The following is a 121,896-nucleotide window of genomic DNA, read 5'->3' as shown; positions in this document are numbered from 1 at the left end:
AACTACCCCAACCACAAACTGGTGGTAATTGTCATTGTAGCATACACAAGAATGCTATCTGTCTGAGGAGAGAGCATCTAATGTTTTCTGACCGTGACTATTCACTACTGTCCTTGATGCCACCATCTGATGGGAATCACATGTTCCTGTGATGAACCATCCTTACATATAGTAAACTCATCTGAGGGATGTCATTATTGTGATTGACTTGGATCACCTATTGTGGAATAGCAGAAAGCCCCTGTGAGAGACAAAGGACATGAATGTGTACTGTGGAGGTAAAAATATTTCAAGTTATTATGGGCATGGTCATATATCAGTAACAAATGATATCAAGTGAACATGGCTGACTGTGTGTGGCTGTCTCTTATTTCATTCTGTCACCAAGGATACCCCACAATTCCCATCTCCAATGGCCAGAAACATTGAGGCTCTGCTGATCTCCAGTGCCTAATTCTCTGCAAATGAAGGCCATGCCTAGTTCTTTGCCTTCCCTAAGTATTCACCGCTTCCTCATCCTGTAAGGAGGGAATGAAGAGAACTAGAAATGAGAGTAGTGAGATGTACTTCCCAAATTCTATTAATCCTCTAGGTGTGAGTGACTCATTGAGAGGGGCTCAATATTACCTAAAAAATGAATGTGTACATTGTAAAGGGTCAGATGGGGATTTGAGAAAATCCACATATAGAGAGCTGTGCCTGAAACTGCATGTTTAACTGGTTGTCAGGAATGCTGTACTTAAGAAGGCAAAGTAAGATCGACATCAGGATAGAGGGTGTCCCATTGCTCTCACTTTTCCTGTCTTTCTGACATAATTGAACCACTGTCTGCATTAAATTTAGGCAAATGGCAGCTGTCCTGCAGTTATCCTCCTGGGAAACCTCCAAACACATCTTCTTTGTCTTAGCTGCTGGCTGCCTCAATCCTTCACTGGGGAAGAATGCCTCTGTCTGCACCCTTACTGTCCCCTAAAGCACATCTAGGGAGGTGTTGCTGAAGCATAGTGTAGCCTTTCCCCATCTTTGACTCAATAATAAGTGATCTTCTTAGAAAACTACAAACTCGTTCACATTACTCCTTTAAATACAAAGTTAAAAATCACACAACACCAGGTTAAAGTCCAACAGGTTTAATTGGAAGCACACTAGCTTTCGGAGCATCGCTCCTTCATCAGGTGGTAGTGGAGGGCTCAATCCTAACACACAGAATTTATAGCAAAAATTTACAGTGTGATGTAACTGAAATTATACATTGAAAAATTGATTGTCTGATAAGTCTTTCATCTGTTAGAATACAGTGATAGTTTCACTTCTTTCATGTGTAAATCACAAAACCTTTTTTTAAAAAGTTGCATTCTCAGTTAGCTCTTAACAATGGTACGAGCTAGACAATATGTTGAAGGTGTTAGCCCCCTGTGTTCTCTGTCTATGCCATGATGTTTAGATTGATTCTAATCTAAAAAGTGAGATAACGGGGTTTTACATGAATTCATGCAGTTTTTGAGCTCAGAGTTTTACATGAAGTCATGCAGTTTTTGACCAAAGTACAAATTCACCCCACAAAATTTGTGTGTGCATGTGGGTCTTTGTCTGTCTGTGTGTGTGTGTCTGTCTGGGTTGGGGGTTGTGAGTGTGAGAAAGTGTATGTGTGTGTGTAGTGAGCATAGAGTGTCTTAAGTCTGTGAGGGGGTGCATGTGTGAGTGTGCGAGTGTGTGTGTCTGTAAGGGTGTGTGTGGGTGTCTGTGTGCACGTCTGTGTATATGTGTGTCCGTGTGTATGTGCGTATAGGAGTACCTATGTGTGTGTGTGAGAGTGTCTGTGTGTAGGAGTGTCTATGTGTGTGTGTATAGTGCAATGGTGGTCACCTGTAATGTGACATGGACCTAAGGTCCCAGTTGAGGCCCTCCCTATGGGTAATGAACTTAGCTATCAGCCTCTGCTCGGCCACTTTACGCTGCTGCCTGTCCCGAAGTCCGCCTTGGAGGATGGTCACCTGAAGGTCCGAGGTCGAATGTCCTGGACCACTGAAGTGTTCCCCAACTGGGAGGGAACCCTCCTGTCTGTTGATTGTTGTGCAGTGCCCATTTATCCGTTGTCATAGCCTTTGCTCGGTTTCCCCAATGTACCATGACTCCGGGCATCCCTGCCTGCAACGTATAAGATAGGCAACGTTGGCTGAGTCACATGAGTACCTGCCATGTACACGGTGGGAGGTGTCCCCACGCGTAATGGTGGTATCTATGTCCACAATCTGACACGTCTTGCAGCGCCTACCATGACAGGGTTGTATGGTGTTATCCTGAGAGTAGGGCAGCTTGCTACGAACAATGATCTGTTTGAGGTTTGGCGGTTGTTTAAAGGCAAGTAGTGGAGGTGTGGGTAAGGTCTTGGTGAGGTGCTCATCCTCATTGATAATGTGTTGCAGGTCACGAAGAACATGGTGTAATTTTTCAGCTCCTGGGAAATACTGAACAACGAAGGGTACCCTATCGGTTGCAGCACATGTCTGTCTCCTGAGGAGGTCATTACGGTTCCTTGCTGTGGCACGTCAGAACTGGCGGTTGATGAGTTGAGTATCATACCCAGTTCTTGTGAGGGCATCCTGAGTACTTCCAGGTATCCGTCACGTTCCTCCTCATCTGAGCAGATCCGATGTATGCGTCGGGTTTGTCCATAGGGGATGGCTGTTTTAATATGTTTTGGAAGCTGGAGAAGTGTAGCATTGTGAGTTGTCTGTGGGTTTGCGGTAGAGTGTGGTGCTGAGGTGTCCATCCTTGATGGAGATGCATGTGTCCAAGAATGAGACAGATAGTCGAGAGCAGTCCATGGTGAGTTTGATGGTGGGATGAAACTTGTTGATGTCACTGTGTAGTTTTATCAGTGACTCCTCGCCATGGGTCCAGAGGAAGGAAATGTCGTCAATGTACCTGGTGTACAATATTGGTTGGAGATTCTGCGTAAAGAAGAAGTCTTGTTCGAACCTGTGCATAAAAATGTTGGCATATTGGGGTGCAAATTTAGTTCCTGTGGCTGTTCTGTGTGTCTGGATGAAGAACTGGTTGTCAAAGGTGAAGACGTTGTGATCAAGGATAAAGTGGATGAGTTGTAGGATGGTGTTTGGAGATTGGCAATTGTTGGTGTTAAGTACTGAGGCTGTTGCCGCGATGCCATCATTGTGGGGGATGCTGGTGTAGAGTGAGGAAATGTCCATTGTGACGAGGAATGTTCCCGGTTTGACTGGTCCTTGGGTGCTGAGGTTCTGTAAGAAATCCGTAGTGTCGCGACAGAAGCTGGGGATCCCCTGTACAACTGGCTTCAAGATGCCTTCCACATAGCTGGAGAGATTCTCACATAGGGTCCCATTGCCTGATACGATGGGACGTCCTGGTGTATTGGCTTTGTGTACCTTTGGAAGGCAGTAGAAGTCGCCTACACGAGAAGTACGTGGGATGAAGGCACGTAGGGAACTCTGAAGGACTGGATCCAAAGTTCTGGTCAGTGTGTTTAATTCACGGGTGTGTACTTTGGTCGGATCAGCCGGTAGTTGCCTGTTGTGTTCCTGGTTGTTCCTGTCGGTACACTTCCTTGCAGTAATCTGTTCTATACTGAATGATGATGGCTCCTCCTTTATCTGCTGGTTTGATGACAATTTTGTGATTGGTTTTGAGAGCCTGGATGGCATTGCGCTGTGAACGGGTGATGTTTGATCTACCTTGTGGGTATGGCTGATGAATCTGGCATTTATATATTTCCTGATGGTTTGAGCATACATGTCAAGCCCAGGGCAGCAGTGCTCCAGTGGGGTCCAAGTTGACTCCTTCTTTAGTCGCTTCTCTATGGATCCCTGTGATAACTGTTCCAGTTCATCAGTGGGCTCATTGGGATCACTGCTGGCACCTTGAAAGAATTCCTGGAGTCTCATTCGTCTGATGAACTCCTCCATATCTGCTGCCAGAACCAACGGGTCCATTTTGGCGTTGGGGCAGAAGTTGAGACCCTACTCCTTTAAATACATGTTGTAAAATTATGCATGTGTGCTTGCAGACATTGATTGGATGGAAAATCTAGATTTAAAATGATAATGGTGGGACTAGTTTAAAATGCCAGTGACAGACTCATTGCATTTACATCTGGGTTACCCAACCCACTCCCCCCAAGCTCCTCCACATCCCAACCCCCCCCCCCCCCACCTCCCCAAACCCCCGCCACCACCGCTCTCCTCACTGTCACTCCCAGAACAACTGGGCAATTTTATCACCTGACTATGTCAAATTGACCAAATATGTATTTCAATCTCCTTCGCAATCCCTAGTTTTTAGAACAAAGCTCTATCAAATCTAACACAAAACTGTAATGTAACACATGATAATTGACTGTATTCAGTGTTTGGAATTGATGATTTGGTGACTTTTGCTTTAAATTACTATCATAGAATATTTCATAACTCACCTAAATTGCTCAAATTCTTAACAATTGATTTGACTTCACGTTAATAGTAGACTGTAATATTCTTACCAAACATCTACTGTTCTAACATTTCTCTTCCCTCTCTCTCTGTTTGTCCTTTTTCCTTGATTCCTGCTTCTTTCCCTCCCCACCTTCATCCTCCCTTTCTTTCATTTCCTCTCCCTTCTTCTACTTGCCTCCTCTCCCATCATCCCTTGCTCGGTAGATCCATTTTGGGCGGCACGGTGGCACAGTGGTTAGCACTGCTGCCTCACAGCGCCAGAGACCCGGGTTCAATTCCCGCCTCAGGCGACTGACTGTGTGGAGTTTGCACGTTCTCCCCGTGTCTGCGTGGGTTTCCTCCGGGTGCTCCGGTTTCCTCCCACAGTCCAAAGATGTGCAGGTCAGGTGAATTGGCCATGCTAAATTGCCCGTAGTGTTAGGTAAGGGGTAAATGTAGGGTGGGTTGCACTTCGGCGGGTCGGTGTGGACTTGTTGGGCAGAAGGGCCTGTTTCCACACTGTAATGTAATGTAATCTAATCTAATCATTCCTCACCCCATATTTTTTCACACTGATTCACACTGCCACTCATTGATTTTTTTGTGGTTTCTCTTTGTCCCTCTACCCATCCTATCACCCTCTCTCCTCTTCTCCCCGCGTGTGTGTAAATATTTTGAAGACTTTCTACTGATTATCATACTGAGTCACACTGATGTTTGATGATAAGACTGAAGTTAAATAACAGATTGCATTTCCTTTCACCATTTCTCTTTCAAAACATGCCCAAGTTAATCATTAATGTTCTCAGAAAAGTGAACAATGCATGTATTTAGAAATTATATTTTTCTTTCATCTCATGATTGCTTTGAGAATTATTTAGCTTTCAAGTGTAGTATTGTGCAGGTTAATTGGATAATTTATAGAAACATTCCATTTGATCAAATTCCTATTTTTATATTTGTTCAGATGTAATAAATGAGGACTGCGATTATGGAAATGCCTGAGAAGTAGACAGGGCACTAACATGAAAAAATAACGGATCGGTTTGTGTTACCATATTATGGTGGAAAATGCAGCTGAACACGTGGAAAGCAGGTAAATAAATTATTTGTGATTTTTTTTGAATTACAGGAATGAAGGAGCTCAGTTGTGAGAATCTAGGAAATGACAGATTTTTCTCCCTAGGGTATAAATCTTAAGGAGAAGTTTCCAAAGACGTATTCAAAGCTATGGGAGTGTGATTGAAAACATATGGGAAAATCATTTCCACAGGCCAGGGAGTCAGAAGCCTGATATTGCAGACTAAATGTAATTGGCAAAAAACCAGAGGGAGGTTAAGGGAATTTTTTATTAGAACTGTGCATTTTTATAGTCCGGAATGCATCACCTGAAAGGGTAATGGTAGCAAACCCAAAAGTGACTTTGAAAAGAAACTTTGATAAGTACTTGATGAAGGGTGACAACTAGCTTGTTAAATCCTATCTTTTGTTTTTAACAGTAGAGGCCAGTTACAGAACACATTCTCAAGAGGCTGTCATTGTACTTTTGACATAGAATGAAATGTTTATTAAATAAAAAAGAAACCCAGAAATTATATTGCACTAGACAAAATGAAAGGTTAGAAAGATATCATAACACATCAGAAAAAGATTCAACTACCTCTTTTATCTCAACAATGTCCTTACTGAGTGGCAAGTTGTTGCAGGAAATAGCACGTGGTAAGATGGGGCGGAAATTGAGCATGAGAGATTCCAAACATATGAGGTAGGTAATTAATGTGATGAGTGTGGTAAGATAAGGAAGAAAACATACTCTGTCTCACAATATAAAGCCCACCAAAAATTCAATGCAACATAACTTAGCTAAAAAATGTAAAATTTAGCCCTGATATTCTCATAATTCATACTTTTCTTCATTCTCACACATTATTCTCTTTCTGTATCTGAATGAAAATATAAATTTGCCTGCCAAAATATCCCTTTTTGGTTCTTCTGTTTATTTTTAAACCAATAAATCTCATTGCTTGAGGAACTGTACTGTTGGTCTGAGTGGTCTATCTTTGCTGTGCTATTAACATCTCACACTTCCAGTGAAATGAAAGTGGATAGGCACAAGAAAAATGTCTTGTGGATCATGAAATGCTCTACTCCAGAAAATTGGTGCCAATGTTACATCCAAAGGATGACAAAAACTGCACCACAAGATTCAAAATGGTCTGATAAATAGACAAATTAACATAAATCCACAATTAAGAACAATACATAACATTAAGTTATATATACGTTTGGTATAGTTGTGTTTTAAGAAGGAGAATATATAATTAGTCATTTTTGGACTTTTGTTTGTGAGCTTGGGGGCTTGATGAGAAGAGGTTTGAAGGTTTGATGAGGTTTTCAACTCCTGAGGTGACTAGTTCAGTGCATTAAAAAAGGAGTGAAAAGAATGGCAGCTGCCTAGCAACAGGAACCCAGTGACACAGAGAAAGTCAGTATTATCCAAAAACATTGTGGATGAATTTTGCTGTTGTTATACAGCCACCTTAGTGCCATGTGTGTACAATCCATGGCACCCTGCATCCAGGGGATGCCAGTTGTATTCCCGAGTCTGACCACCTAGTCTGAAGCACTGACCCTACCATTGGGAACAAAATGAACCAGTATGACCTTACCCAGACGGCATTGGACGCTGTCCTGGTATATTTTTTTTTAGATTAGATTACTTTACAGTGTGGAAACAGGCCCTTCGGCCCAACAAGTCCACACCAACCTGCCGAAGCGCAACCCACCCATACCCCTACATTTATCCCTTACCTAACACTGCAGACAATTTAGCATGGCCAATTCACCTAACCTGCACATCTTTGGACTGTGGGAGGAAACCGGAGCACCCGGAGGAAACCCACACAGACACGGGGAGAATGTGCAAACTCCACACAGTCAGTCGCCTGAGGCAGGAATTGAACCCGGGTCTCTGGCGCTGTGAGGCAGCAGTGCTAACCACTGTGCCACCGTGCCACCATTTGTGGGTGCATGACTGAGACATCCTGTACAGTTCACCCATTGGTCCTTGAAAGGAGTGAATAGCATAAAATCCAATCCTTTAAAGCCACTGGGAAAGAATGGCTTCCCACTCCTGCTGCTCTCAGGTCCAGCTCCACTATGCAGCACAGTTCCAACACAGTGTCCTGGGACAACAGGAGCTTCCATTGGCATTGCACCTTCTTGGCCAGGAAATGCAGTCAGGACCGGAAACCTCTGGACCTCCTGGGCACCCCATGCATTCTGAAAGGGCCATGGCTGCAACATCTCCTTGAACTGAGTGCTCTTCATTCACCATCCCAGCCTGCTGCTGCTCAGAGACTGTTGACTTAGTCTGCTGCCAAATAGGAAAAAGATCCAAAAACTGTTAATAAGATCCTACATCTAAGTTGAAAAGGACTTCCATACCTCTAATATTTTCAACTTCGTTCAGAAATTTGGACCATGCACAATTTCTCATCACCTCCATATACAAATCAGGATGGCTATCACTGTCACATGAGAATGTGAGAAAAATAAATTTGTAGCTGCTCTGAAATGGTGCTGGGCACAAACTCAAGATGTATGACTGGTCACTGTCAAAACAACTCCCAATCCCATGTAGAAAATTCTGAAAATGTCTTATCTTCAGGCAGAGACTCAGAACAGAACAGATGTTCTACCTGCCATTTTATGGGCATTGACAATGTTTTGGACTATCATTTTCTCCAAAGTATTCTTCATGTCAGCAGAGATGACCGTTGTGAAAGTGAACTTTTGGCTTTTCGGATCTACCTCAGAGCACCGCAGTGATGTCAATCATTCAAACACCACAACAACTTATTTCTAAAGATTCAAATCATTGTGACAATCACAGGGGTTTCTATGTAAATATCCATAGCTCAGGCATCTTGAGTCTTCACCGACCTTCTGTTTACTTTCACTCTTGGAGCCATCACCCAAGATTCATCAATTCGGCACAGTGAACATACATCAGTCAATAGACTAACATAATCAAACAGAGATCAAATACAATTTTGAGCATTATAGAAACTATTTCCATTCTCCAAACATGAAGAAAAAAAACTTGTAGATATATATCACCATTCACTGGTGATACTTCAAACAATCTTCAATTTGTATTTAGATTGGATTAACCAAGTTAGGGTTGATGTTGTGGGGAATTAATTCCTGGAGTGTATGTTTCTAGAACAGTATATGATGAGCCAACTAAGAATTGGTCTATTGTGGATTTGGTGTTGTGTAATGAGATCAGACTAATCAATAATCTTGCTTTAAAGGAGTCTTTGAGAAATAATGACCATAATGTGACTGAATTTTCCATGAAATTTGAATGGGGTATATTTCTTTCTGAAGCTAGGATCTTCAATCTGAGCAAAGGAAGCTGTGAGGAACAGATGTGCAGAATTTCTTTTTACACTGTGACAGGTTGGAAAGTGTAGATGTACAAAGGGATCTGTCAATAAGTCACAGAAGGCTAACTTGCAGATGCAACTAACTATCAAGAAGGCTCATGGAATTCTTGTGTTTAATGCAAGAGGATTTAAGTAGGGGAAAGTGAGGTTTTGCTTCAATTGTTCTGAAGCCTGGTCAGATCATACCTGAAGTACTTTGTGAAATGTTGGTCTCCTTATCTCAGGAAAGATATTATTATTGCCTTTAAGATAGACGTCTTTCTGGGATAGCAGGTCTGCCCAATGAAAAGAGATTGGGCAAACTGGGCCTGCATTCTCTAGAATTTCAATGAATGAGAGGTGACGTCAATAAAATTGACAAAATACTTAAAAGGATAGGCAGGGTCTGTACAAGCAAGATGTTTCCCCTGCACTGGGAGTCTAAAACCAAATGACCGTAGCACACTTTTAAAATATTTAAAATATTTCTGAGATGACGAGAAGTGTTTTTACAAAGGTTGTAAACATTTGCAACCATCAACAGAGGGCCGGGATGCTTATCCTTTGTGGAAGTTTGAGATAAATAAGGATTGCCTTCAATGCTCAGACCTTTGAGTGTAGAAGTTGAGACATTATGGTGAAGTTGTACAGGACATTGGTGAGGCTTCTTTTTGAGTACTTTGTTCAGTTCTGGTCTCCCTGCTAGAGCAAGGATACTATTAAGGTGCAAAGGGTTCAGACGAGATTTACCAGGATGTTACCAGGAATGGAGGATTTGGGTTATAAGGAGAAGCTGGATAGGCTAGGATTTTTCTCACTGGAGCATAGGACATTGAGAGGTGACCTTGTAGAGGTTTATAAAATAGTGAGGGATATGGATTAGGTGAATGATAGGTGTCTTTTTCAGAGGTGGGAAATTTCAAGACTAAGGGGTATATTTTTAAGATGAGAGAAGAAAGATTTAAAAAAGGCACGAGGGGCAATTTATTTTACGGAGAGTGGTTTGTGTATGAAATGACCTTCCAGAGAAAGTGGTCAATGCGGGTACAGTCACAATGTTCAAAAGACATTTAGAAAGTATGTGAGTAGGAAATATTTGGAGGGATATGGGCCAGGCACAGACAGGTGGGACTAGTTTAATTTGGGATTATCGTCAGAATGGACTGGTTGGACCAAATGATTTGTTTCTGTACTGTATGACTCTGTGACTGATAAACTTTCTGATTACCAGTGGTATAAAAGGGGATCAGATGGATAAATGTTCCTGATCAATTATGATTATATTGCTTGGCAGAACAGACTCAATGGATTAAATGGTCTCCCCTTATTCCTATGAAAGTATGAGGGCCATATCGGCTATGGTGAATTGGTAAAATACATTAAAGTATTCAACAGTAAATGTGCAACTGTATTTAAAGAAATCCTATAAAGTCTACAACAGATATACATTTCCCTAAGATACAGCCACCTGGCAATGGGGGTATGAAAGAAGTTAAAGATTGCTGTGGATCAGTAGAAAAGGCTTATAGAAATGGCAGAAATAGTGGTAAGTCTCAAGATTAATTTAGGCCCGAGTCAAGAAGCTCCAAGAGATTGATAAGTAAAGGGAAAAGACAATATGTGTGCAAACTAGCAAGGATCATAGAAGGAAACTCTAACAGCTTCTATTGATATGTGAAAGTAAAAGGTTAGCAAGGATAACCTTTGGGAAGGTAGTCATGAGGAAGTTGTGTGGGACTGGCAGATTTGTTGTGGAGAACAGGAAAATTGCACCTGTCTTCACAGAAAAAGATACAGAAAATCTTCCAGAAGTACAGAGAAACCAAGCAGCTTGAGTAATTAAAGAACTAAAAGAAATGAACATTGTTTTAGAAGTAGTCATTGAAAAGAATAGCTGGATTGCGAGATAGTAAATATTCTGGACCAGATGTGCTTCATCCTACATTGTTTGGATTGTTCAGTGAATAGCAGGAGAGATAATGGATCAATTGGTGATTATCTCTCTGAATTATACAGATTCTGGAAACATCCCTGCCTACTGGGAGTTAGTAAATGTAACTGCCATTTAAGAAGGGAGAAAGAGGGAGATTGCAGAGCTGTGAACCTATTAGCTTCAAGTCTGCAGTCGGAATTTAGAAAATAATAGAAAAGTGGGATAATCAACATGGATTTATGTATGGGAGAGCATAATTGACAAACTTGTTGGAGTTTGTACCTGAGTTTTTTTGTACCTAGGTACCTTTGTACCTAAGATGGAGCTGTGTGTGATGACATTATACACTTTTCAGTGTACTCCTGTACTTCGGTACTTGAGTATACATGATAATAAAATCTAAACATAAATATAAAACTTGTAAGCCTCTTCAGAAACATGAGACATATTCAACATTAAAAAAGTGTTGAAAACCTTTCCATTAATGAATTTTAATGGACCTCTTTTCCTGTGAGCATAAATCAATTTGAATAAACTAAGAGATTCATTTGGGGAATCTTTGGTTGCACAAAGTAAGAAATCTTATGCTTTTTTTTCTCAATCCTGTGGTTATTCATAACAATAAGGCTTAATAATCAGTTGAGAGTCTTTAATTGAGAATCTACTGGCCACGAAACTATTTGTCGACTGTCAGAAAAACCCATCTAATGCCCTTCAGAGAAGGAGATCTGCCATCCTCACCTGGTTTGGCCCACATGTGACTCCAGACCTACAGCAATTTTGTTGACTCTCACCTGCTCTCTGAGATGGGCTAGCAAGCCATTCAGTTTAAGGTCAGCTAGGGACAGGCAATAAATACTGACCATCCAAATCCCACAAGTGAATTAAACTTAAAGTTAAAAAAAAGTTAATTTCACACTCCAACTTAACATATTCTTTCCACTTTTTAAGTCTTTCATGTTAGCGGTTGGTCAGCTTTTGTAATGGTCTTATTGCCTCATTTATGACAGTGATCGGTGCTCCCATATAGCTCAGATTTCTCCAGTTTCCTAATTTCCCCTCCCTCAACCTTGTCTCAGTCAAATCCCTCGAACTCAGCACCGCCTTCCTAACCTACAATCTTCTTCCTGACCTCTCTGCCCCCCACCCCACTCCGGCCTATCACCCTCACCTTGACCTCCCTCCACCTATCGCATTTCCAACGCCCCTCCCCCAAGTCCCTCCTCCCTACCTTTTATCTTAGCCTGCTGGACACACTTTCCTCATTCCTGAAGAAGGGCTTATGCCCGAAACGTCGATTCTCCTGCTCCTTGGATGCTGCCTGACCTGCTGCGCTTTTCCAGCAACACATTTTCAGCTCCCATATAGCTACCTATTTAGATACTTAGTTTGTCAGCAATATGCAACCTCTTTGTTTTTCTGATCAAAATACATATCTCATCCTTATCTGTGTAGCAATTAATTTGCAAGTCCTATACATTTGGTAGTAGTCCATGTGATTTATATGAAGAAACTTTGCACAATTCTTTCAAGCCATTGGAATTCTGCCAGCTGCAGTCCTGTTCAGCAGGAAAAATGATGACCATTTTGCAAGTGTAGTGGCTAAAACTTGATGAGGGAACTGTCTCTGGGAGAGATATAACAGAGGACTTGTTTCCATGAAAACTTCATCTTGTGGTCATTTTGAGTATGAGAAGATGTTACACACAGAGCTTTGTGCAGCAGATAGCACACTTCTGTCTCAGGAGAAAGTGAAGACTGCAGATGCTGGAGATCAGAGTCAAAAGGTGTGCTGGAAAAACACAACCAGTCAGGCAGCATCCGAGGAGCAGGACAATCGATGTTTAGAGCATAAGTTCTTCATCAGGAATGGCTGATGAAGAGCTTATGCTCGAAACATCGACTCTCCTGCTCCTTGGATCCTGCCTGACCGGCTGTGCTTTTCCAGTTCCCCACTTTTTGACCCAAGTTTCTGTCTCTGCCTGTCTTGTGAAATAGGGGCAGTTAAGTGAGATTGCCTCTGACATCTCCAGACACAGCTCCTAGGGCAGTTCTGTGTTGTGTTCTTAACATTTCAAGTACATCTTCCTCACAAATTTGTCTTTCCCAACTTAACTGTCCAGACTTTCACAGAGTGCACAACTTTAGGGGCTTGGTTAGCTCAGTTGGTTAGCTGGACAGTTGGTTTGCAAAGCACAGTGACTCCAGTAGCATCGGTTCAATTCCCACACCAGCTGAAGTTGTTGTGAAAGCCTCTCCTTTTCAACATCTCCCTTTGCCTGAGACATGGAGACCCTCAGATTTAAGAACTACCAGTCATTTCTCTCTCTGACGAGAGAACAGCCCTATGGCAACTTTACCTTTACATATCTTTGCCACCTTCTAAGATGTAATGTCAAAGTTAGTGATTGCTAATAATATCAAAGAAAGTCTTTACCAGAGAAAAGAAATCAAAAGTGCAAAATGGAGGACTGCCAAGGGAACTGATACTGTAAATATTATTAGCATTCTTACTCCAAAACTCCCCAGTTAAGAGGCCTTGTTAAACGGCTGAACTTCAAATACATTCACTCATGATTTTATCATTGAGGTTTACACAGTGGATGAAGATTAATTGAACTTGTGTAAATCCTGAAACTGTAATTCATTCCTTGGTGTCAAAATGCCTGTTGACAAACCCAGTACAATAGGAAATGTCCATCTGAGTTATTGTATTTGTGGGATTGTGATTGTGAAGCCAAAATCAATGGCCGTACGTCTGTGCTTTACCAGGTAGTGTGCCTGCCTGAAGCATCTGTGTGGTGGGTTTGCAAAAACATTTGTAATTTTTCCTTGAAGTAGGAGCTTAGAACTGTAAAAGTCAGTTCATATACAGAGTCAAGTTACTGTGCTTAATGAACTGCATTATTTCATGAACTAAATCATTGTTAAATAAGTATAATACTTTAAAAACAATATTTTTATGTCCACTCCTGAATTTCATCCAGTTCAGTATATTTTCTCCTCAGTCTCGAGTTTACCACAATGAACCTCTCAGCCTGCAATGTGACGGACTATGATCTGGTGCTAATGTTTAACTAATGGAGTGTTCTGACTCAAAATGGAGACTCAGATGAACCAGTGACTATAGCACCCTTTTATTACAATTTCATGCAATTGAGTATTGATTCAGTCTTATCTCAGCACTATAGACCTTCAGTTTGCATTTAACTTAAGTTGTAAAAATGGATAATTGAGGTTGAAATAAAGTAATTTCCCTGGCATTGTTATATCTTGCTAAATCAAGTCCCTGGCCTCCCATAGGCATTAGCTGCAGCTCTAGTCTAAGTTGAGGCATTCATTTTGTATTTCATCTGTTTCTTAAAGCAATTGAGATATACATTTTTTTTACTTGATAACACACCAGTCTCAGTATTCTACATTTGAAAATGAGATTGACTTAAATTAATAAATGTTCGAATGCTTTATTTTCTGCCTTCACGTCTGATTTTTTTTGGCAGGAATATGGCTGTCTACATCCTGCCTGGATGTGACACTCTCTAAATCCTAAGGCCTGACACTCAACCACATGGGTATTTAATATATCCTCATTGTGGATTATGCAATATGTACATTGTCTGTCACCACCAGTGTGATATCTCCAGCAAAAACATTCTCCTTCTAATTTCGGTATTCCAGATAAGTCATTCCTTCCACAATTTCTGATTTGCTCCATAGTCACTATCAACAGCTCCTCCCTCCGCTTGGACTTCTGGCCTCGAGGTGATTCCAGATCAGTGTCCCAGTCTTGAGGTGATCCCACCTAGCCTTGGAAGCCTTGAGGTGAACCCTGGTGTGGTCTGGAGTCAAGGACCAGTGCAGACTAGAGACTAGGTACCAGCATGGACTGGGTTGGAAGGACTGTTCTTCTGAAATTTGTCTTTCTTTATTTTTCTAACTTATTCCTAAAGTGTGCAATTCTGGACTTCATATTCTTTATTTTTAATTTTTGTTCCCCTAAGAATTTGTACTCACAGCTCTGTACCCAGGTACCTTTGTGCCTAAGATGATGCCATACTTTGCGACTTGTAAACTTTTCAACGAACTCATTTCAGTGCATGCGACAATAAAGCTAATTCTAATTTTAATTCTCTCCTAAAGTACCTTTTCACACAAGTGCAGGAGATGTGACACCTACCTCTTTTATCTCCTCCCTTTCTACCGTCAAAGACTGAAAGCATATAGTGAAATGGTGTTATGTGGTAGTTCTTACACTCCACAACCACCTGTTGAGGGAGCAGTGCTCCGAAAGCTAGTGCTTCCAAATAAGCCTATTGGACTAACACCTGGTGTTGTGTGATTTTTAACTTTGTACACCCCAGTCCAACACTGGCATCTCCAAATCATGACTCAGAATATACTTCCTCTTGCACTGGGGAAACTAAATGCAGATGGGGTGACCATGTTGCAGAGTGCCTCTGTTCAGTTCACAAATATAAAGGCCATCTTCCAGAAGCATGTCGTTTTAATATTCCACCTTGATCCCATCTTTTCAGTCTTTATCCTGCTCCCATTTTGCAATGAAACTCAACAGAAGCTCTAGGGTCAGCATCACATCTTTCATCTAAGAAGTTGTACTTTACTAGACTTAACACTAAGTTAATCAATTTTTCAGTATAATATCTGCCCCAATTTTTTGTCATCTATCTTTGCTGGTTTGCTTTTTTCCTCTCATTCTTTTCTTATTCCCTTTATATTACATCCCAACATCAGTTCTTCTGCCATTTATTTCTACTCTGGACACTTGTCTTATTCCCTTTGACTGTGCAACATGAAAATATTTGATATCTCTCAGTCATTTAATCTCTCTTCCCCCTAACCTATCACAGTTGTTTTGTTTTCTCCACACCATCTTCTCTTTCATTGCCTCACATCCAATTACATTTCTAATTTCTCCCATTTCTGACAAATGATTACAGGTCTGAAACATGACCAGTTTTTCTTTCTGCAGGTGATATCTGCCTAGCTGAGTATGCCTTGTATTTTGCATTTTAGTTCCATGCTTTGCTTCGTTAGTTTGTGTCTAAGCTTCTGGTTCTGATAATTCTAAAAGCATAATAATAATGGTATATCATAGAATCACTACAGTGGTGGAAACAGGCCCTTCGGCTCAAGAAGTCCACATGAACCCTCCAAAGATCAACCCACCCAACCCATTGCCCCATCCTATATTTACCCCTGACTTTCCATGTTCCTGTTTGCACTCCATCTTGATTCCCTTGTCTATCTAACTCAGCTTTGAGTAAATTTGAATACTAAGCCTCGCTACCTTCTTGCGAAGACAATTCCACATTCAAACCAACCTCTGAGGGAAAAAGGAATTCTCTACTTTTCTATCTTGAATGGAGACATTATGTTCTTAAATTATGTTCATTTGTTTTAGTCTATCCCACAAGAGGGAATATCCCTCACGAATTTTAGAGTGGCTCAGTGGTTAACACTGCTGCCTCATAGCGCCAGGGATCCGGGTTTGATTCCAACCGTGGGTGACTGTGTGGAGTTTGCATATTCTCCCCTTGTCTGCATGGGTTTTCTCCGGGTGCTCCAGTTTCCTCCCATGCTGTTCAAGGATATGTAGGCTAGGTACATTAGTCAGGGGTAAATTTAGAGTAATGGGGTAGGGTGTGGGTTTAGCTGGGATGGTCTTTGCAGGATCAGTGTGGACTTGTTAGGCCAAAGGGCCTGTATCCACACTGTATGGATTCTATGTATCCACCCTATCCAATTCTCTCAAAATCTTCTATATTTCTTCTAAACTCCAGTGGATGTAGACTAACCTGGTCAACCTTTCTTCGCTAAATAACTCTTTTATCCAAGTGGTATTGCCAGCCAGCTGGGTGCCCCTCAGTAGACTGGAGACAGGACTTCCATCCCTCACTAAGGTCCACCTTAGAGGCTAGGTGACAAAGCAGCTTGCCCAATGACTTTGTAATTCCAGAAAGGCCGGTGGCAGGAGTGACCAGTACTTGGACAGCAATCACTCCCCAGATTCTTAACCTGGATTTTGAGATCAAGTTATACATGGGGATCTCATAACAAGGAGCAGACGTAGACTGGCGGGCAGATTGGGGCGGGGGGGGGGGGGGGGGGGGGTGCAGATGAGTAGCAAGGGGTGTGGTGAGCTGGAGGGGTTGGGTATCTTAATGTGGAGCCTGGAGGTTTGGAAGGAATGGGGGGAGGGAGAAAATGGAGAAGTGAGGGTGAAGCAAAGGGGCAGACATTGAAGCACTTATTGTGGAAAAGGAAGTACTTGAGGGAAGTGGCCACCTCTTGCCCAATACCTAAGCAGGTGACCTACTGGGCTTTCCTCCACAACCAGAATTCTCACCACTAGCCTCAGACTTGAGGCAGAGTGAGAAACGACAATAAAGTGTGTGATACTGACAGGACTTGTGGAAAATTGTGGATAGGTCATGGTCAGCCATAAGGACCATTTGGGAAATTTTGTACCTCTTCTGCCAGTCAGCCTGCAGTCAGCCTATGGGGACCCCAAAACACAGTCCAAGGATGGAAAGGGAAGGACACTTTGGAAATGGACAGAGTTATTGGTGCATGTATCCTATTGTACAATGTCAGGGAGTCAAGCAACTTTGACGCTTCTTTTGAGATTCAAACCTGTAATATTATCCTTGGAGCAGTGGAAATTTACACGGGTTCTGGGACATGCCGAAATGCTCTATGATACTTTAAGGAAGAAACCATGGAATGGGAGAGAACTAGAAGCCAAAAACATCTTTCAGAATTTGTGAACTTAGCAAGTATGTTAATCAGCAACTGTGATAAGCACGTCCTTCCTATATCTGACCTCAGGTAATTAAAGATCTTGTGGGACAGTGGAGGCCATCTGGAACCTGGTAGGAGGTCTCTCACTCACTCACTCTCTCTCTCTTTCTCTCTCTCTCTCTCTTTCTCTCTCCCTCTCTCTCCATTCCCAGGCCTCTTAAATCTCTACAGACACCATTGCCTCTCGATGGACAGGTTAAGATACTACTGTCATAATGGGATCACTTTTCTGATTTAGATTCTTCCAGATGTTTGCAAGAATCATAAAGTTAAGTACATCTGGTGTACAACAGTATCGTGGTTAAGCTACTAAACTGGTCATCCACAGGCCAAAGAGTGTACAGCCAGAGTTTTATCGGTCCTCTAGAGATGGGTAAGACAAAGGGTAGTCATTGAGGACATGTCCCATATCTTGGGGAGGCAGGAAGCAACTTTGTAGTGCATCCAGACAATGAATGGCAATGAAGATGCCTTCTAAAATGGCCAGTTGGACATGTCAAATGTGCCACCTATGTATCACAACCACTCCCACATCCCTGGGGTTGTAGGTCCTGTGTTATTGACATTGGCATTTTGTTGTTGGAAGGGATTAGAACAGAATACTTCAATAAAATAACTTGTGGAGCAATATTTAATAACACACAGTTGCTAACCTTTAGCAGTGATAACTTACGAGGAAACAAAACTGTTTATGACACAAAACTTCCTGATGAAGGGTTTATGCCTGAAACGTTGATTCTCCTGCTCTTCGGATGCTGCCTGACCTGCTGTGCTTTTCCAGCATCACACTCTTGACGAAGAACACAAAACTGTTTATCAAACAATACATGGGACTATTTATTCAGGAGCTAACCGTTCTGCAAAATGAAGTAATAAGATCATGCTCATAGACAAATAAAGCATTGTTAATTAATTGAATCTCTGAGCCTTGGAAAATCCAGGTGCCTTGGATAAAGAAGAGTGATTGATATGCATAAGTCAGCCACGAACCATTATGCAAGGAGAATTTGTAGCCTATAGTGCATTAAAACCAGATGGTATGTACATGCCTTCACACAAAACAATATTTCCATTAGATAAAGGTACGTACATAGTGATGGGTTAATTGCATATATATTCTATGCATGTTCTAAACCTAATCAATAGTAACAATTCGATTTGGATAACTGTACACCTCTTAATTGGTATATGTTAATTTCTTGTGACCGAATCCAAGAGTATAAATGTCTCTGTAATTCTTTGTTCTCGGTCTCCAGCGTTCATATTTAGATATCTGGAGTCTCTTGCTATAGGTAAATAATAAAGGCCATTTTAACATTCTATAGATCTCTGTCTGGCCACTCTTTGTATATAGTAGAGCTAATATCAAAGCCTGGAAAATTCTCGCAACACTGCTTATCCCTTGCCCATTGACATATCCTCCTCCTGACTTTCCAGCCCCTCTGATTGGACTGGCACTTTGTGGAGTGAGCCACTATTCATAATTGTGTGCACAACCATTTAATTAGCCTTTATCCAGGGAATTCTTTTCCAGGGTTCTGAGGTCAGCCAGACCAGTGTCACCTTCTGTTTTTGGCTCTGGTAATGTGCCTTCTGTGACAGAAGATCCAGCCATGTGGGTTTGAATTTCACCATGACTTGGGGAGATTTTCAATACACATTTTTCTTTAAGGAACTGAATGTTAAAAACTGTTAACAGATTGCAATGTAAAAAACAAACTGGGTGTGGTGTTCAATGTTCTTTGATGAAGACATTGATGATCTTACCCTGTTTGCCCACACAACACTCTATTCTCACCAGCAGTTTCAAGGAGATGCCCTGACGTCACATTCGGGCAATTTAAGAATGGACAATGAACATGAGTTATAATGACAATGTATACAGATCATGGAAATATTCTTGTTTAAAAACTTACCACATTGTTTTTGTATTGTTTTGGGGATTATGCAATTAATGGTATGGTGCTGCAGAGAGACCAAGGGGTTCAGGTCTTTGAAACTTGTATGAAGTTGATGATAAACAAGTGTTTGATTATGTGGAAAAATTCAGAAATGTTTAAATTGTAAAAATCTCTAAGATGTTAAAAATACAACAAGTGCAATAAAATAATCTGTCTTTGTTAATGATTAATTTCTGGTTATGATCATTAAGTAACATTGAAAATAAAGGGATAAGGTATCTTATTCATTTCATGACTCACGTTTATTGTCTGCTTATCTTTGTTTTTGTCACGCATGGAATTATCATTGTTGTCTCAACAGCTTGTTTTGTAGATATTATGATGTACAGAACGAAGTGGTCAAAGTTATTAGAGTGATTTTTAAGTTGTGTCTGAAACAAACCCAAAGCATAATTTCACCCTAGAAATTGTTAAAGTAAAAAAAAAGTAATTAGAGGATTGTGGATATTTGGAATTCCCAACTTCAGAGAGTTGTGGAGGTTCAGATCATTGAGCATATTTAAAGAAACAGCAGATAGATTTTTGAAATATTAGCAAGTTGATGGCTGGCACTAGAGAGGAGTTGAGGTCTGGGGGCAGATCATCCACGATCGTGTTAAATGGTGGCAGCACGCCCTAATCACGCTCCTATTTCCTGCGTTCTTACGTTTCTTTGCTGTAAACTTGCATTATTCCATGACAGAGAGGGAAAATGCTGGAAATACTTAGCTGGTTCTGGCAACACCTAAGGGGAGAGTGAAACAGAATTACTTTTTCAGGTCTGTGACCTTTCATCCGAAATGGGTCAAGTAATTGGTTTTCAGCAAGAGCTGGATGGAACAAAGACAAGTTGATCAATGGACTGAGGAGTGGTAGAGGGAGTCTAATTTGGATAAATGTGAGATATTGCTTTCTATTAAAAGAAACAAGGACTGGGATTATGCAATTAATGGTATGGTGCTGCAGAGAGACCAAGGCGTTCAGGTCTTTGAAACTTGTGTCGCAGGTAGACAGGGTGGTTAAGAACACACTTGACATGCTTGCCTTCGTTGTTCAAACCTTTGAGTATATGAATTGGAACATCACTTTGAGGTTGTACAGGATGGTGTTGAGGCTTCTTCTGGAGTACTTTGTACAGTTCTGGGTGCCCTGCTTTAAGAAGGAGATTATTGAGCTGAAAAGGGTTCAGAAGAGATTTACCACAATGTTGCCGGGAATGGGGGTGGGGTTTAAATTATAAGGAGAGAATAGATGGGCTGGGATTTTTTTACTGGAGTGTAGGAGGTTGAGGAGTGACCTTGTAGAGCTTTACAAAATCATGAAGGGTGTAATAGCAAGGGTGTTCTCTCCAGGGTGGGGGAGCATATTTTTAAGGTGAGAGGAGAAAGTTTTAAAAAGGACACAAGTGTGTCTCATGTGTGGAATGAAGTGCTAGAGGAAGTGGTGGATGTGGGTACAAATACAACGTTTAAAGGACATTTTGATAAGTACATGAATAGGAAAGCTCTGGAGTGATATGGGACAAACATGCAAAAGTGGGAGTAGGTTAGCTTGGGAACCTGGTCGACGTGGATTAATTGGACCAAAGGATCTGTTACCGTGTTGTATGACTTTACGACTCTAAGTTGCAGATCCGTGGTAGGTTGAAAGACAGGAAAGATTGAGTGAAAGAGGAATTCATTCTTCAGCAACACAGAGAGTGGTGATGCTGCAAGAAAAGAAGACGATGCAGAAGCTCTATTGTGGGAGGCTGCTTCATCAGAACAGATGTAATGGAAGAATGGAATTGAGTCCTTACTGGGCATAGAGTTAGTGGGTATGCAGCTGAGGTGGCCAGAGGGGTCATTGAGCTTTTAATGAATATTTGTTATCAGCCTATTTATAGAGATAGTGACAGAGAAGTGAAGAAAGGGGAGGGAGGAGTTTGAGATGTACCATTCAAATTGAAACGAAGGTCAAAACAGAAGCAAGGCCGAAGAGGTTTTCCCAGTCAGACTGAGGGAAAAATACTGCATGGATACAGTCATCAATGTGCTGGGGAAAGAGTTAAAGCAGCAGGCCTGAGCAGAACTAGAACAAAACACTTTTGGCACATACCACAAAAAAGGAAGGTGTTCTTGAATAACATGCGGGTGCTGCTAACAAGGCCAGCATTTTTTGCCCATCACTAATTTCCCTTGAACTGAGTGGCTTTCTAGGCCATGTCAAACAGAGTTACTTTTTCAGGCCTGTGACCTTTCATTCGAAATGGGTCAAGTTAAAAATGTAATTGGTTTTCAGCAAGAGCTGGATGGAACAAGGACAAGTTGATCAATGAACTGAGGAGTGGCAGAAGGAGTTTAATTTGGATAAATGTGGGATATTGCACTCTGTTTAAACAAACAAGGACTGCAAGTATGCAATTAATGGCATGGTGCTGGGTAGTGTTGTAGAACAGGGAAACCTAGGGGTTCAGGTCTGTTAAAAGTTAACCACATTGCTGTATGTCTGGAGTCACATGTAGGCCAAACTAGGGAAGGATTGCAGATTTTCTGAGAAGGCATTAGAGACTAGCCAAATTTTAGCACAATCAATGGTAATTTTATCGCACCGTTATTGAGACTGATTTTATACTCCAGTTTGATTCATTTCATTCAAATTCCAGCAGCTTCCATTGTGGGATTGAAACCTGGTTTAGTTTTCACTTTAGGAAGAAGCAGAGAGCCTTAAAACCATTGTGGTGGCAAATGAAGGTGTAGAGGGATTAGGTTTCCATTCTAAAATGACGCTGATTATGGCCAGGAAAGTGGAAACTTATAAGTGATAGAGGATATCAGAAGAGTCACAGATGTACAGCGATGAGAAATTCCATCAAATGGCAAGTTGCTGACAATTTCACTTCAGAATCCACCATTTGGACTCTTCTTTCAATCTTTGTTTTGGGACATTTTTTAAAAGAAAAATCCACCAGTTTACTAACAGTAACTTAGCTTAAGCTTCTTCTCTGTTAGTGTGCTAGATCTTTGGGCATTCAGGCTATAAACAACAGGAACCCTGTCAATTCCATTGAGTTTCACTTTATTTCAGTATTCTGAATGATGTCCCAATGCAGATGAATTGCCTCACATTTTAGTTATATTTCCATGCAGGTTCTCCTCAGGCCATCTGAAATTGGCACAGGGTCCTGATTCCCAGTGATGTTAACAGGAAGCTCTGTTACCATTGCTGACTACCTCTGTAGAGAACAAGGGCAGCCTGGCCAGAGATTGTGTAGAGGTTGCTAGTCATGGGTCCATGAGTGGACGTGAATCCAGTGTAGAAAATAGGGTCAACAATGTCTTCTACTCTACAACGGCAAGTGACATGATGCAATCTTGACAAAGTGGACTAATACGGGCATAATGGGATGCAAGCAGGAAGAGTTTTTTTTCTTCTTACATGGATTGTTGGTATCACTGGCAAGGCCAACATTTGTGCCCACTTCAAACTGTCCTTGAATTGAGTGGCTGATTATTCCATTTCAATGGGCAGTTAAGAGTCAATCACATTACTATGGATCACATGTAGGTCAGTCTGAATAAGGCTTGCAAATTTCTTTCTGTAAAGCACACTAGTGAGCCAGTTTGGCTTTTAGAACAATTGAAGATATTTGTCAATGTTACTGAGATTACCATTATATTTCAGATGTTTTAATTAAATTTTAGTTCTGCCAGATGTCATTGTGGGATATGACACTATCGCCCTGAGTTTGGTTTGAGCCTTCTGTACCTGATGGAACATGTGGACCAAGTATGGGAGCCAGTTTATGATTTGAAAGTTGTACCACTTACAGGAAGATGTTGTTCCACACATCCAAAAGACACACAATCCTCCTTTCTGTCTACAGGTCAAAAAAAGTGCATGGAAGCGGGGTGTGAAGTGTCTTGGAAATGAGAATCCTGACACCTGTGGAAGAGGAGACTGCAGAACTGATGAAACATGCTCAGAGTTTAAATGGTCTACTCTTATTTCCATGTTCCCTATTCAAGTATTCAGTGAGCAGTGCAACTGCAAACTGTGAAACACCTTGAGACACTGTTAATTTAGAAGTGTGATTAAATGTAAGTTGTTGTTAAATGCTGAACTGACCTTTGCATGTAAATGAATTTTGGGTGATTAGAAGTGAGTCTGCAGTTTCTCTTGCTGGAGAGGCAAACACTTATGATGATAGGTATACCTCGTTCAGTTGCTGTCTCCATTCTTTTTTCTCACTGTCACACGATTTTTAGAACCCTTTTAAAGCTAGGTTTGGCAGCACCCAATCATTACTCCTGGATTTATCTCCTCCTATTTTTTACTCAGTTTAATATTGGCACTCTCTTACATAAAGGTCATTGGCCCCTGACATTGGTTTTTCATCCAACCAAATAAAGTTACAGTATAATATTACAAGTTTAAATTGCTTATGTTGGGTGTGACTAACATGAAAAAAAAAACGGCATTTATTTCGGTAGTGTGATAATGAGTAATTTATAGTTATGGGAGTGTCACATAGTACATATCGAAGTTCAGACAGGAGAAGCTGCCATTTCTTTGAATAAGTCTGAAGTATAACCAGCTGCCTGTGGGACAAAGCAGGTTAGTATTCTGTGGAGTTATGTTATTTGTAACCTTATAGCTACTCATATCTTGGGCTTGATTTTGCTGGAGTCAGCCTCTGGAGGTACAGATTGTTAGACATTTCCCTGTTTGAGAATTTCTCTATACGCTGACTGGATGGAAGTGTGAGCTGTTAAAAGGGCAACAAGACTGGCACAGCATCTGGAACCTTAGTCAGTGGTGGTACCACAATCATATCTCCTTAATCCAATAGAAATGTAGGAAAATAAGTATGGTTAGAGAAAGGTTGTTATGAAAGAAAGAGATAAATGAAAGGGAAAAGTTTTTTTATTAAAAATACAGTATTTGTAAAATCAACAATTGACTTCATGCATGAATGAGATTGAACATTTTAAATTGTCCCTTTCTAGGCCAGAGAAATGAATTAGTATGGATTAAAAATATCATGTTATCAAAAATGTACTTATTATTCCAATCTATTTACTGAGAAGATAATATGCAAATCCAACGAATTCTTATGGCTAATCAGGAAGATCATGAGAAACAAACACCTAAGTAGCATAGATCAATCAGCGATTTCTGGAGATTCACAACTCACAGTGTATCTCTTATTGCCCTGAACATTCTGCTCCATTTGTGGGTTAATAATGCAAGGTGCCATTAATATGCCTTTTGCTTTTCTGGATAATATGCATCCTATAATTTAACTCAATGAAACTTATAAGCATTGTGAGTTGGATCCTACAGGGCAGCACAGTGATTCAGTGGTTAGCATTGCTGCCCCCACAGTGCCAGGGATCTGGGTTTGATTCATGTCTCGGGCAACTGTCTGTGTGGAGTTTGCATGTACTCCCTTTGTCTGCATGGGTTTCCTCCCATTAGCCATGCTAAATTGTCCATAGTGCTCAGGGATGTGTAGGTGCATTAGTGAGGGGAAACTGTTAGGTAGTAGGATAGGGGAATGGATTTGGGTGGGATACTCTTCAAAGGGCCAGTGTTGGGCCAAATGGCTGGTTTCCACCCTCTAGGGATTCTTTGAATCTTCTATTCTATACATACTGAAAAAGGAAAAAAGAGTTTTCTGGTTCAGTGGCAGTATCTCTACCTGTGAGCGCGGAGGCCTGGTTTCAAACCTCACCTGTCCTGGATGCGAGTCATAACATGTCCAAACAGGTTGATTAAAGTAAATATAGTACTGAAGAGTAAGTGGTATCAGGAATAAGATGTTTTCCCCTGATTAAAGCTTGTGTCTGAAACAGCTTGTTTAATTTTACTTTTGAGTTTTACTAAAGTTTAATATGTTAAAGAATCTGAAATACTCACCGCAGAGAAGTGCATTCAGTTGTATTGTTATTTCAGATAACAATGGAACCAGAGGGTGCAAGTTTGAGAAATGGTGACTTTAACAAAGTGAAACACAAGGAAAATGCTTTGGAAGATCCTAAGAAGAATCAGATAAAAAAGTAAGTGGTGGCGTCTTCTCAATGAAATTATGCAATAAAGTTCCATGTTCCGATTTGATGTCGCCTATAATAGACTGTCACCATCATATATACAGGTCAATGAACTCACTTCATAAGAGTTGACTGATGACACCACTGTCATTCAGGTATCTTCTATTAGATAGGCTGATCCTATAATCACATGATCCCAACAAGGAAATATGCTGATGGGCAGAAACAGGACGACAACACCGGAGCCTTGATTCTTTAATGCATCCTCTCTTCAACATGGCTTCTCGCTGTGAGCAACGTATTGAGGATATATTTTCCATTTTAATTATCGAAGATTCAAATTTTATTTCAATGGTATGCCTCATATTCCAGGAAAGAACTTTAGCTTAACATGTAGAAAAGAAGAATGTTCTTTTTCTGCAGGAGCTCTAATTTTCAGATATTGATCTGTGTTTCTACTATTACTGTAGAATATGAATTTGGAAAACATGAATTAATTTCAAATGAGTTATTATTTAAACTATTTTGCATGATTACATATCATACTTGTAACCCCAAACTTATCAGTCATTATGTTCTCCTATTTTCTTCAAAATATTCTAGATTTATTGTCAGCAACAGTATTGCAGTATATCCATGATAAACGGCCATATGAAAATCAGCATATCTTCCCTGTTCTCCGTTCCTTCTGATTTCCTGTGCAGTCAGTTCTCTTATAATGCAATGATTGCGTTCTTGTGCAACCCCAGGTTTAAAAAAAACCTGGTCCAGAAACAGCACCTAAAGTGTCGGCGATATTATTGCGTTACAGCCAGCACATGTTTTAAAAATTCGCATTTTAGAAACAGCGTCCCCAATTCATCAATCGTGTTATAGCAAATACGTGTTGACAACATGCACAATATAGCAGAATGACCTGTACTTGTAATACCAGTTATTGCTTGCCACAAGCAGCGTATCTCACAAAATCAGAATTCTAGTCCACACTACACTGGTGGCAGAAACCTTTGTAGCAGAAATGGGTTCTGTGTAAGAAAGATACTAAGGGAAAATAAAGGTGAACTAGGTCAACATTAAGAAATTCTTAATGGTCAAAAGATATAAGCTGGACGTGATTTTCAGGATGAGGGAGAGAAGAAAGCAGTGACACGTTTAGAAGGAGTGCAGATTAAGGATGAAAAGGAGAGAAGTTAGATCAGCTTTGGGGGGTGGAGTAGTTGTCCTTGTTTAGGGGTTATATGAGAAATATTTAGGAAGGAATAGTCAGGAGTACAGTTCATGAATGTTGACATTGGAATGGGGATAAGATTACAAATGTTAATGCAGGGAAAGAGAAAGTAAAACGGCCAACATGAACTGAGGTAAAAGGAAAGAAGGATAGTGACAACAATAATTGGAAAGAATAGTGCCAACGCTAACTGAGGGAGGAATCGCATCTTAGAATGAACAGGAAGAAATAGATAGGAATACCGACAGTTTGAAAGAAGCATATTAATTTGAATAGGAAAATAATTGGCAGTTTTAAGATGGAACAAAAGATGAGATGGATGCCAGCATGAAGTGAAAGGAGGACAGAATGGGTTACAATTCTACTTTGATTCTCTCTTTCAGTTACATTCATGAAAGAGAAATAATATGGACATTCTGCCTGAATATCTTAACTGACTGGCTGAGGAGGGTAAATATTTAGGTGGATTTTCAGAGGTAGTTGGTCTGTTGAAAACCCAAATCTTCTTGAGGGTGAAATTGATCTCGCGCTGCATACGAAGTCACAGTGTGTAGGCAGCCAGCATTACTTAATGGGCTGCAAATGTGTTATCAGCTGTTGTGCATCAGCGCAAACTACCAAATACACAGTCATTTTGTTTTTTTCACTTTTCTTGTGGATTAAGAGTCAGTCAGTTGTGGAGTGTTAAATGTTTAAAATCAACAAATAACAAATTAAATATGATTCCCATCCCAGAGCATTACCTTTGTATTGACCTTCTTCCATCTTCTCAAGCTTTGAGTGTTGTCATCTCCTGAGAAATTTAAAACATAGCTTCCATGTTGAAGTTGGAACAGTATTTATTTTAAAGTTCTGTGCTGTTATTTTCTAGGAGAAGTAAAGATGAAAAGAAAGTTGAAAATGTGCCAGCAGTTAACTCTCTTCAGATGGTATGTATACCTTGATAGAAAGAATGTTTCACTTCATTGAAATTTCAAATTGAGACCTGCCTACAAGGTATAGTATAAAACTCTTTCAGACCTAATGAAATATTAACAATTACTGTATGGACATGTCTTTTGGATCTGTGTACTTCAGAGATACTTCACATGCTCACTGTTCACATGCAATATTTAATCAGCTCTACAAGCACAATATGACTTCTACAAAGTTAACTTCCTGCTGTTAATGGACTGAGCATTTGAAAAGGAATTCTATGAAATTTACTTTTTTTTACTAGCAAAAGGTGTGCCTTCACTCAAAGGAGGAATAAGAAATATAGGGACGTAACAGGTAATACCTGGACAGACAGGTTGAAGCAAATGAGTTGTTACCATGTAGTAAAGGCTACGTAATACAATTTTAAAATGTTGTTCATTAAAAATTATCACAGTACTGTTTAACTATTTTTGGTTAATACCAGATGGTGCATTAGTATTTACTTCATTATATTAACCTTGAAGTTCAAAAAGTCCCCACTTCCACTTTGTCTTGGAGAGGTAGTGCACTTCACAAAAGCCTTTATATCAGATTCATCCATAAAGTTGGATCAGGAAACCTGAAAATGATAAGGAAGCATGGCCAGTTCCAGAAAATAAGTGAGTTAACAGTTGCCTTTTTTGGAGGTGAAGAGGAACAAGATATTTACCTCATCCCGGTACACATAAACCTCATCCTAACTTTATTTATAATAACCTTACTAGTAAATCCTTTTATTGCTTTCGCTATTGTTGTTTATCTAGCTTTCTGTCCAAGAATTGAGTTGGTGAAGGGTTAACAAAGCTACATTTGGGATAAAATTACCCTAGCTCTATGTAAATCACAAAATTCCTCTAATTTTAACATTGCAACCTTTGAAAATCTCATAGATCATGCAAGTGATAGATTAGAGCACTTACTGAATTCTAACAACTGAGGATATGTCAATGAATTGAGAGATTTAGGGGCCCACATTGTTACGATTCACTAGGATAGTGCATTAGAAATCAAGCCCTGCTATTTCTGGAGTCATCATAAAAGTTAAAGCTTTTAAAAGAAATACACAAAATCCCCAAACAACCTGATTTTCAGATCCAGGTTGATAGAACACATGGCCCAACTTTCTACTCTCAACAAAAGATCGCTATTTATTATAGACTATCCGATTCTAGCCACAAGTAAACAATTTGACGAAATTAAGTGAATGCTACAAATTAAAACACTAAGTTCCTTATGAACTCCCCCTAAAACACATAAGCAGACAAATATAAACAGGGTAAACAAAACCTGGCTGAAGAGAAATCTGGGAAGACAGTTCCATAGCCTTTGTTTACAAAATCTACTGGATTGGTTCTTACTGATTTGTAGGTTTCTCCTCAGCCAATGTTTCTTAACCTGGTTATCACTGGTTTGCAAGTGCATGGCAGGATGGCTATTTGACTTATAAAAGATCTCTGATTTTATCCAATTCAAAGTCACAACTGGTAGTGTCTGCTGAAGGAAAGATAAGCTGTTTTTCTTCAGATTTAAACTGGCTTACAGGAAAGAACAAAGAAAGAGAGAGTTTTTTGCTGTTTCAAATTTGTTGGTTTTTCTTCTGGTCCAACTAGCATCCTACTGTCTTGGTCACAGCCCAACCTGCTCAACTAACTGATCTTTGTTATTGAAAATTGGTCGCTTGTCCACAAAATGATCAGCTTCACTTGTAAATGACCCTCCAACTCCAGTACATCTGCTCACTACTAAAACCCACAGCTATACAGACAGTGTTCATAACAGGAATTAAATTCCTTTCTTTCACAACATGTAGCTTCGTAAAACACTGGTTTAAAAAATAAAGCAGTCCTTTCTCATTTCAGTCACAGTTTTTAAAAGCACAAATACAAAAAAAAGGATGTGGTCTTTACGTGCCTCCACCCTTAAGGATATGAAATGTTATTTCAGCAATGTGCTCCTTTACGAAACAGGGAACATACAAAGAACACAACACAAGACATAGTGGATAGGTAGAAAAAAATAATTAAAAGGTTAATGGTATATTGGCATTAATTGTATTTTAAGAGGTTTGGAATGGAAAATGGTGAAAATTATGTTACACCTACAAAGGTGCCACAGGAAGGATTGGCCTTGGAGAGGAACAGCTTGGATTGATCAAAATGGTAGAGGCTGAAAAGATTAGGCATGAAGCTTGGATACATACACTAAACCTGTATCCTTTGAATATCAAAGATTAAGTGGTGGTCTAAATTATGTGTTTAAGATGATCAAAAGTTATAGAAAAAGAGAATCTATTTAATCCGATGGAGGAGTCTGGAACAAGTGAGCAGTAGCTTAACATTAAAGCCAGGCCCCTTAGGGATAAATGTAAAAAAGTATTTTTTTTTACAAAAGGTAGTAATAACTTGGATTTCTCTCCCCCAGGAAGTTACTGAGTCTAGAGCATTAGAACATCTTCAAAACTGAGATTGAAAGGTGTGAAGGAATATATAATTAAGATGGGACTCCTCTTCTTAGCTTTCTCATTGTGATCACAATTCTAATATTAACAAAAGAATTGGATGATTTCTTTACCTTTTTTTAAAAAAACTAGCCTGAGAAATAAGCAAAAAAAAAGCAAAATAAATGTCTGTTCGCGCTTATTGCATGTAAGCAATATAGCACAATTAAAATCTTGTTGCACAATGTTTGCCAATTATTTGACATTTGCAATTCACTTAATACAGTAACTCGGAAAATCCATTTTGACTATCATTTTGATACAACACAAAGTTTGGGGAATGATGTTTATATATTTTCGTAAAATTCAGATAAAAGAGATGAAAGACTTATCTATTTTGCACATCTCTTAGTTTCGTTTTGCAGATGGTCTGGATATTTTACTGATGGTAGTTGGAATTATAGCTGCAGTGGCTCATGGAATGTGTCTACCATTATTATCAGTTGTTTTTGGAGATATGACAAATGGATTTATATGCCAAGCTGCCAATTCAACCTGTAAGTAGCTTTAATGTTTTTGGAAAGATTTTCATACCAGTACATTTAATAAATTAATATTTTGTTGCTGTAAAGAGGAGACATAATTGATGGGTACTAAGCACTCTACTTGAAAAAAACAAGATGAAAGCTTACAAAATTATTGAAGTCAGCAGGTAGTTTACTAACTTATTAATTAAATCACTTCCCATGTAAATTGTTGATGGTAATGGTAGCTTCAAATATCTGGACTATAATTAAAATTTAGGAAGTTAGGAATGGGAATGAAAGTTAGCAAAGATTCTTTGCAACCACTGAGTAATAGTTCCATGAGCAAGTTATTATTAAGAAAGAAGTGGACAAAATAATTACATATAGTAGACAATCAGATGCATGATATACTGGAAGAGGCATGATATACTGGCTAGGTAGTAGCTTACCACCAAAGGACAAGCTTAATGATTTTTTCTTGTTCTGAACAATGCTTATATTTTAATCGAGAGGTTTTAGCGTTTTATTCTCAAAACTGGTCACTTTCAACTATCACATACACGAGAGGATCTTTGAGAGAAATTCAGATATTTTGGAGGGCAGAATTTTTTCCATTCTAATATCATTTAAAAATGATTACTATATTATCGGAAACCATTAATCATCAGTAAGTGATGGAACCCTTTTTCTACATTTTTACATAGAACAAATGTCAATATTTTAGACAAATGCCACATTGTGTATGTAATATGAATTATTTGTGAGATGTTTTACGCAATAAAAGTCGAATTAAATTGCAACCATTTACAACATAGACAATGCATTCTATCCCCAGCAGTAAGTGTAATTAGAAAAACATTTTAATGCTTTTATTCCTTGATGGGTAGCAAAGTGCAGCTTAAGCTATTTTTCTTGGAGTAATTTTATGCAACAGTACAATAAAAGGTGGCCCATTGCATTTTGTAACATTAGATTTCATAACTCAATTGCCCTTTGCCAAGTCATGCCTTTGCATTTCATTCAGACTGTGGGAGTCAGAAGATTTTAGTTACAAAATAAATGATTAATTTCCCAGCCTGGAATACCCTCCTTTGACCTTTTCTGCTAAATTGACTACAAATTTGGTTCACCATGAGTTTCCTTCAGTCTAAAGATCAGAAGTGGGGATGTTCTCTGATGATTTCATGATGCACAGTACCATTTATTACTCCTCAGATTTTGGAGCAGTCTGTGTCCATACACATAAAGAACTGGGCAACAACCAGGTTTGGGTTGATGAACAGCAAGCAATAACCCTTGTATTTGTTCTTCACACACAGATCTCTGAGGTAGGGGGCTCTGTGACAGAAACGCTGCAAACTAGCAGTGAGGTCTATTAGAAAGTAGTGACATGCAAATGATTTGAGGGGATGAAGAGCTGGGGGTGGGGGGGAATCTTGTAGGTGTCAGCATGACATGGCCTATGATAAGATGTTTGGCAGAATTGGTTGAGAAGTCTGGTGAGGAGCATCTTGAGGCATCTTTTATGTTTTTCGACAAGTGGCGCAGAGAGTTTCATGCTACGCAGTGGTGAGTTATCTATCAAGGAGTTTATTGCTTGTTAAATACCTTTTGAATGGTCCAACTCACCTCATTAATATCTAGCTTTCTAGTTTACCAAACTTGCCAAATAAACTAGATGTCAAAAAAACTTGGCCTGGATACCTGATGAATTCAGCTTGCTGCTTGCTCCAGACGATCTCAATGCTAGATGTTGTTGCCAATATCTCAGGGCATGTTTCATGGGCAATGGTTGCACTGCACACTCATAGATGTTGGTATACATGTGCCCATCTCTAAGAAATCTCATTGTACGTCTCCAGTGCACTTACAAGATGCTTTACTGCACAGTGGGCTATAGTAATGCTCCAGCAAGGACATATGCGCTCAGAGATATGGACCCAACTCATGTAAATTGCCAGGTTGAATCTTTGGGCTCTGTACTTGCTGTCATTGTGCTCACTCATTCTGAACCAAACTGGATGCTCACAGTATCCCTACTTTAAATTGCTTTACCTTGCCATTGTGCGCTTTGACCCTTCAGCTAGAGCTACTAAGCTTCTGTCTTGCCTTACTGTTCAGTGCAGACACAAAGGCAGGAGGTTTGTCATGGCTGTGAAACAAGCCTCAGAGAAATCAAGAGGGATCTTTTTTGCTCAGGGTTTTCCAACAGAGTAAGGTGAAGGACAGCCTCTAACATTAGTCCAAGGTCAGCTGCTCAGAGTGATCAGAGTCAGGAACCTCTCCACAGAACATGATGTAACATGATTCAAAATAATTAAGTGCTAGGCCACAGTGTAGACAGAATATTATCATAAATAAATATTTCGGTTATATTTTCTGCAATGTAATTGTATTCTTATCATGGTTGATTACAGTAAATATGACAGACTGTGATGATACGCCCTTTGAAGAACAAATGGCTAAGTGAGTTCAATTGTAAAAATTACTTTTCAAAATATGGTAGTGACAAGATATATAAGCAATTGTACTGCATTTCTGAAATTACCACACTGATTTAGTGGAAATTATTATACAATAAAATGACAAATCTCCTTGCAAACTTTACCAATTCTCAACTGTTCATTTTTTTAAAAATTACAAACATAAGAAACAAAAATAATTGTATTCCTTACTTTTACAGAAGAACAATTGATATTTTCAGAAACAAAACATTCATTGTTTCCACCCCAGGTTTTCTTATTACTATGTTGCAATTGGAGCAGGAGCACTGCTATGTGCTTATATCCAAGTTTCTTTTTGGGTTCTGACTTCAGCAAGACAGACGAGAAGACTTCGAAAGTTATTTTTGCACACTTTACTAAGAAGAGAGATTGGATGGTTTGATGTTAACCCAGTTGGACAACTCAATACACGTCTTACAGCGTAAGAAGGATATTATATTTTCAATCTAGATAAACAAGTGCATTTTTCCTCAAAATGACTGTTGCTGTTAATGACAGCATCTTATTCCACTGAAATTTATTGTGCTTTTTCAATGACTAGAGACATCAACAAAATCAATGAGGGAATTGGGGATAAGATTGGACTTTTGTTCCAGTACATCGCAACTTTTGCTGGAGGCATAATAGTTGGTTTTGCAAGGGGATGGAAGCTAACTCTGGTAATTCTGGCTGCCAGCCCTCTCCTCGCATTATCAGCTGTGCTGTGGTCCAAGGTAAGTACTAACACCATAACAATCTTAAGGTAATCTATCAAGTACAAGGACAGAGCAGAACTAAACACAATTTAAATCATGTCAAAAATACTCGTGATGTAAGCCGTGATATAAATAGAATTCTCAACACATGGTTAAAATATTCTTAGTCGGTTATTTAACGAGGGCTGCGTTTTTGCAGCTTTCCCTTCATGCCTGCTTCAATGCTCACAGCATCCTTGCCTTGCCTTGTCTTTTTACCCTCAGCTCTTTTAGCCAGAGGATAAAGGCTTACAGTACTTCTCCCTTGAGTTGATGTTTAGTGCAGACACTTTGCCAGGCAACTTGCCATGTCAACAGTAATCAATCAAGGAGACGAACATGTTGCTATACCCCACCGTACTGTGTCAATCTCACATGTGTAGCATATGCCAGCAGCATATGTGGCAAAGACACTGCATGAGCTTTAACCAAATGGCTATGCCTCAAAGTCTAAGAGGAGTAGTCCCCCCTGGTGGGGCCGCTGTCAGTCAAGAGGTTCTGATTCAGTAAATCAAGGGCATCATCTGATCTCAGTCCAGGGTGTAGGAGACTGCTTGGGCTCAAGACAGTCAAAGTGTCATTCACAGTGCTGGTCCTGGTCAGTCCTGCATGTCCAGTGCAAACAGTCGCAGGGGCTAATCAGGCAAGGAGCCGAACACAGATCAGTCAGGATTCTGGTCACTCCCTAGTTGGGGCTGTGCCTTGAAGTTGATAGGGACTGGGGCTTGGTGGAGGTTGTCATAGTCCTGGGATCAATGGAATGAAAGTCAAGGGGAGTTATCAAGGGACACTGCTGTGGTGCAGAAATTGGAGAACTCAGTTCTAGGGATTGGAGATAGCATGCCAAGAGCAGAGCAGATAAAGGGAGGAAACTCCTTATGACAAGGGAGGGAGATGATAGTGAATTAGAGACCCTGGGTTACTGCAGGCAGAATGGAGGTCATTGACAGTCAGAATCACCCTGGCCTCACAGAAAATGGAATGCGCCAGGCATTGTTAGGAATAACTAAACTGCAGCACCTGGACTTGGGAGTAATGTTGAGAGGTGCAGATATAATTCCAGGAGGAGCGTGGGAACATGCAGAGGGTGGTGTGTAGATGGAATGAGCTGTCAGAGGAATTAGTGGAGTCCAGCACAACTACAACATTTGGGTATATGAATAGGAACGGTTTAGAGGGGTATGGCCCAAATGCTGGCAACTGGGTCTAGATTAGGTTAGGATATCTTGTCAGCATGGACAAGTTGGACCGAAGGATCTATTTTCATGCTGTGCATCTCTATGACTCCATGTGTAGGTTCATTTCTAATTGGCTAGTCAGGAAGTGACAGGTAGAAAGGGACATGGAAGTTTATCATGGCCACTGTTTACAGTCTGAAACTGAGACCCACTATATTAAGTGCAATCTGTGTTGTCTTTCATTTTCAATTGACTAGAAAATGAGCATTGCGAATTGAAAAATGGTTATGACCACAGCCAAAGATGGTCACCGAGGTGTCAGCTACATAGAACTATTATGCAACTGGCCTCTTAAGTGCACTCCAGACACAGTGTGCACCATATAATCCAAACATGCTGTGCTCTGCACCTGTAGGGCAACCAAAATGTGATGTGATAAGTTCTGAAGAGTTGGGAGAGCAGAAACAGTTTTCCAAAAACAAAGATGACAACATTGAGCAGGAGGAATATTACTTCAGGCATGACAGGGTACAGTAGCATCAAGGCTGAAAATGTGTTGCTGGAAAAGCGCAGCAGGTCAGGCAGCATCCAGGGAACAGGAGAATCGATGTTTCGGGCATAAGCCCTTCTTCAGGAAGGATCAAGCATTACCAACCAAACAGGATTAATTAGTACCTGGTTCCAGTGGATGAAAGCTGAGCGCAGTGAGCATTCATTAACTGTAGATTTACTTGAAAGGCACACAGTTCTGTTCTGTTGCTAGGTGTAATTTCAGCTTTTTGGTTTGCTTTTTGTTTGCTTTTGAACATTGAGAAGATGTTGGGTTACATCGGACACTGGGGGAAGAGTAGCACTGAGTTACACAAAGTTTTATGATGGATTGAGGCTAAGCTGAGTGTGTTAGTGCTTAAACACCACAGTTGTAAGAACATTCACTTCTATGTGCAATGAAGTGTCAACTGTGCCACCTATGTGCCTGGAGAAGTGTTGGTTACACAGGATGTGTCTTATAACTTTTAGCACTCACTCACTTTGTGCTAACCTGAGGTCTGCCAGCCTTTGTGGCTTACATTTCTTTTTAGAGAGGAGGGAGGGTCAAAGAGCTTGTTATGTTTGGAAGCACTGAATAGTCCAGAGAGTGGAAATATCACTGTGTAGTACCGCGTTACATCATGGCTTACACTTGCAGCATGTGCCAGCAGCTCAAGTGGCAAACACACTTCAAATAATTGACCATGTGTGAGATTCGAAAGGGAGCAGTTGTTAGTGGAATCAAGAAGGAGTACAGTCAGTATCGGAATATGGTCACAATCGGTCATGGGGCTCGTCTGATTGCAGACCAGGTCCTGTCCAATGCTGCAGGTCAAGACAACCTGGGGTCCGAGGGTTACAGCATCAATCAGGGTGCTGAGGAGATATCAGTCTGCTCAGTTCCTGCAATGAGGTGAAGCGATGTATAGGTTGGATGGAAGAATGCAAGAGCAGGAGAGGTGGTCATGCATCTGCAGTGAGTGAAAGGGAAACACAGAAGGTAGAAAGAGTAAGTAGTTTGAGAGGTTGAGGTGTGTGAGAGCTATTGAATAGATGAACTGCATGCATCTAGGACAATTGGTGAGAGTGAGTGCTGAGGCAATACTGAGGAGATAGTGCCCTTATCTTTGTGATATGCAGAAAAACATTGACGTTCTTTTGGTACTGCTAGGCATTTCTTCTAACCCAGGTCACAGAAATGACCTGGGATGCTATCAGGGTCCAGACTGTCTGTGTCTAGTGACGTAAGCTTCTGCAACAGGATAAAGGACAGCCCGCTTCTCCTATACCCCATCTACGAGCATCTCCAGGTCTCCATCTGTAAAACAGGGTGAGAGTTTTGCTCTCTGCACCTTCTATTGTATAACAATGACAGGCAGATCCTAGCTTGCAGCATTTGAAGTGATGTGCAGCTGAGCTTTAAATATGATGTCAGTGACATGAGGTCCCAATAATGGTGCGTACATCTGCCTCTCCAGCTGTAAGATTCCCCAAGAAAAGCATCAAAAAGCCTGGCTGTATAATTAATGAAGTGCAGAAAGGAAGATTGTGTTCGAGAGCTGTTCTGAGCCATGGAGGACTGGGCCTATGATTCTCACTCCACAGCAGTCAAACTGATAAAGGGAAAGTCCACCCCTTTGTTTTATAAAGGACTGTATGTAAAGGCAAGATTTTGGACTAATTTATAATATTATAGCATTGTCATTAGATAACTTTATGACTTGCAGCATGTTCAAATATTTTAAGATTAAATATGTTCATTACCTCAGCTTTGGTGTTTTCTGTGTTCAGCTCACAGTCTCGTTCACCAACTTGGAGATGACAGCTTATGCAAAAGCTGGAGCTGTTGCTGAAGAAGTCTTGGGGGCAATCCGAACGGTGGTGGCATTTGGAGGTCAAAAGAAAGAAATTGAAAGGTCTGCATTGTGACTATTGCCGATTGTCAACCAGTCTTCCTTATTCAATTGTGAGACTTATTTTTCTTCTCTCTTCATGACCTCTTAAGGTACCATAGGAATTTAGGGGAAGCAAAGAAAATTGGTATAAAGAAGGCGATTACTGCCAATCTGTCAGTTGGGTTTGCCTACTTTATAATATTTGGATCTTATGCAATTGGATTTTGGTATGGAACCACTTTGGTTCTTGAGAACTCAGGATATACAATTGGAACAGTTCTCACTGTAAGTATAATAATATTAACGAATATTCTACATACTAGCCTATTTATTGAATAGTACAGCTGTTCAACCGTTAGAGGCTTTATAATCAAGACCTAACTGGTCTGTTCAGTTATTTATTCCCACACATTTGAATACCTACCCAATCTCAACAGTAATGCTTCCATCCTTGTTAGCCTTCCATTGCATCATGTGCTCTTTAAGAAAACGTGCAGATTGACAAAATTAAAATGCCAACCGTCTATAGTACTAGAAATGTTTCATTGCATTATTTTAAAAATACATATTTTTAAGAAATTTGTCAACTTGGGAAGGGATGGACAGCTGGGAATAGAAGATTTTCCATCGATTATATATCCATATATTGAAAAAATAGAGATGCGGTAGGATATGTCATAGGCAGCTGATTCTATTCTGCCAGTTTGTCACCTCCTACAAAGTAATCAATCATAATATTCTCTCTTTAACACCAGTTTTTGGATATGGATTTTTAATGCCATACTTGGGATGTTTTATAAGTTCTTTGTTTTGCATTTATATTTTTAGATTTTTTTCTGCGTCACCTTTGGAACATTCTCTATTGGTCAGACAGCACCCTATATTGAAGCATTCTCTAATGCCAGAGGGGCAGCATATGAAATCTATAAAATACTAGATGAGGTAAAGAAGGAAATGGAAACTTGTATTTCTGCTGTGCTGTATGTTAAAATAGTAGCATTTAATTCATGTGAAAAAATTGTAGAAGTTTTAGATTAGATTTAGATTTTATTGTCATGTGTACTTAAGTACAGAAGTACAGGAGCACAGTGAAAACTGTATAATGTCACCACACACGGTGCCATCACTGGTACAAAGGTTACCTCTGTTAAAAAATGCTTAGGTACAAAATAGGAAAAGAAACAAAGTTTAAATACTTGACAAAAAAGTTAAGCATTCCCTTAATAGAATAAATGGAAAAATATCTTATTGCAAAAATAAAGCAACTATTTATTTTATAATGATGCAATTTTATAATGGAAGTTGAAACATTTGAACCATTCCATGAGAGATGTTCTTGGTTCAAGTATGCTTGCTAATGGTATTCAATCTTCCTACAGAAAAAAATACAAAAGAGTGAATCTCATTTGATGTATGAATATGAGTAATAGAAACTTGGCTGATGCAGCTAGAGATTGATTCAAAATGGAACCATGCAAATTAAGAAGCAAGTTAAGAAATAGCAGATGATTTTTAATAAACCAATGCATGGAAACCCATGGAAATATATTTTGTACACAGTGACTGGAAGTATATGACTAGAGTTGAAAAAGAAAACTGCGCATTGATAGACTCTTCACTGAAACTGTTTAATCATTACACAGATCTGATCTACAGATACCAGGATAAATCTTAGAACTTTTAATTTTAAGTCAAAGCTAATCATTTATACCTTCCTAAAGTCATTAGAATTCTATGCTCAGCTTTGGCTATCTTGCTTCAACTAGACTTTAATTTGAATAGAAAAAAATGAACACAATGTGGGGTAGTTTTCCCAGTAAAGGAGAGCTAGGTTTGGGTGAGTGCAGGGAATTAAATCCTTGGAAATTGCCATCAGGATCCCAACATAACCACCAATGCCTCTGGGTTACTGTGATTGGAAACCAGTGGACAATCCCTTGATCACTTGAATAAGTAATTAAGATTATTAGGAAGCAGATTAAGATATATTTTAAACCTCAAATTGTCCAGTGTGGAAGGTGGGAATGCATTGCCAATGGTTGATAAGGCATCTGGAGGATCAACATACTGTCCTCTTTCTCTCCACTGCCCCACCTAGGTCTCTACCTCTTCCTAACTTCTGCACTCTCCTTGCCAAAACAGGCAGGTCTAAATGTTCATAATTGGTTCTGTACAGAGAAAGGAATGCCATTTCTAGAGGGTGGTTGTGAGGCACAGGTGCAAGGGGACAGTAGCCTTAGTCTTAAGTTTTCCTGATGAAGGGCTTTTGCCCGAAACGTCGATTTTCCTGCTCCTTGGATGCTGCCTGACCTGCTGAGCTTCTCCAGCACCACTCTAATCTTTGTCTAAGTATTGACTGGTGACTTGGGATATGAGGAGTTAGGAATAAATGGAGCTGTAATGAATCTTGTATGAAGCTTGTTGTGCGGAAGGATGCTGGGAAAGTCACAGCATGAGGCTTGACACCTGTAAATGTTATAATCCTCCACTGTGATGGCCTCTTGAGGCCTGGAATCTTCTTCCTGCATTGTGTCTCAGTGGAAAGGACCGCATTCTTCATGCTGACTTCCTTGGTCACTTTCACACATAGCTTGCTTGCTGATTCTCTTCCTCCCATCCTTGGGAAAGCTTACTTCGCAGTAACACCTCAGATCATATACCCCCTTGATCACCCCAGCTAACAAGTGAACCAAGTGCAATCTTCCCTGAACTCCCCTGCATTTCTAGAGTTGCTGCAACATTGAAAATCCAAGAGCCGATGTCACATTCAAACCCATGCGATAGTCCCTTGAATTAAAAATCCTTTCTTTGACAAACCCAGTATCCCATGCCGCTCGCCCTGTCAGATTATTCAGAAATCCCAGAGGCAAGATGTTACTTCCATCAGTCTCCTCCATGGGCAGGAGTTACAGGAAAGTTTCCTCCTCCATCATTCAGGTACAGACCCGCAAATAGTCTGACTGTTTTTGACAGGGACCAAGTGTGGACAAAACTGCCCAAAATGTGCCAACGATTGGAGGATCAGTGGTCAGCACTGCTGCCTCACAGCGCCAGGGACCCAGGTTGGATTCCAGCCTCAGGCGACTGTGTGAAGTTTGCACATTCTCCCCGTGTCTGCGTGGGTTTCCTCCTGGTGCTCCAGTTTCCTCCCATAGTCCAAAAGTGGGCAGATTAGGTGAATTGGCCATGCTTAATTGCCCATAGTGTTCAGAGGTGTGTAGGCTAGGCGCATTAGTCAGGGGAAATATGGAGTAATAGAGGAATGGGTTTGGGTGGGATACTCTTCAGAGGGTCAGTGTGGACTTGTTGAGCCAAAGGGCTGTTTCCACACTGTAGGGATTCTACGAGAGAAAGACCATTACCAAAGTTCTGATTTAACCATAGATGGAGTATGGTGAATTTGTCAATTTGACAAGTCTGGGAAGCAGTGGAAATACAGCAGAGAATGTAGAGATACTTAAGTTAGGATTAAATACATACTTTATCAGATGACGATTAACTTCCAGCCAGGGGCAGAATTTTGCAGTCTTCTGTCAGTGGCTTTGTAAATGGGGCTGGGAGAGGGAGGTCTGTCCAAAATCCTTGCGTGGCCTTCCTGCTGCTCTGTCTAACCTCAAAACTGGCCAATTCATTGTCACTTCTTGTCCACCCTCAGTTTGAAGGGGGGTATGTGGAATTCAGGGGCAAGGTAACTCGGCAAGTCAACTGACTTGGACCTCGGCCGTTAAATGGATGCAAGTCTTCCAAGAGCCCCTGTTCTATGTCAGATGCATCCCTCAGAGATTTGACTCCTCGCTTCATCTGTGGCCTCCTCTTCATGACCCTTCCCTCTTCTCCACAATCCCTTAATCCATTCCCCTGCCCAAGGTTTGACTTTCCTTCCTATACAGTCCTCTGCACTTACTTGGTCCACAACTCAGGGAGTTGATTTCTAGGGATTGTTTGTGACCATTGCCATCCCTGGAAGTGCTGGCTGGGAGTACAGCATTCTGAGGTGCTCCTTTCTCCCAAGTAAGGGGCACAAGTCCCATCTCCAGCCAATCAACTTTCCTCAGTGTGATAACTGGCTTGGGGGCCATTATGATCTGCAGGAATGGGCTCACCAACAACTCTTTGATTAGTAGACAGGGAATCCTACATCTGGAGAAGCCTGCTCCAGATCTCAAAATGACGAGATTTTGAAAATGGAAAATGATAGAAAATCCAGAATTAACAGTGGTGCTTCAGAGAAAAGTCACAAGGATAACTGCAAATATCCAGAACAGGGGAGGAATTGGTTAGCGCTCAACTCTGTCCCAAAACCATGAGGTATAACTGGAATAAAGAGAGCAATTGCTGGGGAACTCAGCAGGTCTGGCAACATCTGCAGAGAGAAAGCAGTTCACATTGCGAGTCCAGTGACACTTCTTCAGAACTGATGATAGCTGGGAAAGGTACAACTGAAGTAAGTGTCCGAAGAATTAAGCTTGAGGACCACCAAAATTGGTCCTTTCAGCAGGCTCTTTAAGGATTGCTGGATTGACTGCCTATCTGCTGATAATATTGATCACAGAATGTATGGCTGATATCTTTCTCAGATGGGAGCCCTAGGTGCCTACACAATAGTCTTTACCATTTAGTATGAAGATCACTTTTGTTGTGAAACTAGCGTATAACATTTACCATACTAATGCTTTATACATGGAAAACAAGTAAAGCACCAACAAATTTCTCAACCTCGGTCTGTGCGTTATTGTCTAGGCTTCTGTATCCCTTGTTCAGTAACAAAACCACGACAATACTATCAACATTACCAAATGGAAACAGCTCAAAGAAGAGTTGGGTCATTAAGAATCCCGTTACACAATAAAGTTAATGTATAATTTTCATCTTTTAAAGCTTAATTTTTCACAGCAGCATTGATCATTTGCCTGTAGGCAATTAATGATTAACTAAAGCGCAATCTGAAAAGTGTAGGAATAAAGGTTACTTTATATTGCTTGGATATGCCTGACATAAATCAAAACAAGGATGTTTGTTAACTTAGACAAGAATAAAGCATAGTTTTTTGTAAAATATTTTTGAAACATTGAAATCAAAGGGTCAGGTTCAAAATATGAGCAGTAAGATATTATTGTCAAGGGCAAAGATGTGAATTGCACTTCAAACAGAAAATAAAGTGGAGAAGTAATTATGCTGCCTGTTGGTCAGTGCCAGCGTGAGGCCAAAGAAAAGTTTAGCAGAGTTGTCTGAGTGAGAAAACTATCAAGGAAAGTAGCTCTTTTCCAATAATTTTGTGAAAAAAGGGCCAAGACCTTGAAGTAAAAGATCAATGTTCACAGTAAAGGAGACCGTTAATGAGGGAAGGTTGAAAATAAATATGAACTGTAGCAGTGACAAGAGGAAAATAAGCTTCAATTTAAAAGCCCAAAGCTTATAAAAGGGTGGGAAGACTGAAAAATTGTACTGATTTTAGAATGTTGATGTTGTGGAAATAGTGTTGCAAAAATATGAAACTAATATTTTTAAAAAACTGTAATGAAAATGTCTAAAATTTCTGACTGTTTAACATGTTTTGCTGCTAGTGATCTACATTTCAGAGCCTGTGTTTTATGGGGTTGAGATTACTTTCCAGTAGACGTTTTTTAGTTTCAAACTACTGATCATTTTTAAGACTTATTCTCTCCCTTCAGACGTCGTATGATCATCTTTGTTTTGGTTTTCCTTTTCAGAAATCTGCCATAGATGGCTTCTCAGAAGAAGGATATAGGCCTGATCAAATTAAAGGAACAGTGGAATTTAAGAATGTACATTTTAATTACCCATCAAGACCAGACGTAAAGGTATCAGAATTTCTTTTTCACATTTGCAACAAAGCTCAGGGGAATAAGAAAATGTGTTTAATACTTCTGATTTTAATGGGTTTCTAATATTTGAAGTCTCTCTGTATTTAAAATAAATTATGAAAGGACCAGCGAGCTCTGTTGGTTAGAATGTGCTGCATTATAATGCCAATAGCACAAGTTAGGTCCCTATGCTGGCTGAGATAACTCTTGAAGCCTGCCTTATTGTCTTGCCCCATCCTGGTATCACTGCAATAGCCCATACCTGCAAAACACTTGTTTCACTAGTAGAAAGAGAGACTACTTTTGTGAAACAAAGATGTCCAGTTTAGGTGCTTTTTTTAACTTACAGAATGTGGGTACTTCTGACTAGGCTAGCATTTATTGCCCATCCATAATTACCCAGCAGGCAGTTCAGAGTCAAGGAGAAAGTGAGGTCTGCAGATGCTGGAGATCAAAGTTGAAACTTTATTGCTGGAACAGCACAGCAGGTCAGGCAGCATCCAGGGAACAGGAGATTCGACGTTTCGGGCACAGGCCCTTCTTCAGGAATGAGCAGAGAGTGTTCAGCAGGAGAAGATAAAAGGTAGGGAGGAGGGACTTGAAGGAGGGGCGTTGGAAATGTGATAGGTGGAAAGAGGTCAAGGTGAGGGTGATAGGTCGGAGTAGGATGGAGGCGGAGAGGTCAAGAAGAAGACTGCAGGTCAGGAAGGCGGTGCCGGGCTGGAGGGATTCGGCTGAGACAAGGTGGGGGGAGGGGGGGATGAAGAAACTGGTGAAGTCCAAGTTCATCCCCTGTGGTTGGAGAGTACCCAGTGGGAAGATAAGACGCTCCTCCTCCGACCGTCACGTTGTTGTGGTTTGGCGGTGGATGAGTCCAATGACCTGCATATCCTCGGTGGAGTGGGAGGGGGAGTTGAAATGCTGTGCTACAGGGTGGTTGGGTTGGTTCGTCCGGGTGGCTCAGAGGTGCTCTCTGAATCGCTCCGCAAGTAGGCGGCCTGTCTCCCCAATATAGAGGAGGCCACACCGGCTGCAGCGGATGCAGTAGATGATGTGGGTGGAGGTGCAGGTGAATCTGTGGCGGATATGGAAGTTTCCTTTGGGGCCTTGGAGAGAATTGAGGGGGGAGGTGTGGGCGCAAGTGTTGCACCTCCTGCGGTTGCAAGGGAAGGTGCCGGGAGTGGAGGTTGGGTCGGTGGGGGGTGTGGATCTGACAAGGGAGTCGCGGAGGGAGTGGTCTCTACGGAAAGCTGATAGGGGAGGGGAGGGAAATATATCCTTGGTGCTGGGGTCTGTTTGGAGGTGGCGGAAGTGATGACGGATGATGCGCTGTACATGGAGATTGGTGGGGTGGTAGGTGAGGACCAGTGGGGTTCTGTCCTGGTGGCGGTTGGAGGGGCGGGGCTCAAGGGCGGAGGAGCGGGAAGTGGAGGAGATGCGGTGGAGGGCACCGTCGACCACGAAAGGGGGGGAAATTGCGGTCCTTGAAGAAGGAGGCCATCTGTGTTGTACGTATTTTGAACTGGTCCTCCTGGGAGCAGATGCGGCGGAGACGAAGGAATTGGGAGAATGGGATGGCGTTTTTACAGGGGGCAGGATGGGAGGAGGTGTAGTCCAGGTAGCTGTGGGAGTCGGTTGGTTTGTAGTAGATGTCCGTGTTAACAACAACGCGACGGTCGGAGGAGGAGCGTCTTATCTTCCGACTGGGAACTCTCCAACCACAGGGGATGAACTTGGACTTCACCAGTTTCTTCATCCCCCCTCCCCCCACCTTGTCTCAGCCGAATCCCTCCAGCCCGGCACCGCCTTCCTGACCTGCAGTCTTCTTCTTGACCTCACCGCCTCCATCCTACTCCGACCTATCACCCTCACCTTGACCTCTTTCCACCTATCACATTTCCAACGCCCCTCCTCCAAGTCCCTCCTCCCTACCTTTTATCTTCTCCTGCTGAACACTCTCTGCTCATTCCTGAAGAAGGCCCTGTGCCCGAAACGTCGAATCTCCTGTTCCCTGGATGCTGCCTGACCTGCTGTGCTGTTCCAGCAATAAAGTTTCAACAGTTCAGAGTCAACCACATTGCTGTGGGTCTGGAGTCACATGTAGGCCAGGCTAGGTAAGAACGACAGATTTCCTTCCCTAAAAGGCATTAGTGAACCATGGGTTATGTTATCCGAGGTGGGAATCAAACTTGGGGTCCCTGGCACTGAGAGGCAACAGTGTTAACCACTGAGTCACTCTGCCACCCTGTTGTAGTTTGATAAAGATTTACCAATCACCTGAAGGTAGATTGTCACTAGCCATTTTTCACTGGTTCAGCTTAAGAAGTCTGGTATAGATCTGCAGAAACAGATCTAATTTGAGCTTCCCTTTTTGATGTTGAAAATATAGGCTAAATTCTTTAAACATGCCACACAAATACCTAGCTGAATTTAGCCCTACTGAAAACATTTACACCAACTATTACATCAAGCATTTGATCTTGAGATGGCAGTTCTGCTGCTTTGTTAATTCCTTGGTATGGTCCAATCCTAGAAATGCCACAGACAGCCCGAAATTTCCATTCAACCTCCATCACCTTGAATGTTCAAAGAAAATCTGAACATGAGCTGTTGCCATAACATCTGGACACCTGGGTGCTTTAGAATATTTGTTTTCAGTGGCTTTTAATTGAACTTCATGCTATGTTAGTCCATCAGCAAAGCATTGAAATTGATTGCTTTGAATGTTTCTGTAGATTTTAAGAGGCCTAAATTTGAAGATTAACAGCGGACAGACAGTAGCTCTGGTGGGAAGCAGCGGCTGTGGAAAAAGTACCACCATTCAGTTGCTACAGAGATTCTACGATCTCCAGGAAGGATCGGTGAGAAACTAGATAGTCTCTGACCTCTAAATAGTTAATAACCTAAAATGGATTAACAAAGTAATCAGTTGTCCTAAGTAGTTGCTTGAGCCTTATGTGTACTGTGTAAAAGGTATAGGATCGATTGCTCTTCATGTTGCTGGCTTTGGTTAGTCACATTTCATATTCACTTGCCTGGATGAGTGCAGCTCCAAAAACACTTAAGAAGCTTGCTACCAGCCAGGACTTGATTGGCATCACACCCACAAACTCTCATTCCCTCCACCAGCAATGCTCAGGAGCAGCAGGTGTATATCACCTACAAAATGCACTTCAGGAATGCACTGAAGTTCCTTGGACAATGCCTTCTGAATCTACAACCATCTCCATCTAGAAGGACAAGAGTAGCAGATACTTCAGAACACCACCATCCCTTCCATGCCACTCACCATCCTGACTTGGAAATATACTGTCATTCCTTCATTGCTGTTGGGTCAAATCCTGGAATTCCCTTCCTAATGCATTATATGTTCACCTACAGGGTATGAACTGCAATGATTCAAGCAGGCAGTCTACCACCACCTCCTCAAGTTAATGGGCAATAAATGTTGGCCCAGTCATTGACATCCACATCCCATGAGTAAATAAAGCAAATAAAAAGAAATTAGCGGAGGAGGTGCTATTGTATAACCCCCAGCTTTCAACCACCCTACATCAACAATCATACCATTGGTCCTAGCATAGTTTTAATTGCAGCGGGTCAGCTTCCACACCAACTTGAAGGTGAAAACCCCCTTTACATCTGATTGACTGACTCTTCACACCATTTTGACTCATGTTTGACCCATGACCAAAATAGTAATCATCAGTGCACAAAAGTATTCAAAAGCATGTGATAGACAATCGACAATAGACAATAGGTGCAGGAGTAGGCCATTCTGCCCTTCGAGCCTGCACCACCATTCATTATGATCATGGCTGATCATCCTTAATCAGTATCCTGTTCCTGCCTTATCTCCATAACCCTTGATTCCACTATCTTGAGAGCTCTATCCAACTCTTTCTTAAATGAATCCAGAGACTGGGCCTCCACTGCCCTCTGGGGCAGAGCATTCCACACAGCCACCATTCTCTGGGTGAAGAAGTTTCTCCTCATCTCTGTCCTAAATGGTCTACCCCGTATTTTTAAGCTGTGTCCTCTGGTTTGGCACTCACCCATCAGCGGAAACATGTTTCCTGGCTCCAGATTGTCCAATCCTTTAATAATCTTATATGTCTCAATCAGATCCTCTCTCAGTCTTCCAAACTCAAGGGTATACAAGTCCAGTCGCTCCAGTCTTTCAGCATAAGGTAGTCCAGCCATTCCAGGAATTGACCTCATGAACCTATGCTGCACTCCCTCAATAGCCAGAATGTCTTTCCTCAAATTTGGAGACCAGAACAGCACACAGTACTCCAGGTGTGGTCTCACCAGGGCCCTGTACAGCTGCGGAAGAACCTCTTTGCTTCTATACTCAATCCTTTTTGTTATGAAGGCCAGCATGCTATTAGCCTTCTTCACTACCTGCTGTACCTGCATGCTTATCTTCATTGACTGGTGTGCAAGAACACCCAGATTTCTTTGTACTGCCCCTTTACCTAAATTGATTCCATTTAGGTAGTAATCTGCCTTCCTGTTCTTGCCAGCAAAGTGGATAACCATACATTTATCCACATTAAACTGCATCTGCCATGCATCTGACCACTCACCTAACCTGTACAGGTCACCCTGTAATCTCCATACATCCTCCTCACATTTCACCCTGCCACCCAGCTTAGTATCATCAGCAAATTTGCTAATGTTATTACTAATACTATCTTCTATATCACTAATATATATTGTAAAAAGCTGCGGTCCCAGCACTGATCCCTGCGGTGCCCCACTGGTCACTGCCTGCCATTCCGAAATGGAGCCATTTATCACTACTTTTTGTTTCCTGTCAGCCAACCAATTTTCAATCCAAGTTAGTACTTTGCCCCCAATACCATGCACTCTAATTTTGCTCACTAACCTCCTATGTGGGACTTTATCAAAAGCTTTCTGAAAGTCCAGGTACACTACATCTACTGGACCTCCCTCGTCCATCTTCAGAGTTACATCCTCAAAAAATTCCAGAAGATTAGTCAAGCATGATTTCCCCTTCATAAATCCATGCTGACTCTGACCTATCCTGTTACTACTACCCCTTTCCCACCACTGAGGTCAGACTAACTGGTCTATAATTTCCTGCTTTCTCTCTCCCACCTTTCTTAAAAAGTGGTACAACATTAGCCACCTTCCAATCCGCAGGAACTGATCCCGAATCTATCGAACTCTGGAAAATAATCACCAACGCATCCACGATTTCTCGAGCCACCTACACCTGGGATGTAGACCATCAGGCCCCGGGGACTTATCAGCCTTCAGACCTAACAGTCTCTTCAACACCAATTCCTGGCAAATATAAATTCCCTTAAGTTCAGGTCCTTCAGCCACTGTTACCTCAGGGAGATTGCTTGTGTCTTCCCCAGTGAACACAGATCTGAAGTACCAATTCAATTCTTCTGCCATTTCTTTATTCCCTGTCATGTATTCCCCTGTTTCTGTCTTCAAGGGCCCAATTTTAGTCTTAACCATTTTATTTGACTTTCACATACCTAAAAAAGCTTTTACTATCCTCCTTTATATTTTTGGCCAGTTTACCTTCGTACCTCATTTTTTCTGTGCGTATTTCCTTCTTAGTAACCCTCTGTTGTTCTTTAAAAGCTTCCTAGTCCTCCGTTTTCCCACCTATCTTTGCTATGTTATACTTTTTCTCTTTTAACTTTATATGTTTCTTAACTTCCCTCGTCAGCCGTGGCCACCCATGCCTCCTCCTAGGATCTTTCTTCCTTTTTGGAATGAACTGATCCTGCATCTTCTGCATTATACACAGAAATATCCGCCATTGTTCCTCCACTGTCATTCCTGCTAAGGTATTGCACCATTGAACTTTGGACAGTTCCTCCCTCATAGCTCCATAGTTCCCTTTATTCAACAGAAATATTGTAACTTCCGATTGTACCCTCTCCCTCTCAAATTGCAGATTGAAGCTTATTGTATTATGGTCACTACTTCCCAATGGCTCCTTCACTTCGAGGTCCCTGATCAATTCTGGTTCATTGCACAATACCAGATCCAGAATTGCCTTCTCACTGGTAGGCTCCAGCACCAGCTGTTCTAAGAATCCATCTCCGAGGCACTCCACAAAGTCTCTTTCTTGAGGTCCAATACCATCCTGATTCTCCCAGTCTGCCTGCATGTTGAAATCCCCCATAACAACTGTAGTAACATCTTTGCGACAGGCCAATTTCAGCTCCTGATTCAACTTACATCCGACATCCAGACTACTGTTTGGGGGCCTGTAGATAACTCCCAAGAAGGTCTTTTTACCCTTAGAATTTCTCAGCTCTATCCACACTGACTCTACATCCCCTGATTCTAGGTCCCCCACGCAAGGGACTGAATATCATCCCTTACCAACATGGCCACCCCACCCCCTCTGCCCGTCAGTCTGTTCTTATGATAGCACGTGTAGCCTTAAATATTCATTTTCCAGGCCCTGTCCACTTGAAGCCACGTCTCAGTTATCCCCACAATATCGTATCTACCAATTTCCAAAAGAGCCTCAAGCTCATCCAATATTTCTAATGCTTCATGCATTCATGTATAGTATTTTTAATTTGTTACTGCCCTCACCCTTCCTATCAACTCCTATTTCACTCAACCTTACAGCATGATCCCTTTCTGAGTTTTCTGCCTCATTGATGCAGTTGTCTTTCTTGACTTCCCTTGTTCTAACTTTCCCTTCAATTTCCTTCTTAAACATCCAGTTTGTCCCCTCCCCCCCAGCTACTTAATTTAAATGTTGCAGTAGCAAACCTGCCTGCCAAAATGCTGGTCCCTAACCTATTAAGGTGCAAACCTTCTCTCTTGTAGAATTTATGTTTACCACAAAACATACCCCAGTGATCCAAGAATTTAAATCCTTGCTTCCTGCACCAGTTCCCCAGCCACACGTTCAAGTCCATTATCTCCCTGTTTCTGGCCTCACCAGCCTGAGGAACTGGAAGGAAACTGGAGATAACCACCCTGGACATCCTGCTTTTCAGCCTTCTTCCTAGTTCTCCGAAGTCCCGCTGTAGTATGTTCCTCCTCTTCTTCCCGACATCATTTGTGCCGACATGTACCACCACCTCTGGCTCTTCGCCTTCGTCCATGAGGATTTCCTGCACTCTGTCTGTGATGTCTTTAACCCTGGTACCAGGAAGGCAACACACCATCCTTAAGTCCAGTCTGCTGCCACAAAAACCCCGGTCAGTTCCTCTCACTATGGAGTCCCCTATTACCACAGCTCTGTGCGACGTCCTACTCTTCCGCTCTGTCTCCACGCCAACTTTTGATTGACAGACCTGGCCGCCTCGCGGACTGGCAGTGTCATCTGTCTCTACTGTTTCCAAAAGATTCAACTTGTTCCTGACAGGTACTTCCCCCGGGGTCTCTTGCACCTGTCTCCTCTCTGCCTTCCTCATCGTCTGCTCTCTTCTGCTCTCTTCTGGTATGGTCGGTGTAATAACCTCGCTGAAGGTCTTGTCCAGAAAGATCTCGTTCTCTCGGATGAGCCTAAGGTCCTCGAGTTCTTTCATCAGTGCTGCAATATGCTCTGTCAGTAGCTGATATTCCACTTCAGTTGCTCTTGGCTGAGTCTTACCCAGAGACATTAAACTGATTTGGCGGGGCAAGGCCAACTGGAATGTTTTGATTCCTGTGAATATAGCCGAGCAATCAGCTCTCATGAGAATGGTATTGCGATGGACATAAAAATTGCACTGCCAACTTGTTATCAGGATTTAGCTCCCCCTCACCCTGACCCATGAGGATGGGACAGCACCTGACTTCTTCTGGGAGGTAATACAACCGGGACATACTCCATTGCCACAGTGTGAGAATGATCAAAATGTTGCCTTCATCAACCTCTTTTCCTTTAAAGTCTGTGCATCTTATAAATGATCTTGCATCCTTGGGATTTGTTCCAAAAATGATATAGTTCAGTGTCCCAATGGAATAGTTGAGCGAAGAACAGTACAGTGCAGGAACAGGCTTAATTAATGAATATCATTGCAGTTACCTTTGAGCTGATTAACTTTAGATCTACATTGATACTTAAGTAGCAGCCAGTCTTCTGAGTCATGATTCCCATTGTCCGGTTGTTTTCGAATCAAACAGCATACACTGTTACTTTACCCAAAGTGATCAAAGTGATAAGCAATTCTGTTGCAGGAATATGTAATTTATTTTATATTACAATGCGGAAAAATTACTTGGTGCAATATTTTTTCTATCTCAGATTACAGTTGATGGCCATGATATACGGTCACTAAATATCAGGCATTTTCGAAAGTTCATTGGTGTGGTCAGCCAAGAGCCTGTACTTTTTGCTACAACCATCGCTGAAAACATACGATTTGGACGTGACGATGTTACAGATGCAGAAATTGAGATGGCTACAAAAGAAGCAAACGCCTATGATTTTGTCATGAAACTTCCTGATGTACGTGAGACGTTTCAACCTTCAAAGGGGTGATCTCCTCATCAAAGCATAGCTGATAGAGTTTTGATTGTTCTGTGTTTATAATGAAATTGCACTAAAGACAGCAAAACCAATTGCTGCTTCATTGCATCTGGCATGATGGCCATACCAGTGACAATGCATCTGTTTGCCAGTTACTTTTCCATAAAGCCAGTGTGGACAAAGTGAGGACTGCAGATGCTGGAGATCAGAGTCAAGGGTATGGTGCTGGAAAAGAACAGCAAGTCAGGCAGCATCTGAGGAGCAGGAGAATTGGCGTTTCGGGCATAAGCTCTTCATCAGAAATGAGCTCAGGAATGATTCTCCTGCTCCTGGGATGCTGCCTGACCTGTTGTGCTTTTCCAGCACCACACTCTCGACACAAAGCCAATGTCTCTGTTACAGCACAACCAGTGATAAGGTCCTTAGTTGAAAGGTAAAGAGAGAAGCAAATTGATCAATATGAGTTTATTTTAACTAGATAACACAGTCAGAATATCCAATATGATATTTGAAAGTAAATCAAATTGGAGCTTTTCTGGCCAAAGTCTGTACTAATAAGAAAAGCCTATTTGCAGGATGAGATTCAGTACATATTTCAAATGAGTGAAACTTGCAAGTTTAGTATCCAAGAATTAAGTCAATGTAGTTCATGTGTTGCAAGATTTATGGGGCTGCATTTTCCCAACAGGGGTGAGAAACAAGAACTGGGACTGTTTTCAGGACTTGAATAGTGTGAAACTCCTCCACTGACAAACTAAATAAATTTAAGCTTTTTGTGTAGGATGAATTAGGCAAGAAAGCATCAGTGAAATCTCGGCCTTGCATATATCCTTGTATATCCTGATAATAGAAATAAAGTCCAAACTGGGCAAAATCTGTCATCCATCAGAATTTTCCTTAGCAAGAGCTACTGTCGGGTAACTGGAGTTCCAAAAATATCCCATGTTTCATTGCATTGAGACAGCTCCTGTCACACCTACTAGCTTCGGATAAAATTCCTGCTCTCTGTTGTAAATTCTTACCCTTCCACCTACTGGGGACCACAACCACACCAGTGCTGGAGCCACAGCTGGTCCATTGTTTCGTGATTGCCTCATGTCTGAGCTATATGAACTGCTGATCTGCAGGAGGTGCCCATCGATGGAGCCATGATCATGTATTTTCAAACTGAATTCATTGGCTAATTTAAAACCCTGTAAGTAAGGTCATGAACTGTCCCCATTACTTCTTTCCAACAGAAAAACTTTGCCTTGGAAAACATGAAGGTGGGTGATGTAACCAATGCAAGAGCCAGTGTAGGTGTTATTTCACAGCAAGGAAACAATGAGGTGTTTGAGACAGAAACAGACGTAGACAAAGAGGAAAAAGAAAGAATAAGACCTTTTTGAGCTATACCTTTTCCCCTTTCTTTTTGACCTTTGCTCCGCCAGAATCACTCAATGCATCACAAGGGCACAAATATAACTAAGGGATTGTTTGTCCTCCCTATTGGGAAATGCATGGTGTCTGTTTAGCACAACCACCATGACAATGTGCCTGAATTGAAGAATCTAGATGAAATTCCTTTGTGGACTGATCACATGTCCAAGCAGTTACCACAATGTATTATTACTTTTAAACAGTGGTGCCTCAATGGCACTACTGTCTTTCAAGAGCTAACTGTCTGACACAAAGATTCCTGATTGAATTTCTGTACAGCGAAGACTGTCTATGATTAATATTTTGTGTTGTATTGCAGAAATTCGACACTCTTGTTGGACAGAGGGGCACACAACTGAGTGGAGGACAGAAACAAAGAATTGCAATTGCCCGGGCTCTGGTGCGTAATCCTAAGATTCTCTTGTTAGATGAAGCCACTTCAGCCCTGGACACAGAGAGTGAAGCTGTGGTTCAAGCAGCATTGGATAAGGTACATGTCGACTTTAGTTCCTAAACATTTCTGTTAAGCAAAAGTAACAAGAAAATTGTAATTATGCACCTGCAGATTAAACGGTGAGTAATGTCCACGTTGCAATCTTGTAATTGTAAATCTTTAATGTTGTGCTGGAAACAACTGAACGATTACTTTGCAAACATTGTGAAAACACAAGACAAAATATCAAAATAAAATTAAAAATCACACAACATCAGGTTTTAGTCCAACAGGTTTAATTGGAAGCACACTTGCTTTCGGAGCGTCGCTCCTTCATCAGGTGGTAGTGGAGGGCTCAATCCTAACACAGAATTTATAGCAAATATTTACAGTGTGATGTAATTGAAATTATACATTGAAAAATCGATTGTCTATTAAGTCTTTTCCTCCGGGTGCTCCGGTTTCCTCCCACAGTCCAAAGATGTGCAGGTCAGGTGAATTGGCCATGCTAAATTGCCCGTAGTGTTAGGTTAAAGGGGTAAATGTAGGGGTATGGGTGGGTTGCGCTTCGGCGGGTCGGTGTGGACTTGTTGGGCCGAAGGGCCTGTTTCCACACTGTGAGTAATCTAATCTAATCTAATCTAATCTAATCTAATCTAATCTTTTATCTGTTTGAATACCATGATAGTTTCACTTCTTTCATGTGTAAATCACAAAACCTTTTTTTTGAAAAGTTGCATTCTCAGGTTAGCTGTTAACAATAGTGATAGCTAGACAATATGTTGAAGGTGTTGGCCCCCTGTGTTCTCTGTCTATGCCAGGATGTTTAGATTGATTCTAATCTAAAAAGTGAGATAACGGAATTTTACATGAATTCATGCATTTTTGAGCTCAGAGTTCTACATGATTGCATGTAGTTTTTGAGCAAAGTACAATGTAACCCGACAAGTACAAATTCACCCCACAAAATATATGTGTGCATGTGGGTCTTTGTCTGTGTATGTGTGTCTGTCTGGGTTGGAGCTTGTGAGTGTGAGAAAGTGTGTGTGTGTAGTGAATGTGGAGTGTCTTAAGTCTGTGAGGGGGTGCATGTGTGAGTGTGGGAGTGTGTGTGTCTATAAGGGTGTGTGTTGGGTGTCTGTGTGTGCGTCTGTGTATATGTGTGTCCATGTGTATGTGTGTATAGGAGTGCCTGTGTGTGTGAGAGAGTGTCTGTGTGTAGGAGTGTCTGTGTTTGTGTAAAGTGCAATGGTGGCCACCTGTAATGTGACATGAACCCAAGGTCCCGGTTGAAGCTCTCCCTATGGGTACCCACGGACCAGTTGAACTGGGAACATTCCTCGTCACCATGGACGTTTCCGCACTCTACGCCACATCCCCCACAATGATGGCATCGCAGCAACGGCCTCAGTACTCAACACCAAAAACTGCCAATCTCCAAACACCATTCTACAACTCATCCGCTTTATCCTTGATCACAACGTCTTCACCTTTGACAACCAGTTCTTCATCCAGACACACAGAACAGCCACAGGAACTAAATTTGCACCCCAATATGCCAACATTTTTATGCACAGGTTCAAACAAGACTTCTTCTCTACGCAGGATCTCCAACCAATATTGTACACCAGGTACATTGACGACGTTTTCTTCCTCTGGACCCATGGCGAGGAGTCACTGATAAAACTACACAGTGACATCAACAAGTTTCATCCCACCATCAAACTCACCATGGATTACTCTTGACTATCTGTCTCATTCTTGGACACATGCGTCTCCATCAAGGATGGGCACCTCAGCACCACACTCTACCGCAAACCCACAGGCAGTCTCACAATGCTACACTTCTCCAGCTTCCACCCAAAACATATTAAAACAGCCATCCCCTATGGACAAGCCCTACGCATACACCGGATCTGCTCAGATGAGGAGGAATGCGACGGACACCTGGAAGTACTCAGGGATGCCCTCACAAGAACGGGGTACGATGCTCAACTCATCGACCGCCAGTTCTGACGTGCCACAGCAAGGAACCGTAATGACCTCCTCAGGAGACAGACATGTGCTACAACTGACAGGGTACCCTTCGTTGTTCAGTATTTCCCAGGAGCTGAAAAATTACGCCATGTCCTTTGTGACCTGCAACACATTATCAATGAGGATGAGCACCTCACCAAGATCTTCCCCACACCTCCACTGCTTGCCTTTAAACAACCGCCAAACCTCAAACAGATCATTGTTCATAGCAAACTGCCCGGCTCTCAGGACAACTCAACACAACCCTGTCATGGTGGACGCTGCAAGACGTGTCAGATTGTGGACATAGATACCACTATTATGCGTGGGGACACCTCCCACCTTGTACATGGCAGGTACTCATGTGACTCAGTGAACGTTGTCTATCTTATACGTTGCAGGCAAGGATGCCCGGAGTCATGGTACATTGGGGAAACTGAGCAAAGGCTACGACAATGGATGAATAGGCACCGCACAACAATCAACAGACAGGAGGGTTACCTCCCAGTTGGAGAACACTTCAGTGGTCCTGGACATTCGAACCTTGAACCTTCAGGTGACCATCCTCCAAGGTGGACTTCGGGACAGGCAGCAGAGGAAAGTGGCTGAGCAGAGGCTGATAGCTAAGTTCGGTACCCATAGGGAGGGCCTCAACCGGGACCTTGGGTTCATGTCATATTACAGGTGACCACCATTGCACTATACACACACAGACACTCCTACAGAGAAATTGAGGGCTGCAGATGCTGGTGATCAGAGCTGAAAATGTGTTGCTGGAAAAGCGCAGCAGGTCAGGCAGCATCCAAGGAACAGGAGAATCGACATTTCGGGCATAAGCCCTTAATGTCGATTCTCCTGTTCCTTGGATGCTGCCTGACCTGCTGCGCTTTTCCAGCAACACATTTTCAGACACTCCTACACACAGACACTCTCACACACACACACAGGTACTCCTATATGCACATACACACGGACACACATATATACAGACGTGCACACAGACCCCCACACACACCCTTACAGACACACACACTCCCACACTCACACATGCACCCCCTCACAGACATAAGACACTCTATGCTCACTACACACACACACATACACTTTCTCACACACACACACACAGACAGACAAAGACCCACATGCACACATATATTTTGTGGGGTGAATTTTTACTTGCAGGGTTACTTTGTACTTTGCTCAAAAATGCATGAATTTACGTAAATCTCCGTTATCTCACTTTTTAGATTAGAATCAATCTAAACACCATGGCATAGACAGAGAACACAGGGGGCCAACATCTTCAACATATTGTCTAGCTATCACTATTGTTAACAGCTAACCTGAGAATGCAAGTTTTTTAAAGAAGGTTTTGTGATTTACGCAAGAAAGAAGTGAAACTATCATGGCATTCAAACAGATGAAAGGTTTAACAGACAATCAATTTTTCAATGTATAATTTCAGTTACATCACACTGTAAATTTTTGCTATAAATTCTGTGTGTTAGGATTGAGCCCTCCACTACCACCTGATGAAGGAGTGATGCTCCGAAAGCGAGTGTGCTTCCAATTAAACCTGTTGGACTATAACCTGGTGTTGTGTGGTTTTTAACTTTGTACATCCCAGTCCAACACTGGCATCTCCAAATCATATCAAAATAAAGATAGGGAAATATCAACTGATCATTTGAGATTGTCCTATCTTTTCACAGTGTAACTTCCATATACTGTTTCCACCATTTCCTTCCCTTTAATTCCTTGCAATGAAATTGTCTGAGAATGGCAGAAAGTGACTGACTTACAGAGTTTCACTTCATGATGCTTTTGCCAGTACATGGCAATCATGGAACTCCCATGAGAATTCATCTCCGATGCTTTTTATGTGCTCGCAAGATATGGTTGGTATAGAATCAGAAGTATCTTCTTTTGCCCCAGTTACTCTGGAGGTCTTCTGGCACCCAGGGTAGCATTCCTGTCTTTGAGACGGAGGCTTTAGGTTTAAATTGCCTTGTAGGTCTTGATTGCCTTGGAAAGTGTTTTCATAAGTCACCAAATCAGTTGCCTGTCAACCTGCAAATTTTTACAACACAGATGTAGCAGGCAGCAAGAGCAGATGAGTCTCTTGGTCAGTCATGTGATGCTCTTGGTGCAGAGTGGCACTTCTCAAGCCATAGCCTCTGCCTTCAAGTTAGTGACCTATTCCAGGAAAAGGAAAGCTCCAGATAATGACCTGCATGCCTGTGCATCTGTAGATATGGGGAGTTGTCTAAATCCACCTTGAGGGGTAAAACTCACCATAATCGTTTCAGACCATAGGGTTGTTCTGTCATCAGAAAGAGATGACAGATGATAGTTTAACTTGATGGTCACCATGCTTTGTGTAAGGGGAATATCTGAGAAGGAGAGTCCTTCATAGTAACTTAAGCTGGTGCAAGAATTGAACCGATGATGTTGGCATCACTCTGCATTGCAAACCAGCTGTCCAGCCAACTGAGATTCAAGCACCTAACCCTGGAGAAATCGCCTGAACAAAATGACCTGAGTGTCTGTTTTGCTTGTCCAAGTTGTTTTTAATATCAAATCATAAATTCGTATATAAGTAACTGATAACACTTGTCACCAGAGGTCCTTCTTTAATTTCCACAGGCAAGTAAAGGTCGTACTACAATCTTGATTGCTCATCGCCTGTCCACAATCAGGACTGCAGACATGATAGCAAGCTTTCAGAATGGTGTTTTAGTGGAACAGGGGACACATGCAGAATTGATGCAGCAAGAAGGAGTTTACCATTCACTTGTATTGGCACAGGTACCTTATTCTTTACTGGGGGATATTTCAAAATGAAACAGAATGAATGTAATTGGAACACATAAATGCAACCTTATCTTTATAACAATAGAAGAGTCTACAGAACATTTTTCCAAGAAGCAGATGAGTTGTGAGCAAATAGTTTGTATGATGCATGAAGGAAGACTGAAGATTTTATTAATTTTTTTCCACTTTTCCCCTTCTGACATCATATTATTTATATTTAATTTCTTTAATTACATGTTATTTATGTTATTATATTTCAATTAAAGTAATTAAATTATCAAATTTGATTTCACTTTAATGTTGAGTTTTGTAGCCGTATTAATTGTAGTAAATCAGGCTATTGTATGAGTCAGAGCTGAAAATGTGTTGCTGGAAAAGCGCAGCAGGTCAGGCAGCATCCAAGGAACAGGAGAATCGACGTTTCGGGCATAAGCCCTTCTTCAGGAATGAGGAAAGTGTGTCCAGCAGGCTAAGATAAAAGGTATGGAGGAGGGACTTGGGGGGGAGGGGCTTTGGAAATGTGATAGGTGGAGGGAGGTCAAGGTGAGGGTGATAGGCCGGAGTGGGGTGGGGGCGGAGAGGTCAGGAAGATGATTGCAGGTTAGGAAGGTGGTGCTGAGTTCGAGGGATTTGACTGAGACAAGGCAGGGGAAGGGGAAATGAGGAAACTGGGGAAATCCGAGCCTGACCTGCTGCGCTTTTCCAGCAACACATTTTCAGCTCTGATCTCCAGCATCTGCAGCCTGACCTGCTGCGCTTTTCCAGCAACACATTTTCAGCTCTGATCTCCAGCATCTGCAGCCTGACCTGCTGCGCTTTTCCAGCAACACATTTTCAGCTCTGATCTCCAGCATCTGCAGCCCTCACTTTCTCTCGAAGATTTTAACCTACTGCGTGAACTCGGATTTCTCCAGTTTCCTCATTTCCCCTCCCCCCACCTTGTCTCAGTCAAATCCCTCGAACTCAGCACCGCCTTCCTAACCTGCAATCATCTTCCTGACCTCTCCGCCCCCACGCCACTCCGGCCTATCACCCTCACCTTGACCTCCCTCCACCTATCGCATTTCCAAAGCCCCTCCCCCAAGTCCTTCCTCCCTACGTTTTATCTTAGTCTGCTGGACACACTTTCCTCATTCCTGAAGAAGGGCTTATGCCCAAAACATCGATTCTCCTGTTCCTTGGATGCTGCCTGACCTGCTGCGCTTTTCCAGCAACACATTTTCAGCTCTGATCTCCAGCATCTGCAGCCCTCACTTTCTCTCTATTGTATGAGTCAGTTGAGACAATACTGTGAAGTTACAATATCGTTATTGTTTGTCATAAGATATGTTAACATTACAGTGTGATTTGCATCTACAAGATTAACTTGTTCTGATTTATATGCATATTATCCCCTCAGTAGAAGTTATATGTAATATTGTTACTATAGTGATTCACATGTTTGATATCAAATTGGTATGAATCATGCCGAGGAGACCATACCACATCATTGTAGTGAGTGGTGAGGAATAACTTGGACCATGTGCTGCCTAATGTTGGGTGCTACATAACCACTGAATGAATTACAATAGAATCTGAGATATACATGACAGGAAACGTGCCAGAAGGCACCTTGATGCTCACCTAACAACCAATGGCAGCATACACAGCAGGCAGATCAGGACATAAACCAACACACAGTACTGCTTTGATGCCATTTTCACACTACAAAATCCTATTTTAACTTCACACAGCTGAGTACAGCTTTGACAGGAATGAATGGTCCTGAAGGGGTCATAAAGTACATACAAATTATTTTTGGCTGCTGATATAATTAAATGTACTTTAGGAGCTTTCCTACACTGGACTACATTTTGAATGTCTACTGTGTAAGTTCTGGCTTGTGCTGAAATACTTTTATATTCATTTCAAAGCTTGCACTGGAACAGATTTTCACTAGCTATATATAGCCTTTTAGGGGTTCCTTTGGGAATTGGTCATCACTGAGAGAATAAATAGAGGTTATGCTGACCAGGACAGGTTGCTGGAAGTGGGAGGAAAAGGAGGAGGACAACAATGCAGGATACCATATTAGACAACCATTCTTACGAACAAATCTGTTTCCTCAACTTCAGCTAAGATAATCTGCACTTCACAAAAGAGTCAACTAAAATTTGGCAGTTGCTTTAGCTACAAATGTGGCCAAAAAGCAGGACAAGGACAGTCTTGCTTACAGATGTCAATACTGAGTAGTTGCCAGTGTGTATGAGCTGAGAGCTGTGGATTTATGCCTTGTGGCATGGCTAGGTATGTGATAGTGACACACAAAACGCATAAATGGAAGGGTTGGTTTCTGATTGATGGAGATTGATGTCAGGGTAGTGAATTAAGTAGTGGACAAAGCAGTTAAATTATTTAAAAATGAACAAACTCCCTTTAATAACTCATATCATATTTTTATATCTTTTTCTCCACTTCATCTATTCTCTTAGAGCAACCTTCCTTGCTATCATTCGCATTCTTACTTCTTCCCATTGCTTCCTGAGCATTTGTCTGGAGGATTTCATGTCACCTACGAATACAAGGGGGTCAATCCTTCTCTCCACCCTCTCGAGTTCAGTGCACTGCCAGAAAACATTAGTGTTTATTTTCATGTATCTTTAGACTTTCCTCAAAGCAGCCTCAATGCACCTCCTCTTAGGAAGTTCAGGCTTTCTTTAAGTGGTACTGACTCCCCATGATTCTGACCTCCCAGCTGATGCATGGGTCACATTGACAGCATGCAACTATCATTTAGCAAAACCAGCAACATGAATTTAGCATGATGCTTCCAATGAATGTGCACAGGTCATATAGTTACAGTGACCCACACATATTATCAGTGATTCGTCACTTTAACTCTCACCTTTCCTGAACATAAATTCTACAAAGAAATATAATGGCTTCAAATACTGTAGGCTTTACTTTTTGGGAATACTGTGAAAATTCACTTGCCAGAAATCCATCATGAATCAAGACAATTGTGAATTTTTGGAGTACACGTAAATGTACAAAATAAGAATGCATTTTAGAATCCTGGCACTCCCTGTCCAGCAGCATTGTGGGAAAAGCTCTTGCCAAAGTTTAATTCAAGGCAAACTATGGATGGAAAACAAATGGTGGTCTTCCCAGCAATGCCCACATCCCATATATGGATAATGAAAAAGAAAATGACAGCGATAGGTTAAGGAGACAGCTCAACATCCTTTCACACAAACAATTAGGAAGAAGCAATTAATGCTGTTTTTAACAGCAACATTCATATTCCAGTCACAAACTTAAAAAATACATTGAAGTGTGTTTTTTAGATCAATCTGTTTCTATTGTAACAGAGAGTGCAATATTAATATGAACCCTAAGGATATCCCAACTCAAGGCAGTAATCATGGAATTGGCTATGAGATATTAGTAAAAATGGTACTGAATAGAATTTCCTCCCAAACTGCAATGTGGGTCTACCTACAGCACATGAACTGCAGTGGTTCAAGGAGGGAGTTCATCACCACCTCCTCAAGGGAAACTAGTGATGGTGTAAATGCTGGCCCAGCCAGTGATGCCCATGTCCAATGCGAGAATTTTTTTTTAATAAATGAGAATAGGTTGATGGAAAGGAAGCAGAAAGTAAGGATTAAGAGCACATTTCAAGTCAGCAAGCTGCATGTCGTAGGTGAGTGCTGAGATATTAACTATTTAATATCTATCTTAATATCTTCATTGAAGAGATAGCAAGCAGTGTAGCAAAGTTTACAGAGAAAAATAACTCCTCTCAAGTATGAGTCAGGAATCAAATATTTCATTCGAGATTATCCAAGGATGATTTCAATTTCCGAAAGAACTTCTCACGATTAAGGTTTACAATATATATTTACAGTCCTCAACATCATACAAATTGATGTTATCACAATGTTCATCCCTGACTCTTCTGGTTTCCATTGTGATTCAATCATCTTGTATGGACATCAGGTTCCCTTAGCTCCTTTTGGTACTGAATACTAAGCTTGCACGGGCTGTAAGCTAACATGCCCGAAACCACGCTTCGTCAACTATCCAATCATGCCCAGGAAGAAATTAAGCATAATCCCAGCACTTATTTCAAGACACGCATATACTTTAATTTTAACCCCACTAATATTAATTCCTTCTCATCCCTATTTCAATGGGAGTATAATCTGTAAGGAGATCACAAAGAGGCTGCACAGAGAAATAGGCAAGTTAACTGAGTGAGAAAAAAGGTGACATATTGAGGAGAAGGAGGGATGGTGTGAGACTATTCATTTCTGTAATAAGAATAGAAAAATAGAATAGTTTTTACAAGGTGTGAAACTTGTAAACATTGATGTTCAGAGTCACTTTGAGAATCGTCATACAAGAAACATAGACATTTAGCATGCAGATGTTACAAGCAATTAGGAAGGCAAATGGCATGTTGACATGATTTAAAAAGCTTCTAAATGCCAAGAATGAAGAATTTTTGTTACAATTGTTTGGACCTTTCCTGAGACCACACCTGGAATATTGTGCACAATTTTGGCCATCATACCGAAGGAAGGTTATACTTAACTTGGAGGCTGTATAACAGAGGTTCACTAGATTGATTGTTGAAATTAAAGGGTTGTCCAATGATGATTGGCTGAGTGAAACTCTCTGTAGACATGATTGCAGTAAAATATGTAAGATTTTGAATGGGTGTTAGACAGAAGACACTGAGCATGGAATCTTGTTAGGCTCTGAATGACTTGTGCTATGGGGAGATTAGATTACTTACAGTGTGGAAACAGGCCCTTCGGCCCAACACGTCCACACTGACCCACCTAAGCGCAACCCACCCCCCTACACCTAACACTACGGGCAATTTAGCATGGCCAATTCACCTAAACTGCACATTTTTGGACTGTGGGAGGAAACCGGAGGAAACCCATGCAGACACGGGGAGAATGTGCAAACTCCACACAGTCAGTCACCTGAGGCGGAAATTGAACCCGGGTCTCTGGCGCTGTGAGGCAGCAGTGCTAACCAATGTGCCACCAGTGGTAGAACTGAGTGAGATGTTCAGCAAGGCTCATCTCAATGTCAAGATTATCTTGCTGCATCTTGTGTGCTTTTCTCAAGTAAAGTGCCAAGTTTCTCTAAAAATGGTGCATGATCTGATGGGATGGAAGTAAGAGGTGAAATTTACTATGAGGGTTGAACCAACAATTAATGCAGCGAGTTTGGAAAGATTTGGTGAGAAGACATACTTCTTCTTGTGGCGAGGATCACTCGATCAGAACAGGGCAAGTCACCCTTAGCTAAAAAAAAATAAGATTAATCCCGGAGAGATTGATCAGCCAGACAAAACAATCTAGACCACGGAGGATAGTCTTAGGAAAAGGGCCAAACATTTCAGACTGAGATGAGGAGTAAACTCCCCACTGGAAATGCCTTTAGAATTCTCTACTCTAGAAAGTTGTCAATGCTCCATTTTTTGAATATATTTAAGGTTGAGATTAATTAATTAAGATAATTTTATTAATCTCCCAGGAAATCAAAGGATATGGGGAGCAGGCAATAAAACAGAATTGAGGCTGAAGGTCAGACACAGTTGTATTGAATGGCAGAGGAGGGCGAAGATGCCATATGGACTACTATTACTCTTTTTTTAAAATTAATACTCATGGTATCAACACAAAATAAGTAGTAGAGAAAGTCTGGATGGCAATAAGAAGAAGGATTAGAAATTAGGAGATTAGAGTCAATATTTAAATGTACTATCCAATAAATAGTCAAGATTTATAAAAGGTCAAATATTTAAAAGGAGATAACAAACTTTGACAAAATGAATGGGAAATTTGATTGTGGAAAGTCAAAGTGTGACACAGATATTAAATAATTATCTTACATCAGATTTTCCTGCTGATGGTGAAAATTAAAATGTACATATGTTGTGAAAGGATGCAGAAAAATAATTATTGAACATATAAATGGGTTTGTGATGTTCCAGTCCTGTGTTATTTTATTTGAATTCAAATTAAATAAATTATGTTTCAGCAAAATTATCTCAGTTCCTAATGGATACAGTCTCAATTTACCCCAAATACTGGCAAATTGGCAACCTGATTCAGAGAAATCAAAATTAATCTAGTATACAATGAAATAGGATTAACTAATAACTAAAGAGTGAGAATTCCCTGAAATTGCAGTGGTAATAATATGATTGAGTTTTACATTCAATTTGAGGGAGAGAATAATGTCCAAGACTATGATTCTAAACTTAAGGGCATGAAAGCAGATCTGGTTAAAATGAGCCGACAAATTAGATTGGAGGTTACGTAAATAGAGATGCAGTGGCAGAAAATTAAAGATACCTTTTAGAATACAGGTTGTTCTTCTATAACACATGTTTTGCTAATGTGAATTCGCTGTAACATGATTGATGAATTTTAAACGTGTGTTGGCTATAACACAATTACATTGCTAACACTTCAAGTGCTGTTTCTAAAGTGTAATTTTTCTATAATGCAGAGTGGCACAAGAGTGCAACCATGGCACTATATGAGAACTACCTATAGTCAGGATAGATGCATTCCAAATAGAAAGAAAAAATCTAAGGGGTGGATCCACTATTCATTGTTAAAGTTAAAGATAATATCAAACTTAAAGAAGAAACATACAATTTTGAAAAGATGGGTGACAAGTCAAAAGATTGCAGAGAGTATATAAAGCAAACAAAAAAAATTGAAAAATAAATAAAAGTGAAAGACTAAAGTATGAGAGAAGGCTGGATTGATAGTAAGAGTTTCTAAAAATTGTTAAAAATAAGAGGAATTAACAAAGTGAACATTGGTCCTGTCAAAAGTGAGTCTGAGGAATTAATAATGGAAAATAAGGAAATGGCACAGAGATTTAACAATTTGCATTGTTTTAACTGTAAAGAATGCAAGTAATATCCCAAAAATATTGTTAATTCAGGAAATGGGAGTAGGGAGGAACTAAAGATGATTATTATCACCTGGGAAATGAAACTGAGTGAACTGTTGGAGCTGTGTTTTGGCTAGTCCCTAGATTCTGATGGACTTTATCCTGGGATCTTAAAACAAAACAATTGCGGCTAGTGAGTCAGGTGATGCATTGGTTCTAATTCCTTCAAGTTGTAAGATAGAAAATGCAGCTACTTTAATCAAAAACAGTAAACAACATGTCATTTAGCTTTACAGGTCTCATAGAAAAAATGTTCAAGGCCATGTCCAAAGATTTATAGCAGGGCAATCAGAAGCTTTTTAGGTAACTAGGTAGAGTCAACATGGCTTTGTGAAAAGGAAATCATGTTTAATCAATTTAATAGAGTTCTTTGAAGAAATAACGCATGCACTGGATAAAAGGGTACTAGTGGATGTACTGTATTTAGAATTTCATAAAGCATTTGATAAGGTATCATATCAAAGGTTACTAAGGAGAATAAAGGCTTATGGTGTAGTGGGTGATATATTAGCATTGGTCACCGATTGTTAGCTAACAGGAAACAGATTATAGACATAAAAGAGTATTTTGCTGATCAGCAAGATTTAATGAGTTGTGAAAAGGACACGAGGATGTTACAAAATAGAAAGGTTAAGTGAGTGGGCAAGAATCTGGTATATGATGTATAATGTGAGAAAATGTAAAATTGTCAATTCTGGAATAAAAAAATAAACTTGATTCATTTTATTTAACCGGTGAGAGTTTACAGAGCTCTGATATATTGTACATCTGTTTCTGTGTCAGTATTGGCCTCCTTATTTAAGGCAGGTTGTAAATGCATTGCAAGCAGTTCAGAGAAGGTTTACTAGACTAATAGCTGGAATGGGTGAGTTGTCTAATGAGGACTGGCTGACAGGCTAGGCTTGTATCTGCTGCAGTTCAGAAGAGTAAGAGTCAATTTGTTTGGAAGATATAAAATTCCTCAGTGGTCATGACTATGCGGATGTGGGAAAGATGTTTCATCTTGTGGGAGAATCTAGAACTACAAGTCATCATTAAAACATAAAGAGCTGCCTATTTAAGATGGAGCTGAGGAGATTTTTTTTTCCACTCTCAGAGCATCATGAGTGTTTGGGGTGATGGAAGCAAACCTTTTGACTGGTTTGAAGGTACAGATAGATAGAATTTTGGTAAGTAAGGGAGTGAAAGATTGTCAGGCACAGGTGGGAATAAAGTTACAATCAAAGTGGCCATGATTTTGTTAAATTGTGGAACAAGCTAACGAGGCCAAATGATCCACCCCCACCCCCGGTCCTAATTGATATGTTGGCATGTGAGTGTATTACTGAAATGGCAGTTGTATTGTTAACTGATAATCAATACTTGTTAATTACGTGCAGGAACTCACAAGTTAAAGAATGATATATAGGTAACTAACTGGATGGGTCTGTAGAAAGCATCACATTTACACTGAGTAATCAGACTAGTGGACCGAAGAGCTAAATTGTCATGATTCAGAGATGCTGGTGTTGGACTGGGGTGTACAAAGTTAAAAATCACACAACACCAGGTTATAGTTCAACAGGTCTAATTTGAAGCACACTAGCTTTCGGAGCAACGCTCCTTCATCAGGTGATTGTGGAGGGCTCGATCGTAACACAGAATTTATAGCAAAAATTTACAGTGTGATGTAACTGAAATTATACATTGAAAAATTGATTGTCTGTTAAGCCTTTCATCTGTTAGAATACAATGATGGTTTCACTTCTTTCATGTGTAAATCACAAAACCCTTTTTTTTAAAGTTGCATTCTCGGGTTAGCTGTTAACAATGGTGATAGCTAGACAATATGTTGAAAGTGTTAGCCCCTGTGTTCTCTGTCTATGACCTCATGTTTAGATTGATTCCAATCTAAGAAGTGAAATAGCAGAGTTTTACATAAATTCATGCAGTTTTTGAGCTCAGAGTTCGACATGAATCTATGTGGTTTTTGAGCTAAATGATTTGGATGACAGACTGGCAAACTCTGGATTTCTGACATTCAGAAGTCAAGATCAATTTCACCTTCTATGAAGTGAAAAGATGTATTTGGTACTTCTAACCATTACAATATCAAACCAGCCCAGTAATTTATAATGATTCATGCTTGGATCATTCTCATGCGGAAATGAAATTGTATTGAAGTTACTATTTGAATGAGCTCCAAGCAGAAAAGATACTCAACATAATCTGTCAGGTAGTAAGGGTATTTTGAAATTAATTGCAATAAACCATTCATTGTTTAATATATCTACAGTCATTTAAAAGCACAGAGGAAGAACACAAGAGAACAGAAAACGGGGAGGAGCAAGATGAATCTGAAAATCTTCTCTGCAAGCGCACCCTATCCAACAAATCAAGCACCAGAAGTGGTAATGAGACTGAAATTGAAGTGGAAGAAAATAAGGCAGAGGTAATGGAATCTCAATCTTAAATTTACTCCTAATTTTATAAGTAAAGCAATTACAATTGTTTTATCACAGATTACTATTAACTAACCAATTAACCAATTCAGACAAGAAGGAATTTTTGATCAGTCACGTGTCTGACATTTGCAGAAATCTTCTAATTTAAGAAAGTAAACTATGACAAAACCTGTGCTGTGGATTTCTGCCTGTGCATTAGTCCATGCATCTGAGATTATCCAGCTTTGGTGCAGGTTGGCAGAGACCAGCACATTTACTGGTGTTTAACCAGCAAATACCATGTAACTCACCAGAGCAAGGCATCCTACTGATTGGCCAGCATACTCCTCCAGGGTCAGGGTGTCCTCTGGCAATTTGATTCATAGTGAGCCAGACCAGCTTATTGATTTCCATCATTTGCAGTTCTCTTAATTTTTCTGTTCAGCTTATTGATCCTGTAGTTTTCTGAAGTATTACGAGTCTGCCTGGCTCAGATATCAAATTGTCAAATCTCCCTTGACCATTTTTGATATTTGGAAGTGTGACCTTTGTGTTGCTATGCCACCACCTCAATTCCAAACTTCAACTAACTCAATGCCTCTTCACTTCAAGGACGATCATGACTAGTTAGTTGAGAGTTCTGAAGTGCCAAGAAAATCTCTATTGTAAAGCATTAAACTTGATAAAAAACGGATATTCAGAAAAAAACCTGCACATTTTCCAAGATGTTTTATGGTTGAATGAAGTAATTGGCTTGGCTGGTACCCTTATGTGTGATTGGTAATGAATGATTGATATAATTAACCATACAATTCTCCTCCGAAAGTGTCATCCAGCTGGATGGAACTACCTCAGGTTGCTCAAAGCTCTGATTTTTCTGATGGTTGGAATTTTATATTCCATCTTAAGATAGTATGTAGTGACTCTTTTTTAGACCACCTTGTCTTCACCAAAATGCTCAGTGGCATATGGATCTGACTGAAATATCCATTGATATGCATGTAACAAATAGCATAGCTTTGTCTGATGCTTATCTTTTTGAAATAGGAAGAAAAACTCCGAAGTGTTTCATTTCTAAAACTTTTCAAATTGAACAAATCAGAGTGGCCATACATATTTCTGGGAGTCATAGGTGCGAGTATCAATGGAGCAACTCATCCTGCCTTTTGCATTATATTTGCAAAGATTATTAGTGTAAGCATGCAACACCTTTTCAACATTTATTTTTATTACACTGTGCATATAATACTTTGCTGCCGTTAATTTGTGTTATGGCTTAAAAAGTGTATGATATATACATATTGTAATTTGGGATATGGATTTGGGGAGGTGGATGATGTAGGTCAATTCAATGGAACTATTTTATTTTTAACAAAAACAAAGCAGAAATTAATTTGGAAAAGTGACTTAAGTTTATCAACTCCAAGAAAGTATGTGACTGCATATGTGACTATATGGCATGCAATGCCTTCATTGCTCAGCCCTTTAAGTATCAGAGTTGGGACATTATGTTGCAGTTGTACAGGACATTGGTGAGACCTCTTTTGAAGTGTGTTCAATTCAAGTCACCCTGTTTTAGGTAGGATATTATCAAGCGGGAGAGTGTTTGGACACAATTTACCAGGATGTTGCTGGGAATGGAGGATTTTAATCATAAGGAGAGGCTGGATAAGCTGGGACTTTTCACTGGTTCGTTAGAGGTTCAGGGGTGATCTTATAGAGGTTTATTAAATCATGAGGGGTGTAAAGTAAGGTGGATGGCAGGTGTCTCTTCCTTAGGATGGGGGATTTCAAGAATAGAGGGCATGTTTTTAAGGTGAGAGGAGAAAGATTTTAAAAAGACATAAGGGCATTTTTTTTTAACACAGGCAATGATTTACTTGTGGAATGAACTTCCAGCGAGAGTGATGAATGCGGGTACAGTTACAGCATTTAAAAGACATTTAGATAAGTACACGAATAAGAAATGTTTGGAGGGATACGTGCTAAGTGCAGGCAAGTTTGGGATTATGGTAGGCATGGACTCGTAGGGCCGAAGGGTCTATTTTCATGCTCTATGACTATATGCAATAAAGTGCCTGACTGGAATCCATGTAGGGCTAAAGGACAAATGTTGAGTTTGTGACAAAGAATGAAAACACATTAAGGCTGTAAGTTTGATTTTGTCTTCAGAATATAAGTTGGAAAGTTTCTGAACAGAAGAATTAGGAGTTAAGATCAGAAACAAGTTTAGTTTAGTTCAGGGAAACTGGTCACTATCGCCAAAGAGTTTTAATTTGTGAAGCTTGCAAGGAAGGAGAGTTTGTATAGAAATCTTCAAATTGTTAGAAGTGAAAAAGTTTAGGCCTTCAGAATTGTGAAGTGTTCATATTAGCAAACTAAGAAAGCAATTGTAAAATTCTCTCACAATCCAAGAATAAAAAACTGAGAGGAGTCAGGTAAATAGAAACAAAATGTTGAGATAGGAGTGAAATTGCTTTTGGCTTGAATTTCTGTAAAAGGATCAAATTTGGAAACAGGTTAAAATTTGTTTCGCTGTTTGTGTTAAGGTTTTTTTCTAACTTTATAGATGTAATAAACAAATGTCTTGGTATTAAAGAGCTTCTGCACCCTCATGTGAGGTTTTTTTTCTGACTGACCACCGCAGTAACCAATTGCAAAACATCACTCTGAGGATCTCTCAAACCAGGTTTCATTCTCCAATTGGAATTGTCCAGTATTTTCATCAGTTAGTGTCATAACACTTTTATACGGATTGGAATCTTCTTTTTTTGAGGAGACAGTAGTTTGGTAATTCTGTTCCTGCCTTCGTTTGGTTTGAAGCAGATGATGTCAGAACAATATTTGAGAGTATACTCAACTATGTTGTAGCCTCTTCTTGCAACTCCTGCTTTGCAGGTTCAGCAGCTGTAACTCCCCTTTTCTCACACTGCCTTCCTACTTCCCACCATGTTTATGTTAAGTGACTATCAGCCCATATAATTGGCTGTGTATCTACTCCATCTTTTTAACCTGCTATCGATGTTGCTAGCATTGAGATATAAAATTAACCCCCTCCCATCCCTACCTTGCTCAGGCCTTATGGCGAGAGGTGAAGAATGTCCTCTCGTCTAATTGTATGTTGCTAGGAAGTGAAAAAGGATGTTATGGCACAAAGGAGAGAAAATGTTTCACATTAGCAATGCAAAACAGATTAAAAGCAAATGAGAAGGTAATTTTTCACTGCACTAGCTTTTAGTTCCCACTGACTTGGAAAATATTTTCTTTTTCTAAAATTCAGACCAAGTAAAAGTAACAGTAGAGAGATTAGGAAATGGTTGAAATGTAACTCTGCAAATTTCATGCAAAGATGATTGGGGTTGGTGAAAAATTGACTGTCCATTCACTTAGGCTTGTTTCTCATTGCTGTAGTGCATCTCCTCATTGGTAACCAGGTTCCTAGTTATTTCACAGAGTTCGAGTTGGGGCTGGAGAGGGGATGTGGGGAAGCCTAGGATAAGGGTGAGAAGAGACATTTATTTCATTTAAATTAGAGTTACCAAATTTCATTAATACAGAGCTATTGGCATAAAATTTTCAAAAATAAAATTTCACAGTAAGATATAATTCCCTCAACATGAGGACAACGAGCAACTAGGACGATAGGACAATAGGACGATGATAGCAATTGTGATCTGCTTCTTCTAGATCACAGCCAAAACACCTCAAAATTTTTCCTCCTGTTGTTATGTATCTCTTAACTAAAGTACTGTTTAATCTTTCACAGTTAATCTATTTTGTTTCTTCCTCCAGATCTTTACTGAAACTGATAAAGCAGTGATCAGGCAACAAGCTGATCTTTATTCGATTTTGTTCTTTGTTATTGGTTTAATTTCGTTTGTTACATATTTCTTACAAGTAAGTATCTTATGCTGCAAATAGTACAGTCAATAATGTCTCAATGTAGTTGCATTGTATTTTCAAAGTGACTGCAACAAATAAAAAAATTATTGTTGTCTCAAAATATAACCTGGAGACTTAATGGCTCTTTGCCATTCAAAATATTGGAAAAACTTTATCAAATACAGTTTTCTAAATATTATGTTAGACAAACAATAACATCCAAATCAAACAGAAGAGAAATAATATTAAAAATGAGCTAAAATAAAATTAGAACAGCAAAATGGAAATACAAAAATGTCCCTGTGGATTTTAAACATTTAGGATAGTAAAAATGTGAAAATGATTTATTTAAAGTTTCACATTCAGCACATGAATTAGGTTCTGGGTATAAAGACAGCCATAGGCACTTTAGTGTGCCTTTAAAAATATTTAATAGCATCTTTAAGGCAGTAGTTTATAATGCACATAATTTACATTTCTGTGGGAGGAGCTAGTTTCTTTCCCTACATTCTGATTATTTAAGAGCCAGTACCTCAAACTCAGGACTAAGGTCATAATTTATCGGGCAATAGTGATTGCCATGTTTCTGTATGCTTCAGCATCTTGCACAACTAGCAGCAGAAAAAGTGTTGGACAAGTGACAAAAAAGGCGGGCCAACAGTCGCATTTTATTACTAAACCCAACTTGTATAGTATTCAGCATTGGAATACTAATCGCTGAAAACCAGCTCGACTGGGTTATATATATTATGCCTAGCCCCATTGCTCTATTTGGAACTTGGTTGTGGTAGGAGACACCTAGGAAGACAGCTGAAATAATTTGGGAAGGCCTCAGAGTATCCCTGAATAGGTGAGCACGGCTGCCAATTTATGAGCTATCAAAATTGAAAGGCACTGAACATTTATTGGGTAACTGTGGAGGCAAATTGAGTTGTCAGGGGAGCATTCAAACTTCATTGAACTAACCCTTCCAATACCACCACAGGCTGCAAATTGCACAATTGATGAACCAGTTATCTCGGAAATATTGGAATGGGACAAAGTCACCCTTGATCATGATGTACTGCCTCAGAAGAAAATAAATACACAGAAACGAACTATAGTTTGTCCACAGGCAGCTCTACTGGACTGCCAATGCCAATGTTTGGCTATGACAATCATATACTGTATTCCCATCAATGCTACTTTAATTCTGTCATTGAGCCATTTTTCTTCGAATGAATTAGTATCAGCTAAGATCTGAAATTCTAGGTGCAATAGTGCTAGCCACTATTTTTTGTCAGACTGTCAACAATTCTGTTATCTTTTGAAATTGTTTTTAGTTCTTTGAAATCAATCTACTCATGCATAGCCATGGTAGTCTGATCAAAAATGATTATTTTTCTGATAAGTTTCTTTGAGTTGCCAGTTTCAGTGAGTTAATGTTTGTTGTCGTTTAGTTCTTTAGTTTATGAAGTATCATTTCTTTATCATTATACTGATTTCTTTAAATTCATCTTTCTTGCTAAACATTTGGTTTCCCACTTTTTTCCAGAATTTGTTGTATGTTTTCTATTGTAAAGACAGATGCAATGCACTAATTTAGTGTCTCTTTGTTGATAATTCAGTAGCAGAGTTTATTTTCTGATCTCAAGTCTTGTGTTACTCTGTTTCCATTTCCTATTTTCTCTTGCCTTACCAATTTTTGGATCACCGCTACTGAATTCCAAAATCCACCCAATCTTCAGAAATCTTTTTATGAACACTCGAAGCCTTTTCCTTTGATCTAAAGCTATTAATTGCTTAGTTTTGTCACACTTGAATATCTTTTGTGTAGTGTTTCTCCCTTAAAAGAAATATATATTTGTTGTAAATTATGTCTTAATCCTTTAAATCCAAGCCCATTGTTTGTCTTTATCAGCTGGGTTTTCCAAGTGACAAAAAAGGTGGGCCAACAGTAGCATTTTATTACTAAACCCAACTTGTATAATATTCAGCATTGCCACACTCAGATTGCGACTCCACTCCTTCGCATTTCTGATAGGAGGTTCCGATTAGGGCTCCTTCAGAAATGTGGAACATGTCGTAACTCTGGCAGGTCTGTGCAAGATCGTAGGGGTAAAGCAGGCCATGCCCCCTTTGCACAGTAGTTTATTGCTGTATTCTGTAACTTAAACAGCCAGTGTCAGAAGCAGACACTTTTACAGATCCTGTGAAAGGGTAGGTAGGTAAGGTAAATGTGAGGTTAGGATGCAAGAGGGTAGCATGGTAAGGTGCCAGTGGAATCTTCATTTTCCCAGGAAATTCTCTTCAGGTTTGTAATATCAGGGACGTGGTAGAGTCCCCAATGCAAAACTCCCCTCTATGCTGCAAAATGGCCATTTGGCAACTATAAAATCTGGGCATATATCTTTTAATGTTGTTTTCCAATCAACTTTAGTTCACTCTTTCCTCATAGCTACATCACTTTGCTTTGTTTAATGGCAAGACCCTTGTTTTGGACAATTAACTAACTTCCAAACTCATTCCAATTTTCCAACATACAATGGTCTCTCTTTCCTAGAGATCCCTTCGTTACAAGGTTATTAATTAACCCTTTCCCATTGTACAACACTAGAACCAATAACCTATTCATAACTGGTTCTTCAAACTACTGATACAGAAAACTATCTTAGATACATTCTATATGTCCTCCTCTATTACAAATTTGTTTTGCCCAGTCTGTATGAATATTAATACTTTCCATATATACCATATTACCCTTATGATATGAACCTCTAATTTCCTGATTTATACTGTGCTCTACATTACAACTACTGTTAGGGGACTTAATCAAAAATGCACAAAATACTTTCTTCCCTTGCTATTTCATGGTCAGTTGTATGCTAACAAACAGCTGCACAAGTTGATTTTGTCAGAATGTGAAAGATAAATCAAGAGTGAAAATTGGAGACAGTACCTCAGTATTAAGCACTGCCAGAAAAAATAGTTTTATTTTCATTTGGATACAAACTGACCATCAGAGAACAGACTATGTATGGGCAAAAAAGCAATAAATAAATGCAATGTATAAATACTGTTTGGGGCTACAAGTCTAATGGAAAGGACAGCCTAAAGTGGTGGAAAAATAATGGTACAATATTACCCATATATAGATAGTAGTTTCAAATGTATGAGGTACTGTATGGTGCAGAAATTATAACGACTTCCCTGTTTCCAAATTGGAAACTCAAGCCCTCACAGGGCTTAACACCAAGTTTTTGTTTTACATGGTCTATGAACAATGACACCAACAGATAAATAAAAATACAATGCTATTTTTGAAAAGGTTAATGAACATACGTTATCCCAATCTGTCAACAATGTAAAGATTTTAAAAGTTTACTTTTGGCTTTTTGAAATGTTCTGGTAATGGGATAATGATCTAAGAATTATCATATGAAGTTTGCTTTGTTATTTTTCAGGGCTTTATGTTTGGAAAGGCTGGGGAAATCCTCACTCAGAAACTGCGATCTATGGCCTTCAAGGCAATGTTACGTCAGGTTTGTAATTGTGATGCAACATGGTGTAATGTTCATGAACTCTTTTTAGGTCTAAAACGTGGCTGATTTATATTGTTTCAAGAGGAATAGGCTGAGAAATGTTTTCTCATTAATCAATGTGTCCTTAGTGCCAACTCATGAAGAGAGAATTCCCTGGCTACCAATTTCATGACACGCCTGAGTAAATGTCTGAGTCTACAACAATCTGTTTGAAAAGCTAATGTCATATTGACCCCCAGATGAGCTTCTGACAATTTATCTCACCATCGCTTACATTGCCAATTTATGTCAGCAGCTTGACTGATTCTGCCTCTGCCTCCATTTATCTGCTGCTGAAAACTTTTGGTGACCTCTAAACTATATTATTCCATTTATATGTTGAACCTGTCGCACCGTCCATAATCTTTTGGCCATTTGCCCTAATTTCACCTTATTTGGGTTTGTATCATCACGTACTTTAAAGTATGAAAGGCACAGTACAAATATAAGTTGTTATGTTGGCGAACAGAACCGAAGGAGAATATTTCTGTGGCTATTTGTCATTAATGATAAATGTCTTTTTGATTTAACTTTCTCCTTTTATTTTCTGAATCTTTTTAAATTGTATTTTCTGTGGCGCTTTATAAACATCCATTTACATCAATAGGTTTGAAGTGATTACATGTCATGAAAATTTGTTTTAAGAGCCCACTATAGGAATTAAGGACTTCTGTTCCAAGTTTCGTATAATACAGCTCATGAATGTATTTTATCAAGATATCTGGCATGTATTAACTGAGATTACCAGATAGGTATTTGACAGTCTTCATTCTCTTTGCTTAAGATGCCACTTTTCTGCCAAGTTTTTGGTTACTTTGTCCTATTATCTCCCTGTGTGAATTGGTTTCATACATTGACAATCTTCCTGAGGAACACCTTGGGAATTTTCTAATACATTAAATGCTCCATTTAAATTCATGTTGCAGCTATAAGATGCAAAGTAGTATGAACTAACACGCACGCACACATGCATGCACAGACACAGTATATTGCATATTGTCAAAAGTCAAAACTGTCAAAATATGCAGCAATCTATAAATTGTCAGTGCTAGTAATATTTCACTTTGGTTCTCCATTCCATTCATAGTTTCTGCTTCATTCTGTCTCTAGGAGATTGCTTGGTTTGATGATAAGAAAAATAGCACTGGTGCCCTAACCACAAGACTGGCAACAGAGGCATCACAAGTCCAAACAGTGCGTAACTTGTTCTTTGTACACATTCCAAAGTTCTGCATTTATCATACATTGTCAGCTATTGAAATCACTGATTTTAAAAAATGTTATTTGACAGGTCATGGATGTATTGTATGATTAAATGGATTGAGAACTATGTTTTTAGGTATAATTATGTAACTTCAATAAAGAGTTTGCATTACACAAAATTACATTTGTACTTTGGGCAAAAATGAGTAAAAGATATGATCCTAGATCCCACAAGGCAGCTTTGACCTCCCCTCTGCTATTATGATCTTTCTCTCTCCTTCTCTCCGAAGATCGTATGAGGAAAGACTGAGACACTTGGGGCTGTTTTCATTAGAGAAAAGAAGGTTTAGGGGTGACTTGATTGAGGTGTACAAGATGATTAGGGGGTTAGATAGGGTTGACAGTGTGAACCTTTTCCCGCGTATGGAGTCGGGTATTACAAGGGGGCATAGCTTTAAATTAAGGGGGGGTAGATATAGGACTGAAGTTAGGGGTAGGTTCTTCACTCAGCGAGTCGTAAGTTCATGGAATGCCCTGCCAGTAGCAGTGGTGGACTCTCCCTCTTTATGGGCATTTAAGCGGGCATTGGATAGGTATATGGAGGATAGTGGGTTAGTATAGGTTAGGTGGGCTTGGATCGGCGCAACATCGAGGGCCAAAGGGCCTGTACTGTGCTGTATTCTTCTATGTTCTATGTTCTATGTTCTCTCTGGGGAGCGAGAACTCTATTCTCTGAATCTATAAAGGCATTGAATATAAAAGCAGGGATGTACTTTGAATATAAAAGCAGAGAAGTACTTCTGAGGCCCTATAAGGTTCTGATCAGACCACATTTGGAGTATTGTGTGCAGTTTTGAGCCCCATATCTCAGGAAGGATGTACTGGCCCTGGAGCGTGTTCAGAGGAGGTTCACAAGAATGGTCCCAGGAATGAACAACTTAACACATGAGGAATGTTTGAGGACTCTGGGTTTACACTCAATGGAGCTTAGAAGGATGAGGGGTGGTCTAATTGAAACATAGAGTACTGAATGGACTGGACAGAGTAGATGTTGGGAAGATGTTTCCATTGGTAAGAAAGACTAGGACCCAAAGACATAGCGTTAGAGTTAAGGGAAGACCTTTTAGAATGGAGATAAGGAGAAACTTCTTCAGCCAGAAAGTGGTGAAATATGGAATTCATTGCCACAGAAGGCAGTGGAGGCCAAGCCATTGAGTATATTTAAGACTGAGATAGATAGGCTCTTGGGTATCAAGGGGATCAAGGGTTATGGGAAGAAATCAGGGAAAAGTGGTTGAGAAGTTTAACACCCATGATTAAATGGTGGAACAGACTCAATGGACTGAATGGCCTAATTTCTGCTTTTACATCTTATGGTCTTATGGCCTTATGACTCCCATCCATCTTAGCATTAATCTCCTCTCCATGCTGTGGTGGCAGCTGACTTCTCCTTTATCCCCACTCCACATTCCAATCTTCAACAATCCCAGTCCCATGATGGTTTCTGTCACCCCACTCACTGAACCCCAGTGTTTGATCTTACTTCTATACCATCCCCATTTTCTACATTTCCCCCATCCCGCAGTATCCATGACCATCTTGGAGATCTGTGAGAGTAACCTCCCACTGCCGGCTCTCTCACCTGAATGCAAAAGAGTACCTCAATGTCAGCCGAATGGCAGCTAGTGGGAACATTCAATAGGACCCCCATGTCCTTGGCTTTGCCTCTCCACAGACAGTGGGGCTGTGAACCTTTCTGGCTGTGAGTGCAAATGCAGCTGTTGATGTTTCCTGGGAGCTAAGGGCAAACATTCGAATCCTATCACTGATGCTTTCCTCAGGACCAGACAAACTCCACTGATCCTTTGGAGACACCCTATCAATTTTTGTTTAACTTCTGGATGGTGCGGTGAGAGAAAATGAAATTCAGCTCCATGTTTGCATCTAAATAAATTGGATCTTACTAAATCCCCATACTACACTTGCCAACCTTCCCGTGCCTGAATCCCTCAACGAAAGAAGCAGCTGTGGGAAATAGCTAAGGTTGTCTCCCTTTGAAATCTTCAGAACCCATTTTCAGATTGCTTTCCACTTCAAGGTTTTCATTAGCAGGATTCCATTTCAGCAGGTCATGCCTTGTCTAACTAGCAATATCTGTGGAAATGGTGGTAAAATACAGACACTACTCCGTGTTGGTAACAGAACTAAAGCAGAAGAAGAAGAAGAAGAAGAAATACTCCGCTCTCCCTCTGCAAAGTGAAAAATCCCATGATAGAGAGACTCCACCTCAACACTAGCAGTGGCTTTGTCTTGGATCAGATATACCAACAAGCACTGGAGCAATTCTCCAAATTGACCTCTCTCTCCAGGCATACAATCTGTGCCTATTTGGTCAGCTCTGCACTGCCTTTCCAATGCCACAGAAAGAATGGATCATAAGACTATAAGATAAAGGAGCAGAATTTGGCCATTCGGCCCATTGAATCTACTCCACTGTTCAGTCATGGCTGATATATTTCTCAACCTCATTCTCCTCATAACCTTTAATTCCCTGACTAATCAAGAAACTATATATCTCTACCTTTCAATGACTTGGCCTCCACAGCCTTCCTTGGCAATCATCTGCTTGATAAAAACAATGACTGCAGATGCTGGAAACCAGATTCTGGATTAGTGGTGCTGGAAAAGCACAGCAGTTAAGGCAGCATCCGAGGAGCAGGAAAATCGCGTTTCGGGCAAAAGCCCTTCATCAGGAATACAGCCTGTATTCCTGATGAAGGGCTTTTGCCCGAAACGTCGATTTTCTTGCTCCTCAGATGCTGTCTGACCTGCTGTGCTTTTCCAGCACCACTAATCCAGAATCATCTGCTTGAACTAGTTTTTTTTTAGATTTCAATAAATTGTGCCTTGTTTCCTGGTTTTAAATAAAAAAATGCTTTCAATCCTTTACCAGGGGCATTTATTGGAGACAAGAGAGCAGCCTTCCAAATTCTATTCCTGTGTTAATGGAAGTCACCTAGGGACAAATTTTTGAGGGATTGCTCCTCTCTGCTACCATAGCTACGTAAACATAATTTTCATTAAACTTCCATGTTACAGGAGCTGGAGAACCCCCAGATAAATTTATCCCACAGTTAAACCGCTAGTGATGTTTGGAGGACTTGTGATGGGTCAGGGGGAGAATTTTCAATCTTGCTAACCTATCAGGGTGGCAGAGTGGCTCGGTGGTTAGCACTGCTGCCTCAGACCAGGGACCCCGGTTAGATTCTAGCCTTGGGTAACTGTCTGTGTGGAGTTTGTACATTCTCCCCATGTCTGCGTGGGTTCCTCTGGGTGCTCTGGTTTCCTCCCAAGATGTGCTGGCTAGTTGAATCCATGCTAAATTGCCTATGGTGTCCAGGGATGTGTAGATTAGGAGGATTAGCCATGGGAAAAACAAGGCTATAGGGTACAGGGGTGGATGTGAGTGGAATGCTCTCCAGGGGGTCAGTGTGGTCTCGATGGGCCAAATGACCTGTTTCTACATTGTAGTGATTCTATCAGTATCCTACCAGACTGGACTACCTGTCTGATAAAGAGCCCAATCTCCTTTCATCTCATGGAAATGAGTAGCATCCGAAGCAGGCAGGTTCCACAGATGTGAGAGTTTGCAATGCACAATGGAGGGCAAGGCATAAGAAGCAAGTAGAAAAGGTTAAAATAAAGACATAAAGGAGTGGCTAAACTAAAGGACCTAAAGGGAATTTTGAAAGAAAGGAAAGATTATTAAAGTAACAGAAGTACAAGGTCAGGCACTGTACAAGATAGACATCACTTCTTGGCACTGTCCACTTACTGTCTGAGATAATAATTAGATAAACTTCTTACAGAACGTTTACCAATTTTTATTTCATTTCAGACTGTAGGTTCAAGATTAGGACTAATAGCACAAAACATTGCAAGCATGGGAGCTGCTGTTATTATATCATTCATATATGGGTGGCAGATGAGCTTGTTGGTCCTAGCAATAGTGCCCATCCTTGCTATGGCCGGAGTGGTTGAAATGAAATCTCTAACGGGATACACAAGTCGTGATAAGAAAGAGCTTGAAGCAGCTGGAAAGGTAAAGTCAGCTCACCATGATCAATTTCAGATGATTTGAACATTAAATGTTGAAGAATGTCCTATAATGACTATGTGGATATATAACCTAATTTTTATGTGCACAACATTTTTTTCCTCTTTGGCAAACTAACATGTAGCATGGAGAAATGAATGTGTACCCCCATCCATTGTAATTCACCCACATGCACACCCATACAAACACATACACATCCACACAGACTTGCACACATGTAGACAAACAGTTGCATCCACACATATACAGACAAATGCTCAAGTCCAAACATTTCGCTCACAGCTCAGGAACACAGAAGTGGGAAATTTTCTAGTTCCATAAATCCGATCTGGGAAAATGCTGTGTAAAGTCAAGCTTTTATTGGTGGGCTTCTGAGGGAGATGGGTCGAGTGAACCCAGAATGAAAACAGAGGCTACTAACATTGGATGCACAGGGCCAGTATTTATACATTGATACTGTATAACAGTTGTTTTTAAAAATTGCTTCAGCACTCACTTCCTTCTCCCCAGACAATCTCCATGCCCCATCAGTGCCAACCCATGCCACCTCATGCTCACTTCTATGCTGCCCTATGCCTTTCCACTCATTCCTACAGCCAACCCCACAAATGTTATGCCACCATATGCCTGTCTACTATCCCGCATATCCTGCATGCCACCTCATACACCCTCTATTACTGGATACATCTCGACCATTCTCATGTCTTCTTAGTCCCTCAAAGTGACTCTGGTCCACTCTACCCACCCCCATAATGCCCTGTACTAGGATGTACCATGGTACCCACCATCCTAGCTCTTTATACTCTCATATCAAGTGAGTGTTAACTCATACCAATCCTTTGCCCCAACCTACAAACTATACCTTCCCCCATCCATGCCAACTCACCTAATATACACCACGGGCAAACCTCAGGAGCCACATGTTGACACACACATGTGTCTATTGTTGTCATTGCTACTTAAAAAGCACTCTCATTGATTAAAAAAAACAATACGTATCATTCTTTCAACTAACATCATATCTGACATTCTTTGGCATCTTGGACACATTGATACACGTGAACATGCAAAATGGCAGGATTTATCATAAGTAATTTTATGCATACATGCATTGATGACAGCTTTGTCTGTTAAAATGCATATGGGGTATTTGCCAGCTATGACATGATACTTACAGCATAATGATTGATTAAGTAATAATTTCAATAATGGAATAGACTCCCTTTTGGAAGCACAGGGTGGAAAACTTATCCTCTTTCAGAGAATTTATCGCATTGAGCATAACAGCTCAAATACTTGCTCAGATTTAAACTTACGTTATTAAAACTCTCTCATTGCAAAGTTATTTTAGATACAAACATGCTGAAATTACCTCCTGACTTTTCTTTAGGCCCTGTAAATGTGAAAAAGTTGCAGAAGTTATTTTCCTGTATTATTTTTAAATGCGATCCAGTTCACTTAAAGTGTTGCTTGTGACCTCATCAAATATTGGAGAGAATATATAATTTATAGGAGCCAAGATCATACTTGCTGTTCTCTCCCTGGAAACTAATATTCCAAGGACAAGCAAATGGTTCACAACTGCCCACAAAGAGAGATTTGCAGTGAATCAGCCTGACCCTTTTACATGTCTATGTGGGAGGTGAATGAACAGCATTTCTGAGGCATGGACTCTCTTAATTAAAACAAAATCCCTTTAGCACTCACTTCCTTCTCCCCAGACAATCTCCATGTCCCATCAGTGCCAAAGCATGCCATCTCAAACTCATTTCTTTGCTGCCCTAAGCCCCTCCACTCATTCCTTTGAAGGAGAGGGGATGTTGCTTAGCAAAAAAAAAGTCAAAGAAAAGGAAGAAAATTGTTTTGCAAAATTAATATGCTGACTCAGTGCATATTTAGTAAGAAGAAGTTACCAATGGCATTGCCTGGTATTGAAATTTTGCCATTTATAAACAACGCTTAACTTTGCTTTTCTTTTAATTTAAAGATAGCAACAGAAGCGGTGGAAAATATCCGCACTGTCGTTTCTTTGACTGTGGAACCAACATTTGAAAAGATGTATGATGAAAACTTAGAGTTGCCATACCGGTATGTAAATCTAAATATAATTATTAAAATAGATTCAGTTATAACAGCCATAAATGTTGCTTAACATTCACTAGAATTTTTTAAAAGGCACATTTGCAAGAAACGCAGTGCAAATTCAGAATTGAATTGCACATATGTTACTGCACATAGATCCTTGTGGCACAGTGTTTGTTTCCTTGCCTCTGTGCTACAAAAGCCAGGTACAAGCCCCACCTGTTCCAGAGAAGTGCAATAATATCTATGAACAGATGAATAAAATGGTTAGCAGACAGATCCTCAATTTAACTGTTGATAAGCTTCAATCCTACAGCCTACTGGAGCAAATATGATTCAAACCTTACTCTTTAAGTCTGTATTTAATGATATACTTCAATGATATACTCATTTAGTACCTTCCCAAAACATTGCAATTAGGCCTTAAGTTGATATGAGCAAACTAACTTCATATTGTTCCCACTATAAGTTGTTACAATCCCCACTCATAGTACTACTGGATAAATCAGATTCCAGAGGAAACCAGGATTAATAGTTTTTATCTTTAATTTGTTTCATTAATTAATGGTTATTGGCATTGATTTTAGGGGTGTTCATGATCATAGCTACCTAATAATAGACAGTTTGTGATTTGTAATAGTTTTTGATGGTTTATTGAGTTTACAAAGCAGTAGTTTAGATAAGACATATTAATTAATTAGATAAAGTAAGTATACGACTGTGATAATTAGGGATGGTTCAACATGGGTTGTTTCTGTAGTGATTGTAACAAGGTCAGCCAGGTAGATCTCATAGAATATGAGTTCCCTAACTGGGGCTATTAAACTGGTCCAATCAGGAAGCCCTGGCCGACAAATATGAACAGGAGTGTTAGAGGCTCTGCTCATTCTGGGAGCTGGCTGTCAGCTTGCTGGGTCAATGTCATGCACAATGCACAAGCAAATACAGGGTGACTCGGTGATGGGATACCAGCCTTTGTGGGGTTATTTCAGTTTCAGCATTGTTAATGTTGTGGGGCAGCATTCCGCTCTCTAGCCGAGATGTTAGGGATTGCATCCCCAGGTTTTCCCCCTCTTCTTCTGGTTCACCTTCCAACTGGAGAAGACAGATCTCTGAAGACTGCTCAGTAAGGGCTGCTGACTACAATGGCTATCTGATGGGAATTACCCAATGTGGACGGGTGCCTGCAAAGATGAGGTTACAATGGAGGTTACTCTCAATGTAAAGATAGGACTTCATCTCCCACAAGGATTGTGCAACCATGGTCTAATAGCAGCGCAGACTCGATGGGACGAATGGCCTAAGTGTGCTCATCTATCTTATGAGAACTACTCGATGAAGCCTATCTAATGAGAATTACTTCCCGGCCCTTCAACACTTGTTTACATAACCCATTTGGGCCCAATGATCATGCATAGCTGCTCATGATGCCAGGATAACCATGGTCCCCTGATCTGCCTCCATCTGAGGGTTAGTTGACCATGCCCTCCCCTCAGGTGAATTTAGAGGCAAGGCCATTTAATTGACCCAGAGACTGTAAATTATGATCCCTGCCATATTCTGACTTAGGATTCATGCAGAACCTTCCCAAAACATTGCAATTAGGCCTTAAGTTGACAGGTTATTTCCACTGAAGGTCCTTACTCCACCACTGCTGTTAGTCAGCAGTGGGAGCATGAAAGTTTCCGGGTGGGGAGGAGATTAAAAAAAAGCATGATCCCAGAAGGATCCCTCACCCACTATGGGGAAAGGGTCGGGATGGGGATGTGGTGTGGTGGTGATGTGTGTGTGTGGTGGAGGGATGGGCATGTAGAAGGCCACTGAGCGTCTCGCCCATGCTTTTTAGTCTGAACTCCTCCCCCCAAACTCGTGTGAATGCTTTAGAAAGTGTGAAAAAGCAGTTGACAAGAATGTTCCAGGGATACAGAAGCTCAGTTATGAGGATGGATTGAAGAAGTTGGCACTGTTCTCATTGGAGAGGAGAAGACTTAGAGGAGATCTGAAGGAGGTTGATAAAATCATGAGCGGGTTGGATACAGCAGATGGGGAGAAACTATTTCTGTCCATCAAAGGGATGAGACCAAGAAACATAGATTTAAAGTGATGGGTAAAAGAAGGAACAGGCCAAACAAGGGGAAACTTTATTTATTCAGTGGCAAATTAGCACATGGAATATACTGCCTGGAAGTGTGATGGACACAAGTTCAATCGTGGCATTCAAGAAGGCATTGAAGGATTGTTTAGGTAAAGATAGTGTGCAAAAGATGGGGAAAAGGCAGGAGGTAGGCATAAGGTAATGATGCTCATTTCATGAGCTGGTGCAACCATGATGAGCTAGATGGTCTCTTTCTGCACCGTGATACTTTTGTGATTATAACACCTTCCCTGAACCAAGTAACTCACTTCTGGCTTTACTCACCTATGTCCTCAGTCCTTTTGTTGATCCTGGGCTTTTGGTGAGTGCGTAATCAGCAGCTTTCAGTATCCCTGCCTTCAGGTGGTGGGATTTCCATCTGAGGAAGGTGGTCCACTTAAGTGCATGAAAGGCATTATATACAGCAGGATTTCTCCAAAAGGATGTGATAGTGAAGTTTTGCCAACTCTCCAGCTAATGGATGAGACCGCTGTCCCTTCGATAAGAGTCAATCCAGTATGCCCTCTTCCTGTCCCTTCAATCTCTTCTTTTTTTAACTTGCCTAACTAAATTTGAGTTTTAACATCTTTTCTGCTAAATGCTGTAAAATATGTTGGTTTTGTGTGGCCTGGAGAAGAAAATATGAATTAAATATGCACTGTGTATCTCTGTCTTATGTATGCAAATGTCAGGCTGTGTATATTCTGGATTTAATGTACCTTACCACTCTGCATGTTTTGCAGAAATGCTAAAAAGAAATCCCAGGTCTATGGTTTTGCCTTTGCACTGAGCCAGGCCATCCAATACTTTAGCTACGCTGCTTGTTTCCGATTTGGTGCATACCTGATAACAATAAACGCAATGGATGTAGAAGGTGTTTTTCTGTAAGTAACATGAACTGTACCTGTTCTTTTTGTTCATTAGGGTAATTAGTTTAATTTCCAATACGTTCAAAATGCTTGAAGTATCATTCCCCAGTCTTATAATTCATAAATCTGATCAATGATGTAAATTGTTCAAGATCTGTCACTTAAGTGTCTGAGAGGCTTTTAATACAGCAGGATTTAACCAAAAAGAGGTGACGAGAGAGAATGAAAGTAATGTGATTTTCCTACATTGTAGAAATTTGAACCAGATTCTTATTATTGAAATTTCTGAATATGATATTGGTGGGATTAACTTTATACTGAGAATCACTTTGACTCTGATGTTCTCTGGGCTCTTGAAATATCACTTGAAGTATGTTTATGTTACTGTCCTACACGTGACTGGTTTGGGCTAGAAGACAATTTTGAAGGTTTCTGTTAAACAAAATATGTATTTGTGTATCTATCAACTTTGTCTGATTTAATCATGCAAGAAACTTTCAATTTGTATGATACTATGTTGTCTGAAAAGTTTTCTGAAAATCATTTTACAGTGTTTTTAATGCGATTGTGTATGGTGCTGTCGCAATTGGACAGAGCAGTTCTTTCGCTCCTGATTATGCAAAGGCAAAAGTTGCTGCAATGAATCTGTTTGCACTATTTGAGCGTGTGCCAGCCATAGACAGCGATAGCACTGATGGGCAGAAGCTGGTGAGTATTTGTTTGCAAAAGCTAACCAGAAAGTAGTGTGCTTTAAGATCTAAGAATTAAGCCAAACAGTAGATGACATTAATGCTTAATGTTTGCAAACAGTGTTTTTCTTGTGCACACAATTAAATGCAAATTGTTGCCATTTTTATTGATTGCTATTTAGAAGCGTTTATCTTGCTGGAATAATCCATGCTGTTTGTTTTGTTCTCATGGGGTTATATTGGTCACTTATGAATATTTTTATTTCAAATTTCATATCCTGTGATGTTCCCGTGGATGACTGTGCAACCCGTCCATGCCGACCAGATCTGCCAACCCAATCTAGTCCCACCTGCCAGCACCCGGCCCATATTCCCCCAAACCCTTCCTATTCATTTACCCATCCAAATGCCTTTTAAATGTTGCAATTGTACCAGCCTCCACCACATCCTCTGGCTTATTCCATACACGTACTACCCTCTGTGTGAAAAAGTTGCCCCTTAGGTCTCTTTTATATCTTTCCCCTCTCACCCTAAACCTATGCCCTCTAGTTCTGGACTCTCTGACCCCAGGGAAAAGACTTTGTCTATTTATCCAATCCATGCCCCTCATAATTTTGTAACCTCTATAAGGTCACCCCTCATCCTCCGATGCTCCAGGGAAAACAGCCCCAGCCTGTTCAGCCTCTCCCTATAGCTCAAATCCTCCAACCTTGGCAACATCCTTGTAAATCTTTTCTGAACCTTTTCAAGTTTCACAACATCTTTCCGATAGGAAGGAGACCAGAATTGCACACAATATTCCAACAGTGGCCTAACCAATGTCCTGTACAGCCGCTACATGACCTCCCAACTCCTGCACTCAGTACTCTGACCAATAAAAAAAAGCATACCAAACACTTTCTTCACTATCCTATCTACCTGTGACTCCACTTTCAAGGAGCTATGAACCTGCACTCCAAGGTCTCTTTGTTCAGCAACACTCCCGAGGGCCTTACCATTAAGTGTATAAGTCCTGCTAAGATTTGCTTTCCCAAAATGCAGCACCTCGCATTTATCTGAATTGAACTCTATCTGCCACTTCTCAACCCATTGGCCCATCTGGTCAAAATCCTGTTGTAATCTGAGGTAACCTTCTTCGCTGTCCACTACACTTCCAATTTTGGTGTCATCTGCAAACTTACTAACTGTACGTCTTATGCTCGCATCCAAATAATTTATGTAAATGACAAAAAGTAGTGGGCCCAGCACCGATCCTTGTGGAAATTTCTTTCCTGGTAGGTCAAACATGTATTGATATGATGTTGCATAGCAAGTCCTGATCTTTGATCAACAGAGTCCAATGATATGAATCCCTTTAGAGTAACAATTTATCCACTTTACCTGTCATAGCTGCGTGAAATCTGCCAGCATTCATTGGATAATGGAACTGCAACACCATAATATGGAAATGAGTTAGAAACCCCTTTGGTTTAAATGCCACTCTACTGTGTCCAAGTATTTATTTCTTCAGGGAGAATAGTTTTAGTCAATGTTTTATAAATTGCATGACTGCAAAGCAAAAATAAATCAACACAACATTGCTTTTTTGTATATTTTAGGGAACTAATGGAAAAAGCATTATGTATCATGCTAACTTCATGTTTTATACACCATCATTCTTTTGCATATGGATTTATCCCTTCAATGTTGGAATGAATTTCTATTTCTTTTCCAGAGTAGGTTACTTTGCTATTGCATACAGCTCTATTTTGATAGTCTATAAAATTTGAAAAATCGTGTCCAAATGAATAAGCAAGATGAATATTAGATTGGATGTTCGCCTTAATTGCAAAAATGTCCCTTTTTCTTCATAAATAACAAATTACATTCTCAGAAATTACATTTATGAAGTCAAGTGTTCTCACAATTTTGTTACTAAGCTGCTAAGTACTGAGAAAGTTAAGCAATCTCCCTATGCTTGTTGGGAATAATTTCAGTTCTTCGTGTGTTACGAGTATGGAACATAAACTCTGGTTTAGATATGTCATGATGTATCCCATATATTTTACTAAAATTAACTATAAGTATTTCAATAAGACTGTAAAATATATATAATATCTTTCACTATGTATTAATCATATGCTGTGGCTTACAAGTCTTTTTTTCATAGTGCGCCATTATATAATTTACAAGATAATTATTTTTCCATTGTGTGGTTCATATTAAATTACCATAAAGGATGATCTAGCTTTATGTTGCTAATCAGTAATAAGGGGTTCAAAAGTACTTTCTGAATGATTTTTCAATATTTCTACTTCAGATTTTCTTTAATATTTCAATAATCACATTTGTCATAAATGTGGAATTTAATTAAACATTGATGCTGCTGTTCTAATAAATAGAGGTTGTTAACACATCTAATGACATTCCTGAAGAATTGGCAAAATTCTTTGATGTGCGTGCAAAATTACGTTTTCTGGAAGCTAACCATACTATATGGAGAATTGTTGCAGCTGGCAAATTCATTGCTGAATGTACCTTTCCCATTCCATTTGTTTTGTCATAGGAAAACTTTAATGGTGACTTGAAATTCTCCAAAGTTTACTTCAGATATCAGAGCCGTCCAGATGTACCAGTGCTAGAAAAACTCTATATCAAGGTTGGCAAAGCACAGACTTTGGCACTCGTTGGCAGCAGTGGTTGCGGGAAAAGTACATCTGTGCAGCTTATAGAAAGATTCTATGATCCACTGAAAGGAGAAGTGGTAAGACTTACTTTTTGTACCATTAAGTACAAGAGAGGCTTTAACAAATCCCTTGTTCATTTGAGTCCAAAACTTGAATACATAGCAGTGAGAACTTTTAAAGTGGAAACTGGCTATGCAAGTTGTCACATTATTGACAATGGTCACTGGCAGTCAAACCTCTGAAGCGCCACTCTTATTCTATTGGGCTGACCCTGGAAAGCTAAGGGATGAAACTCAACATTGGTTTGTAGATCAGGTGATATTGGCTCAACATCCCATTTTACATCTTAACCAGTTAACTCCAATGTAAATGAAAATGGGGTTGGGTAAAACAGATTATTAATCTTAGTGCCTTATCCAGATAAATAGTTGCTGCTGAGCCAGAATATTATCTAATTAAATTAAATAGAATTCTGACACAATAAAGAAAGTTTTAAAAATTGTCAGCAATTGCTGTGCACTGCCTTGAAATTGAATTGACCGTATTTTGACCCATTAACTAATACCAATGGGGTAAATACTTCTCTCTCCTGAAATTATTATTTTGTGATCGTACATACTGATGGTAATTTTGTATACCTGCCAATCAATTAGCTGACCTTCTCTCAAACTACCTTAGCCGAGCAAGTCTGGGGCATGAGTGAAAAAGCCAACCTTGCAGTTATTTGTATGCCATCTGCTTCTTATTCTCTTGATAACTACAGCAAAAGAGCTCGCTCTTAACCTTTGAGGTGGATCCTGAGCCATTTCCCTACAATCTGGCCTCCTGCCTGAAATGTCCACTAAAGCTGGGTGCTGAAGGGGTTGGAGATGGGACCGCTGCCTCCCATGTCTAATGTGGGGACAAATCAGGCAGATTAGAAGACCCATTTGCATTCATTGGGATGTCAATCCAGCTCTGTACTTGATAGTTCTCACTCACCAAGCCCCCGTTCCTTCCATATCCTCCTTAATCTCTTCTCATTTGACCCATCTTATCATTTCCTCCAATTCTTACAAGAAGGACTCTTTGGGAAGCTTGTAGAACTATCAAACTAAACAAATAGCCTTTCAAAAGTCTCATTAAAGAATCCCCTTAGAAACACATACCACTGTCAATCAAAACAAAATTCACTGTTTCATTTATAGCTGCATCAACAATCCCTGCTGAACTGAGTCCATTGGGGTGGGGCGGGGTTAGATTTCACCCAAATATTCTTAATACATTTTCATTGCACAACTGTGTAAACAAAAATTGTAGAGCCAAATACACTATACCCTTTGAAGTAGTGGAACAGATAGCTGGGCTGGCAATCAATGAAAAGATAAAGCATATGGTTCAATTAACAAATAAAAATTTCAGTCTTGACATAATTTAATGCAGAAGAGCTGATTATCCAGTGGATAAATTAATGTAAAGAGGTTTCCACCTTCACAAAGCTAATCAATTTATTGGACATTTTCTCTTTCCTAAAAATGATTGACAATCAACCACTGTATTAAACATATTTAACAGATTAATTAGTTAACAGAGAGGTCAGTAAAGATGTAGTGGCAGAACTGGAGGGGATATTTCAGAATGCACAGAGCAGATACGTTTCAATGGTAAGAACAATTCAAAGTTCAGACCCACTAATTTGTGTTTAACTAGAAATGTTGAAGGTAGTATCAAACAAAAACAAATGCAATTCTGCAAATAAAGATGGCAGGCCAGAAGTTTGTAAATAATATGAAAAACAGCAAACAATGACCAAGAAATTATTAACGAGGGATAAATTAGAGATTGAGAGAAAACTTAACAGAAATATTAAAAAATGTGTGACTTTCAAAAGAAAAAAGGAAGAAGGGAGTTAACAAAGTGAGACGGGACAATTATTAATATAAATTTAAGACAATGACAGTGCAATTGAACAAATTGAATTGAAGACATCAGTCTTCACTGTTACAGGACACAAATAACATCTCAGAAACAGCAATACATCAGAAAAGGGAATAAGAGAGGAAGTGAGGAAAATTATAATCACCAGCAAAGTGATACTGAGTAAATGGTTGGAGTTGTGAGTGAACAAGTGCCCGGAACCAGATGAATTTCATTCTAGGATCTGAAAGGCTAGTGAGAGAGTTGACGTGTGGTTTTAATTTTCCAAAATTTCTTTGATTTTTGTTAGCTTGAAAATGAGCAAATCCAATCCTTTATTCAGAGCGAGTGGAAGACAAAATTCAGGTCAGTTAGCTTAACATCTGTCATACAGAAATGTAAGAAGCTGTTGTGGTTCTGTTCGCCGAGCTGGAAGTTTTTGTTGCAAACGTTTCGTCCCCTGGCTAGGCGACATCATCAGTGCTTGGGAGCCTCCTGCGAAGCGCTTCTTTGATGTTTCCTCCGGTGTTTATAGTGGTATATACCACTATAAACACTGGAGGAAACATCAAAGAAGCGCTTCGCAGGAGGCTCCCAAGCACTGATGATGTCGCCTAGCCAGGGGACGAAACGTTTGCAACAAAAACTTCCAGCTCGGCGAACAGAACCACAACAACGAGCACCCGAGCTACAAATCTTCGCACAAACTTTGAATGTAAGAAGCTATTATGAAAGAAGTTACAACAGTGCACTTGGATAAGTTCAAGATAGTCAGGTAGCATTAACATACTTTAGTGAAGATAAATCAAGTTTTATAATTCTACTGGTTTTCCTTGTAGAAGTAACACAAAGGACAATAGTTGCTGTACTGAACAGAGATGTCCAGAAGGCATTTGGTAAGGTATCATATTAAAGGCTGTTGCAAAAATTAAAAGTTGGTGGTGTAGGGCTAGTATATTGGCACACTTTGAAGATTGGCTGACTAGCAGGAAGCAGAAGACTTTGGTTCTTTTTCAAGTTGGCAAGATGTAATGAGTAGGGATCAGTGCTGGGTCCTCAACTACTTCCAATTTATATAATTGGTCACCTTATTTAATTACCAATGTGAATGCATTGGAGACAGTTCAGAAAAAGTTTACTCGACTAATACCTGGAATGGTTGGGCAGGGGGGCTGTCTTATCAGGAAAGATTTGACCAGCTAGGTTTGTACCACCAGGTCGAGAAGAGTAAAATATGACAATTAAAATATATAAAATCCTGAGGGATATCAACAGGGTAGAACCGGAGATATTTCTTCCTGTTATGGCAGAACCTAGAGCTAGGGATTATTATTTAAAATCGGGGTCACACACATAAAACAGAGATGTCAAGAGGATTGTCAGTCTTTAGAACTCTCCTTCTGAAAGGATGGTGAACGTAGAGCCCTTGAACATTTTTTTTAAAGAAAGAATAGATTAGATTACCTACAATGTGAAAACAGGCCCTTTGACCTAACCAGTCCATACCAACCCTCCAAAGAGTAACCCACCCAGACCCATTTCCCTTTGACTAATGCAGCTAGCACTATGGGCAATTTAGCATGGCCAATTCACCTGACCTGCATATCTTTGGATTGTGGGAGGAAACCCACACAGACACAGGCGAACGTGCAAATTCCATACAGACAGTTGTCTGAGGCTGGACTTGAACCTGTGACCCTGGTGCTGGGAAAGCAGCAGTGCTAACCACTGAGCCACTATGCCACCCCAAATAGGGGCCATAGGTTCTTGTTAAGTAAAGGGACGAGATGTTGGGTGAAATAAGGATTTGAAGTTACAATCAGATCAGTCATGATGTTACTGAATAGTGGAGCAGGTTTGACGGGCTTAATAGCTTACAGCTCTGAATTCACAGGCTTGTGTGCAACTAGGGATGTTTTACCAAGCTAAATGAATGGGGCAAATGCAAATCGTTAATGCTGAATACTTGATGTGATTGAGATGTTAAGTTTTGTTCAGTGTGACACAGTCATGGTAGATGTAGTTTCTGGGTTCGGTAGGTCTGTATTCAACTTGAAAGATTCTCCAGCCATGGACTTAGCAAAACTTTGACAGTGTGACAGTCACATTTTAATTTGTTTTACTGCGTTTAGTAATGGGGAATCTAGCTTAGTAGCAATGAACATGCTTCGCATGTGTGATTCCCCACCACAGTCACAGGCAATACTTTTTACAGGGTTTCCAGCTATTTATGTTCCTGTTCATCTACCACGGAAAGAGATCCCTGGTTCTGAAAGTGGGCATACTACTTAGGTGTAGAGTCTTTAAAGCACAAGCTGCAGACAGTGCAGGCATATGTTCTAATCCATGTCTCTGTACTAAGTAAGTAATGGTTGGTTGAACATTGTGAAAATTTCCAAATTGTATCAAAACCAGAAACAAAGATTTTGTAGATTACTTGGCAGACAACAGCACCATCAGGTGGTACAGAGAGTAATAGAATCTGTTTCATATTGATAGCATTCACATGTGCCCTGAAATTTCCAACAGGATGCAATATACAATACCTACAAATCTTTATATAATTTGAAACATGAGATTAGCCTGATTACAATAGGTAGGATAAGATCTTTGCTGGAATGCAGTGTTTCAGATAAATGAGTGAAATATTCCCAGAGCAGAATGTAGTGTAGTTAAAATCATGATTTTTGATTTGTTTGTTAAATATAAAATAAAAATTAAATGTGTTCACAACAAGCTGTGGCAAATGAGAATTATAGATGCAACATAATTTTAAAAAAGTCAACTTTTTTTTGTGATAAGATATATTCTACCTTTTCATAATCAATGTGCCTTCATACTGGGAATCAGTTTAGCTCAGTTGGCTGGATTGTTGGTTTACAGAGCAGCGTGGGTTCAGTTCACATCACCCTTTTGAGGTTACCATGAAGGACTCTCCTTCTCAATCTCTTCACTTGCCTGAGGTCTGGTGGCCCTCAGGTTAAATCACCATCAGTCACCTCTCTCAAAATGAGAGGAGCCCCTATGGCCTGGTAAGACTGTGGTGACACAACAGCCTTCGCAATGCAGAATGATTCCATATATGATGTCCCATCTAAAACTATTGAAATACATTGGTTTTAATTTTCCAATTTTGAGTGAAAATATTTTCTCCGAGATTCTTGAGGCCTAGTCCACCATGGCTCATGATTCTGTTCTTCATTTATTATGCATCAGGAATGTAAAGCCTCATTAATTGGAATCACATGGCAGGAGAGGCAGGTGAGTGAGATTAAGGAAGTATAAGTGAGAATCAGTGATTATTCCACACAATAGAGGGATGTGCAGGTTAGCTGGATTGGTCACACTAAATTACCCATTGTGTCCGAGGATGTGCAGGCTAGGTGGATTAGCCATGGGAAATGTAGGGTTACAGGGAAAAGGTGGGGGGAGGGTTTGGATGTGATGCTCTTCAGTGGGTCAGTGTGTACTCAATGGGCTGAATGGCCTGTTTCCGCATTGTAGGGATTGTACGAATTCTATTCTATCTACCAGTTTTTGAAAGGCTTTACTTTTGAAGGTTGGGAGATGCACAATAGGCATTTTGTATGACTATTCTCCCACATAGTTGATTGACTAAGAGGTGCCCAAAGTGTTGCATCTTGCACATTCAACATTGTCTGACAGGACGCTCAAGCTTTTCAGAACATCTTTGCAGTAACCACACGCTGAAATATTGAAGTTAATATACAATGAAACAGCCACAAGAGATACCTCAAGATTCCTCTCTCCCTGCTGCCTGTCATGAGAGACATCATTTTACAACACCTGGGTGTCATGTGCTGATCGAAGCCTGAAGGGTTACTTAGTGCCATTGCAAAACCAGCACCCTGCTTCCTGATGCGTAGTAAATGAAGAGCAGATGCATTTTCCTGAATAATCAGTAAGAGCTGTTTTGTGTAGATGGTTAAAAGTGGGATTACCAAAATATATCAAGTGTACAATGAGATAGATAATAAAACTTTTAATCAGCAACAGAAAAGGTCAATGACAGTAACAATAAGGTTCACATGTACTTTGCATGGAGCAGAGGCTGTTTGTCATACAGCCAACTCAATGTGAAACATTGAAAGGACTTCCAAATCCAGCTCATTTAACCTGGAACCAGGTTTCAATTAGGTTATCTCTGGATTCTCATGCTCAATAATGCATTGCTGTATCATGCTTTCTTTAGTGTCTGTCCTGATTAATGTCCCCATTCACATCCTCATCATCATCCTCAGAAGATTGCTGTTCATCTCCCATTGCCTCTGCATCCAGGCCAATCCCCTATTATCAGCTGCAGTTGAAAAGAGTACAGCAAGACACAGGAATGACGCTGTCAACCAATGCAAAGTCCCATTGGACTGGTCCAGGCATTGAAAGCTCACCTTGAGGAGACCTTTGGGTTGTTCCACTATGGCCCTGTGGAATCCTGGCCAGTGTTGTAACTCCATTCTTTGTAAATCTCATGGTTCATGTCTGGAGGGGGTAGACCTTGTCTCCCAGCAACCACTTCTGTATGGCTCCAGGCTGTGAGAGTTCCAACTTTGTACATATAATAGTAGATTCTGAAATGTCTAGCATGGATTTGATGGTCACACAATTTGAAGCTTGATGACATAGAAGCCTTTTCAGTTGAAAAATCTGCAGGTTGGCGATAGGGCTCTCCCAAAGAAAGGTGGATGCATCAATACCATCGTGCGCCTGGGGGAGGTTGGGCTGGGGTGAGGAACCCTGTGATGCTGGAGAAATCCAGTGCCCGGAGGCTGCCCTCAACATGGGGGATGTTCATGTAGAGGTATGCTTTGGAGAAAATGGCATCAGTGACACCCGTGGGTCGAAGATGGAAAAATGTCACACAGATGCCCAGTTTCTCCTTGAAATGTGTTGCTGGTGTAAGAACTGAAGGCAGCTGTAACCTTGGTGGGCACTAAGATTGACAGGCCACCCAGTCCTTCTGAATCAAAGGTGTGCTCCAGCAATTGGCACCATTTGATGATCATGGCCCTGGACTTTCTTAATCCTCAGAGGGCCTATGTTTCTGATAGTTGCAGAAAATGATGACAAGGCCTATAGATATGGGGTCACATCATTCTTCTCCACTTCCTTGGAGAATCTTTTTCTTCTCCCACTAGAGGTTGTGCGATAGTGTCTGGAGCTTGCAGTTCTTGCTGGACTTGCTGATGATATTGTAGTTGTTCTGCCCTTTGACATTGTCCTCATGTTTGAAGCAATGCCACATATTTAACCAATGATACTCCTGAGCCCTTCCATCAATCACAATGAAGACTTGAGCTAGGACCTGACACAGTGTGGCATGGTGACTTCACAAGGAAGTCAATGTCATGCATTGATGAGGAACTCTGAGGTGCGGAACCTTATCCAAATGCACATTGCCCGACCAAAATGTTCATACTACACTGGGGGAGTAGATGTTTGGCAGTAAGACCCTCCCCCTCCCAGACAGGGCACTCTTGCAGATCACACATGCTGTCCTTGCATATTTATAATTCTATGTATAAGTGTGGCAGCTCTGATGCAGTGTATGCTAATGATGACTATGTTTTAAAAATGCCATCGCTATTGATGCTTTTAATTTAACATCTGATTCCATTTCTTTAGTTGACGTGATAGTGGTACATTGGCTCAGTGGTTAGTGCTGCTGCCCATCAGTGCCAAGAACCCAGGTTCAATTCCACCCTTAGCTGACTGTCTGTGTGAAGTTTGCACATTCCTTACCATATCTGTGTGGGTTCCCTTTGGGTCCCCCAGTTTGCTCCCACGCTCCAAGGATGTGCAGGTTGGGTGGATTGGCCATGCTAAATTGCCCATAGTGTTCAGGGATATACAGGCTATGTGGTTTAGTCATGGGAAATGCAGGGATGGGGTGGGCCTGGGTGGGCTGCTCTTCAGTGGGCTGGTGTGGACTCAATGGGCTGAATGGCCCACTTGCACACTATAAATGTTCTATGACAAGGAGAAAATTAATGTCAACAAGGTAATGGTCATTATTGCTTGAAGCTACAATTTGTCACGGGCATTTTTGGACAATGAATGAACTGTGGATGAAGTGCAATTTTCTGGCAGATAAATGATGTTACTGAATCATTGGATTCATGATTAATGCACTTTCTCCTCCCAAGGTCTCACATTAAAACAATTTTATTCTCCCCAAAGAAAAAGAGCAGCAACTTATTCCATCCATACTCCATGCAGTGGCAGTAATTTTGTATCATTTTTCTATTTTGTATCAAAATCGTTGGCAAAATTTCAATGTTGTGTTATATTGAGTGACTTACTGGCTCAGCTTGAGACTGAGGATTATCCCCCAATCTTCACGTTCCGTTTTGTGTTAATGAGCCTGTGTCCCCAGTGACCCTTCAGCCTCTCCCATTTCCAGCTTTGTCTCTTTCTCTGATCCATCAATGTTCCCGGTTTACTCCCACACTGCATGTCTAAGCAAATTGCAATGTTCTTGTTTGCTGTACTCTTCCCACACAGAGGACAAAGTGAAAGTGACTTGTAGAAGCAAGAAATTAATCTGCTATTATATATGAAAACAAATTTCATTACTCACAAGTGTATGAATCCTATCTGCATATGTGGGTCATAAGCTTACAACTAACATTTGTTTTAATTGTAGTGTCTAGACGGAACTGATATCAGAACTATCAACATCCAATGGCTTCGATCACAAATTGGAATTGTATCCCAGGAGCCTGTGCTCTTCAATTGTAGCATTGCTGAGAATATTGCATATGGTGACAACAGCAGGACTGTTTCACAGGAGGAAATTGAGAAGGCAGCAAAGGCAGCAAATGCTCAATCCTTTATTGAACAGCTCCCTGATGTAAGTTCATTGATTATCAAACAGCAACAGTAACAATGACGATAGTTATTTCATATGTGTGCATGAGTTGCCTGGAGTCAAGATTGATGCAGGAGTAAACCAGTTGGCCCTCCGAGCCTGCTCAGCCATTCAATACAATCAAAACCAATCTTCCATTTATACTCCATCTTTACATACTATCCCCAATTCCTTTGTTCCCTCTAGTGTGCAAAAAAAAAAACGCTCAATTTCAGTTTTCAATATACTCAACGACCAAGTATCCACAGCCTTCTGCTCTGGAGAATCCCACAGGTCCAGAAATTTCAGTGAACAAATTTCTCCTTTTCCTAGCTGTCTGAAGGTTGGGCTGGGAGGTACGTGGGGGTGAGGTGGGGTGGGGGTTTGGCGTTGGGTGGGGGGAGGATGTGTTGGCGTTGGGGATGGGGAAGGTGCCAAATGCTCAGGCTGGAAGGTGCATGGGGCCTCAAATATTGACCTTGTGGTACATCACTAGTTTTAACCTGCAATGTGAAAATGACCCATTTATTCCCACTCTCTATCTTCTATCTGTCAGCCATTCATTAATTTCTCTAACCATCCTCCCCACTCCTCCCTCCCGAAATTTGATTCGGGTGGCTGTGTGAGTTGCCCCTGTTCTTCCCATTAAACCCTCCCTACTGACTAAAACCTGCCTGTCTGGCCCCGGCAATCCAGCCCATTCACTTTTGTTCTGTATCTCCAGAAACCTCCTTACCCTGAGAAGCAGGCTTTACCTTCATCGGCCCAGAATCCCTAGAGGTTGGCCGCATACAGCCTTTGGGGGGGTAGGGTGGGGGGAGCTTTAATTTCACCAGGGTTTCCAGAAATGACAATGGCAGGATTGCCAGCCAGTAGATGGGGGCCACTATTGTGGCTATTAAATTTAGCTCATTACTTTCATTTGCCACGTTCGTGCCCAGTCACCTAACCCTTGACACATCTTTGCAAACTTCGTGCTGTTTTCCCACTTTTCTTTGTATCATCGGTAAACTGGATTCAATACGGTCAGTTCCCTTATCTAAATCATTGACATAATTATAAATAGCTGAGACTCAAGCACTATTCCTTGAGGTATTTTGTTAGTTACAGCCAACCAACCTGAAAATGACCCATTTGTCCTACTCTGCTTCGTGGCCATTAATCAGTTTTCAAACCATGCGAATTTATTGCTCTCAATTCAATGAGCCATAATTTTTTGTATCTTTGATATGTTGGCACTTGACCAAATGCTTTTCAAAAGTCCTATTGCACTCCACTCACTGGTTTACCCTTATTCTCCCTGTTTGTTAATACCTCAGAAATCTCTAGCAGGTTTGCCAGACACTATCTGCCTTGCAGAAATCAGTGCTAATTCAGCATGCTCACATGACGACTCTCTAAGTGCTCTGCTACCACATCTCAAAGCAGGACTGTGAATCAACATTCAGTATCAGCTGCAACTACTAAATTCAGATAGTAAAATAACTTTAATGATACTTTCAGAATATTCATTGTTAAGATTGTAAAGGAAGGGCATGTGGAGTACAAATACAAGAATATGATATGGAAAGTTTGATGCTTATTCTCCCCGATTTCATGAAGCATTGCACATTGGTGGTAACATGGTTACCATGCTGTAGAATTACAATGTGCCATTGCATATTTTTTTTCCATTTTAGTGTTAAAGGGATGCTATCACCCTTTTGGGACATTCTCCAACAAGCTTAGATCATGGAACAGCTGGGAGCATCCTATGCCAAAACAGCCTTGCATTACAACCAGCATGAAAGGCTCAACTGCAGCAGATGTGGTATCAGCTGCAGCTCTATAATATTGCAGCTTCATGGAGTCATTTATTTTTTTTAAAAACATCCTTAAAGTCCTTTTTTCTTAACCAGAGCCTTGATCACTAATATGATAGCAATCACTTCACCAATCATACCATTGATTTCACATCTTGATTCTTCATCACAGTTCATCAGGATGACAAAATGTATCCATAATTTCATATAAAACGTGTTATTGTGCAACTTTGGGAGAACTGGTCGATGACATTATTCTTAATTTTTTTTTGTCTAGTCCTCAATATTCATTTGTATGGGTACTTTTTTTAAATTTTAATTTCCCAACCTGAATTTATGCTGTCATGGGGAATAACAGTGCACCTTCTGAGTGAAGATCTAATCTGAGTATAAGACTAATGCAACGCAAAATCTAGTTCAGAAACTGCTCATGGTTCCCACTGAAGTCTGATACAAGAGATGAAAACCTACATGGGCAGGACATTATGCTCACACAGTTCTGTTAGTTGTGAGTAAGTAACACACTAAATTTCATTTGCTGTGTGTAACTCAAAACCTTTGGAGTTTTTAAGCATAAAAATCGACAATTTTCTCAATATATTTGTTTGATTATAGTCTCTTTCGAGATAGCAATGTGTCTTCTGCTGGCACAGATATTTGTACCATTAGGGTTCAGAAAAGATTTACAAGGATGTTACTGGATATGGAGATTTTGAACTGTAGGGACAGGCTGGATAGGCTAGGACTGTTCTCCCTGGAGCATCAGACTGAGGGGTAACCTTATTGAGGTTTATAGAGTCCTGAGGGATGTGGATAGGGTGAATAACTAAGGTGTTTTTTCTAGGGTGGTGCTTGTGTGGAATGACCTGCTAGAGTAAATGATGGAGGCTGGTAAAATTAAAACATTTAAAAGGCATTTAGATAGGTACATGAATAGGAAGGGTTTAGAGGGATATGGGATAAACGCTGGCAAATGGGATTAGATCAGTTTAGTATTTCTGATCAGCATGGATGAGTTGGATCAAAGGGTCTGTTTTTGTGCTGTATAATTTTACATCAAGGTAAAGCAATTTAGGAACAGTGAACTTAGGATGGGAGCTTTTCTTTAAAGCATCAGAGATTAAAATTTTCTGGGGATCTGAAATGACAACCGAAGTACATTTTCTATTTTTGAAACAAACTATGGTTCATCATAATAGCTTAGATGAGAGAAAAGTTCTATCAAACTTATCTTAAGTTTACTAGGACTTATGTGTATCACATCAGGTACTGTTAAATTTGTACGCCTTTTAAACTGTGATTCTTTTTATCATTAGAAATACAACACTAGAGTTGGGGAAAAGGGAGCTCAGCTTTCTGGTGGACAAAAACAGCGAATAGCTATTGCACGAGCTCTCATCCGGCAGCCAAAAATCCTGCTTTTAGACGAGGCAACATCTGCACTTGATACAGAGAGTGAAAAGGTAAGTCCTTATTCTTAAGCATAAAGCAAAATAATAAATAATTGAGAACTGAAGTTGAAATCGCTTTCAATGATAAGCAGAGTTGCCAGTAACAGTGGCGAGTGCAAATGTCTCAACTGGTGGTTCTGGGCAGCTTTTGGTTCAGCCAAAATTCTCATCAGTATTTTAAAATACTTGCATGGCCTTACCTCTTCCTGTCTCTGCCACATTCTTCAGCTCTCCAACCTTCTGAGATCTCTTGTGTACCATCAATCTTCTTTGGTGCATCATTGGCATTTTTTTACAGCTGCCTTGACCCTCAGATCTGGAATTTCCACTCTGAACCGCATCGCTTCTCTACCTTCTCTCCAATTTTTAGGAAAACCTACCTTTTTAACCTATCCTGAATGCAGCAGTATACGGGTTTTGTTTTGAGGCTAATAATCAAAGCATGGACTAATATTCTAGTGATGCACGTTTAAGCCCTATTTGAGCAGTTTGTAAATTGGACTTCAATAAATTAGGTAAAAAAAACTCGTACAAAAAGCTCAATAATGTTGTAAAATTCAACTGATTCACTTCATATTCTTTAGGCTTTTTTAAAACCTGGTTTAGACATATGCAACTTATGTGTTGCACCAATTAACCCTTAACTGCCCTGTGAAATGAAATTCATAAACCACTTGAGTTCATCAGGCCTGCTACAACATATTCACTGCATGGAATCACTGTGGTTCAAGAAAGCAGCCTATCATCATCGTCTTCTTGAGGGCAATCAGGAATGACAAGTAAATGCTGGCCTTGATGGTGAAACCCACATTCCATGAACTACAGAAAACTTTTAGTCATCTGTGCTTTGTGTGTTTTTTGCTGCTCTCCTATGAAGGCACCATATAAATGCAAACTCTTGGAGCAGGTAACTTGATATATTTAATTCCAGCAACTTTACAATTGTGGAAGGGTGTTTGTAACGCCAGTCATCCAGCATCCAAGTCTGTACTGTGTGAGGCCTTCACTGCTGCTGAGTTCGAAAAGAGCATTAACCTCTTGTAGACAGCTGCAAGCCAGACATTAAACAGATAGAACTTTCTGAAACCAGCAGCACAGGAAAAATTACTAAAAATATGGACTACCTGGATTATTGGTTTTTAACAGGCCCAACAATTTTGTATTTGGCTTGCTGGCGTTAGACTCAAGATTCGAGGATGAAACCATGTTCATATGGCTCAAAAATAAAGTCAAAAGTGCTTTCAGCTGAAGAGGTGTCCTGCAATTACAGAATAATCCATGTTCAGCTCACAATTATAAAACAATAAAAGAAGTAATTAATCTCTTGAAAACCTCAAAAAAAAACAATGGATTGAATTTTATTGGAGTCAGAATGGTATTTATTGATGAAACCCTTGTGAATCTGCTGAGGAACATGTTCTTGACTAAACTGGATGCAGACCGATACATTTAGGATGATGTGTCTGATATGCTGACGACATTCATCATGCTGTTTCTGCTTCAGGTGGCTAAATTTCAGAATTGCTTCCACCGTGCCCATAAATTCCTGAACCTCCATAATGTGTGAGGTGAAGGGGAGTCCCTAATGGCCTTTGTCTTCTGACAGTCTGAACTGATGCCTCATACATGAATGGTGTGCCCCAAAATGTTGAGTGCATGTATAGAGAATTCACGTTTATGGTTAAGTGGGAGCTCAGCACCCTGCAGGTGGTGTGACATAGTCCCTGCTCAAATGTCATGTCTCTGCACCACGGAATTGTGGACATGGATATTTTTCAATGGATCAACCCTGCTATGTTGTGAGGGCTAGATGAAGTCACCTTGACCCAGACATTTCCACCACGGTACTGTTCCAACTCCAGACAGATGGAATTCACAGATTTTTTTGTCGTTGTTGTACATCCAGAGCATTGACAGAAACAGAGCAATGGATATGGTCAGAGAGAAGGGGTTCTTAGAGGTCACATAGGCCTGGGAGAAATGTTCAGAGGATCTAATTTTGAATTCAACTTCCCCATCTAGACAGAACACAAACTTAGTCACCTTGCCCAATACTAGGGAATTGCCAGCACAAACATTCCGCCCACCAATCATGAACTCGGATGCTACAACAGAAAAACATCCAAGCAAGCCAACAAACAACAGCAGACCCATTAGCCCACATTTACGGGGAGGCACCGACACCACAGGATATCCATTTTGTCAAAAATGTGGAATCCTAAACCTCTTGGGCCATCCTACTGGCAACCTATCTTCAAGTGTTCTTTGAAAAGCATCCACATTTTCGTGTTATGATTTACTGGTGTACAATGAAAAAGTAGGCAAAAGTGAGGTCTGCAGATGCTGGAAACCAGAGTTTAGATCAGAGTGGTGCTGGAAAAGCACAGCAGGTCAGGCAGCATTCGAGGAGCAGGAAAATCGACGTTTTGGGTAAAAGCCCCTCATCAGGAAACTTCCTGATGAAGGAAGGGCTTTTGCCCAAAACATCAATTTTCCTGCTCCTCGAACGCTGCCTGACCTGCAATGAAAGAGCAGTCATACCAAAAGTCCTTCAAATTGATACTTTCCAATGTCTGCACCAAGGATGCCTGGGTATCATCAAATATCAAAACAATGCTCAAAATTCAGTATGGTGACCAGGAATCTCTAAATCGATGATGTGACTTTAAATGCAATTACGTACTCCATCCATAAACAAGACAGCAGAGAGCCATTGATTCCACTCTCGTCCAGCCTAGACCATGGGAGCACGTTGTGATGGCTTATTTTTTTCGCTTCAAAAACAAAATGTTTCTCGTTGTAGTTGATTACTACATGTAATGAAGTCAAATTGAAGTCAAATGACTACATGGTTTCACCTCAGTGTCTGCCATTGCTCTTCTCAGGAAAACTTTCACCATAAATGGCATTCCAGCATTATTTCAGAAAACATTCCCAGTTCACCAATGACTGCTTTAAATGCTTCACTACGACCCATCTCTTTACACACATCACTGGTTCATCCAGATTCCAAAAAGCCAATGTGGATCTCAATAAAGAGAGAGGTTCAAACTTAAAATCTTTATTGAGAAAGAAATAGAGATGTGAATTTAGCCTAACGTTCCACACCATTATATAATGGTCTGACCACATTGAACATTTGACAAGCAGGAGGCTATGTACTCAGCTCTCAGATCTTCCAATGTCTGTGCCTCAAAGTACCAGAAATAGACAGAGTGGGAGAAAAGAAAAATTGCTAGAAGGCTCACCAGACCTCAACTATAACTGCTGATGTAAATCTTGGGGCAAGGGAGTCAGCATGCTCCAAGACCTGAATTGCAGTTATTCTGGAGTGCACCACACACCCACTAATGCTCCTCATGGAAAAGGACCATGGGGTCCTTAGGAGAAACAAGTCTGCACTAATGCACATGCCCAGAAGGCTTTTACAGAACAGACTGGTTAGCCTGATGACTGAGAGTCCAGCCACACTGTTCCACTATAGGGTTGATAAACCATTCCATAGGGGGACAACAGTGAAGTACTTCCTCCAACAGTACTGAAGGTTTGATCAGGGTGGCTCATCAAGTCATCATAACAACGGTCACTGTAACTCATGGAGAGCACAAGGGATTTGCTGAGAGGAGAGTGAGATGCATATTTTTAAATAGAAATATAAACATTTTAGTTATGGAGAAATGTAGATATGTCAATGAATATAAATGTTAGTATATTCGTGATGGGAAACGAATAAACATTCTGGGAAAGCATGAGTTCTTAGGGACAAGGTGTAGCATAAGGTATCAGCTGTTAATAGGATAGTTCATAACATCACAGGAGGTCATGTCAAGTCACATGACACTCAGTGTATGAAAGAACATACTCCATGATAGTCATGCAGGGATCTTTTCCTGCTCTGTATATTTCACATATTGCTCATAAAGACAGCTCTTATTACCAATACCTGATCTGTGCCCATCTCTAAGCAAACGTACAACACAGGGGCCTATGAAAATTGAAACATTGGGCATGTCCAAGGCTAAGAAACACAAATTTTTGAACAATAAGTAAGTAAAAGATTTTGAGGAACAAAGAAAATCTTTTACTTACTTATTGTTGAGGCTGCAATATGCCTCTCTTCTATTTCATATGTTATTATTATTTAAATAAGAAGCAATCTTCTGTATAAAAAAACTTTTATCAATAGTCAAAATCATGAAAGTTGGAAGTTTAAGCAGTTGGACATGTTACATTAATTCCTTTTCAACAAAATTCCTTCTTTTTTCAGATTGTTCAGGAGGCTCTCGATGAAGCAAGGAAAGGCCGAACCTGTGTGGTCATTGCTCACCGTCTGACGACAGTTCAGAATGCAGATGTGATTGCTGTCATTGACAATGGGAAAGTAATAGAACGGGGCACACATGAACAGCTGCTAGCTAGACATGGAGCTTACTATAATCTAGTAAATGCCCAGGTCATTCAATAAAATTTCATTTTTATTTTGTGAACAATAATGCAGCTGCTTCTCTATTGAAGCTAAGTACTTAAAATTCTGCGCTAATGGAAAGATGGGGTATATTTAGATTCCTCATTGGACTATTACTTCTAAGAAGCAAATTTGTGCCAATTTGAAGTCACGACAGGTGTTACACCTCAATAACACTCAGACAATCCTGTGGATCATCTGTAGTTACAGTTATTATAAACCACTCCCCAGAGTCCTGGTGGGGCTGTAATGAGGCCTTTAAGTGGTCATTCATTGGTCACTTCAGGGCCTCATTAGACCCAACTGTCAGAAAGCTGCCCAATGCCTTTCTAGTCCACGTAAAATTTCAACCAAGTCAGAGACAAATGCCTTGGTGACAGGGAGATGCCTTCAAACCTAAACTCCAGCCCAAAATTGCTGAAATCATAGATTATATCCAATATATATATGCAAATAAATGTTTTGATACAGTCAGTTAGCATGTTCTCAAGATATTGTACTTGCTGATTCACCAAGCAACACCTTCTTCCAATCATAATTGTATACAATTTAGAGCAATATTCTTGTAGTCAAAAAAGAATAAAGAATAAAGAACAGTACAGCACAGGAACAAGCCCTTTGGCCCTCTAAGTCTGCGCCAACACATTTTGCCCTTCATTATAAAAACTGTCTTTACTTACAGGATCATATCCCTCTACTCCCTTCCTATTCATATATTCATCCAGGTGCTTCTTGAATGCGTGTCAGCTTCCACCACCTCCTCTGGCAAAGCATTCCAGGCACTCACCACCCTTTGTGTGAAAAACTTGCCTCACACATCTCTTTTAAATTCATACCTTGAATGTGTTTCACCGAGTGAATGAGCCCTCCACCCTGGGAAAAAGCCTCATACTTTCCACTCTATCCATGCCATTCACAATCTTAAAAACTTCTATTAGCTCGCCCCTCAACCTCCTGCAATCCAGTGAAAAAAACCCAATCAATACAACCTTTCTTCATAGCTAAACTCACCCATACCAGGCACATCCTGGTAAGCCTTCTGTGTACTGTCTCCAAGTGTCCACATCTTTCTGGCAGTCTGGTAACCAGAACTGTATGCAATATTCCAAGTGTGGCCTAGCTAAAGTTCTATAAAGCTGCAGCATAACTTGTCTATCCTTATACTCAGTGCCCCTTCCAATGAAGGCAAGCATGCCAAAGGCCTTTTTTTACTACTTATCTATCTGCGCTGTCACTTTCAGTGATCTGCTGACCTGCACGCCCAGATCCCTCTACATATCAATACTTCTAAGGGTTCTGCCATTCACTGTATAATTTCCACCTGTACTTAACCTTCCAAAATTCATCACATCACATCACATCACATTTGTCTGGATTAAATTCATTTGCCACTTTTCTGCCCACACCTCAATTGATCTATATCTTGCTGTATCCTCTGATACTATCTGCAATTTCATTAATCTTTTTATCATCCACAAACGTACCAATTAGACCAATGTTCTGCTCCAAATCATTTATGTAGCTCACAAACAGCAGTTATCCCAGCACTGATCCCTGTGGAACACTGCTAGTCACAGCCCTCCCTTCCAAAAAGCATCCATCCACCGCTACCCTCTGTCTCCTATGACCAAGACAGTTCGGTATCCGTCCTGCCAGCTCATCCCTGATACCATGTGACTTCACCTTTTGTACCAGTCTGCCATGAGGGACCTTGTCAAAGGCTTTACTGAAGTCCATGTAGACAACATCAATCACTTTTCCCTCATTAATCATCTTCATCACCTCCTCAAAACAACTCGATCAAGTTAGTGAGGCATAACCTCCCCTGCACAAAACCATGCTGTCTAACACTAATAAATCCACTTGCTTCTAAATGCTGATAGATCTTGTCCCTAAGAACCCTTTCCAATAATTTCCCTAACACTGACATGAGACTCACATGCCTGTAATCTCCAGGGTTATCCTGGCTACCCTTCTTAAACAGTGAGACATCATTTGCTAATCTCCAATTCTCTGAGACCTCACCTTTGGTCAAAGAGGATATAAAGATGTCTGAAAATGCTCCAGCAATTTGTTCTGTTGCCTTCCTTAATATTCTGGGATAGATCCCATCAGGACCCAGAGATTAACCTACCTTAATACTTTTTAAGGTGCACAAAACCTCTTCCTTTTCAATAGTAATTTGGCTTAGAAATGCAACGCTCCCTTCCATGAGATCATCTTCCACCAATTCCTTCTTTTTGATTAAAATTGAGACAAAGTATTCGTTTCAGACCTCACCTATTTCTTCTGGCTCTACACATAGATTCCCTCCTTTGTGGCCAACCTTTTCCCTGGCGACCCCTTGGGATTATCCCTAATGCTGTTTGCTTATGACTTTTCATGACCCCTTTTAGCCCTTCTAATTCCTTGTTTAAGTTCTTTCCTACTTTCCTTATATACTTCAAGAGCTTTATCAGCTGCCATTCTCCTAGACCTTATGTCTGCTTCCTTTTTCTTTCTGCTCAAGGTAACAACATTCCTGGTCATCCAAGTTCACATAACCTGCAATACCTACCCCATGTTCTTGCAGGAACATGCTGTTCCTGAACTCTTACCAACTATTGTTTGGAATACTCCCACTTATCCAGTTTGGATTTACCCTCAAATTGCCCTCCAATCAAAATTCTCCAGTTCCTGCCTAATATTGTTGTACTTCACCTTCCACCGATTTAACACCTTCACCAACAGATTGCTGTTATCCCTGTCCATGAGTATCTTAAAATTCATGGTATTATAGTCACTACTCCCAAAGTGCTCCCCCACTGAAGCTTCACTCAACTGGCCGGGCTCATTTCTCAAAACCATGTCAAGTATAACTCCTTCCCTGGTTGTATTGTTCACACATTGTATCAAGAATCCCTCCTGAATGGTCCTTACAAATTCTGCCCCTTCCAAGCCCCAGCATGTAATAAATCCCAATCAATATAGGGCAAGTTAAAATCACCCACTACAATAACTGTGCTGTTTTTACACCTTTCCAAAATCTGTCTACACATTCTCTCTTCCATCTCCCGCAGGCTGTTGGGAGGCCTGTAGCATACCCCCAGCATTGTGATTTCACCTTGCTTATTCCTGAGTTCTACCTCACTGTATGTGTCCTCAGATGTATCCTCCTCAGTACAGCTATGTGATACTCCTTTATCAGTAATGCAACTCCCCCACCTCTTTTACCTCCCTTTCTATCATACCTGAAACATCTAAATCCTGGGGCATTCAGCTGCCAGTCCTGCCCCTTTTTCAGCCAAGTGTATGTAATTATAATCATGTCACAGTTCCAAGTACTAACCAAAATTGATCTACCTTGCCTATTATACATGTCACATTGAAACATATGCATTTCAGAGCACCTCCCCTGCTCTTTTCAGCAGTGTTCTCCCTGCGGGATCTTGTTCTTAGTAATGTTTGCCTTAGTTTCTACCTCTCCCTCAATTTCTGCATCTACTGTCCTACTCCTCTGGTTCACATCCCCCTGCCACACCAGTTTGTACCCTCCCCAACGTTTCTACCATGTATCCCATTGTCAAAGGTAGGATTTCCTGCTTTGTTGGAAATCCCATGAGGTCTGCTGAATTTGAACAATTTGACAGGATTCTCAACTGCACCAGGCATCTCATCATAGGAAGGAGTGAGGAATTGAAAAATGGGCACAACAGGCCTTAGGCACATCCAGCACGTGTGTAGATCAAAGTCATTGCCAAGGAAGAGGACAGATTATAGATTTCAGAATCCTTCATGGCAATCTATTGCATTTCTTTTGAAATGTTTGAAACTTACTTCTTCTCCCACATGCCACAACAATTGTAGATCTAAGAGATATATTGGCATTCCTTCATCCAGCATTAACAGACAATTCCTCTTCCACAACTATGTTATTTAAATACCCTGCATATATTTATGTGGACATACTGAGTGATCATAGTTTTAGGAACCATTAAGGTGGATCCCATGTCAATTTGCAGCTTTCACTTTCCTGAAATCAGAAAGAATGCTGGGGAAAATCTGGACTCAGCTTATTATTATTCCAAACAATGTAAAGAAGCCAGTTTTTTCAAGGCCCGTCATTTATACCTTTGAAAAGTAATGACTCTTTACTAATGGTTCCATGGAATTTATATGAAACATAAAAGATTTGATTTGTAATAGTCAGAATATCTTACTAATTACCTCACATATCATTTAAAGAAATAAGTGGGCCTTTATACCATCAATGTACTGTATTTGGTAACTCAACTATACTAAGATGGTTATGGCAAGGTATCCAGTGTATTTGACAAAAATGGCCATTGGTTCCATTTATCTATGTAACATGAATGAAGAATAAAATATTTAAGTTCTGTCAAGGTTTGGCTATAATCAATTTGTGGTTGTCTGTTTCAGTGTTTTTTTAAAAAAATGATTTTCCACCATTAGGATGAGCTATTTTGAAATTTCTTCAAACTTACTTTAAGAGAATAACATTTAAGATTTCAAACACAGCATCCGAAGCGTATTTCCTGGGAAAATGATTACAATCTTTGAGACGCATTGTTGTTGCATCAATAATATTAAATTAAACTCAGTGTAATACAAGATTAGGAGAGGGTTACTCAGTATGGCGAGATTGTCCAAACATTCATTTAGGTTTGTATAACCACCGAACCATTGAAAGTTAGAGCACAGACAGAGGCCATTCAGACCTATGTGTTTGCCCTGGCTGAATAAATATGTCACCCATTCTAATCCCATTTACAAGTGATTGTCTGGGCCCTTGGAGGTCACAGTGCTTGGGGTGCAAAAGCACGTTTCTTTTAAAGAGTTAAGGGTCTCTGCCACAATCAACAAATTGGTACTGACTTCCAGCTGCCCACAATCTTCTGGGTAAAAATGATTCTCCCAATGGTCCCTGTAATCTTTCTACCAATCACTTAAAAGCTGCAACCCTAGGGATTGACCTCTCCATTACAGAACTGTTCTTCACCATCCACTCTTTCTATGCCTCTCCTTGTTTTGCACACTCAATTAACTCACCTCTTAGCTTCTTCTGTACTAAGGAAAACAATCCTAGCCTATACGACCTTTCCTCATAACTGCACTTTCAAGACTTAGCAGCATTCTTGTAAATCCCCTCTGGACTCTGTCTCTAAAGGATTTATGTCCTTCCTGTAACATAGTAAGCAAAACTGTACACAAATTCCTGTTATGGCCTAACCAGAATTTTGCATGGTTTCAGCATTACACCTCTGCTCTTGTATTCAATACCTCGTCCAATGAAGGCAAGTATCCCATATGCCTTGCCTTCAGGGATCTGAGAACATGTGCTCGAAGGTCTCTTGCTTCCTCTACTTATCAGAGAAGAGCTATTGAAGTGGATCCCATTTCAAAATTTGCAAGTGGGTCCTGCCCAGGCAAGTTCAGGAGGCAGCAGGAAGAGATTGAGAAGGCACTACCTTCAGCAGCAGCAATGGCATTGTGACCCAAAACAGGAAAAGCAAGCGGTGAGGAGCCGGTATCTGCAGCATCAGCGCCGAGGACGCTGAGTTCTCCCAGAGAACAAGCTAAACAGATGACTCATCATTATTCCTTTATTTTTCTGGTTTATATTAAGAAAGACTTTAATGTTAACTACTATCTTATTTCTTTATTTTCCTACTTATTCTAACTTCTTAAATTTTGTTTCTATTACTACTTTGTACCTAAGTTTTTTTGTACCTAGGTACCTTTGTACCGAAGATGGCACCATGACTTTATTCACTTATCACTGTACTTCTGTACTTAAGTTCATAGAGTCATAGAGATGTACAGCATGGAAACAGACCCTTCAGTCCAACTCGTCCGTGCCGACCAGATATCCCAACCCAATCTAGTTCCACCTGCCAGCACCCGGCCCATATCCCTCCAAATTCTTCCTATTCATATACCCATCCAAATGCCTCTTAAATGATGCAATTGTATCAGCCTCCACCACTTCCTCTGGCAACTCATTCCATACACGTACCACCCTCGGCGTGAAAAAGGTGCCCCTTAAGTTTCTTTTATATCTTTCCCCTCTCACCCTAAACCTATGCCCTCTAGTTCTGGACTCCCCCACCCCAGGGAAAAGACTTTGCCTATTTATCCTATCCATGCCCCTCATAATTTTGTAAACCTCTATAAGGTCACCCCTCAGCCTCCGACACTCCAGGGAAAACAGCCCCAGCCTATTCAGCCTCTCCCTTTGGCTCAAACCCTCCAACCCTGGCAACATCCTTGTAAATCTTTTCTGAACCCTTTCAAGTTTCACAACATCTTTCCGATAGGAAGATCAGAATTACACGCAATATTCCAACAGTGGCCTAACCAATGTCCTGTACACATGGGACAATAAAATATAAATCTAAAAATAAGTCTTAATTTCCAGCTTTTGCTCTCATGAAATCAGGGAAGCTGCTAAGAAAAATCTGGTCTCAGATTTTTAATATTCTAAACAATGAAAGGGACCAGTTTTATCAGCAGTCCTGCTAATTTTGTATTCCTTTGGCTTGGTTGTCTTTCCGAGGTGCATTATTTTGCACATCACCAGATTGAATATCATTTGCCACTCTTCTGCCCACTGAACCAAACCATTGACATCTTCTAGCAGTCAACAATTTTTTTTGTTTATTGACTTATGGGAGGTAAGTATCTGAGTCAGCATTTATTGCCCATCCCTAGTTACCCTTGAGAAGGTGGTAGTAAGCTGTCTTATTGAATTGCTGCATGCCATGTGCTGTTGGTAGATTCAAAAAGCTAGTAGGGAGAGAATTCCAGGATGTTGACCCAATGACAGCGAAGGAACAGCATTCTATTTCCTGACCATGGTTCCAATCTTTAAGTCTAAATCGTTAACCTATCTCACAAACAGCAAGATACCTAATTCTGAGCCCTGTGGAACACCGCTGAAAACTGATGTCCATTTGCAAGAACAGTCATCAACCATGATGTTTGGTTACTGTCACTGAATTGATTTTGGATCTAACTTGCTATATTCCCTATGTCTTTAGCTCTTCTTAACAGTCTGCCAAATGTCTTTGTAAAATCCACATAGACAACATTCATTGATCTACTCTCATCAATCCTTGTTGCTTCCTCAAGAAATTCAAATAAATTAGTAAGACAAGAGCTTCCTTTAACAAAGCCATGTTGACTATCTCTTTTTAATCTCTGACTATCCAAGTAACAATTAATCCTATCTCTCAGTATTGATCCCAGTAATTTGCTCACCACCAACGTCAAACTGACTAGCCTACAATTATTTAGTCCAGCATTTGCACCCTTTTTGAAAAATCGTATGCAGCTAGAAAACATCTAATCCTCTGGTACTTCACCTGCTTTCAGTGAGAACTGGGAAATGATCTACAGATTATCAGTTATTTCATCCTTGGCCTCCTAGGATATAGCCTGGGATATAAATCATCCAGCCATGGTGATATATCCATCTTCATGAGGTCAGGCTCTCCAATACTTCTCATTTTGTTTGTTTCAACTAATTTTTCAGGCTCCTCTTTTTTTTAACGGGGATGTCTGCAATATCTTCTTTGAGGAGACAGGAACAAAACACATTTAGAATGCTGCACGCATCCTTTGTATTTCTGGGTCTGCAGATTGGAAGAAACAAAAGTGGCCTTTAGTAGAGTGATCTACTCTTCTTATTGGATTTGGGAGCTTAGGGAGAGTTTACGGGTTACTAAGGATTATGTCTGCAATAAATGCCATTGGTTGCGAATCCTATGGATCGGTTGGAGCGACAGTTAGAGGCAATGAAGAACGTACAAGAGCAAGGGGGTGTGATGGATGGCAGTTATAGGAAGGGAGAAAAACCACAGATACAGTAACATAGATGGGTTAACTGCAGAAAGGTAAGAGAGGTAGGAAGGTAGTGCAGGAATCTTCTGTGGCTATCCCCATTTCAAACACAAATGCTGTTTTGGAAAATGTAGGGGATGATAGATTCTCAGGAGAATGTAGCATGAACAGCCAAGTTTCTGGTATTGAGACTGGCTCTAATGCAATGAGGAGATTGTGTTAAGGGACTCTCTAGTCCAAGGTACAGACAGACATTTCCGTGGCCAGCAGTGAAAACTTAAAATGATGTGTTACCTCCCTGGTGCCAGGATCAAGGATGACTCAGAGGGGATGCAGAATATTCTCAAGGGGCAGAGGGGCCAACAGGAGGTCATTGTCCACTTTGGACAGCAAGAGAAAAGGATGACATTCTGAAGGGAGAATATAGAGAGTTAGGCAGGAATTTAAAAAGAAGGTCCTCAAGAATAGTAATATCTGGATTACTCCCGGTGCTACGAGCTAGTGAGGGCAGGAATAGGAGGATAGAGCAGATGAATGCATGGCTAAGGAACTGGTGTATGGGAGAAGGATTCACATTTTTGGATCATTGGAATCTCTTCTGGGGTATAAGTAACCTGTACAAAAAGGACGGATTGCACCTGAACTGGAAGGGGACTAATATACTGGCAGGGAGATTTACTAGAGCTGCTTGGGAGGATATAAACTGTTAAGATGTGGGACCCAGGGAGATAGTGAAGAAAGAGATCAATCAGAGACTGGTACAGTTGAGAAAATAAGTGAGTCAAAGAGTCAGGGCAGGCAGGGACAAGGTAGGACTAATAAATTAAACTGCACTTATTTCAATGCAAGAGGCCTAACAGGGAAGGCAGATGAACTCAGGGCATGGTTTGGAAATTAGGACTGGGATATCATAGTGATTACAGAAATGTGGCTCAGGGATGGGCAGGACTGGCAACTTAATCTCCAAGGATACAAATGGTCCAGAAAGGACAGAAAGGGAGGCAAGAGAGGAGTGGGAGTGGTGTTTTGATAAGGCATGGCATTGCAGCTATACTAAGGGAGGATATTCCCGGAAATAAATCCAGGAAAGTTGAGTGGAACTGAGAAATAAGAAAGGGATGATCACCTTATTGGGATTATATTTTGGAGCCCCTAATAGAGGGAAATTGAGAACAAATTTGTAAGAAGTTCTCAGTTTTCTGTGAGAATAGTAGGGTGGTTATGGTAGGGAATTCTAACTTTTCAAATATACACTGTGACTGCCATTGTGTTAAGAGCTGAGATGGAGAGGAATTTGTTAAGCATGTACAAGAAAATTTTCTGATTCAGAATTTGAATGTACGTACGAGAGAAAGTGCAAAGCTTGACCTACTTTTGGGAGTTAAGGCAGGGCACGTGTCTGAGCTGTCAGTGGGGAAGCACTTTGGGGCCAGTGACCATAATTCTATTAGATTTAAAATAGTGAATGGAATGGATAGACCAGGACCTGATCAGGTGTACCCTAGGACTCTTTGGGAAGCTAGGAAAGTTATTGCTGGGCCCCTTACTGAGATATTTGTATCATCGATAGTCATAGGTGAGGTGCAAGAAGACTGGAGGTTGGCAAACATAGTGCCACTATTAAAGAAAGGTGATAAGGACAAGCCAGGGAACTATAGACTGGTGAGCTTGACGTCGATGGTGGGCAAGTTGTTGGAGGAAATCCTGAGGGACAGGATGTACATGTCTTTGGAAAGGCAAGGACTGATTAGGGTTCCTTTAATATTTAAAGCCTATTGACATTTATTAGATACCTTTTAACTTTGTAAAATTTGCCTTCTCTTAAATTAGAACATTTGCTCTGGTTTTATTTTTAATCCCCTTCCAAAATGATATTAAATCTAACGGTATTCTGATCTCCAAAATGACCACCCATTGCTGCTTCATTCACCTGCCTAAGACTAACTGTAGAATTGTGCCCTTTCCTATTGGACTATTTACATTTTGGATAAAAGCATTTTCAAGAATGTAGTTCAAGAGTTTTGTGCTCTCTGCGTCTTTCGTATCCTTAATATCCCAAATAAAGTTTGGGTAGCTGAAGTCCCCAACTATTATTGCCCAAGTGGGCTGTATCATCGAATCCCTACAATGTCAAAGCAGGCCATTCAGCCCCACTGATCCTCCAAACAGCATCCCTCCTTTTTCCTATCTCTGTAACTCTGCATTTCCCATGGCTGATCCTCGTAACCTATACATCTATGGACACTTTGGGCAATTTAGCATTGCCAGTCCACCTAACCTGCATATCTTTGGACATTCAGACATGAAGAGAATGTGCAAGCTCCAAGGGTGGGATTGAACTCAGATCCATCCATTGAGCCATTATGCCACCCCAAATCTTACTTTATCTGGCAAATTATCTTTTAGTCAGGATTCATGAAGGATTTCTCTCAGGGAGGCTGACCAAGTTTCCTAATGCTATCATCCCAAAACGCCCTCATTAACAATCTATCACACCTTTTTGTCATCCTATTAGACTGATGGCAGTCCAATTACATCACTCGCTATAGCCAGTAGAAGTCTCCACTATCAGGATGTGGCCACAATAGATGACCATTCCTGGTGCTGGCACCATCTTGAATCCTGGACATGCACCTGGTCACGCATTGATTGTCCGGAATTGCCCTTCACTGTGAACGCTACTTTGCAGCAGCCAAAAGCAGCTGCTCTCACTACAAAATAGTGGCACCACTGATACATATTTCCAGATACAACTGCACATTCATATATCTATGGCTGTATAAGCATCAGTCTGCACCATTCACTGGTGCTTTGCTGTATCTATTCTTTCAGCCTCTCTAAATCAATTTTACTCTTTCCCCCAAGGATCACTGTAGCCCAGCATCTTACCATCATTCAATGTGGGGACATTACATACAGAAAACCTTCAAATGGTTCAAAAGAGTAGCTTTTATTTACAAACACTAAAAGGGAGCAGAAATCAAACAAACAGAAGTTGCATTTCTGTCTTGAATACCAACGAAATGCTTGCATATTGTGCAAGATTATTTTACAGCCAAGGAGTGATCTCTGCACCCAGGTTTCAACTCCTGGAGTTGGTTGCGTATTAATTCCTGTTTGGTTGGCTGTGCCCTATGTAGTTGTGCTCTATCATGTCCTTACTACTCAGCATCTTCACTTCCTCCTTAAAAGAGTGGCCCTGCTTTCCTAGTTTCTTGGCACTCAGCCCATTCCCTGATTCCTGATTTTCCTGCTCTTCGGATGCTGCCTGACCTGCTGTGATTTTCCAGCACCAACCTAATCTTGACGCTAAGCTCCAGCATCTGCAATCCTCACTTTCGCCCATTCCATATTGTCTACTTCAGTTGGGCAGATCAATCTGCTCGGATTATGCGCCACACTCTTTCTGGAATAAACTTTGCAGGGCTCCATCAGAACCATGTCTGCAGTGGAACTTCACTTTCAGGAGGCCTATCATCTGCTTCTCCATGGCCCAGGTTGAAAATGATTTGCATTATATACACATTTGGCCTCAGTCAAGGGGTTGTGTGATGGAGTCATCAACGATTGTCACATTGGGTCTCCCCTGGCCTTATGTAACCAGCCTTGCATCTGGACCATCAAAAGCAGCACAAGCACAGCAGTTCAGAAGGATGTCAGAGCTATGACAGCGCCTAAAGCACCAGGCACAACAGTCTAAGAAGTGGAACTGGTGATAGGAAATTACTTGCAAATTAAATGAAATTCAAATCATATATATTAATGAAGTCTACGGTGTTATGCCAGGGCCCTTTCAATGTGAACTGTGAGCAATTGATGGTACCCTGCCTCACAGAGATACCAACTATACTGGCACATCCCACTGCCTGGGCTATAGCACTGATCTCATCACAGGGAAACACGATGAACTGATTAGATCTGACACAAACAGTATAACCACAATTTTGATGCATTTTTGGCTGGGCAAATGAGAAATCCCCCACATTGCTCCCGGGAACCAGCCAATCACATAAAAGTTCAATGCAGCGATCACCTTGACAGTCACAGGACAGGATGACCACTCATTCCTGTAGGTCCCACTCCAGCTGCTGGAACAGTTCAGCTACAGTATCTGGGACATCCTCAGCCTGGACCGACATCCTGAGGAAATGGCATCAGGGCCACTCTGTCTTCGACACATCCCGAGGGACCTTTCAGTGGTGACCTCTTCATGTGGTGGAGGCTGTATGGGGGTCTTGCAGCTTGGCACATCTGCTCCTCCTCCATCTCCCTGAACCTTTATTTCATGGCAGGAAGAGCAACAGCCACACTTCCTGTCACTGGATGCACCAGTCTTACTCGCAATAAATTTGTGTCAGACATTTAAGGAATGGAACAGGTTCTTAGCAACAGTCATACCTCTTGCAAAGGACAGCTCCCACAGAGAGTGAGACATGGGGCATTCCAACAAAGAAGGCCATGTGATGACTCACCTTGCCTCTTTGATATTGCACCTTATTTCATCGAGTGGTCTCACATTGCAAACAGATAGTTAATGAGTATAAACACTGCCTGAGCACTGATCCTTTCTCTTACCAGCCACATATTAACCGAAAAAGGCATCATTACAAAAGAATTGCATGATACTCTTAGTTAAGGCGGAGATGGAATCAGCTCCATGCCCCTTTGTACTCTAGAATGTCTTGCATTGACTCTGTACGTTGTAGGCAGAAGTGGGAACTGCAGATGCTGGAGATCAGAGTCTAGATCAGAGTGGTGCTGAAAAAGCACAGCAGGTCAAGCAGCATGCAAGGAGCAAGAAAATCGATGTTTTGGGCAAAACCCCTTCATCAGGAAAGTATGCTGTGTACGTTGCAACCCATTGGTGCGTCTTTTAAGGTCACCTGTAATCACTTCACAGAGATGTTTATCTGCCATTTACAAGGGCCAATGACATGGACAACATTGCCTGTGACCAATGTCTGTCACCCATACATTTGTACACTGTGTGTTCTTCACATCAGTAGTGGAAGCTGGTACAATTGCAACATTTAAAAGGCATCTGGATGGGTATATGAATAGGAAGGGTTTGGAGGGATATGGGCCGGGTGCTGGCAGGTGGGACTAGATTGGGTTGGGATATCTGATTGGCATGGACGGGTTGGACCGAAGGGTCTGTTTCCATGCTGTACATCTCTATGACTATGACTCTATGACTATATGTTTGCAATGATGTGATCCTACACTCCACAGCTGCACAACTGATACAATTTCATTTGAAGGAGCTCCCATCGCACAGAGGTGGAGTCCCTGGTTTTGGTCATCAAACTGACACTAGCTCTGCCCACTCTGGGTGGGGTTATAGCTATTTTCTGCATGCGGGTCATTTTTAACAATCAAAAGATCATGGAAAGTAACAGAATTGACCTGTTGGGCAAGTCCAATCAGTGATCCTCAATGTCCCTTTCTAACTATAACCTGCTGGACAATAATTTGACCTGCTATCCTGATAATCATCTGGGTAGGACTGACAATGTATATATTAATGCTTGGCATTCAATAATTCAAACAAGTATTTATACCAGCAAACTATCTCAGAATAATGGGAAGGTTATTTCTAGTGTTTTACTTTCCAGGTTAAAAGATGCAGTGCAATAACTGTCGAGCAGAATATCAATACTTACCTCGGTAATGTACAGTGGGAGTCAGATAGAAAGCTGATCAATATACTTCAAAGTTAAAAATCACACAACACCAGGTTATAGTTCAACAGGTTTAATTGGAAGCACACTAGCTTTCGGAGCAACGCTCCTTCATCAGGTGATAGTGGAGGGCTTGATCATAACACAGAATTTATAGCAAAAATTTACAGTGTGATGTAACTGAAATTATATATTGAAAAATTGATTGTCTGTTAAGCCTTTCATCTGTTAGAATACAGTGATAGTTTCACTTCTTTCATGTGTAAATCACAAAACCTTTTTTTTAAAGTTGCGTTCTCGGGTGAGCTGTTAACAATGGTGATAGCTAGACAATATGTTGAAGGTGTTGGCCCCCTGTGTTCTCTGTCTATGCCATGATGTATAGATTGATTCTAATCTAAAAAGTGAGATAACGGAATTTTACATAAATTCATGCAGTTTTTGAGCTCAGAGTTCTACATGAATGCATGCAGTTTTTGAGCAAAGTACAATGTAACTCTGCAAGTACAAATTCACCCCACAAAATACATGTGTGCATGTGGCTCTTTGTCTGTGTGTGTGTGTGTATTTGTGTGTGTCTGTCTGCGGTGGGGGTTGAGAGTGTGAGAAAGTGTATATGTGTGTGTGTAGAGTGTCTTAAGTCTGTGAGGGGGTGCATGTGTGAGTGTGGGAGTGTGTCTCTAAGGGTGTGTGTGGGTGTCTGTGTGCGCGTCTGTGTGTACCTGTGTCCGTGTATGTGAGAGTGTGTGTGTGTGTGTAGGAATATCTGTGTGTGTGTGTGTAGTGCAATGGTGATCACCTGTAATGTGACATGAACCCAAGGTCCCGGTTAAGGCCCTCCCTATGTGTACCGAACTTAGCTATCAGACTCTGCTCGTACACTTTTCTCTGCTGTCTGTCCCGAATTTCACCTTGGAGGATGGTCACCCGAAGGTCCGAGGCTGATTGTCCTAGACCACTGAAGTGTTCCCCAACTGAGAGGGAACCCTCCTGTCTGTTGATTGTTCTGCGGTGCCCATTCATCCGTTGTCATAGCCTTTGTTCGGTTTCCCCAATGTACCATGCCTCCGGGCATCCTTGCCTGCAAAGTATGAGATAGACAACGCTGGCTGAGTCACATGATTACCTTCCCTGTACAAGGTGGGAGGTGTCCCCATGCGTAATAGTGGTATCTATGCCCACACTCTGACACGTCTTGCAGCGTCCACCGTGACAGGGTTGTATGGAGTTGTCCTGAGAGTCGGGCAGTTTCCTACGAACAATGATCTGTTTGAGGTTTGGCGGTTGTTTAAAGGCAAGTAGTGGAGGTGTGGGGAAGGTCTTGATGAGGTGCTTATCCTCATTGATAATGTGTTGCAGGTCATGAAGAACATGGCGTAATTTTTCAGCCCCTGGGAAGTACTGAACAACGAAGGGTACCCTGTCAGTTGCAGCACATTTTTGTCTCCTGAGGAGGTCATTACGGTTACTTGCTGTGGCACGTCGGAACTGGCGGTCGATGAGTTGAGGATCATACCCATTTCTTGTGAGGGCATCCCTGAGTACTTCCAGGTGTCCGTCACATTCCTCCTCATCTGAGCAGATCCGGTGTATGCGTAGGGCTTGTCCATAGGGGATGGCTGTTTTAATATGTTTTGGGTGGAAGCTGGAGAAGTGTAGCATTGTGAGACTGCCTGTGCGTTTGCGGTAGAGTGTGGTGCTGAGGTGTCCGTCCTTGATGGAGACGCATGTGTCCAAGAATGAGACAGATAGTCGAGAGTAGTCCATGGTGAGTTTGATGGTGGGATGAAACTCATTGATATCACTGTGTAGTTGTTTCAGTGACTCCTCGCCATGGAGATCCAACCAATATACTTCAAAATTGCTTCTGTGTGTTGGTCTCATGGCTCACAAAAAATCCCCATTCAGACCAGTAAATGTGTCTCTCCTTGAGCACTTCTGCATTTCAGTGAAGTTAAAGATGGCAAATCACTTGACTGCGTTCATTTGGTAGCGAATGAAGCAGTAACATGTTTACAATCAGAGTACTGCCCTAAGCACTCGATTTTCATTGTAATCCTATTGTTTACAAAAATATAAAAAAGTACAATGGATATTTGAAGAGTATCATCTGTGCACAAGTACACTGCTCAATTTCAGTCTACATAATCTCCAGATTTTCAGATATGCTTTATTCAACTTTTTCAAAGACAGACTTGATTCACTTGATCCCAGCTGTCTATGCCTGCCATATGCCTCCTTCTTTTTCTTGACTAGAGCCTCAATTTCTCTAGTCATCCAGCATTCCTCATACCTACCAGCCTTACCCTTCATATTAATAGGAACATACTGCCTCTGGACTCTTGATATCTCATTTTTGAAAGCTGCCCAAGTTTTCAACCACTCCTTTACCTGTGAATAGCCTCTCCCAATCAGCTTTTGAAAGTCCTTGCCTGATAATGTTAAAGTTGGCCTTACTTCAATTTAGAACTTGAATTTTTAGATCAGGTCTATCTTTTTGCATAACTATTTTTAAATCTAATAGAATTGTGGTCAATGGCCCAATAATGCTCCCCATTGACACCTCAGTCATTTGAACAAAAATAGACTTGATCAGACCCAGAAAAGGGAACTTGAGCCATGTTTAACAGTGAGTGGGGTGGGTGAGTGACAGTAGTTGTTTTGCCTATTTACTACATTATTTGTTTTTTTAAAAATGTTGTGCATTTTCCTTTG

General features: G+C 40.7%; 1 protein-coding gene across 4 annotated transcripts; it reads left to right on the top strand.

Annotated features, from left to right (window-relative positions):
- The first annotated feature begins 5,270 nt into the window (after positions 1 to 5,270).
- Positions 5,271 to 110,040, top strand: LOC122549778 (ATP-dependent translocase ABCB1-like). 4 transcript variants are annotated; one of them, XM_043689799.2, is made up of 29 exons: positions 5,271 to 5,544; positions 23,442 to 23,655; positions 25,514 to 25,617; positions 27,708 to 27,765; positions 30,643 to 30,787; positions 33,175 to 33,223; positions 33,491 to 33,682; positions 33,803 to 33,974; positions 37,496 to 37,620; positions 37,710 to 37,884; positions 38,428 to 38,541; positions 43,311 to 43,421; positions 46,160 to 46,285; positions 51,670 to 51,873; positions 53,633 to 53,803; positions 58,409 to 58,570; positions 67,827 to 67,982; positions 69,022 to 69,168; positions 71,767 to 71,871; positions 75,300 to 75,377; positions 76,527 to 76,610; positions 80,518 to 80,721; positions 82,724 to 82,824; positions 85,696 to 85,836; positions 86,373 to 86,529; positions 89,056 to 89,253; positions 97,737 to 97,943; positions 101,059 to 101,205; positions 105,461 to 110,040. In XM_043689799.2, the coding sequence occupies exons 3-29, from the start codon at positions 25,520 to 25,522 to the stop codon at positions 105,656 to 105,658; spliced, it is 3,825 nt and encodes a 1,274-aa protein (XP_043545734.2). In that variant the 5' UTR covers positions 5,271 to 5,544; positions 23,442 to 23,655; positions 25,514 to 25,519; the 3' UTR covers positions 105,659 to 110,040. The 4 variants fall into 4 exon arrangements, with proteins under 4 accessions (XP_043545734.2, XP_087843209.1, XP_087843208.1 ...); XM_087987083.1 differs by lacking the exon at positions 23,442 to 23,655 and having other exon boundaries at positions 67,827 to 67,976; XM_087987082.1 differs by lacking the exon at positions 23,442 to 23,655.
- Positions 110,041 to 121,896: the final 11,856 nt, after the last annotated feature.

Source organism: Chiloscyllium plagiosum, unplaced genomic scaffold (assembly GCF_037043375.1).
Source record: "Chiloscyllium plagiosum isolate Xiang-an unplaced genomic scaffold, Cpla_swu_hap1 HiC_scaffold_5, whole genome shotgun sequence".
In the NCBI taxonomy this organism is placed as follows: Eukaryota; Metazoa; Chordata; class Chondrichthyes; order Orectolobiformes; family Hemiscylliidae; genus Chiloscyllium; species Chiloscyllium plagiosum.
This window is presented reverse-complemented; position numbering and strand designations above follow the sequence as displayed.

What these genes read in the sequence shown, in the direction of transcription:
- LOC122549778 (XM_087987082.1), top strand. Translation starts at nt 25,520, where the DNA reads ATGGAACCAGAGGGTGCAAGTTTGAGAAATGGTGACTTTAACAAAGTG. An exon ending in ACGATCTCCAGGAAGGATCG is followed by an intron (nt 46,286 to 51,669) that starts GTGAGAAACTAG and finishes TTTCTATCTCAG; the next exon opens with ATTACAGTTGATGGCCATGA. An exon ending in ATCCACTGAAAGGAGAAGTG is followed by an intron (nt 89,254 to 97,736) that starts GTAAGACTTACT and finishes TTTTAATTGTAG; the next exon opens with TGTCTAGACGGAACTGATAT.